Source organism: Lacerta agilis, chromosome 1 (assembly GCF_009819535.1).
Source record: "Lacerta agilis isolate rLacAgi1 chromosome 1, rLacAgi1.pri, whole genome shotgun sequence".
Lineage (NCBI taxonomy): Eukaryota > Metazoa > Chordata > Lepidosauria > Squamata > Lacertidae > Lacerta > Lacerta agilis.
The window spans coordinates 92,121,503-92,265,681 of NC_046312.1; the positions used below are offsets into that span (position 1 = coordinate 92,121,503).

General features: G+C 42.4%; 3 protein-coding genes across 3 annotated transcripts; 1 reads left to right on the forward strand and 2 right to left on the reverse strand.

Moving 5' to 3' along the window:
- Positions 1-31,233: 31,233 nt before the first annotated feature.
- Positions 31,234-68,743, forward strand: CCDC93 (coiled-coil domain containing 93). The gene is made up of 23 exons (XM_033163707.1): positions 31,234-31,384; positions 33,102-33,215; positions 33,775-33,869; positions 35,328-35,439; positions 37,627-37,725; positions 40,047-40,103; positions 42,360-42,460; positions 44,781-44,817; positions 46,263-46,355; positions 47,194-47,244; positions 48,891-48,977; positions 52,207-52,323; positions 55,113-55,175; positions 56,052-56,125; positions 57,293-57,374; positions 58,698-58,769; positions 60,115-60,186; positions 60,512-60,620; positions 62,721-62,803; positions 65,739-65,776; positions 66,332-66,416; positions 67,773-67,886; positions 68,558-68,743. The coding sequence occupies exons 1-23, from the start codon at positions 31,343-31,345 to the stop codon at positions 68,609-68,611; spliced, it is 1,851 nt and encodes a 616-aa protein (XP_033019598.1). The 5' UTR covers positions 31,234-31,342; the 3' UTR covers positions 68,612-68,743.
- A 1,762-nt stretch (positions 68,744-70,505) lies between these two features.
- On the reverse strand, positions 70,506-78,980 carry LOC117046476 (5-hydroxytryptamine receptor 5B-like). Its single transcript, XM_033148403.1, has 2 exons — positions 78,261-78,980; positions 70,506-70,879 (listed from the first exon to the last, which is right to left on the reverse strand). The coding sequence occupies exons 1-2, from the start codon at positions 78,978-78,980 to the stop codon at positions 70,544-70,546; spliced, it is 1,056 nt and encodes a 351-aa protein (XP_033004294.1). The 3' UTR covers positions 70,506-70,543.
- Positions 78,981-88,960: 9,980 nt separating this feature from the next.
- On the reverse strand, positions 88,961-105,383 carry DDX18 (DEAD-box helicase 18). Its single transcript, XM_033148541.1, is given in 19 exon segments — positions 88,961-89,641; positions 90,302-90,313; positions 90,316-90,478; positions 91,468-91,499; positions 91,502-91,523; positions 92,203-92,315; positions 92,783-92,825; positions 94,186-94,272; positions 94,274-94,304; positions 94,306-94,337; positions 96,880-97,041; positions 98,871-99,010; positions 99,544-99,658; positions 99,738-99,937; positions 100,047-100,147; positions 101,023-101,158; positions 102,464-102,610; positions 103,354-103,542; positions 105,198-105,383. Coding segments are annotated over 19 exon segments (2,010 nt in total). The 5' UTR covers positions 105,337-105,383; the 3' UTR covers positions 88,961-89,495.
- Positions 105,384-144,179: the final 38,796 nt, after the last annotated feature.

A 144,179-nucleotide genomic window follows, 5' to 3' on the forward strand; every position in this document is an offset into this window, starting at 1 on the left:
TCGAACTGCTAGGTGGGCAGGAGCTGGGACTGAACAACGGGAGCTCACCCCGTGGTGGGGATTCGAACCGCCGACCTTCCAATCGGCAAGCCCTAGGCTCAGTGGTCTAGACCCACAGCGCCACCCGTGTCCCTAAATACTCTGTTACCCTTTGTTAAAAGCCATTGGGGCTAGAGGTCTTGGGTGTTATCTGGGCTGTAAAGTGTTCACTGTGTTCTAAAAAGTGGACTTCCCCATGGCCTCCCCTGATCTGGAAGAAATATAAAGAACACCGGCTTGCTTGCCAGTTCATATTGTGGCTTCGGCTACAAGTGCATTGCCAGCTTAAAATGCAGTTACGTCGTTCTTTTTCTTAATTCAGATCAAAGCAGGTTAGGAGGAAATGTGTCCAGAGCCAGTGAGAGTCAGTGCGGTGCAGGGTTTAGAGTGCTGGACCTGGGTAGAGTTGCTGTGGGGATGAAGTGAGGGAGGGCACAGCATTTCCTACAGAACAGATACCAGGATAGATATGAATTGTGGCTACCATCGCATGCACAAACGCAAACCGGCAGTGGTAGCGTGCTGGATGCCGAGTAAGTGTCTGTGTGTACACTGCCTTTGTTTGGATAATAATAGTATTATCATGTCTAAGCCCCAGCTCTTGACTCCTGGTTTGTGATTCTTGGCTTCTGACTCCTGGCTCCCATTCACCACCCAGCACCGCCGGTAATTAAGGTTGTCAGCTGATTAACACTTTAGCTTTCAGCCAATTAAATAGCTTGTTAACCGACTAATATAGATGTTGCAATATATCAATAAAGGTGATATTTTGAGTATATTTCAATTAAGAGTTCTCTTGACCCAAACCACACACTAGAACAAATGATTCCCGGGCAAATCATTTCATGCTCACCGCCTGAATCATACTACTGCACCTAAAGGATGCAGTTAGAGCTGATTTGAAAATTCTCACTGTGAAACTTGCAATTAATGATTTAGTAGGTGAGTATGGGAACACGGGTGGCGCTGTGGGTTAAACCACTGAGCCTAGGGCTTGCCGGTCAGAAGGTTGGCGGTTTGAATCCCCGTGACGGGGTGAGCTCCCGTTGCTTGGTCCTTGCTCCTGCCAACCTAGCAGTTCGAAAGCACGTCAAAGTGGAAGTAGATAAATAGGTACTGCTCCGGCGGAAATGTAAACGGTGTTTCCGTGCGCTGCTTTGGTTCGCCAGAAGTGGCTTAGTCATGCTGGCCACATGACCCAGAAGTTGTACGCCAGCTCCCTCGGCCAGTGAAGCGAGATGAGCGCCGCAACCCCAGAGTCATCCGCGACTAGACCTAATGGTCAGGGGTCCCTTTACCTTTAGGTGAGTATGTGCATATTTTGACCAGCTTGGATGTGATTCTCTCTTTCCCCCCTTCTTTCTGTCCATGGGTTGGATTTCAATCACTTATTGGCAAGCAGGTAGATGATCAGGCATAAAATGCAGTCTTACGCAAAGACTGGCACTTGCAGTGCAATGTTGTCGACTAGCAGTTGTGAGCACGCCAGACATTTAAAGTACCGTACATTCCTCCCTTCCCAAGAAGCTACAGTTCCCAGCACTCTTATCAAACTACAGTTCTCAGGATTCTTTGGCAGCGATGCTTTCAATCAGGGCCGGATTTAGGTTTGATGAGGCCCTAAGCTACTGAAGGTAATGGGGCCCTTTATATGTCCAGCTGTCCTTTGTCAACAACAAATTGTCACTGTTTTTTGTGTTGAATATATGCTATATGGTAATTTATGGACCTAATAGGTATCTAAATCCATTTGCACATAACAAAATATGCATTTTATCAAAGTAATTGTTGAACTGTAATACAATTAAGAAGTAGTATATTAATAGTGAAATAATTATTAGGCTACATCATAGGAGCCTACACAACACAAAACACTGTTGTTGTACCGGTATGTAGATTTTATTTTATTTGTTTTTTTATCTTATATTTTGGAAATGTACATCCAGAGTTTTTTCCCTTTAAATTTTAGAGAGTGGGGCCCTAAGCTATATCTTGTTTAGCTTATATGTAAATCTGGCACTGTTTTCAACGCATGATATGAATGCAGCCCAAGTCTCAAACAGCAGTTTTCTCCATGACTTACAACTTGATGCCAGAGATTAAATCTGGAGTGTTCTGGGTGCATAGCATTTGTACTACCTCTGAGCTATGCCCCCTTTCAATTACGTGTCTCTGCACATGCTCAAAAAATACCTTGTTGTTAGTTGAATTAAGCCTCAGCACTGAGATTGGTCTCCGAAACTAAATTGTGGCTCAAGGAAAGCTCTGAGTCATACTGACCTAACTGATTGGCGTTTTCAAGCTGACTGCTAATATGACTGGGTATATATAAGTAGAGCCTGATATGATTTTGGAAACATCCGAGAGAATTCGATAAAAGCAAAATGTTGCCTTTCATTGCATAAAATGGCCAGGGGGCAGGGTTCTGTGAGATGCTCGCCACACTGCATGCCAAGAATACTGCACCAAAATTTCAGCTTTTCTAAGGGAGGCGTTTCCAGCTACAGTAGGGAGAGCGGGATAATTTATAGGTTAACATTTTCTTTTTATGCGAATAGCATTTTTTCTCATTTATAGTTAATTAGGTTAAGCATGCATGGGGAGCGAGGGAGGAAAGGCTTTCAGATAGGATCTAAATGATTAGTAATTTGAATAAAGTAAAAGAAACCTCGAAAAGATGTAGCTCTTGCATATATTAAATATGTGCTGTAACTAGCATGGGCATCAGATAGGAATTTTAAAAGACTCCATGTTAATTACAATGCTCACATAAGATACATGGCACATTTTTTATTTTATTTTGCTCATTCATTGTTATTTTTTAAACGCTAGGAATAATTAGACTTCCCTCGAACAGGGGAGGTTATTTCTCTATATGTCTTTGGGTGATACCTTTCGCATATATTTCCAGTCCCAAGAATGTTATTGATATGCACAAGATAACTTCACACGGTAGGGTGTTGGGGGCAGGGTGGGATCACGTTGAGATTTTAAATGGGTTTTTCACCCAGATCCATCCTGAATGGTGCCAGCTTGGGGCTGGTTTAATAATAATAATAATAATAATAATAATAATAATAATAATAATAATAATTTATTTGTACCCCGCCCATCTGGCTGGGTTACCCCAGCCACTCTGGGTGGCTTCCAACAAAGATTAAAAATACATTAACATGTCACACATTAAAAACCTTCCTAAACATATGTTTCATATTCAAAACAAAATAAAATAAAAAATTCTTTCCAGTAGCACCTTAGAGACCAACTAAGTTTGTTCTTGGTATGAGCTTCCGTGTGCATGCACGTGAAAGCTCATACCAAGAACAAACTTAGTTGGTCTCTAAGGTGCTACTGGAAAGAATTTTTTATTTTATTTTGTTTTGACTATGGCAGACCAACATGGCTACCCACCTGTAACTGGAAATATGTTTCATATGTTTGCTAAGTAATCTATAGAGGGATGCATTTGGACTGCGTACACACATTTTATTCTAGAATCAATGGAGACTGGAGCACTTGATTTTTCTAAGTAGTCCACTCACAACCTAGATCTATTGCATATTTTTTTGCCCCTGAAAATGGCTTCTTGTTTGGTGCTATTTTTCTAGAAAAAGAGGTGCTGGGATTCATAATGAACTTCTCCCTACTTCTCTTATAATGGCAATGGAGTCCACCTGAGAGGTGCTGAAACTGAGCTCTGGTGAGTTCCAGCTGGAAAAAAAAGCCCTGGTCATGTTAGATATATTTCACCAGCTCTATCTGAGGCATTTTGCCTCTGAATACCAGTTGTGCAGAGTTACAGTTATGCTCAGGTCCTGCCTGTGTGGCTCCTGCAGGCATTTGGTTGGCCACTGTGAGAACAGGATGCTGGACTAGGTGGGCCATTGGCCTGATCCTGCAGGCTCTTCTTATGTGCACTCAGTGCATATTGATTCTGCATTACCTCACAGTGTGTCCATTTGAAAATAGATGTAGGAGCTCCTGGCAATGGGGAGTGAATGCATTGGGAAGCAGAAACCGAGATCGCAAAACCACTTCCTTGTTCAATCACCTCGGGCATCTGCAGGGAGGAAAAGACACAGATAATCTAACTGAGGGGAAGGTTATTATCAGCATGGATCAAAGAACAACAGCCACTCTTGGGGGCAGCAGGATCTAGAACAAGGGGCAGCAAACTTTTTTCAGCAGGGGGCCGGTCCACTGTCCCTCAGACTTTGTGGGGGGCCGGACTATATTTTGGAAGGAAAAAAAAAGAGAATGAATTCATATGCCCCACAAATAACCCAGAGATGCATTTTAAATAAAAGGAAACATTCTACTCATGTAGGCCCCACAAATAACCCAGAGATGCATTTTAAATAAAAGGTCACATTCTATTCATGTAAAAACACGGGCCGGATTGAGAAGGCGATTGGGCTGGATCCGACCCCCGGCCCTTAGTTTGCCTACCCATGATCTAGAATCAATCTAGATTGAAAGCAGCATATTGAGGAGGAGCATGGAGGGGGGAAATCATTTTTGTACAATCTTCACAATCTTCTGACATCACCTCACCTTTGTTGCCCCTTCTTTTCGCAGTCCACATGTTTCTTCTGCACCTTACATTACCCACTCCCCCTGCTCTGCACCGCAGCATTGTTAAACCTCATTTTTCTCTATCCCTCCTCCATCTTCCTGCAGTCCATCTATCCTCCTCCCCAACCCAATTCCTCAACAGGTTTGCCAGTAGCAACACACAAGGCTTTCACCCTCCATGCAGTTCACACTGCAAGGGAACTTCAGACCCAGACTCAAAATTCAGGTGTGCAACCATGTCTGCAGTGCAAGAGATTGAAGAGGCTGCACACACCTGCATTTTGAACCATTGTTCTCTGAATTTCTGGATCCATTAGCCTTTGTTTCTTGCCTACCCCATTGGGTTTTTGTTTTTTTGGCTTTTGCTTCCAGTCACCCTGTAAAAGTACCAGCACCCATAAAGCACCTAGCACTTTTGCTTTCAGGCAGCTTTTGAAAGCTTCTCTTTTTAAGGCAGCTTTCTCTTGCAAAGGGTGACTCAGCCCTTTTATACTGTGCTCTGTGGACTTTTGCAATATTGTGCTTTTAAGATCTGCTTTTTAAATTGCTGTGTACACTTTTATTTTTTGCTGCTTAAGTTGTCTTTCTGATGTACATCGGTTTATAAAACCTTGCCTTGAAAATAGAACTATTTTAAAAGGGGGCAAAGGGAGGTGTCATCTGCAAGTGAGTGCCAGCGTCTAAACATGTAAGAAGGAAAGACTTCTTTCTTTCTTTCTTTCTTTCTTTCTTTCTTTCTTTCTTTCTTTCTTTCTTTCTTTCTTTCTTAGTTGCATGGACAGTTGAGAAAAGTAGATACTGTATTATTCAGCAATTTGCAAGCAGCTTGCAGACACCAATGGGGCTGGGTCATTGCCTATCTCCCCCCCCCCCCGCCTCCGCCGCCTCCACCCCTTTCTTCCCTTCCCTTCCCTTCTTCCTTTGGGCAGGTGGTCTAGTGGAACAGCAGCTGATCTCTCTTCTCTCCCCACCTCCCGCAATCTTTTTTTTCAAATTTAATTTTAATTGAATGCACTGCTAGGGATGCCTTAAATTGACTCTTTTGGTTTAAATTTCCTAGGGGAGCTTGCCCCCAAGATCTCTATCCTAGTGATAACTTATTCTGGCCAATGCATTCAGTCCACATTTATTGTATAGCTTTCTCTCTCCCCCCACCCCCACCCCCTCTCCCCACTCGGCACCTTCTATGAACATTGCAGTTGTTGATGCCTGCGAAATTACTCAAGTGTGAAGTGTTTCAGTGTCTGTCACTTTCCTCATTAGGCTAGCAGGGCGGTCGGAGGGGGGGGAGGGGAAGGAAAAGAAAGAGAAAGAGAAGGAAATATACCTATGACCCTGCCTTCATATGCTCATTAAAGCTGAGCAGTGCTGTGGGCCTATTGCCTCTTTTAAAAGATGTCTGCATTAAAAAAAAAAATGTTTATTTACCGGAAGGTGCAGAATGGCTTCTGTGTCGCAAAGGCAGCCTCTGCTTATTGCATCCCAAAATAATGTTGTTGGTTTGCATTGCCTGACTCACGTCATTATCTCTGGCAGAGAAGCTTTACAGGAGGATAACAGGGGCACAGGCAGAAGTGCAGCCCCTTTTCTTAGTCTAAGCTGATCCAAACTTAGATATTGGCAGTAACAAGTTGCTACCCAGCTGTAGACAGGATGGAGGTGGACATTAGCCTGATGGGGGCTGCTAACGGACTCAAACACAATGGCAAAGTTATGGGAGTTGAGATCTGTGCCTTTGTGTGAGAATTTAGTTTTACCCTTCAAAACTCTGTGCCAGCCAAGCAACAGTGTTGATCCTTGAGAAGCAATGTGGGGGGGGGGGTCCCCCCACTGGTGCTGTGAACTAACTAACCACCCTTTGACTCTAACTAACTTCTATGGAGAGGAGAGGGGGCTTCCTTTGTGAGGAAATAATACAACACCTGTGACCTGTTGTTTGTTCCTTCTTAGTGTACTGTTGTGTTTTATGGGCTGTGTCTGAAGTGAAGAGCACATGGTGTCAACTTTGGTAAGATCATAGCTTGACAGTTCCTGAATCATGAATTGCCATTAAAAGAGATTGCTGTTGTCGAATTGACACATGCTTACAGGAAGTTGATAACCAGGTCTTCCTGGCAAACACAGAGTGCTTTGATCTTTTTTGGAACTATGGGGAGGTTTTCCAGGTCATGTATAAGATAGGAGCTTGTACTAGGGTCACAGATAGCTCATGAGGAGTATATTTTATATTAAATTTATGCTATCTGCAGATGGCATGATCCATAGAAATAAACCATGTAAAAAGTTCAGATTAGCACCCATTGTTACAAATGTCAATGGTCATCTGCATTTAGCCATGGAAGTCTACAAGCACAACGATGCTTTATTCCATTCTCTGTGTCACACACCCAGGGCTAAGGATGCCCTGTGGTCCCTGGAGATGTATGAGCATATACACACTCAGTGGCAGATTTAAGGCAGTGAGGACAGGTCCTCCTCACAGGGTGCCAAGCTGAGGGGGTGCAAAATAGTAACAATTAAAAAGTTTAAATTAAAAACCTATATTTACATGGGTACCTACTGAGAAGATCCATTGAAAAGGCAACTGTGACAAAATGAATTATTGTCAAAATAGCAATTATTTAGGGGAGGCACCAAATTTTGTCCTCGCTCAGGGCGCCATATTGCCCAAGTCTGCTTGGCACACTGACCATACAGCCATCTGAAAATCTCAGTGGCAGAGTGCATGTTTTGCATTCAATCCCTGGATACTCTGATTTAAAATGGATCTTAGGTAGCAGGACTGGAAAAGTCCTCTGCCAGAAACCTGGGAGGCCTGCTTCCCATCAAAGGTGATCATCCTAGCCTGGACAGGCCAATGGTCTGACTCAATAAAAGGCAGCTTCATGTGTTCATGGTACTTTCCAGAACAATGAGTCACCACACCACACAGCTTGCAAAGAACATTAATCCACAAGGATGATTGCTCTGTATACAGAGGTGTGTGTGTGTGTGTGTGTGTGTGTGTGTGTGTGTTTGTGTTTGTACAAAAGAGCAAGGCTGTGAGTGTATAGGTGTGCAATGCACATGAAAATGTGGTTTTAGTTTTTTAATGCACTTCTTTTTTATGTGCCTCCCTTTCCTAATTTTTATTCATGAGAAGCGGGGAGGAGGAGTAACAGAGATTGCATAAGGCAGGCACTGAATCTTCATGAAAATGTGCAGGGCAATTTTTAGTTGCCACATCTGACTTGCAGTGTTTATGATCCATTTTTGTTCTGCCACATAAACGTTCCCTCATTAGCATTTGTGTGCAGAGCGCTGGAGATAGAACGTGGCTGATTAGGTTCGAAGCAGATGTGTTTCCCCTAGAGAGGAGAGGATGATAAATCTTATGGCTCTTTCTGTTATTTAAAGTTGATATTAGATCCAAAATTAAATTGGAGAATCAAATACTTGACTTGTTCTGCATACACTCTGTCTAATCCTTTCTACATATGATTCTTCTAATTATCTGCATTTACACATTCAAAGGCAATTAGCCCTGAAATTGCTAGAAGGGCAGAGAAAGAAGTGCCTTTCTCTAAGAAGTGCGAAGAACCTGCTCTCTCTCAGCTGAAGCTGGAATTTAATAAACTGAAGTCTAATGCGCGGCAAAATGGTGCATAAGACTGTCGCTGGGTGCATGAGTAGACCTCTATGCATCTGGGTGTCTTGGCAACATAAAACTAATGCTTGAATAATGTGTATTGCCAGGAGATCACAAAGTGAGCCCTGTTTCTCTGAGATCTTCCTAAAGTATGGTGCACAGGTAACAGCCAGCATGCAGGCTCTGATGTACTGTAGTTGTTTCTCATGGTGACACCTCTGCATGTATAAGAACACAGGATGAGCCCTGCTGGATGAGGCCAGAGGCCCATCTAGTCTAGCATCCTGTTCTGACAGTGGCCAACCAGATGCCTATGGAAAGCAAGACCTGAGCACAATATCATTCTCCCCACTTGTGACTCCCATCAACCAGTGGAGCAATGGAGGTAGAACATAGCCAGCCAAGGCTAGTGGTCATTGATAGGACCATCCCCCATGCATTTGTTCAATTCTCTTTCCGGGCCATCCAAATTGGTGCCCATCATTGCATCTTGTGGGACCAAGATGTGAGCAGAGGAGTACGATGGGTATCAGGAGATTTTCTCAGCAACACTGCCAACTTCCAGTCAAGGACTTAAATAAATGACTTGCTGCTCAGAGTCAGCTACCATGGGGAGCACATGGTAGGTGTGTCAATGAAAATGCTACACATACACATTGGCTGTCATACCTGGAAATGGGCAGTGCTGGTGGGAAACGATTGCAGATGACTCTGAAAACTGACAGGCAATGGCCGATGAATGAAATCTCTATCACATAACCAAGCCCTGCCTGAATTCATTGTCCTTCAGAAGTCAAAAGGCTAAGGACCACAAAACTGGAGTCAGGGTTGCAACCTCAGTGTCTAGGCTGGCTATTGAGTTTCAAGGTTTGTTTTGTTAGTCTAAATAAAATCGAGCCTAGTCTGGTGTGGGCCTTGAAACATTGTCTATTGTTTCAACGTTTGTCAGGAACCTTCTGACGTTAGAAGCCCAACCTTTTAACATCCAAAACCGAAGTTCCAGAATGGTGATCTGGAACTCTAAGATAATGGTTCCTAAATGAAAAGAATGGGTTTATAGCGTAGTGACATTGCTGATGAAAAATACTGTATTCCCTCCCATTATTATCAACCCACAGTAAGTAGCGATATGTCTGGGTTACTGAAAGGCTCCCGAGAGGTAGAACAATCTTCTTATTTGAGTGTCTCAAAGAGATAAATCCCTGATTATAATAGTGGCTCTTATTTTCAGCATGAGTTTGCCCGCTTCCAGAGTACTATGGGTTTTTCTGGTTATTCTAGGGATCATTTCTCTGCAGTCTAGAATTTTCCATCAATCATTTTGTTGACACTTCTTTTCTTCCATTGTGAAAAAAGACCCTTGTTTTGGTGAATCCCCCCACTTTAGTAGTGCATATCCAAATAAACCTATCACAGTCAAAGCTCACTTTACTGGCTTCTCAAAGAGTTACAAACAGGAATACAATGTTAGAAAACCTACACAGAATTGTGTCTTATGTTGAAAACTTTCAATAAAAATATTTTTTTAAAGAAAGAAAGAAAGAAAGAAAGAAAGAAAGAAAAGAAAAGAAAAGAAAGCCTATACAGAATTTAGTGAGATGTGACTTCTATATGGACAAGGAATGCAATTTTTGGAAGCTGCGTATGTAAGTAGTCAACAATAACAAGCAACAAACTGACAAGTGTATGTTTATGGTAATACTAACAGCAATTCAGATTTGTAGGTCTTTGACATTGCAATTCATTTCTGATGTCACATCTGGACCATTCCAAGAGTTTCCTAGTATATCTGTTTCTTCTAATATATTCATTTTTCTTTTTGAAACAGAAAATAGGCTTGGTAGCATATGAAACCCAAGCCGTGCCTTCCACAATTATGAAAGCAAATAATATTAACAACAAAGCATAAAGACGTTCTATAAAACATGTCTTGAACCGGGGTCCAACTAATGTGTATATAACCTGCTTTATAGAACCATAGCTTTAGTAGACTAAGTGCTTAATTGTTATTGATTGGCTCTGCCCACTGTTCCAATATCCATCATTATTGAAATCATCTCCATTCCCCTCATTAAGTATGCATCTGTTTCCATGGGAATGGATTTCGAAATAAGAAGTGCCATTTAAATCTTATTGGCTTCCCTGGTTGTACAGGCACTCTGCGGTGTGGTTGCCCAATCTGTCATTGTTAATCAACTCTCATCTCTTAACACTGGCTGGAGTTATCAATGAGGTGAGGATTAATATTCTGGGCGAAACAGATGATAAATCATTTGTACATAATTAGTGTACAGCAAGGTTACAGCTGACATGAATTTTTATCTTAATTATGATAGAAATTTGTTCCATTAATTTAATTTAGTTTGCATGAGTGGTTCAACACCTAACAAAGTTAATCTTACACCTGTCATTACAACAGTAAGGGAAGTCTCATTCTCAAGCCGTGGGCATCAAAAACTCCGCCATACAGGCATGACGATCGTTTGGATTTGAAAACAGACCATTATCTTCAGAAAACCCAGAATCGCCTCTTCTTCTAAGGCCGTCTCATGGGATTTGTGACAAGAAAGGCAATATTTAAATATGGTCTGTACAAAGAGTGCTCCCTTCATCCCACCCACTCCTCACCACTATGTGAAATGTGAGGGGCCTGGGTCACACACAGTCCTGCATTTCTCTCTGTTTAGTTCTGTACCCCATCTTAAAAAATATATTTGCCAGCATGGCATGATTTTTTTAAAAAAAATCTTAAAATGCATTTCATCTGAAGGACATTTGACATGGAATAATGGATAAACTCCTATTTGTATTAAGGACAGTGAATGGAGAAAAGCATGCTGCTAAGTTCCCAAGCCACCTTTCTGTATGGGAAAGAATAATTCATAACTTGATCGTCTCCACAAATGGTAATTATTCAACCATTCCCAAAGGGTTTGGCATACCAAATGAACCTAAATCCTGTACTAATTATCCAAGCAATTATGAAGCTGGATAAATCATATGTGATGGATAGATAAGGTGGCACTGTTTGGCTTGTAAGATGGGGAGTTATTTATTGATTTTCCTAATAATTAACCAAGACTATGCATGAACTATTTGTGGCACATCTTGTAAAACTGTTTACCTTTATAGATTTGTTGATTGGGGTTATTTCTCCTTGGCACGGTTGTGTGTGTGTTTGTGTGTTTTAAGAAATCTAATCTAGTAGCCTTCCTTATACCTAATGAATTGAAACTGGACTCGGGGAAAAAATAAATTGAGAAAGTGTGTTCTCCTCTAGCAAAAAGTAAAAAAGAAAGAAAGAAAGAAATGTATTTGCAATACTCAGGCTGTTTCACATTTGATAGTACAGAAATAATCCTGTAGAAAGTAGCTTTAATTGAATCAGTAACTCAGATTAATGTTTTGTGATATTAGTTCACAATTATTACTCCCCGATAGGGTCAAGAAGTATATAGTTGGCTATTCACAAAGAAATGACTGATTTAAAAACAAAGACCTCTAATGGAATTCAATAGTGCTTTTTCAGTCATTCCGCTTGGCATCTCTATTACCTGAAATGATTCACAGTCCATTATGGGAGCCTCCATGCTAATAGAATGTCTATCTTCTGTAATACAGACACATCAGGGCACTAACGGAGAACCTGTCACAATGAATTTCATCTAGATTTCACTTCATCTCTTCATGGACTGTAAAATTTGCTCTTGTACAATGCCTAAATTTACTGTGGGTAATTGAGAGAGATCTATAGATGCAGTCACACTCGGCAGGGAAGGGGGGAAAGCCTTCCTCCCCCTCCCCATTTTTTTCCCTTTGCAAATACCTGGGTGGAATCGCCTTAATTTTCAGTTAGGTGGAGGAAACAATTCTGTGCTATTCTTTGTGCTCGTGGTGGCACTGTAAGAAGAGCTCTGATTCTACCCTCCAGTATTTTCAGTGGCAGGAAAGTTGAAAATAGCTTTCACTCCGAGGAAAGGTACAAACTGGAAAAGAGACCAGCAAAAGTCAATGAGTCTTTGGTTTCATTATCTCAACAGAGCCTGATGGGTCATGCCATGTGACTGGTCTTGACATTTACCATTAGGTTAGCCTGGGACTTCATATACAGATTCTTGGGTCCTGGCTTATTCCATCAATGGCCCTGGGGCAGCCTGTTTTTGGAGTTTGTTAACCATTTGTGTTACAGATTCAAGGCTGAATAAAATGTTCTCTATTAACACCAGGTTTGTTGCCGACGTAAAAATGAAAGCAGCATTCAGTAGATGGCTCCTGGTCACTACTCCCAAATTGCGTATGGCACTTTTTTTCAGCCATTGCTTCTCCTTTGCTTATTTTATTTCTTCCCACTGGAAGCTAAACAGAATTACCAGCTGCCCTTTGCAATCCCAGATGTCGGTATCTGTTAGCCAATTAGAACGGTGCTATATTCTATAGCTTCCCTTCCTCTCCCCTCCCTCCAAGCCACAAACTGAATAATAGCATCATGCTTCACTGGCAGCCAAGTGATCTCAGCCTTTACATTAGGAGAAAATCAGAATGGTATGACTGCAGTTCATTACTGAAATAGGTAACTGATGAACTGAAAAGACAAAGGGCATTGTTAAATGAAATGTCATTATTAGAGCTATTCATGTTTAACAAATGTACTGTTGAGTTAATTCGGTAGTGTTTTCTATAAAGTTCTCAGCTGAATGTTCACTTTCCTTTTCCTTTTTTAACTTTCCTCCCATGCCCAATATTTATTTTTAAGCATTTATTTGAGGAAGCCACACCATCAGTTCAAAGGCTTAAGGCAACAATTCCTGGCAGCAGAACTATGGTGCAGGGTGTGCACTGCGAAGGGCCTGCGTTGTCAAGTGCTGGAAATCATGCCACTTAACTCCAGAACCATCCCATTAGCTTTGCTGCTGCAAATGTGACATAAGTGGTTTCAGAATTAAAGGCCAACAAAAGCAGTTTGGCAACTTACGCATTGTCCCTTCCCTTAAAAAGAAGAAGAAGAAGTACAACACCAACACCAAAACAAGATTTGCGTAAGATGTTCATATGCTAACTTAGATGGATAAATGCAAATATAGAAAGCATGACTACACCTGAAATCAAAATGTAGGGCGGGATTCAGTGAATGCATCCTATAAGTGGAAACGAGATGGAAGTGTGATGCTGAATTCCTCCCATGAGATGTATCTCATCTCGGCAGAGAAGTTACCAGGAGACAGGTGGACCCAACAGGGCAGAACTCTGTGCCTGGGCCCCATGCAGAAAGTGCAGGGTCCCCAAACAGGACAGGATTTACTTACCACGCTTTGAAGAAATTAAAGTAACTATAACACAAATCACCGTCTAAAGATAGTGCCAAAAGTTCTCTAACAGCATCTCTGGTTGTTCCTGCCTTTGTCTATTTCAACCGTTTAAAGATACTGTATAGGCACAGGCCTTCTAAATGATTTATTTTACAAATCCATTCATTTTACAAGCTGACAAACCACTTCACAACAAGATAAAAATGAGATAAGAAATAATAATAATAATAATAATAATAATAATAATAATAATAATAATAATAATAATTCTTAAAACCAACAAAACCATTTATATAGGTGTACAATTAATATTCCACAAATGCCTGGGTCACACATCAGGGAAAGCCTTCATGGAACCAAAAACATCTTCAGCTGGTGCCTAAATATCACAATACAACACTAGCTTATTCCACTAGCTAGGCCTTGGTGGTCTGGGGGAACTGGTATGGTGAAAGCCAAGGTTTGTACATTTCAGTTTCCCCTATTTAGCAAAGCTTGTCTTTATGTTGGGGGAAAACTCTGTTGCCTGTTGGGGAGATGATTAGAGTCAAGGATACACTTTTAAAACATTGTCATTCCACGTCTAGGTGCATTGGAGTTCTCCAGGATTCAGCCCCTTTTGTCTGGGTCTCTAGAAAATAAATCTCTGTGTAAGGGTTGGGGGCATCACTTGACTCTCACGCACAGGCATGAAAATGCACACAGCAAATCCTAGTGTCCCATTCTGTTTACAGCTGCTCATTTCTAACTACATAGAAGGGAAATACTACAGGAAATATTTGACTTGAAGTGAGAGCTGGACCATAAAGAAGGCTGATCGCCGAAGAATTGATGCTTTTGAATTATGGTGCTGGAGGAGACTCTTGAGAGTCCCATGGACTGGAAGAAGATCAAACTTATCCATTCTGATGGAAATCAGCCCTGAGTGCTCACTGGAAGGACAGATCCTGAAGCTGAGGCTCCAGTACTTTGGCCACCTCATGAGAAGAGAAGACTCCCTGGAAAAGACCCTGATGTTGGGAAAGATTGAGGGGACAAGGAGAAGGGGACAACAGAGGACGAGATGGTTGGACAGTGTTCTCGAAGTCTGACCAAACTGCAGGAAGCAGTGGAAGACAGGAGTGCCTGGTGTGCTCTGTTCCATGGGGTCACTTAGAGTCGGACATGACTAAATGACTAAACAACAACAATCACACATTCTTCAGGTTTTGGGGGGAAGGGCGTTGTTTGTTTTTAGTGAACTGTTATGATCCCATTGGCAATGCTTCTTTCTTCAGAAGCGAGTGCTACTACACAGTAAATGAACAGGAACAAAGGAAGTGCCTTATATCAAATCAGACCATTGCTCCACCTTAGCTCAGCATTGTCTACACTGATTGGTAACAGTGCTCCAGGTTTCACAGAAGACTTTCCCAGCTCTACTCTTCTTTAAGCGAAACTGTTGCTTTAGGCCTTCCCCTACAACATCTAATTGGTGAAGAATATTCCCTTCCACATCAGTTGGTTAGTGTGGTGGTGATCATGCCAAGGCTGCAGGTTTGATCCTCGTTTGGGACAGCTGCATATTCCCGCATTGCAGGGAGTTGTATTAGCTAATCCTCAGGGTCCCTTCTAACTCTACAATTCTATGATTCTATGTGTTGTTAGGGGATGAAAGAGTGTTTTTCAAGCAGTGGTCTTTGGTGTGAGAACAGGCCTTTCATTGTACAGAATGATGTCCCTATTTGTGTCAGAGAAGTAATGGATTTGGGAGGTGGGGTCAAAAGTATTTTATCATGTGTGCTTTTAAAGTTATATTAGACTCACTGGGCTTTTAAGGAAGTAGATACCTGAATAATAAGTTGTTTAAATGCTTTGAAACAATGGTGGTAGTGGTGTTTTGTTTTGTTTTGTTTTGTTTTTAAAAATCCCTCCCTCTCCATGAACAAGGACTACAATCCTAGGCTGCAATCCTATATACACTTCCCTGGGAGTAATCCCCACTGAACACAGTGCAATTTGAACATAGTAAAAACAGATGGGCTTAAGTATAAGAATATATATACTGTAAAACATGTGGGTCATAAGAGAATCCAAATGATAAGATCTGAGTTGGTGAGGTGAGGACTATGTAAGATTATACTGGAGGGGGGACTTGTAACATGTTTGGAGATTTGCATAAAGCTATGTTGTTCTTGCTGCTGCTGCTGCTGCTGCTGTTCCTGTTGCCCTTGTTCTTCTTGTTAGTCAGATTTCACACCCTGCATTTTAAACTTCTCTGTGTGGTGGCAAGATTGGTGGTCTGCATTACTAAAACAACAATTTGTGGACTTTTGATTCTGCCCCTTAACCCACCCACACACCATCCCAAGAAATGGTCTCAGCTTTTGACAACCAGAGAGAGTTAGTAAAGCTTTTCAGCTACATTTATGGATTGAATCCAGCTACACATTCTTTGACCTGTACTTGAGATTTATTGGCAGATACATAAGTCACAGTAAATAACCTAAGCAGCAATTCATGCTCAATGATTTGGGTTTTTGTTTTGCTTTTTTGGTGAGTGGGTGGGGACATGGGCTGACTGACAGATTGCAATAATCTACTCAAGATCTGGCAGCCAGGGTCCTAGAATGTTTTGCAGAAGCTCTGCTATGCTGGCAGAACTTAGGATACACTGCTGACGCAAAAGATGTGCCAGACAAACCCTCCAGATATGCCAGAGGAACATTCCACCAATGAAGCCGTTCCACCAGCAAAGGGTGGAGTCATGAGCAGCAAAAGGGAGCTATGTCTACCCATTCTATCCATGGCTACACTTTCGTTAATGGCACAAGTTTTGTCTAAGGTGTATTGCTCTATTACCTGTGCCCTTGTGCAAGCTCCATGACAGACAGGTATGCAGCTGAGGCCGTATGGTACCTGCTACTTGTTGCCCCACACATGCACCTTTCCCTTTCAGGATATTCTCCATCATGGGTGCTGATCAAGAGAGACTAAAGCCCTTCTTGGGCATTATAGCTGTGAAGAGGAAGCTTGAGAAGATGAGGGCTGCAAGGTTGTGTCTTAGACCCACAAATCCTCTGTGCAGTTCATGCCACCTTCCCCGTTTTAGTTACTTACTTTTTTGCCATTTATATACCACTTAACGCCATAGGCTTAAAGTGGAGTTGTAATGTAACGGTTACTCACTTGGAGCTGTCCATGGTCCGACAACCTTCGACTTGACTTGCCTCTTTCTCCCGGGGATCCAGCACTCCCTCAGCAGAACACAACACTGATGGTGTGGGGGCACTTGGGCTTTCTTGTGTGTGTTGCATGCAGGAGATGTGTTGCCATTATTGTGAATTCATTGGCATGTGGAACAGCCCCTAATCGGTTGATACCAGTGGTGTTTCCAGGGACATTTTTATGCCTTGTTTGCATTTCCTTGCTGCGGGCTTCCTGCCTTTTCTCCTTAGCTGAGCATGCATTGGACATAGTGGCTGTTCTGCCTATATATCAGCAACAGATCTACTGCCCCATGGCCTCTCTGGGAACACCTTACTTTGCGTACTGCAGCCTGGTTGCTTTGATCATTGGGAGGTTCAACTTGCGACCACTAAGACCAGGGCCTTTAGTGTGGTGGCAGCTTCCCATTAAAATGCAATCCCATTGAATATCAGGCAACCATGTACACCCTTGGCATTTAGAGGCCTGCTTAGAAGCCATCTGTTCACCCAGGCTTTTTCAGAGAGGAGATATGGCTATTTCACTGTATTCAGCTGATCTGCTGATTTGGGATGTATTTTGTACTTGTTGCATTAATGTAATTTTATTGCTGGTTTTATGCTGTTCAGCACCAATAATATTTAATTTTTGATGTTGGCAGTGTGTAAATTTTTGCAAATAAATAAATAAAGCGAACGTAAAGCTTGTTCCCTTCGCAAGTGATCAAAACTGCACGCCTGCTATAAATATGTGCAGCAGTGTGCCATGCACTTTTTTTTAAAAAAAAAAAAAAGTAAGGATGGGTTACAATATAACTGGAAGGTTAAAAGCATATTCCAAGTATGATCCCTATAGACAGAGAGCTGAAAAGATAAGATGCAGTTAGTCATGCTGTGATATGGATAATGAAATCATGAAGCAATCCTAGATGAATGCAAGAGCCAAGTGCCATCCACTACTACTGAACAACATCCATGCATTTGGGAGAGGCATGTGTAGGAATGCACAATAAGGTGTAGAGTGTGTGTGTGTGTCCTCAACAAGTTTTTTAAGGAGCTGTTCAAAGGGCTGTTGAACTCCTTGACAGTTATTACCCCCACCTTAATCTTAATGGGCTTAGGGATATGTTCTGAGTGTTGCTTCTCTGGGATATGTGGTAAGTACCTCTGGTACAACCTTGCATCATTGCTTAAATGCATTATGGATGGGTAAGGAAAAAGGAGACCATTTCTTCTTGAGGATCACATACCAGCCACATTGTAATCAGGGCTTCGAATGTGAAAGACTAGCAGCCTGATCTGAAATAGTAAATCCTATGTTCCTAATGGATCTGTTTTATGATCCCTCTATTTAATGTGGACATGGCATTGAAATGAAACAGGCTCCCAAATCAATATTTAAAATTGAATTCAAAGGGAAAATAAAGCTTGACTTTCTGTTTTTATTTTCTCCTCATGGAGGAGTTTTTTTAAATGGTGACAAATATCTAGTCGAGTATGCCAAATTTTCTTCAAACGGGGGGAAGTTTATGTGGAGAAACTTAAAGAGAAGCAAGAAAGGGGAAATAACTTTCTTTGAATCTTCAGAACTTATTTTGCTTGCAACATTGAATTTGCAGGTCTAAATTAATAGTACTTTATTGGTTTTGGGTGCCTTTTGATTACCCATTTTGGCTAATGGAAAGCAAGGCACCCTCAAGTGCTTATTTTGTTATACTTCCTTTGGCAAAATGAAAACACATGTAAATGAAGTGCACAATAACTGGAAACGAAGCATCATTTCACACATTTTTTTTTTAAATTCAATGGATTGCTGAATGCATGCATGGGTGTTTAGCAATCCTAAAATGGTAGGGAGGCAGGGCTGGAGATTCTGCAGTGAAGAAACCTCCAATTCCCAAACTTGTGCCAAATAAGGCAAAAGAAGGAAGGTGGATTTTCCCATTTGGTTTGGTTCCGTTCAGCTTCTGATTTCCACTAAGGAAGGCCAAAAAGAGTACACTAGTTTCAGGATAGGAGTAACTTTTCACCTTTCCTGGGGGCATGTTAGGGAATGAATGTGCTTCATATGTAGTGGGTCCATGGCTTCTCCTCATCCACCCAAGAGTGTCCTCTGAAACAACCTCTTTTGAGGCCATGGAGGCCTCCATCTCCAGAGAGGTCTGCAATATCCTAGGACCCTGGGAGCCACCTTCCCAGGGAGAATAGGATTGCTCTCTTAATGTTAAGGGATATCTGTACATACTCCTCTTTACTCTGCATCCAGTGCACTCCCATTGCTGGTTTATGAAGCCCTGTGCACATGGTGTCAGTCACAATCCATATCTAGCCTGAAGCTCCTTGAGAAAGACTGCATTTTCGTATGTTTTCTCCCAAACTGGCTTCAAAACACATCCAGTTGTACTGATGTGTACAGCAATATGCAAATACAATATGAAATAGAATTGGGTGTGTGTGTGTCATTGCTTCATTTTAAGCCGGTATTGTGTACACAGGTCTTTAACTTATTGTGTGAACTGCTCTGAGATACAGTTGGTGATGAGTAGTATAGAAATTTTCTGATCCATACACAGAGAGCTCCATACCAAAGTAAAAATGCTTGGCACATCCTTGGTTTTCGATCCTCTAAAGCATGGGTAGGCAAACTAAGGCCCGGGGGCTGGATCTGGCCCAATTGCCTTCGAAATCTGGCCCACGGGCGGTCCAGGAATCAGCATGTTTTTACATGAGTAGAATGTGTGCTTTTATTTAAAATGCATCTCTGGGTTATTTGTGGAGCATGAGGAATTCGTTCATTCCCCCCCCCCAAAAAAAAATATAGTCGTCCCCCCCACAGGGTCTGAGGGACAGTGGACCGGCCCTCTGCTGAAAAAGTTTGCTGACCCCTGCATTTTGGTAATGCGGAAATTATGAACACATCCATCAATAACAATGGAATGTTATCAGATTATTCAGTTCAAGTTCCCTGCCTTGCTTCTGCCCAAGCCTTTCCCCACCAGCATTATTGACATGATAGCTCACTTAATTCTTTCTGAAAATCTAAATGACATTATTCCGCAAACTATCACATTCCTATGGAGGGAGAGGGCAGTGTTTTGGCATGAACCAGTTGGGGGACCATGTATAAAAACTCTTTCGACAAGTTACAATATCCATGGAATCATAGAATCGTAGAATTGTAGAGGAAAGGACCCCCAAAGGCTAAAAAAAAATCTGGATTTTCACTTTTTGAAATATGGCAACCCTATAGGATACACACATTCGTTTTGGAAGAAAGGGAATCAATCCACCTTCCTGCATCTAGCGCAACGATGGTGGCGACAGGAGAAAGGGCTGGATGGCCTCAGGGTACCATGGGAACTGCTGTGTCATTTGCAGAGGAGTTACATAACGCACCATGATTGCCAAACAGAATTAGCACAGCAGAATATTAGATCAATCGACAATAATCAAATACAGTGGTACCTCTGGTTACGAACTTAATTCATTCCAGAGGTCTGTTCTTAACCTGAAACCATTCTTAACCTGAGGTACCACTTTAGCCGATGGGGCCTCCTGCTGCCACTGCACCGCCGGCACGCGATTTCTGTTCTCATCCTGAGGTAAAGTTCTTAACCCAAGGTACTACTTGTGGGTTAGCGGAGTCTGTAACCCGAAGTGTTTGTAACCTGAGGTGTTTGTAACTCGAGGTACCACTGTACATGTGTTCTTTTGGTGTCATCTGAAAATACATTGAGACTGGAAAACTGTTGGCTATTAATATTAAGGGTTTAATAAGAAGCTGCCTTGTACTGTCTGATCATTACTCCATCTAGATAAGTATGGTCTACTGTGACTGGTAGTGGCTCCTCAGGCTGAAGTCTCTTCGTTCTCCTTGAATATACCAGGGATTGAACCTGGAACTTCCTGTGTGCAAAGCAGATGGTTTACCACTGAACTATGGCTCCAAAACATCCACTCCCAGTGGTACATATGTGCAAAATGCTTAATTCCATGTTCCCACAGTCCTGTGCTGCTGACCTGTGCAGGGTGAGGATTCTAGAGACGTAGCTAGTTTCCAGCTCTAAGTGAAGGACCTCAACGTAGGATGAGAGAGACTTGGCCTTTTCTAAGAAGATTCTTGTGTTTTCCAGTTGCATGCTACAGTCACGAAGTGCTGCAAATTCCCATGTGGGACATGTGGTTGGAGTTGTTCTGCAGAAGTTCTGACCAAGCTGAGGCTGAGAGAAGGAAATTTATGCTACACATGTGTAAAAGACAGAATTTATTAGGTTTGTGTGCATCACAGAGAATCATTGCGACCAGATGCGGTGAAGGTCTTAGATGGCTTCCAAAAAGGGTCAGATAAATTCATGGAGGTTGGGCTAACTAAGGGTTTGTCCACCCTTCTGCTTTCCCCACTGCTTTCCCGTAGGGAGATCCAATCTCTACTGCTGCATTGGAGCAAATGTCAATTGAGCTTTCTCTGAATTAACATTTGCTCTGAAGATGCTTTCTAAGCCCAGACCCATGCCTAGAAAGCCCAGTACGAGCAGAAAACCACTTGGGGATGTGTTTTTTAGGCACGAGACAAGTGGAAGTGTGGATGAACCCTTAAAATGGAACCTCTATCCTCAGAGAAAATGTAACCTGGATTACTAGATGCTGAGGGGGACAACAATTTCCATTATGTCCTATTTGTGAACTTGAACTTCTATGGGGGGGAAAGGTTGGGCCATATGTCTACCTAGTCCAGCAAGGCATTTCTTGGGTGCTCATGATGAAGCATATGTGTGTGAGAGAAAGAGATAGAGGGATGGGGGAGAGAAACACATATAAAGGCCCATCATTTCCATAAATTCTCTGGGCCTCCAAGTCCTAAACATTTAGCATGAATCACTTAGCCACACCATAGTGCAAAAGCAAAAATAAGCAAAAAAAAAAAAATTGTTACCCACAGGACATGTTTAGGAAAGATAAACACACATCAGCATCAACAGAAATGTAGTGTCCTGATCAAAGGAAATAATAGTACCACTCTGTTCTGTCTTGGTCAGACCAATACTATGACCAGTTCTGGGTGCCACAATTTAAGAAAGATATTGACATTCTGAAACAGAGAAGGGCAACCAAGATGGTCAAAGTCTGGAAACCTTATGAGGAACAGTTGAGCGAACTGGGTAGGTTTAGCCTGGAAGAGAGGAGATGGAGAGGAGATATGATAGCCATCTTCAAATTTCTGAAGGGCTGTCACATGGAAGATGGAGCAAGCTTGTTTCTCTTGGTTTGGAGGGTAGGACTCAAACCAATGGATTCAAGTTACAGGAAAGGAGATTCCAACTAAACATCAGGAATAGCTTTCAGGTGGTAACAGTTGTTCGACAGTGGGATGGACTCCCTCAGAGGTTGGTGGAATCTCATTTCATGGAGGTTTGTAAGCAGAGGTTGGATGGCCATCTGTCACTGATGCTTTAGCTGAGATTCCTGCATTGCAAGGGTTGGGACTAGAGGACCCTTCCAACTCTAGAGTTCTATGATTCTGTCTCAAGCGGCAGAAAGTATGTGTTACCAAGAACAATAACAAACATATAAAAAATATTTCCCAATGCCAAATGTGCAATCATTTAGACACTGGGTTTTGTTTTATTTTCTTTCAAATGCATACACAATTTTTATTAATATTTACCAAGAATGGATTTCAAGATGTCCTCAGCCCAAACTCAGTTGCTTTTTTAAAAAGGCTCCTTCATTTGCTTAACTCCAGCGCCATCTGTTGTTAACTCGGGGAAAATAATGGCCAAATCCAAAGGGAAGCCATGCCAATAGATAATGAAATACTAATTTTAACTTTCTGTTGTGAACATAAATGGTGGCACAGAAAATCATGTTTCTCGGGGGTGGAGGTGAAGGAACTCCCTTAAGTGGGAAGACATCTGCTTTGCATGTAGAACATCCCAGGTTCAATCCCTGGCATCTTCAGACCCCTCTCTGAAACTCTGGACGGATACTGCCAGTCAGTATATAGAGAATACTGAACTAGATAGAAAAATCCTCAGACTTGGCTGAAGGCAGCTTCCTATGTTCCTAAAGTGAATGGAGTTGTCACCTTTATTAAGCAGTGCTGCTGTTGTGTTTTTAAAAGCAGACTGACCCACAAATATTTGGCAGGTGAAGTTACAGGTAGGTAGCCGTGTTGGTCTGCCATAGTCAAAACAAAATAAAATAAAACATTCCTTCCAGTAGCACCTTAGAGACCAACTAAGTTTGTTCTTGGTATGAGCTTTTGTGTGCATGCACACTTCTTCAGATACTGCAGGTGAAGTGTTTCACCAGTTTGATTTGTGTGTGCCAGGCTACAGTGAAAAAGTCGCAAGAACGTAATAAAACCCTGCTGGATCTAGCCAATGGCCCACCTAATCCAGCCCCCTGTTGCCACAGTGGTCAACCAGATGCCTGTGGGAAGCCTGCAAGTGGAATCTAAGCACAAGAGCCCTCTCCCCTCCTGGGGTTTTCAGCAACTAGTATTCAGAGAAGCATTGCTGCCTCTGACCATGGAAGCAGAGCACTTAAAAAAGCCTGGGTGATCCTTAAAAAAGCCTTTTGCCTTTGCAAAAACAGCTGCAAAACTTTTAGCTGATCCTCAAAAAAAAAAAAAACCCCACAAAAAAGGGCTTTTAGGGGAGGAAAACCAGAAAAATATTTTTTCCCCCCTTGTTTCCTCCTCTAAAAATGAGGTGCGCCCTATGGTCCGGTGCGTTCTATGGAGCGAAAAATACGGTAACTTCAATGTCAGCAAGATAATTTGAAAATAATTTGAGTCCACACCAATTTGCCATTAATAATAATAATTGCCATAATAATAATTTTATTATTTATACCCTGCCCATCTGCCTGGGTTTCCCCAGCCACTCTGGGCAGCTTACAGTACATATAAAAACATAGGAAAACGTCAAACATTAAAAGTTTGAGTCACTTGCATTTGGGTAACTATCTGTGAAGGCACCCAGATATTCTACCTACAGTCAAAATTGCTGATGCTGCTGTTACCCAAGATTACAGTACCTGAGGTTACAACCATCAAAGGGAAATCCATGTGTGAACAAGTCTTACATTTGTTATGTGTGTTGTTTCGCTTGCCTGTTTTCCTTTGAAATGTCAGGTATCAACTGTTGCCAGGTGCAAAAGATGTTAGGTGGATCTGGCAGAACAGTTCCTGCTACCTGCTTGGCTTACTAACAAGTAATTATTATTACCAACGAGAACACAAGTCAGCATCATTGCAGAAGAGTGGGAGATATTTTATCATGCCTCTTCAATACACCAACAAGGAAACTGCTATCGTGCTGCTGATTTTCAAATCAGAATTGCAGGTGCTGCTGATAGCGAGCGCTGAGCCATGAAGCTGCAAGAACATGGCTCGATTCTCAGATACCGCGCTGAGTTCTGCTTCTGGTGTCGTTAGAAATAATCTTACAAAATGAGCAAATGTGAATATGGAGCATAACTATGGGAAGCAGAAATGATATTCAGCTGCTTTCAGATAAGGTCTTCAAAGCTGTTGGCACCCTAGTAGAAATTTCTGTACTGATAAAACTAAGCAACATTCTGATTGGGTTTGATTCCTTTCCCCACTTTCCTTTTGCATAGGAAAAAATATTGGGTCTAAACCCTTGCAACAGTCCCATCCTAACAGCGCAATCTTTTACATATTTACTCAAAAATAAATCCCAATGTGGTCAATGGGTCCGGAGAAGAGCGTGCAACCCAAATTAAGGACTCAGCTACATTAGTAAAAATAAATATAAAATGTTATAAATGCATTATAACACTGTGACGCCAGATGGCATTGTAGAGCTGAAATCAGAACTCTGTGAAATATTCCATTGTGAGCTTTAAAGCAGTTTTCCCCCAGAGCATTTTCAGAGCGTTTTTTACAGCTGTGTAGATGCAGCCTAATAATCTGATACTAATTTGGAGAATAAAACTTCTTTCTTTCTTTCTCTCTCTCTCTCTCTCTCTCTCTCTCTCTCTCTCTCTCTCTCTCCTTCTTTCCTTTCTTTCTTTCCCAGTTCTATAATGTATGTAAGAACTTGCACTCAGTATGACAATGCAGGTTTACTAACACCTGAAGCTCATTACCTCTCTTGTTGAAATCGCCACCAGCATGGTTAGAATGTGGGAAAGAGTACATATTGTCACCCCACTCAATATGGATGAAATGAAGGGCCTATGCATGAATCAAGACATCGAATGGAAAGTGAAAATGATGAAACAAAGAACATTTGAATCTGCAAATAAATGTGGAAAACTACTAGCTTGGCAATTAAAGAAAAGACAAAAGGCAAATGTCATCAGTAAATTGGTAGTAAATGGAAAAAATGTAGAGAAACCGGAGGAAATCAGATGGTGCTTTCAGAGATTCTATAAACAACTGTACAAGGAGGAGAAGATAGATGAAGTAGAGATAGACCGATTTCTGGAGAAGAATGGATTGCAAAAGGTCCCAGAGGAAAAACTAACAATTCTCAACCACCCAATAACGACACAAGAAATAGAAGACGCAATAAACAACATGCAATTGGGGAAGGCTCCAGGACCGGATGGATTAACAGCAAAATATTACAAGATATTGAAAGACTGGCTATCACAGCCGTTAAGAGAAATTTGCAATAGAATACTAGAAGGAGATAGGGCACCAGAGACGTGGAAAGAAGCCTTTATCACACTGATCTTAAAACCAGACACTGATAAGACTCTAATGAAAAATTATCGTCCAATATCCCTTTTGAATGTGGATTATAAAATCTTTGCAAATGTTTTGGCTACAAGATTGAAAAGAGTGTTGAAAGATTATATACATAGAGACCAAGCAGGTTTCTTGCCAGGAAGGCAAATAAGTAATAATACGAGAATCATTGTGGACATTTTAGAAAAACTGGAGAGAGACATAAACACAGATGCAGCACTATTGTTTGTTGACGCAGAGAAAGCTTTTGACAAAGTATCCTGGACATTTATGAAAAAGAATTTGGAAAAGATGGGAGTTGGAGAAAAATTCTTAAATGGCATTAAGGCCATTTACACAGAACAAAGAGCAAAAGTTATTGTAAACAGTGTGATATCGGAGGAGATTGAAGTAGAGAAAGGAACAAGACAAGGGTGCCCTATCTCCCCTTTACTTTTTATTACGGTCCTGGAAGTCCTTCTGAATATGATTCGGAAAGATAAACAGATAAAAGGAATTAAAGTGGGAGAGAAGGAATACAAATTACGTGCCTTCGCGGATGACTTGGTGCTATCCCTGCAAGAACCAGAAGGCAGTGTCCCCAGAGCCTTGGAATTAATTGAACAATTCGGACTTGTAGCTGGCTTTAAATTAAATAAGCAGAAAACCAAAGTTTTAGGTAAAAATCTGAGTGCAGAACAGATCCAAAGAATTCAAGAAGCCACAGGCCTCAATTTTGTTAAATCTGTAAAATACCTAGGTATCAATCTCACAAACAAGAACTTGAACCTGTATAAGGATAATTATGAAAAATTGTGGATGGAGATAAAAAAAGATATGGAGATCTGGACAAGACTTAAACTGTCGTTAATGGGAAGAATAGCAGTGGTTAAAATGAATGTCCTACCAAGGATGCTGTTCTTATTCCAAGCCATACCAATTTTGGACAAACTAGACTGTTTTAAAAAATGGCAAAAGGACCTATCGAAATTTATATGGCAGGGCAAAAAGCCAAGAATAAAATTCAAGATTTTAACAGACTCTAAAGACAGAGGAGGCTTTGCCCTGCCGGACTTAAGGCTTTATTTTGAAGCTGCGGCCTTTTGCTGGTTAAAGGACTGGTTTAAACTAGAGAATGTTGATGTGTTGGACTTGGAGGGACATGATAATATGTTTGGTTGGCATGCATACCTTTGGTATGACAAGGTTAAAATCCACAGAACTTTTAAGTCTCATATTGTGAGAAAATCCCTATATCAGGTTTGGACTAGATACAAAGATTTGTTAGAGAGAAAGACTCCTAGATGGATCTCTCCAGTGGAGGCCAAGGCATACAAGAGACCGAATATGTCTGCAAACTGGTTAAGATATATGGACATATTGCAGCAGGAAGGGGACTCCTTTAAGCTAAAAAGTTATGATCAAGTAAAAAGTCAGGTCCCCGACTGGCTGCACTATTATCAGGTTTATGAAACATTTAAAATGGACAAAAAAGTTGGTTTTCAAGTAGAAAAATCAAAACTGGAAACAGAACTGATAGAATCGAACTTCAAAAACCTTTCCAAAATGTACAACCTTCTGCTAGAGTGGCATACAAAAGATGAACTGGTTAAATCCTCAATGATAGATTGGGCAAAAGATGTAGGACATAATATTATGATGGATGACTGGGAGAGATTGTGGCAAAAAGGTATCAAATTTACTGCTTGTCATGGTTTAAGAGAAAACATAATGAAAATGGTTTATAGATGGTACTTGACACCAGTTAAGATTGCTAAGATGAATACCAAAATGTCAGATGTATGTTGGAAATGTAAACATGCGAAAGGTACCTTTTTTCATATGTGGTGGTTGTGCCCAGCGGTAAGCGCTTTCTGGGATAAGATTTACAATGAGCTCAAGAAGGTAATGAAAGTTACCTTTTGTAAGAAACCAGAGGCATTTCTCCTGAGCATAACCAACGAAGAGATACCCAGTCAGGATAGAGTGTTTTTTATGTATGCCACAACAGCAGCTAGAATTTTATTGGCGAGAACATGGAAAGGTGAAGAGATACCAACGGTGGAGGAATGGCAGATGAAGATGATGGAATATATGGAACTCGCAGAACTGACCGTCAGAGTCCGAGACCAGAGGGAGGGGAAGGCGTCGCAGGAGTGGAAAAAATTTAAAGACTATTTAGTTAAATCAGTTAAACTGAATATTTGAGCAGAATTAAACAGAACATCGGCTTTGGTAGATATGTGTTAGATATGAATGGTAAGAGGAATTGTTGTTATGTGAAAGATGTATGTGTCAAAATATGTTAAGATAGGTTGTTAAGATAAGATACATAGTTATTGAGATATTTGACTAAGTAAAAGCTAAGTATATTAAAATTTGGGTAAAAGTGAATTGAACAATATATAAAGCTACCTTGAAGAAGTATATGTTTTTTGAAGACAGTGGAGGGAACGGGGGAAGTCCCCAAACAGAGAAGTTAGAAACAAGAAATATTCAAAGAAAGATATTGGTTAAGGTTTGTATATGTCATTTTTATGTTTTTATTGTTGTTATTGTGTTGAATGTTGACTATGTTTATTGTTGATTATGTTCAATGTGTATTGTGGTTTTATTGATGTTTATGTTATGTGTTGATGTTGTATTTTGTTATCTTTTTCTTTTACTGGAAAATAATAAAATCTTATAAAAAAAAAAAAAAGAAAGAAATGAAGGGCCTATGATCTGGGATGAATCCCATTCTGCATGGCAATGAATCCCATTCTGCATGCATTAATGCAAGGTGTGGTTTTGTGTACGTGGCCATGACCAATACACCATTTGCATCATAGGTTATGCAGTGACTTAAACAGCAACAAGGTCGTTTCTGCACACACAAACACAGCTGTGTTTCAAATTGCATTTTTGCATTGCTATACGCACCATGGGAATAATATTTAGGGAAGTTTTTAATGACTGATGCTTTTAATGTCTTTTTAATCTTTTGTTGGAAGCCGCCCAGAGTGGCTGGGGAAACCCAGCCAGATGGGTGGGGTATAAATAATAAAATTATTACTACTACTACTCCTATTCACCCAATGCCCGTGACCTGATTTGTTTCCCAGCACCTGCAACCTTCCCAACTTCTATTCAAAGAAGCTGTAACCTGCACAAATGCAATGAATGCCTTACAGGTTTTTAAGTGAGATGGAAGCTGGTTTGAATGGGACTGCATCACAGGATGTTTTCAGATTTGGTTTATCCGTAAATGAATTAAGAGAAGAGTCCTCTGAAACCTAAGGCAGTGTTCCCATCCCAGCAACGCTTGAAAATGATGTCCCATTGAAATCAGTGGGACTCAGAACAGAGTCACAAATGCAAGCTTGCCATACAATGGCTCTCCACTGGATTAATCCACAGCATACATTGACTTGCAGTGGACGTATGAACTGCCTCAAGTTAAGTGTGTTCTTTCAAGTGGTCTGCCTCTTTGGCAGCATAGTCTGTTGTAGGAAAAAGAAAAAATAAAGTTCTGTCCTCCCAAAACATATCTAGCTCGTTCCACTATCAGTATATACATTTTATGATATTCTGCACGGTTTCAGGCATACAAGTCACCACTTGACATTGCAGTCATGAACATGCCTATGTGAACTGTTTCCTTACCAAATGTGTTTAGCATTTATAGTGAATATACTTTCATTCTTTTACACCACGTATTGGAAAGGAAATGTTGCAGAAGAGGGTCAGATTCCCTCTCTTTGCAGCAGATAGGCCTGGTGCCTGAAAACTGTTTTTGCCATAGTGAACAATGGACCCAGAGATATTCTGAAGAGATGAAAGATGATGGGTGACTCCTGCCTCACTGGGAGTCAGTGTGGTGTAGTGGTTAAGAGCAGTAGACTCGTAATCTGGGGAACCAGGTTCACATCTCCGCTCCTCCACATGCAGCTGCTGGGTGACCTTGGGCTAGTCACACTTCTCTGAAGTCTCTCAGCCCCACTCACCTCAAAGAGTGTTTGTTGTGGGGGAGGAGGGGAAAGGAGAATGTTAGCCGCTTTGAGACCCCTTCGGGTAGTGATAAAGCAGGATATCAAATCCAAACTCTTCTTCTCATCCAGCACTATGCCTAAGAGTGCAAGGCAGGATGGGGTAAAGGCACCATCAAACCTGGTTTTTTGACCCTGAAAAAAACAACACTGCTCCCTCAAAGTGCTCCATGGATACCAAAACTGTGCACACTTTGCCATTTAGTCTGGCTCAAATGCACTCTCACCACCACTGGTGTTTAAAGCTAGAATTACAGGTGACGTTAGCCGCAATCTATAGGCAGGGGTGTAGCGAGCCGCTTCGCTGCCGGGGGCGGCAAGCCAAGCAGCACCCCCGGGGGCAGGCCTCAGAGCGACACCTCCGCCCGGACCAGCGAGGAGGGGCGTTACGCCAAATGTGACGCCCCTCCTTGCCTGCCCACCTGGCTCCACCCAGGGAGCCCAGCGGCGAATAAAGCTGCTGAAAGTTCTTTCAGCGGCTTTTTTCGCCGCTGGCTGCAGGCACCGATCGTGGGGGGCGGGGCCCTGTCCCGAGTGCCACCCCCAAGGACGCTACCCGGAGCGGCCCGCCCCCTTGCTCCGCCCCTGTCTATAGGTATCTTGTTGTTTCTTGAGAAATTCTGGTGTTTTATGCAGTGCTTTTTTGCTTAAAAAGATGTTTAGGGGGACTCTCATTTTGACTCAAGAAAATCACCATTTTATAGTTCAAATTAGGAAAAATAAACAGTAAATGGACAAAAGTACGATTCACAAAATTTTAAGGGGTATGCGTACCTCGCAGAGAAAAGCACTGGTTTTATGTGTTCTCCCTGCTGCGCCTCCACCCATTAAAATGCTAATTAGCGGGCTAATTGTTTATTTTTTTTATAATCATCATTGTTGTTTGTTATTTATATTGTGTTGTTTTTATTTTTTCATGTTGTTGTTGTTGTTCAGTTGTTCAGTCGTGTCCAACTCTTCGTGACCCCATGGACCAGAGCAGTGTTTTTCAACCTTTTTTGGGCAAAGGCACACTTGTTTCATGAAAAAAATCACGAGGCACACTACCATTAGAAAATGTTAAAAAATTTAACTCTGTGCCTATATTGACTATATATAAAGTAATTCTCTTGAATTTTTCAATTTTTCCCACGGCACACCAGGCAACATCTCGCGGCACACTAGTGTGCCGCGGAACAGTGGTTGAAAAACACTGGACCAGAGCACGCCAGGCACGCCTATCTTTCACTGCCTCCTGCAGTTTGGCCAAACTCATGCTAGTCGCTTCGAGAACACTGTCCAACCATGTCGCCCCCTTTCCCCCCTCACCATATGGGGTGTGTGTGTGTGTGTGTGTTGCTGTAACTGGCTTGGAGACCTTTGGGTGACAAGCGACTAGCAAATTTAATAAACAAATTCCTTGAAACGTTATCCAATGGACACATCTCAGCTTCACCGTGGCTTAACGTTTTCAAATGCAGTGCATTATGCCGCAATGCTTCTTGCTCAAATCAGGGGTTGCCTCACTCTGCAGTGACACCCGCAGAGCGCCATGCAGACGATCACTTCCCTGGAACGCTGAGCGGAGATGCTCGGAGACCGGCCCCGCTCGGATGAACCGCGACGCCGCCCGCTCCGCGTCTTCCGTTCCAGGCAAGTCACATGAGTGGTCTGTGCTCACTCTCCCCCCTATTCTCCCCCTCCGTTTTTTTTTTACAAAATGGAACGGTCCGCGTTATGCTGAGTGCCGTAGTGCAGATGAGGGGCGGAGCTGGGCTGCTGGCGGAACAAACCAATGAGCGGGAGAGGGGAGAAGGCAACTTTGCGGAAGGAGAAACGCGTTTTTGTAGCCTTTGCGCGCGGCGGCATATTAGCGAGCTGGGAGCCGAGAACCTGGCATGGGCGCAGTCAGAGGGCAGGAGCACCAGCCTCCTCAGGAGGTAAGGCTGAACCCAGGGCGCCTGAAGCGGCGGGGCTGCGTTTCCTTCTCGCAGGGCAGGCTGGCCTTTCCCTTGCGGGTGGCGCTTCCCTGCCCCGCTTTTGTCCCAACGGGGCGGAGAGTGGTGTATGGGCTGCCGTTCCCCATAGGGTGGGGGCTTTCCGGGCAGCGCTTGCTTTGCAAGGCGAGGTTGCAAGTCCTGTTGCCTTGCAAGAAACGCGCCCCGAACACGTCGAGGTGCGCTTCTGGGGAAGGAAGCGTGTATAGGATAAGCGCAGCCAGGGGCGCAGGCGTCTCTAGGAAACGTTAGTCCTGGGGCCGGTGTTCGTGTGTATGAGGGGGAGCAGAACTCAACGAGGTGATAAATTGCCGTGCCAATATCACACTCTGCACATGCTCAAGGCGCTCATCATTGCTATTGCATCAGATGTCTCCCTGGGCGGGTGCTTAGTTCAGTAAGCCCACAACTTACGCGAGGGATCAAGCCTATAGTCAAAATGGCATGTGTTCAGTGGAGGGTGGGTTTACCAAAGTAAATTTCCCCGAACGCCCCGCCCCCTTTGTGCCCTATTTATTTATTTATTACCACATGCATAAAGCGGAATGCCGTGGTTCCCAACGTGGGGCACACGTCCCACAGGGGGCAGTTCGATTTTTAAGGGGGGCAATTCGAGAATGAGTTACTAACAGTGATTTTTTTTGCATTTCTTATAGTTCTAGGGGACGTCCAACTCCCAATAGACTACGATCTACTCAGAGTATTAAAAAATTGGCAGTGATCTACCCATTGTCGTAAAAAGACTGGCAGTGATCTACCCAAAGTTTTTGAGCTTTTTTGTAGGAAGCCAAAGTTGTGGAGGTTTTTTTTAGGAAAGGCAAATTTGGGTTGTTGTTTTTTGTAAGGAGATCGCCAAGAGGCCAGAGATCAGCCAGGATATACCAGGAACACCCCGTGAGTAGATCACGATCTACCTGTTGGACATGCCTGCAGTATATAAATACATATTTTATCAGCCAAATACATCTGATCTTCATCAGTGCAAGGGCTTCTGTCAGAAGTGGCCTCAAAACACATGATAATAACAACTTTGGTGCAAACTTTACATTTCTTAGAGCTGGTGAGCTAGCAGAAGCTAGCTATTAGTTCAGTGGAACTTTCCCTCAAGCGCCAAGATTCAGGACTCTGGAAAAATACCAAATAGCTCAAGAGATATAAAACATTGTAAACATCAGTAACACAACACTTCAATGGTGGTATTAGAAATGTAAGGGTTGGGCTAAGCTGTAGAAGTGTTAGAATGCTTTATTAAAGAATTTAGGAACTTGGTTGTATTGTCTTTATAAGTGACAAATGCGCTTGTCTTCCTTGAGTTGAGGAGCATTGGTTATTCATTATTCTTGTGTCTGACAGAATCAGAAATCTCAGCATATGCTACTGGAGGAAAAACATGTCCAAAGTTGAACAGTTCTCATATGCCGGACTTCCACCATATTTTTTTTTTGCAGGATTCTTTGGGACTATGTGCATTAATATTTTTATAGCCAGTTCCATGGGATGGAACCAGCTATAAAAGTATTAAAACTGTCCTACAATGTAGTCAACAGTGTGTCTACTAAAAGGAAATATTTTGCAACAAATTTGTAGTGTCTACACTTAGAAGAACATGGTTTTGTTTTTTTGAATATAGAATATAGAATCAGTTTATTATCTCTTCTAGGTTGAAACCCGTGAAGATGAAGAGCAAAGTATTAAGCTGAGCGAAATCTTAGAGCTGCTGGTGGCAGCTGGATACTTCAGGGCAAGAATTAAAGGGCTGTCCCCCTTTGACAAGGTGAGAGTGTAACAAATTATGCACAAGGCATGCTTTAATTGGTTAAAAAAAATTATCAGCAAGGGCTAATTTGTACAGATGAGTACAAATGTTATCCAGATGGCTGTGAATTAAGAGTGCAATTTTTAAAGGTTTTTTTTAATGAATCTCTTTTTATATGTGTCTCAATGCAATTTGCAAAGATACCATAAAAACAGCTAAAATAGCAAAAACTGACGGAATGTGCAATCAGCATAAGCATTGTTGCTTGCCAGAGGGAACAAACCTCCCTCTCCTCCAGATGTTTACTGTTTTGGGGACCATCCTATGCCAATTTTGTGGGGTTCTGTGGGTGATGGAGGGGAATGCCCAGTGTGAGTGGAATCTCACTGGTATTCAGAAGCAATACTACCTCCAACTGACTGTGGAGGCAGAGCATAGCCATCGTGATAATGTGACAGGGGGGGGGCTGTCTTTTGTGTTTCGTTTTTAAATAAATGCACGATGCTTCTGTGTAACTTCTGCGTTCTTCCGCCAAACATCTGCAAGGGATAAAACGAGTGTGCTTGCCTTGTTCTAGGTGGTAGGCGGCATGACGTGGTGCATCACAACATGCAGTTTCGACATTGATGTGGACTTACTGTTTCAGGAAAACTCTACCATCGGCCAAAAAATGTAAGTGGGAGCTTGCCAGAAAGGGATCTTTCTCTCCAGTTGTGCGATGTGTTCAGTACCAATCATATTTGTAATTGAAGCTTGCGTAAGTGGTCACCTGAGCCTTAAGAATGTTCTCTTCAAATTATTATTGTTGTTGTTATTATTATTATTATTATTATTATGTATTGAATTTCTATACCGCCCTTCACAGGGTGGTTTATAATATAAAAACACAAAACTTGCATACCATTATAACAATAAACTGCAATTTAAAAGGCCATCGTTTGTTTAATTAACTAGAGGCCTGTGAGAAGAGGGATGTTTTTGCCTGGTGCCTAAAGATATGTAATCAAGGAGCGAGTTGAAGCTCCCTGGGGAGAGCATTCCACAAACAGGGAGCCACTGCAGAAAAGGGCCCGTTCTCATGTTGCCACTCTCCTGACATCCCTCTCACGAAGGAGGCACACGAAGAAGGATGCTTGCAGGGTTTGAATTGGTTCATATGGGGAGAGGTGGTCCTTCAAATCTGTTGTGCTCTCTGTTTTTTGGTCTTAACTGCCCTGATGTGCCCTCCCAGTTATAAAATCTCTTCTCATCCTAAGCCTGAAAGCAGCCATGAAAATAAAGTGAAATGTTTAAGCAGGAACATATAGAAGCCCACACTTAGTTTCTGCTGCCTCCTACTCCTCCTTTTTGCACTATTTAAACGTTAGGACTTTTAAATAAAACAGTAACAATTACAGTCGTACCTTGGAAGCAGAACAGAATGCGTTCCAGAAGTCCACTCGACTTCCATATCGTTTGGAAATCAAAGCGCGACTTCTGATTGGCTGCAGGAAGATCCTGCAGCCAATGGAAGCCTCCCGTCGGACGTTTGGCTTCCCAAAATAGTGTGCTAACCGGAACAGTCAGTTCCGGGCTTGTGGTGCTCAGGAGCCAAAACGTTCAGGAACTAAGCTGTTCCAAAACCAAGGTATGACTATAGAGTGTTTCTATTAACACACGAATGTCTTAAATTCTTGTTATTTTACCATGTGCTACCTTGGAAAGTTCGGAACTGATTAGATTTGTGTCCCGTTGGTGCACTGGATCGAATTCACACTTGCTTAGCTTCATTCTAGAATAAGGTAATCACGGACCATTCCCTGGACTGAAACTGAAAACATTTTATGAAGTCAAGATTGTTTGTTTGATAAGAAGCTTTTAACAACAGGTTTAAAAAAGTGACAACAACCTTGATTCCCCCCCCCCAGTATATGTTTTTAATAAGAGTTTGCAAGTTTGTCTAAAGAAAAAAAAAAAATTCCTCCAGTCCTATAGATCAGCATTTATCAGGACAGTTCTAAATTGCTTTGTGTATTCACTTTTAAAAATCTAATATTTGATTTCAGCCACTAGAGGGCAGTTTCAGGCTAGTTAAGGCTTTGCTTCCACCCAGTTTCACCTTAAGCTCTGTCATCCTTCACCTTCTTTCAGTGCCTTGACGGAGAAAATTGTATCCGTCTTGCCAAGAATGAAATGCCCTCATCGCTTGGAGCCTCATCAAATACAGGGATTGGATTTCATCCACATATTTCCTGTTGTGCAGGTAGGTGCTCCTTGAAAAGTTGATCCCCCTCACACCTCCATATAATAGGCCTGCTGATGAAAAACCATATTGTAACCCTCTTTCTCTCTCCCCAAAAACTGTTAATAGCCACTGGGGCATGGTTTTGATCAGGAAACAACCAAGTAGAATGTGTGTTCCCAATTATAAACAAATGGTTCCATTAATGTGGGTAGGAGACCCTTTAGATGCTGTGGGGCTCAAAACTCCCTTCAACCCTAGCTAAGTGTAACCATTTGTCAGGAATGATGGGAGTTGTAGTCTAGCAACATCTAGGTGGCTACCCATTCCCATCCCTGAACCATTGATTCATCCCTTTTGTAGCCTTGCAGCATTTACTGTAACTAAAAAGTGTATGAAACAAACAAACAAAAATCCTTCCAGTAGCACCTTAGAGACCAACCAAGTTTGTTCTTGGTATGAGCTTTCGTGTGCATGCACACTTCTTCAGATACACTGAAGAAAAGTGTTTGGAAAGAGATACTGCATCACTGTTGCTTGCAGAGACTGTATTGGAAGTATAGTTCAGTCTCTGATTAGATCCTGAACAAGGAGCAAGTTAGAGGCATCTTCTAAACCTAGTGTTTAGCTTGGGATCTCAGTGTCTTTTATGTAATTGTTTCTATACAATCTTCTGTGAAATAAAAATAATTGAAAGCATTTAACCCATTTCCAAATTTAAGTCAATTATTAGCAAGAGTCGGAGTGTTCAAATGCTTTGCTGTTGCCCATGTAAATGGGATTACTCTTTCTTTATAGTTTTATATGTGCTTGCTTTTCTCTGTCCTGGAACGTCATTTGCAAAATTGACATTTCAGCCAAACCAAGCCAGGAAGGTGTTTCTCTGGCAAGTGAAAAGTGATGAGTTCTTTGCTTTGAAAGCTGCCTGCTTAAATAGAGACTATGGGTTTTTTCCCACACCAAAGCAGAGTAAAGCATGGAGAGCTGCAGGTGTCAGCAACTATTTTTGCCGGATTGCCAGTTTGACAAAGTGGGGATAAGTAGGTTGACGGCCAGAAACTCCCACCAGTGAGACCAGCACCTGTTACTCATCCGTGGCCCTTGTTTGATTCTGCATTTTTCAACTAAGTGCAGCAACGACCTAGGAGCAACTAGGAGCTGAACTTAGCCTGATCTACAATGATAACATGAGTTAAGATTTTCCTTTAGGTCACATGCCTCAAGCCTTGTGCCTATGCACCATTAGTGTGTTAATGTCCATTGGCATGCTAAGTCTTTGGGCAACCTGATATGCAAGTGATACATACATCTGATCTGGGCCTGCAGATTGTCGTTCGTGACTACTCAGGTTTTGCTGCTGTGCACCTATGCGATATGGTCTTAGAAAAGCAGGAATTGGAGTTTCATACAGCCCAGTCCAGGTGTCTCCAGATGTTGCTGGACTACAGCTCACATCATCCTAGAATATTGACCATACTGGCTGGCAATGTTGGGAGTTGGAGTCCAACAGCATCAGAAGGACGGCATCTTGGCTACTCCTACCTCTAGTCCCTGTGAGGCAGAGTTTGCCTCATGTAGAACAGATTAACACATACTGTTCAGAGGAAAAGCACAGCAAAGGCTGAGTGAAACATGCCAGAAATACCTGCAAGTGAGAAAAACAAGGGCCTAACCTGTCTTCCATCATATTTGTGTCCTCTCAACATTTTTAGCCGCCTAATAACCCTGTGAGGTAGGCTGAGTTGAAAGGGAGTGGCTGGGTCACCATCAGCCACAACAGCTGATCAGAAATTTAAATCCTGGGTTGGTATTCAACGGAGTTTTACTTGAAGTAGACCTCTTGAAATTAATGGACCCAGCATAACTATGTCCTTTCATTTCAGTGGTTTTATTCTGTGTAACGCTTAGCTGAATACCACCCTGGTCTCTAGTCTCAGTCAGACACACTAATCTTTTATGTCACGTTGAGACTCAGTGGGTTTTCTGTTTCTTGGTTCAGATGATGAACATGCACTGATGGCCATGCTCAGTGTCTAAATGTTTCAAAATATGAAAGGTAAGTAGCTGTAATAAGTGCAAGCCTTTGTTAATAGAGTGTTGATTTTCCTTATTTTTTATTCCCTTTTTGATATCCAAGTCTGTCCAGAGTATATATCCATCCAAGGTGTTGCTTTAATGCCGATGGCTTCCCTTTTTCTTTTCTCCCAGTGGCTCGTGAAACGTGCAATAGAAACCCGTGAAGAAATGGGAGATTACATCCGCTCATATTCTATATCTCAGTTTCAGAAGACACACAGTCTGCCAGAGGTAAATGTTTGGCTGCGTCTTTTGTAATTCAGAACTAGAAGTGATTCTTTTAACCGTCTCTAAAACGGATAGGATTGATGCAAACCTGCACCAGCTGATTTGGCTCATAGGTTTTAGGACATAAGCGGATAGATCACACGTTATGAGCTGGCATTGGAGCAGAAAATATGAGTAGAGTAATTCAGTCCAACTCCTTAAGTATTAAATGCCCAGTTGCGCATCAAAAAGGTAGATGAATTTGCAGTGCATCCAAGTGCATTCATTGGATGCTTTGGGAAGCTGTTCTTGAAGGCACTTTAAAGCTGTGCTCCTATCTGATACTGAGTGACACAAGTCACTTTTTTCTTGTAACGTCGTTTTCACAAAATTGTATTTGAATATGTTTGTGCAGTGGCAACACAAACCTACACTGTGCAAGCACCAAAATGTTTCCCATTCTTAAAAATACATTGCCCACCTATTCTCAGTGCAGAATGAGCCATTCCTTGAGAAGGGAAGTCCAGGTGTATTGTTTCTCTGTGATTAAAAGGTGATTGGCAGTTGATAATGCTATACCTTAACATGACAGCTGCCCACTGGAATAAAATAGTTCAATTTTTTTTAAGGCTGTGTTTTGGGGGTTTTCACTCACCTTGTCGAAAGTTCAACTTATGATTGTTGAATCTCCCTGTGTCTTTTGGTGCCTTTCATTATTTGTGGGGCTGCAGGCTATCTTTCTCTGCCTCATTTGTCAATAAATGGAAAGTGATGTGTCAGTGCTGGAAGATACTCTGAATTTTTCTATCTGATGGGCCAAGTTCCTGCTAATGTTTTACTATTAACACCATATGTCTAAGATGTAAATTGCATTGTGGAGCTTAGTCCTAGGTAAAGTAGGTAGGATCGCAGCTTCAGGGTGGTTTATGTAGCCTGAGGCTATTCCTGGTTTCCACCTTTAAAAGTTGCTGCAAAGGCACAGAGTACCGGTACCTATTTCCAGCTCTGGTTGGTTCTTCAGCCACAGCCATTCCTGGATTGAAGTAATCTGACCACAGTAATCCATGCTTTAGTAATTTCCCAATTAGACTTTTGTAATATGCTCTACATGGGGCTGTCCTTGAAGACAGTTCAGAGGTTATAGCGGGTGCAAAATGTGGCAACTGGGTATTGATTGCCACAGAAATATCTGCACTGATTATTTGCTACCATGTCCAGTTCAAAGTGCTGTCCATGGTGGCGCAGGTCAGTTCTGTGTCCAGGGCAGCTGTCTACCAGATCCATCTGGTACACAGGCTGAGACCCTACCGGCCCACAGACTGTCTCACCAGAGTAGTGCATGCCCTGGTTATCTCCCACTTGGACTACTGCAGTGCGTTCTATGTGGGGCTACCTTTGAAGGTGACTCGAAAACTACAACTAATCCAGAATGCGTCAGCTAGACTGGTGACTGGAGGTGGCTGCCGGGACCATATAACACCTGTCCTAAAGGATCTTCACTGGTTCCCAGTACGTTTCCGAACACAATTCAAAGTGTTGATGTTTAGGGATTTAAACAGCCTCTGCCCAGTATGCATGAAGGAGCTTCTCCACCACTGAGGTCCTCCTCCAAGGGTCTTCTGCTGGTTTCCTCACTGCGAGAAGCGACGTTACAGGGAACCAGGCAGAGGGCCTTCACAGTAGTGGCACCCTCCCTGTGGAACGTCCTCCCTTCAGATGTCAAGGAGATAAAGTATTACACAACTTTTAGAAGACATCTGAAGGCAGCCCTGTATTGGGAGGTTTTTAATGCTTGATGTTTTTGTTATGTTCTTAGATATGCTGTAAGCCACCCAGAGTGGCTGGGGAAACCCAGCCAGATGGACAGGGTATAAATAAAATAATATTGATGGTGATGATAATGTAAATATATAAATAAATTAATACCCAGCTACCTGAAGGTGTGTGCCTCCTGATATATCCCCCCCTGTTATTTGAAGTCGGCCAGGTAAGCTCTTCCTGTTGTATGGTCATCAAACAAAGCCTTCATTTCCCAAACTTGGAATAGGGCTTTGTCAGTGGTAGCCTCCTAGCTGTGTAACATGAGATTAGGCTGGAACCTACATTAGTCAGTTTTCTTCACCAGCTTAAAACATATATTTTTAAAAATCTTATCGGCCCTTCTGAAGTGTGTACATGGCCCTTGATTACTTGTATTCTGCTGAAGGATTGGTTGTATTTTTGGGTACATTTTAACATCACAGCTTTGGGCAAGTTGACACAACAACTGGCCAATCTTTGTTGACCCTGTTGAGGTTAAATCTGTTTGTATGTTGGTGTTTAAAGCTATCTAAATTGCTTTGCAGGATGATGACTTCATGCAAAGAAAAGAAAAGTCTGTCAAAGCAGTTAGTGAAATCTCTGTAAGTGCGACATTCAGCAGTGTGGGTTTTCAGAAAATTTACAAATAAATAATAAATGGATTTAGCGTTGTTTTGATTATGTATATCTTTTGGCTTCAATTTACTCCCCCTTCCCTTTTAAAGATACATAGACCATGTGTGTATGATATATCTGCATACCTGCTTCCTGGGGATAGTAACTTTTCTCCAAGTGAATTGTAGCTTCAGAAGTGCTCAGTTTTATCCATTGTGGTATCCATTCATTACATTCCTGATTAGTTTTTATAAAAGAATGCCTTTTTAGAAATTGATCCCCCCCCCGGGGTGCATGGCGGTGGGGAGGGAGCTAGAAAATGTTTCATCCCACATCATTAAAGGTAGAGATAAAGGGACCCCTGACCCTTAGGTCCAGTAGCGGACGACTCTGAGGTTGTGGCGTTCATCTCGCTTTACTGGCCGAGGGAGCTAGCGTACAGCTTCCGGGTCATGTGGCCAGCATGACTAAGCCGCTTCTGGTGAAACCAGAGCAGCGCACGGAAACGCCGTTTGCCTTCCCACCGGAGCGGTACCTATATACTTGCACTTTGACGTTCTTTCGAACTGCTAGGTGGGCAGGAGCTGGGACCGAGCAACGGGAGCTCACCCCGTCGCGGGGATTCGAACTGCCAACCTTCTGATCGGCAAGCCCTCCCACATCATTGGTAACACACTAAATGAGAATTTTCTGGTCAAGTTGTGGATTGCCAACAACAATTACAGCACTTTTGCATATACGGCAGTCAAATGACTCTGCTAGGTTAGTACAAGTGGCAGCCCTTGTTAGATTATGTATTGTTGCAAGTTGAGTCAGAAGCACAAGATTTTAAAGCTGCATTCCTGGACACATTAACTAGAGGATAAGCCCCACTGAATATATGTATTTTTTTGTATAAATACGTGTGTTTATGTAAAAAAAACAAAACCTGCCAAAATAATCAGGAATGCCATTAAACATTGCAACTCTACCGCATAAGAAAATGTGTACAGTGTTGTGCAATAAATCAGCTCCTTTCCTACCTGCAGAGGGTTTACTGTGACAGGATTTTATTTCTCTGTTCCTATAGATTACATAGGAATGCTCCATTATAATACCATATTAATTTCAGTTTGAGTTGGCATGTGGCTCTTGGAGGCTTGATAGATTGATATCCCATTGTGTTCATCTTTTGAATACCAGCTCTGTGTATTCCTTCCCTTGTCTCTCTATGTCCGGTGCAATGTCACTTTTTCAAAACGCCACACAAAACGGAACGTTGCGCTGCTGTGAATTCGGAAACGCGGGAGTTTGAATGGATTCCGTTGCATCTCAACTGATGGTGCTATAGTTGAAAAAGATTTCCCACTTGCAAAACTGCCAACATTGATCAAAACACTTTTTAAAAGAAAAAAAGGAAGGAGGGTAAAAAGCTCTTGACATATCTTCCTCCGGCAGAGTCAACAGAGTAGAGAAGCCAAGTCGTGGAAACAATGATCTCGTTTGTCATTGTATCTCAGGGAGAGTAAACTGCCTTTGTCATTGTGTCTGGAAGAAAGTGTGGAATGTCATCTGAAGGCACTGCTTTTTCCACGAGTTCTTCTTAACAAAGAGTGTCTGGCATTGATGCTTCTCTCTTTTTAACTGTAGCCGTGTACAAGGAACTACTTGGCTGTATTGAAGCATTGCTTTTTAAAAAGGAAGAAAAAAGTATTTCCTTGAACTTAGTTCAGCAACTTTTTTTTTTCTTGCACATTCTTGCCACCACCCCAATTATGTTAAATCGATTTTCCTTTCCTATGTGACTGGCTAAAGTAGCCATAATGAAGAGAGTAGTAATTAAGCATAATTATTCATTAAGAGGCTAGAAGTGGAATGCATGAACACTAACCGCAGTGACTCGGAATTAATCATCTCTTTAATTATGCATGGTACTTTTTTCCCCGTACTTTGTTTAAGATGTTTTGCAGATATGTCTGAGATCAGGTTGAATAAATGCGTATGTTCTGGAGTAGCCATGTTCTTTAAAAAAAGAAAAAAGCCAGGAAAGTGCAAAAGGGAGGGGGAGGGGTGAGTCTAGGTCAGTGAGCAGCCAGTGAAGGATATTTGGTTATGATTGACTGTGTTGTGTTGTATCATGGAGCCACAAAAGCCCCGAGAAGGTCCAGGTAGGAGGTTTCTATGGAGCAAGAAAGTTGACATTGGATTGCTTACTGACCATTTGTAGTTCGACACATGTTGATGCTCATTTTGTTGTTTTTCAGGAAGTTTACAAGCCACAAAGGAAATACCAGCGACGAGCAGGAGCAGAAAAGTTAGTCGACGAGGAGTCTAAAGTTCATGCTACGCTTCTGGAATATGGCAGGTATATCCATTTTGTTAAAGAGCTAAGCAGCTTTTAATCTGTGTTCCAGGGAACCCAGGATTTCTTGGGGGCATCTGAAGGATTCCAATAATGCCAGACAAAAGATCTGAAAGACAGCATGCTGTGACGCTCTCTTCCCTGTAGGCAGATGCAGGATAACCTTAAATGTCTTCTAAGGGCCAACTGAGAAGGGGTGTTATTAGTGTAGCTTTTCTGTTGCTGCTGTTTCTTCCCTCCCCCCCCCCCCAAATTATCAGGCCAGGGGACCCATTCCGGAACCACACAGTGAGAGGTAGGGGAGCTTTTAACCTTTTGCCAGCCATTCTCACTAGCTGCAGTTTGCACCACCAAGCAAAGGCCCCATATGTTTAGATGGAGCCTTCATTGGCCATGGAGGTGCAGGGGCCCTGATCCAGATTGGGAAGCAAATGGCTAAAGCCCTCTATGCTCCATGCTAGGTTCATGATGGGGGTGGTAACCATGTATGCTGTCTTGAGCTTGGAAGAAAGGCAGGATGGTAATGTAATTAATAATGCATTCTGCTCAAGTTCTTGGGGGGGGGGATGTTGCTCCACGACACATTTAAGTGTCAAAAGACTCTGGGTTAGTGGCAGCAGATTTCCATAGCTACTCTCCTGGAATAATCTAAGTGTGTACAGAGCACAAAAGCAATGTGTTGCTTGCCACAAATAACTGGTGAAATGGTTATAATATGAAATGTATTGCCATTTTGGTTCACTAGCTTTTCCACTGCATTTTTTCAGTCATGCAGATGGTTTGCACACTACAATATGCCCAAGTGTGCTTGAAACTGTGGCCAAAGTGTGTCTTCTCCTCCCTATGGCAAGCCAGGTCACTTTTTCAAGTTCTTCATCTTTTTGTTTTCCTATCCCTCCTCTTTAGTATCACTGGTTATTTCTTGTGAGTATTTCCCCTCCTGTGTACGTGTGGTGTGGCTCTCCCCCCCCCCTTTCAGTTGGCTCTTGGCACTTGAATTTGCATCTTTCACGTTAACACGTCTTCCACATTTGGTATTTAACAGCATTGTTAAATTAATGTTCACGGGGACTGTCTTTTTTTTTCTTTGCGCGAAAGTCACAGTTTTCTCTAGGGGCTAAGGAGTGAGAGAGCAGAGTGCATAGGAAAAAAAATCCCAACTTCCACTCTTTTCACATACTACCCACTCCCTGGGAAAATATGTTCCCAGCTGTTGCCTCCCTGATCTGCTGCTCCTTTGATGCCGATATGTAAATATTTTAGAGGACTCCTTTATCACGTGAACCCAGCTGATCTCAGATGGCAGTCATTAAACACAGCAGTATCGTGGAGCCTAGGAGTGATTTTACGTGGCTTTGTTAGTTACAACAAATATAGCCGCCGTTGGTAGACAGTCTACAGAACGTAAGGCTATTCCCCTTTCAAAGCCATCAAAGTTGGTACAGTAGCGACAGTTTAACCCCCATGCCCACTTTTGCCACATTGTGCATGGTGTTCAAACCCTCATATCAGTTCATGCCCTGCCCTGCCCCTCACTTAGCCTTTTTCCTGACCTAAAAAGCTCCAAATGTTGTGAACTTTTCTCCTGGCAGCCCCTTTACCTGCAACTTCCCTTTTTGCTGGGAATAGCTATTGAGGTTTTCAGACTGGGTCCCCTGCACCAGGTCAACCTGGAGATGACTAGGACTGAACCTGGGACCTTATGGCATGCACAGCGTGCCTTCCTCAGTATCCTCTGCTTTATAGCAGCATATTAAAACCTGGTTGCCTGAGTGCAGTGGAACTACTCCCTAGTGGGAAAGTGAAATACAGCTGCAGCAGAAGGAGATGTTTAAACTAGAACTTCAGTGGAAAGGGCATATACGGAGAAAGCAAATAAAGCTAGGGAGGACTGGCAGATTAATGCCTTAAAAGTGAAATGTTCTTGGAATTAAAACGGGCTTTCATTAGCAATTCAGCAACAAGCCTCGGAGCACCACTGTCATCAATGATAAGGCAACCCCCTCCTTTCCCCCTTTCAGCCCCCTTGGAACCTGCTGTACTGCAGAGGTTTAGAATGCACTGGGAAGACTTTGATGATGAATTGCACTGTTGCAACAGGGAAAAAAGGTTTACTTGTTAATGGCAAATAAATTACAAAATGTACGCTCAAAATAAAATGGTGAATATAACTAACCCCAAACTGCTGCTGCGGCTGCTGTTGTTTTTCTAAAAAGCACTGAGAGCTGGTCTTGGCATGTTTGCAAAAGCACATTTTCTGCAGTGAAAGTGAATCCAGCTGCATATTCTGATTTGTTTCCCCCTCCCTTTTTACTTTTTCTAGGAGGTATGGATTCAGCAGACAAGGGAAAATTGAGAAGGTAAGCTTGTTTCTTCATCTGGAATCCCAGCTGAAAAAATATGTGTGTTGGACAAAATACTAGACACCAAAGCAGGTTTTTATATATATATATAAAAGTGTGATGCAGCAGTTGATTATTATTTTTCATAATATTGAAAACCACTTGTTTGCTTGTTCTTTCTAGGCCACACAATCTTACTGTGTTGTGGTTACCGCATAGGAATTGAAATATAGTTATTTTCCACCCTGTTGCTGCTGTATTCAACACATTGTGGGGAGTGGGGAAATATTGCTATAATTTTTCATAATATTTTTCACTGTGGGTTAAATTCAGAGCCAGTTTGACTTTTGTCACTGCCAGTTCCAGACAAAGGGATTTGACATTCTTTAATTTTGTTCGTTTTTATTTTTCGTGTTTGTAATTAGCCCTGCATGCAAGGATCCCAGGGTGGCACACAGTAAACATTAAAGCCATTGCTAACAATAAATAAAACTAAAACAAAAGCAACTCAGCATAATGCAGTTTAGTAATTCACAGGCAACAGAAAACAAACAAACAAACAAAACACCTCTGTTACTGTTATTTTCTTGGAAACTGCTAGCAAGCATGATGCAGCCGAGTGGTTCCCTGCAAAGTAGTTTCGGATTGGCAGACTTTCAGCTCACGCTGTTGGAAAGAAATGTTTCCTAACATTTCAAGCTACACTTTGGTTGGCGGGGGATGTGAGTTAAATTAGTATTAGAGAGTGAAGAGCACTTCACCCAAGAAAGTTGCCAATGAAGTTAATTAAGCCGATGGAGCTTATTTTCCGCTTGCAGAAATGTACATGCATTGCTGTGTTGTAGAAGGCCCCGAATTTCCATGCAGCAAGAGTGACGTTCCTAAAGCTGCATCTCACTCCCTTTTTTGACTTCTACAAAATATGGCCGCAATGCTTCATCATACCTTATTGACCTTGCATGCTTTTAGCCCAAGACTGTCAAATGCTTTTGTTAGAATTTAGCCACTGTGAGGGAGAGAAGGAGGTTAGGAGTCCTGTTCAGGTTACACTATATGCTTCTTCTGGGCTTCATCCGATGCTATGCAAGAGGAGTTCTGCTCATGCAGCAAAACTTCCTCCATCCTCTCAGCTCCTGCACATGACCAAAATCTGCTCTCAAAGTCCTCCAGACCCCTGGAGCAGATTTTGGGGGTGCTGGAGAGGCTGCAGGGGACAGGAGGTGGGAAGTTAAAATTGCACAAGCAGAATGCTGCATAAACGGAATGGCAGTTTTGGATACATGCCTGTGTGTTAATTATTACTGTAGTGTGTTTTTAATGTGTCCGTGAAAGGCTCTCTGGAGCCTTTCCTTAATATATATATTGTTCATTTCCTTTTTTTTTAATCCCCCCCCTCCCCGCCTTGTGATTTTGTAGATGCACCTTTTCCTCTTAATGTTAGACAACATCCTTTTCTTCAATAGGTTGAAGACAAGAAAATGGTGCTGTCTGCTGGGCTTCCATCATCTGGGAAGGCTGATGCCTACAGTGAAGATGACCTCCAAGCTGCAGAAGAGGTGGAATTCACTGATAATTTGTGACAAGCCTCAGTTCAGGGTTACTACTTCCTACTACACGAAACGAAACGAAGCTGGTAGTGTAGAGGTTTTCCCCCACTTCCCTTTTTGTATCTGTAGATTTTGCATTCTCACAACCAATAGGCACTCTTATTTGAAATTGAGTTTGGCGCAGATACATAGTGCTACAAAATGCATGTGGTAGAGCTTTAGTGGCGCACTTGCCTTTCAGTGGATAGCTTTCTTTTATGTATTGCCTTTGCGTCCCGCTGTCCTCTAAACATCTTATGGTGCCTTAAAATGGGATTAACTCTGCATCGAATACAGAAACTCAGTCATTCAAATGTGTGAGTGCTATTGACATCTGGTGCACCACATGTATATAAACTTGGGTATATGCACCTGTTTTCAAATAAAGTAAAGTGTGACTATTCCAAGAAGAATGATGCTGTGAGGGCCTAAAGAAAATGATGTTTTCTTTTGCTTTGTGTTTGCCCAAAGTAGAGGAGCAGAGACTTCAGATTATTACACAGCATTTTGTGTTATGTTTGTTTGTGAATAAACGAGTGAGCAAAAAGAGAGGGGTGTGTGTATATCCATTGCTGTTTTCTTCAGTGGAGGCAATTTATTAAGGAGTCATGTTTGCAGCAGCTCCCAGGCTGCCATCACAATTTTGAGAAGGGGCTTTGTATTAAAAAGGGGAGGGAAAGTGTGTGTATTTGTTTTGTTTTGCTAACCTCCAAGCCTTGTCACATTTTTTCTATTAAAAAAAAATTAAAGCATGTGCTATATGTTTAGAAACAACTGTTCTGATCTCAGCACTTTTATTTTTTATCAGCTTCGTATTAAAACATTGATGACTGAGATGGCTGCAATGGGAACAGAAGAGGTAAGTAGTTCTGTTTGTTAGTCATAGTTTTTTTTGGGGGGGAAATATATTATTTCAACCACTACTCTGGTATTATTAACAGGGTAGCACAGGCCAAAAAAAAAATATCTTTCCACATATCACTCCTACTTGATTTCTGATACCTGAAAATTCCCTTCTTCATGGGGCTATGAATTGAAACTGGAGCGAACTGCAATTCAGTAGAGAAAGAAAGGAAAGGATGCATATTTCTCATTGCCTAGTTGTACTCTGTACCTATCAAGCAAACTCTGCAGTATATACAACTAAAGTTACTCACATCCCTGTTCTTTCCTCCTGCACCTGCAGATTGACTTGAAAGCTATTACAACCCATGAAATGGGGTTAAATGGAGTCAGGCTGCCTGAGGCATTACATTGCAGTGTAAATTGACACAAGGAAAAGACTACTAAGCTTGAAAGGTGGTCTTTTTCAAAAGGTGTTTAGTCTTTGTTGGTTGTGTCCTTGCCTACAAAAAGCACAAGGAGAGTTATCTCTGCTTAGTAAGATATGGACAAGACCTTTGACAACTCAAAGCCTTTTCACTCCTCACTTTGTGAAAAGAAGAAACAAACCAGGAAACTTCCAAAACTCCCAGTTCCCTATTTTGTCCAAACCACGAAACTATGGTTTAACAGCTTCTGAACAAACCAGGCTGTTAAGACATAACTTAATATCTTTGCTGAAGACTTTCTGATTCGTTTGCACACCAGCAGTAAGAGGAAAGTACTTCTTGCACATCTTTTCTGTCTCCCAAGATTGCGAAACCTTTGAAGAGCCTTCTGATTTGGCTAGGTTCTTAAGGAGTCCATTATCCTGTACACAATTTTTTTCTGCTCCCCTACCCCACAGCACACATACCTCAGCAAAGCAAAGGTCTTCGTTCACTCATAGTACTGCTTATCACTTCTATGCACACATGCAAACTTTCTGCTGCTGCTACCTACATTCAGTGACCAGCAGATGTCACTCAAATTCTCTTCCCACCTGGCTCTTGTGCACGGTGCCTCATCTACATAAACAGCCCTTTCTTCCATTCTTGGGATATGAGTCCAAAATGCTCCTTATCTCTCAGGTTAAGAATTTAATTCATTCTGGAGGTCCGTTCTTAACCTGAGGTACCACTTTAGCTAATGGGGCCTCCCGCTGCCACTGTCACATGATTTCTGTTCTCATCCTGAAGCAAAGTTCATAACCTGAGGTACTATTTCTGGGTTAGCGGAGTCTGTAACCTGAAGCATCTGTAACCCGAGGTACCACTGTATACTTTAAGCAAGGAACCTTCATAGGAAAGCAGCAGCAGCAATTCCTGTGCTCTGACTTGATGTAACTGAGCCACTGCTGTGGAAGCCTTGCTAAAGTAGCAAATGTTGTCCTGTTCCCATTCCTGTAGACAGATTTTATGATGAGAAAGAAGGCTTGCTAGCTGATGCCCACTCTTCCAATATCTCCCCACTGCCCTGGCCAGCTCTGCTTGCTTATTCTCCATCCAATCCTTGCTGCTTTCATGGAGGACAGTGGCACTTCTTCATGGTAACAGACATTGCATTTACATCAGTTCAAACTGCCCTGCTTTTTCAAAAAGCTGACTCGTGTGTGCCTTCATAAGACATGTGTTCTACTTTCAGGGCAGACTGACCGCAAGCACTGTAGGGCAGATTGTTGGACTTCAGTCTGATGAGATCAAGCAGATAGTATCTGAATATGCTGAAAAGGTAGGTGATTTTTTAAAAAACTTTTAAGAAAACCATACCTGAGCAATTGCCTATTAAGTCTTCAAATTTCGAAGCTTCAGTTCCTGTTTAAAAATGTAGTTGGTGTGCTGCTTTGTGAAGGCATACAAATCTGTGTTCTCGTCACTAAAAATCAGTTACATTCCTGTGTCTCTGTGCCTTCTAAACAAGTAGCTAAAAGTCACATATGGCTTTGTAGAGGAATAGTTTGTCCCACGTCTTTGTGCGCCATGGAACAGTTTGTGAAGTTTCACAGCTGTGATATAGAGCTATTCGATGTCATACTATGTTGATCAGTCAGGCCAGATGGAGCTATTCTCCCTCTCCTCCCCCCCCCCCCGCCAGGGAGCTGTTTTGGGGGTCCTGCTTACACATGCACACCTAGGCCAGTTGTGAGGGAGCAGAGGAGAATAAACCCCATTGCTCAAGTGTAGGACCTTGCCTGGGCTTCCACTGATGGGGTGCGTTATTTGAATTTCACCCATAGTTGTTGGAGTCAAACTGTGTTTTGTTTGCAAGAAGACAAACCAGTGTGGTGTAGTGGTTAAGAGTGGTAGACTCATAATCTGAGGAACCTGGTTCACGTCTCCTCTCTTCCACATGCAGCTGCTGGGTGACCTTGGGCTAGTCACACTTCTTTGAAGTCTCTCAGCCCCACTCACCTCACAGAGTGTTTGTTGTGGGGGAGGAAGGGAAAGGAGAATGTTAGCCGCTTTGAGACTCCTTAGGGTAGTGATAAAGCGGGATATCAAGTCCAAACTCCTCCTCCTCCTCCTCCTTTTCTTCTTCTTCTTCTTCTTCTTCTTCTTCTTTTCCTTCTCCTTCTCCTCCTCGTCCTCCTCCTCCTCCTGCTCCTCCTCGTCCTCCTGCTCCTGCTCCTGCTCCGCCCATCCTTATTTCTTCCTCTTTATCTATTTCCTCAACCCATTCCTCTTACCTTTCTGCTAGTTATAGGTGTTTTTTTGAAAATCTGGCTTGGTTATTTTGGGCTTTTATAATAGATTTCCTGTCAGTGCACAATGAAGATTGCTTAAAGCTATGGTGTGTGTTTGTGTGCCCTTGAGTTTAGTGGTTACTATAGAGCAGTCACTTAATTACGTCTTAAATTCAGGAAGGTCAGTCTTTCCTGGTTGTACTTGAATCTAAAGATGTGAGTGATGTGTTTGGGAGGAAAAGGAGAAAGGTACACATAGTCTTGCATGAATTGAGAGGGAATTATGCATTTGCAGTGTCTATGCTTAGAATCTGGAACCTGATGCTGAATCAAGAGGCTCATAGGGGAAAGAATATAGTTTTTAACTTTGGTAGCAGTTTTAAAATGTTCAAAGTGCTTTACCATTCTCATCTTGGCTATTTCCCCCGATTTAAATATACTGACAGATTGGGGACTCCTTATGGGATTCTTTTTGACAGTATATAACTAATAAGTTAACAGTGTTGACTTTAACAGTGTTATGGGAATGGAAAGAGTTTCATGCATGGGCATGTTGTTGAAGAGTTGTGAGAGCAAACAAGGGCAGGGGGTCAAGTGCCTTGCACATAAAAGTACCTTACAAATTGCAGAATCACCTGTTCCCGCAAAAATTAAATACTGTAGTATTTTTTTCCATTTTGGAAATAAATGTCCACCCTGAGATCTTCCGATGAAGGGTGGTATATAAGTTTTTAAAAAATAAAATTAAAATGCTTGAAAAGCTTATTTTTCTGAAATAGAGATAACTTCATTTCTATTTTCTGGCACCTCATGGATCTGTTACTTTTTCTCTTCAGTTGACAAATGAATGGCAGGTTTAAAAGAACTTAGGTGGGTGTTCGTAGCAACTGCTGAATGTTTTAATTAACAAATTTAAAAACAAAAGCTACAATTTTGCCAAGTGAATTCCTGGGTTTTGCCATCCATCTGTGAATGCAATTTTGTAGCATGCAAGAGAACTTTCAACTAAATGTTTATGATCTGAAGATAACAGAATGTGTCGGCTCTCACTTAAAACTGCTACACGTCTAGTGTGGTTTTGAAAATAAATTACTTTAGTAGAAACCTTTTGGACTTCAATTTCAAGCAAGAGCCAAGAAGCTTCAGTTGTGTTATGACATATGTCTTCCATAGCCCTACTTGCTATACCTCATGTTTCAGTTCGTAAATAGCACAAATAGATGATATTGTTCAAAACTTTGTTTTAACAGGTCAGATGTTATATCCTTCTTTCAACAGAATGTTTTTTATGAGTACAAAGGGAAAATAAATCACGGAGCAGTGGCTTGCAGCAAAAACTGCAAAAAAAAAGTTATTTTTAAATGGATAACTGTTGTATTTTATTGACTGGACTTAACCATCCGTGTGTCCTTTCCCTTTACCTTTTACCTTACCACACTGCTCTAGACTCCAGGTGAAGGAGCATTACAGAAATAAAAATAATCTTGATCAAAATGATCTTGATTGCTGCCTTCCACGTTTGTTGTATTTTTCTGTGAACATAGAACACAGAATGAAGTAGCAGCTAAATACAGTAATTAAATTCTAGTCAATTTGTGTGTGCGGGGAGAATTAGTCTTGCAGCACAGTCTATCTGTGTTTACTTTGAAGTCAGTCTAGTGGCAGTCAGTGGCAGGGGAGATTCCCAATGCCGGGCAAATACTGCTCCCAGTTACGAAGAGGGTGAGAGACAGCGAGGTAGAAAAATTGGCATGGTGCTCGGCGTCGGTATGCCAGGTGAGCAGTGGCTACTACAGAGTCAGCCCCATTGATTTCAATGGGACTTAAGTACACTTAACATTGCAGTCCAGTCCTGGGAAGTTGGTGCTGAAATTCAAAGTAATGCTGTGAATTCTCACCCCATCCCCATATAATGATGTGCTGTTGAATTTTAGCAGTATTATCCATCTGCCCTTTGCTCCCAGCACCATATCTCTTTCTAGGATGGAGGAAATGTGTTGAGTCAGTCTTGCGGGTCAAAGTGAAACATGCCCAGTTCCCCTCACATTTCTGCCTTCAGAGGAGCTCTGCCAAGTTCCACACTTGCCTTGCTTACTCCCTGTAATGCAGGACATGCAAGCATCCAGACGCTCTGCACACTTGTATGAGGCTGTCCAGTGGTTTATGGAGCAGTCTTAATGCACAAATAATAGGCAAGTAATGATTCCTGTGCATCTGACAAAGTGCTGAGGGGGTATTCCATTCATTGTGTCCTCTCCCCACCCCATCTTTTTCTAGCAATCAGAACTTTCTGCAGAGGAGCGTCCAGAGAGACTTGGAGCTGCCCAGCAGCACAGAAGGAAGGTGGCGTCTTTAAACAAACAGATCTTACAGAAAACCAAACAGCTGGATGAAGTATGTGGGTGTTGTTGTTGTTGTTGTTGTTGTTGTTGTTCCCTTGTTTTGAGGGTTTGTAAACCACTTTGCCACTCTGCACTCATGGAGATTATAACTTCAACATCCATTTAGGAAAATTATAATATGAGAAACCTGGGTCTTAACAAGCATTGGTTAAGTGGATTTATGCACCCTTTTTTGCACATAAGTTGTAGGGTTTATAGGATGCGGGTGGCGCTGTGGTCTAAACCACTGAGCCTAGGGCTTGGCTGATCAGAAGGTTGGCGGTTCAAATCCCCACGATGGGGTGAGCTCCCATTGCTCAGTCCCTGCTCCTGCCAACCTAGCAGTTCAAAAGCACGTCAAAGTGCAAGTAGATAAATAGGTATCGCTCCGGCGGGAAGGTAAACGGTGTTTCCGTGCGCTGCTCTAGTTTGCCAGAAGCAGCTTAGTCATGCTGGCCACATGACCCGGAAGCTGTCTGCGGAGAAACGGCAGCTCCCTCAGCCAGTAAAGCGAGATGAGCGCCGCAACCCCAGAATCATCCGTGACTGGACTTAATGGTCAGGGGTCCCTTTACCTTTGTAGGGTTTGTACATAAGTTTGCACACTTTCCTTGATTGCCTCTGTGGAAGCAACAGGTGCTTACTGGCTGCCAGCAATTCCAAATTAAAGCTGTGAGCTGTGTTTATGTACAGGCAAAGGCAGCATTTAAATTCCCCACTGTCTGAATACTAAATGTTGAGGTCAGACAAGCCCCTTCCTTGTTGAACTTCCTAGTCTTACTAGGGATTCTTTATTCCAGCAGGTTTTTTAATTGAATTGAGATATTATAGTTTTAACTCATTCTAGACTTACTGTATTGTACTGGATCTCCTGCACACTGCTCAGAGACAACTGTGATTAAGTGTACTATAAATTGCTTAAATAAATAAACAGTTGGCATTTGAAGTTGCACAGAATTGCATGGTTAACAGAATCTTTCAAAGGAGCTGTGATTCTTTTTCCTTTTCCTTTTCCAAATGCTGGAAGGTCCTCAAATCATAGAATCAAAAGAGTTGGAAGGGGGACCCTCAGGATCCTCTAGTCCAACCCCCTGCAATGCAGGAATATGCAGCTGTCCCATATGGGGATTGAACCTGAGACTTTGGTGGCACCATGCTCTTACCAACTGAGCTATCCAGTCCTTGGCTCCTGTAAACATTACATTGGTGCTCACTTGGCTGCTGCTAAAATTATTGTTTTGCCTATCAAAATCTTTACAGATTCGCTGATTTAATTGCCTTCTGTTCCGTTCTATCTGCCATTCCTTCCCACCCCCATTTGTACTTTAAGGAAGCCAAATGGAATACAGTTTCCTAGAATCAACCCGGTTTTTCTAATATACGTGTTCTCCTGAGTTATATTTCCTGATGCTTTTCCAATATTTGTACATCACGTCGGTAAATTTTATTTAAAGATGAACTGCAGTGTCAGCTACGATCCAGTAAAGGCTCCCACCAGAGAAGGGTGTGGGGATGATTTTCACTTGATTTCTACCAACTGTCCTAAGTGCCACCTTCCATATTGCGGGCAAGAGTCTCCTGAAGCCCAGAACAGTTTTTGGAGGGCACAGGCCTGTTTGCAGGAAGTGAAAGCCACCAAAAAAGGCCTCTCTCATGCACAAATTTCCTTCAGTGGAGCATTCTGTAAATAGAGTTCCTCCCACAGTATAATTCATCTGTTGTTGTTCTAAATCCAGATGTTTTGATCCAAAGGAAAGGGTATCCTGGAACTGCTACATTCCATTCTTGTTCAGCTGATAACTGTAAGCTGTCCAGAGAACTTTGTTGCTATATACATAAATACATGGGTGTAAACTTTATCTCTCACACATTACTTGCTTCTAAAACCTTCCAGACTCTCAAAGTGGAAATCTACTTTAAGTTTAGACCTCGGGAGAATCAGTGCCTTTTGTTTTTTCTTTCTGTCCTTGGATAAGCAGCTGAAGGAATCTATAGGAGACACTCCGCAATAATATACTGCAAGAGAAAATGGTTTAAATTATTGCCCTGTTCACGCTTAATGCTGAAACAGGAAACATTTCACCCATCTTGGAAGCACTGGCCCCTGACACCTTGTGGACATCAACCCTGCCTTATTTCTTCCAAATTTTCCTGTGTTGAGTGGGGGAAGTCTGAATGGAGCTTCTACCCATGTTTGCTTGAAACCTCCATGTGATCAGAAACTCTTACAAAGCCCTGCACTGTAGGGAAGAAAGAAGGACAGGAATAAATTTGCCAGTGCAGGGACAAGCAAAGACCCTCAAAGGTGCACAAAATTAAGATTGATTCAGCCCAACATGTTTAGGTTTAAAGAATTTGCCTGGGGCATTGTGAAACAAATGTTATCCACCTGCTGCATTGCTAATTGATTCCTCGGGACATAAAACGTGAATCTGGGAAGCGGGCATGAAATGTTTTTGGTAAAGAGGTTGTAAAATACTGTCCTTTTTATTATGAATAGCTAAAGTTCACCACGCAGTGTATATGGTTTTCATAGACCTATTTCTCATGTGGGGTGTTCCATAAGCAAAAGCCTCATTTCTGAGGTTTTTGACTGTTGCTTTGATCAATTTTATTTACAATCCTGCCTGAGCAATGCTTCAGCATATATTAGAGGAACCATTAAGTATAATTCCAGCATGTTTCTTGATGTGTATGTTTGTATATGCATGCCATTGTTAGGGAATGTTGCTGCCTTTGATTAAAATATCAGATTGGTGATCACTTAACTTGACTTCCCCCGTGTTCTTCTTTTGAAAACAGTTGCAGGCAAAATGTGCTGACCTGCAAGCAGGATGTAGTGAGGCTAAGAAGAAATTAAATGAGGTAAGCTCATTCTTCCCTTTGTCCTCCCCTCTGCTACTTAGACTGGTCTCTGTCAACTCTGTGTTGGCCAGCTGCAAAAGAGGACAAGGCCTCTACACCTTTAATTGCTGTGTAGAAGAGAATTTCGGGATGTAATGCAAGCTACACCTGCTGAAATTCTGCTCAGTTGCATAGGGGCCCTGTCACCTTCATCTGACCACCTAGACCAAAACAAACTGGGATAATTGTAACAATGTGCACCCACACCTATGCAAATAAGAGTAAGAGGCAGCCTGGAACACCACAGTTTCCATTGTTGCTTGTTAGGGAAGGTTCTGCTACGTTAGTTAAAGCTGCCTTCTGCCGGTTATCCAGATCCATCCCATACAAGCATAATGCCATATTGACTTTCGTCTTGTAATGATACTGCAGCAAGAAATAGGAAAGACGAAAGAAACTTGTGCACAAATTGTACCAGTGTTTTATCTCTTGCAAAAAAGGGGGGGGGGAGACCTTAACAAATGCTGTACAAGTTGGCATGAGAGAGAACCATGCGCTGTCTTGTTAGGCAACTGTGCAATCCAGTACTCACCTCTGTAGGCAGCTGGAGGAGACGGCACTGGTACAGCAGAACTGTACCGAGTCTAGGCTCACATCTCAACACTAATGCCAAGGGTTACATCCACTTGTGACGGTCAAGGCCCCTGTGAGCTACTCCTGGTGCCTTTTTAAGAAAAATTGGTCGTGCTATATGAGAAGAAACTGGTAGAGCTTGCCAGAGTTTTAAATAGACCCCTATCAATCTTAGAGGGCTCTGCTTAAAGCTTTGTTTTTGGGTTAAATTGGTTTTTATTACATTTTTTTCACACCATGTGTTGAATAATTCAAATCCTTTAGGTTAAGACTCACAGTGAAAAATTGGACAAGGAGCTGGCAGCCTTAGAAACAGTGGAATCCCAAGCAGATTCAAAGTATGTGTCTAGTTCCTCTCCATCCTTCCCTATCCCCTATCCCCTGTGCAATGAATTGTGTTGATTGTCCCCATTGGTGGTGGTAATGGTGGGGTTTTTGTATCTACTCCAGCCTGTAGTTTATATCGTGTGTGTGTGTGCATGCACATGTATTCTAGTCCAAATGTTTCCTTTCATGGCAGAATGTTATTTATGCGGGAAACTCTGCCAGCCTTCCTCAGCTTGATTACCCTGTATGGTTTTGGCTACAACTCTAATCAGCCCAAGCCAACAAGACTGATAGTCAGTGCTGGTTGAAGTCTCACGTTAATTCTTGACATGGTACAGTCACTGCAAAATGAAGGTTAAACATCATTTTCAAATTAAGACTCGCATTGATTTACAAGGATTAGGGGCTGGGAATAACATCTGGCATTTCTTGAGTGTTCAAAAACAGCACCAAAAAGGTTATTTTAAGGATTACGGTTTGCTCACTGAGCCTTAAAATAACCTTATTAAGGAAAGACAGCGTATTTTCTTCGTATTTTCTTACAGATGGGAGACTTAGCAGCACAGTCCTGTGCAGGTCTACTTGGAAGTAAACCTCATTAGGTTCAATAGGCCTTACTCCCAGCAAAGTACTGGAAGGGAGAGGAGCAAGTAGCAATGCTTGCACCGACAGAACAATCTCCTTAGTTAAACACTGAAATCCACCTGTGTGTTTTATGGTTTTATTGTACTGGCTTTTATGTAGATTCTGTAATGACCTGGAATTTTTCATTATGAAGAGCAGTATAAAAACGTTTCTGCCTTTTTAAATCAGTGGGTCTTAAGTAATGTTTAAGTTTGATTGAATCCTGTCCATTGTATCCTTCCATGAAAATGGTATATATTCAAACTGGAAGACCCTAAGATATGCCAGTCTCTCTTTTTTTCCTTCAAAATTAACCCATGAGAAACAGGTGCACTCTATTGGATAATGGAGGCATCCAAACTGTGAGCAGCAGTACAGGAGAAACATTTCTTCTGTGAGATTCTACCTTTCTATTTTATTCAGCTCTGTTGCTGCCCTAAATTGCTTCTTTCAGATATTTTGTTTTCCCCACCCCCCTAATGCTTCATTTTTCTTATAATAAATGTCTCTAAATGCTCAAGAATAAATAATGTGTTGTTGTTGCTTTAATTTAGTGTATTGCAGAAGCTTCGGGCACTGGTGGCAATGAATGAGGACCTCAAAAGCCAAGAGCAAGAATTTAGAGCACATTGCAGAGTAAGTTTTTTTAGATGCTTCATTCCAAGTCAGTGCCTGCACACAATTCCTTTTAAGGATCCAAATTGAGGATCCATCATCCAGGTGTACTCCTGTGCTTCTTTGTATATGCAGCAGAATACATGTAAGGACCACATTTACTAATTCCTGTTGCTTAGGAATGTTTTTGCAACACAGTAACTGGAAAAAGCTACTTTCATGTGGTTAGGGGCTCTGTGTCAACATGGGGACCAGAGGTGTAGCTGGGGGGGGGCAGGACGCACTAAACACCACATCACAGGAGGGGGGCCCACACTTACCACGGGGCCTGGCCTGCAGGGCACCGAAGCCACATGTCTCTCCTGGGAGTGCCGCAGTGGCTCGGATGCCTGCAGGCCCCCTGGTGCCCAAAACGGCAGCATGGGGCTGGCTTCCACCGCCTCTCCTCAGGCTCAGCCGCCCTACAGCTGAGGCCTCAGCTTATTCCACCCCCAGGCGCAGGGCGCATTTGCCTTGATCGCATGGCTAGTTTCCATACCACAGTTCCCAGGTGGGCATGTGCAGTGGGAACCTATTAACAGCGCAGTGTCTTAACACTAACATCTGTTAAGATTACTCTGTGGGGCCACCACCCCCTAGGTGCCAGGGTAATGTAATCCTTTTGATGCTGGGTGTTTTTGAACACTCAAGAAATGCCAGATGTTATTCCCAGCCCCTAATCCTTGAAAATCAATGCAAGTTGGCAGATGTATTTGCTAAATGGGCTTAAACCATAATCAGTGGTTTTTGCGAGGTACCTTGAAAAAAATGGTCAATATCAGGAGTTATAAAATGTGTAAATTGTATGAGAAAGGAGGAAAGAAATGGAACGGGGCAAGAATACAAATTGCATTTAAAACCCCTCCAACTTAATAATTTGGGGTGGCTATTTTCATTATGGGATGCAATGTGCTCAGTGTTGCTTCTGAAAAAGCCATTTCAAAATGGTTAGGGGCAGAAGGGCTTGTGCAAGATGCTGTAGTCATGGTGGTGCTTGTATTTTGATTTTAAAAAAACCTCGAACTTATTCCCTTGCCCTTCTGACTTGGGTTCATTTGCATAAGAGTCAGACTGTGTGGTTTCCCTCTTCTCCCCCCCCCACCCCGACAATAGAGTGCGCTACTTTACATAATGAAGAACATTCGCCTCCTCTGGAGCCCTAAGCACAAAATGCCTATACGTTTTGGGGCTCTTTCTGATGCATATTTTAAGAAAAGAAAACACAGTCTCTGGCTTCTGTTTCCATAAAGAGCGCACGTTGATTGCTAATGAAAAGAAACAATTATTATTTTCTTGCTGTTCTAGGAAGAGATGGCACGCCTCCAGCAAAACATTGAAAGTTTGAAAACAGAAGCAGCTGAAAATGGAGAGGAGAAGGTAAACAGAAAATATTTAAGCATTCTTACTGAACAGTCCTTTGAAATCATCTTCCTATATATTTAAGAATTTTAAAATGCTTGCGGTCCCTTTGCTCCATTTAGAAGCGTTTGCCCTCATTTGCAATGCTGCCTGAATTTTTTGTATTGCCAGTCTGCTACTTAAAAGTGCTAATGTGTGTATGTGTTTGTGTCTTTTGATATGAATCACTTTCTCTGGTTACTTAAAATGAACACTTCATTTCACTTTAACCAAACTTTATATATTTGAACTCATGTCTTTCTTATCAAAGGCAATTTCTTATACACAAGAATTGGGACTTAGAACACTGGAACACAGTCAGCTCTCAAAAGTGTGCGTATTTTTTGGAGCGGGGTAGTTTGTTCCTTTAAGTACACTGAATAGCAAACCTGATTCTGTTTGCCTGCGTATTTTAATAAAAGAAACATCAGGACACATGGTGGACATTTAACAGTGGATGTGGCATGCGGGTGTTTTCCATTAGAGGACCTCTAAATGGTTGCCCAATTCAAAAGTACATGAGGCTTGAGTTTGGACTCCACCTTCAAGAAGATTGCTCAATTCAAATGATTATTGAAACCTTGCAGTCCATCCTCTCTTCCAGAAAACTTCTCTTTTGTTTTGCACTAATTATAGTTGGTTGTAATGTCCAAATCAAACTGCAGAGTGCTTGCACTCCAAGAAAAATCCACTTCAGACCTTGGCTTCTAATTTCTGGTTTGGAGGACAAGCCTTAACCATAGTCTGCTGATTCGGATGCTATGGCAAACCGGGGGGAAAGCAAGCCATCTGTAAACCTGCAGCTCGTTACTGAATGTCCAAATAATGAACAAAAAGATACTTTGACTTTTCCTGGTGCAAATCAGAACTCCAGGATAGCTTACCCAGGATTTTATTCTCTACAAGGAGGACTATGTTGAATAGTCTTCTGATACGCTGACTGGTATGCTTCCCCAAACCCCCGTCCTTCCACCTGCTAGTGTGTGTTTTTAACAGCTGTACAACAAGCAGAGCCTGAACAGATTCAACTTTACCCAGGATGGACTTGTGGTGGGGAATGTTTTTCTGCTTCTCTGGGGCAGCTTGTTTTTAGGTGAATACGCTACATATGTAGTAGCAAAAGTTAACATGTTGGGTTGGATCCAGTAAAATGTGTCAGAACATAGCTTTCTTTGACCTCCTTCCCCTCGGCATGTTTTTAACTTTGGTGCGGAACCAGTATAAACCGTGGTCCCGGTATGAATAAGTGACCCTTTTGTCATAATAGTTTTCACTGAATTTGGTCAGCATGAAATCAAGTTTTGTTTTATATCTCAAATGTTAGGAACCCGCTAAAATTATAGACCAGCAGTACAAAACCGAGAGAGAGAAGCTGCAGAAGATCAGACTGCTTCTGGTGAGTTTTCCAAACCGTAAGTCTCGCTGGGTTGGCAGATGTATTTGCTAAATGTGTTCCTGTCCTGTGCAATGCAAATTTCTGGTTCATGCGAGACTCCCGGATTTGTAATGGATGTTTTAAAAGTTTGAAATACCAGTTTGGGGGTAATTATTTGGAAAATGTCACCTTTTGCAGTGGAGCCGAGAGGGCAGGGGGTCTGCATGGCAGCAATTGGTTCCATTATCAGGTTGTTTCTAAATGTCAGTTTGTTTTTTTAGAAACCTAGTCACAGCGTTTTTTGTTTTTTTGTTTGGTTTTGTATATTGTTTTCAATTCCCCTCAGGCCCGACGAAACAGAGAAATAGCCATTTTACAACGCAAGATTGATGAGGTTCCCAGCAGAGCTGAGTTAACACAGTACCAGAAAAGATTTATTGAACTTTACGGGCAGGGTACGTATATCAGGCAGAAATCCATTCCTCACAGCTAAGCACTATAAACCTATGGAGCATGGCAACCACTTCTTGTTTAATGTTGTTGTATCACTGGCTGTTTGACATTCACATTGTATGCCTTCGCAGACAAGCAGGGTTTTCCAAAACATGGATTTAAAAATTCCCTCGGGGCCAAAGATTTGGCGCTTTGTGGGTAGGTTCTTGAATGTTCGTAGCTGGTTCTGCCACCAGTTCACGAGATTACAGGTCCACCAACGAAAGCCTGCTTGTTTCTCAGATGCTCGTCCTCTGGTGAAATTCTTTGTTCTTGGAGAAATGGGGTGGGGTGTCCAAAAATGAGGGAGGGGGGAGAGAAAGGTGACAGAAGAAGAAAATCAGAGGTATTGCATTCCATAGGAACCTGTCATTTTTTGGTACCCAGAGGTAAACTACTCCTATTGTCCTTGGCCCTCATTTTCTGTCTGCCCCAGTTGTTCACTTAGTTTTTTCCACATGCCTCTCTTAATGGAACTCTGGATCCTCTATGTATGCCTGGCTGTCTGCCATTTCCAGAGATCGTGGGGAAGCTGTTCCTTTACACTAGATGAAATCTGCAGGGCAGGACATGAGGTGTCTACCTGCTGTACCCTCTTTGGCGAGATAGGTTAAGGTTAGGGGGGTGCACTGGTAAGCAAGCCCACATGGCCATTTGACACTTTGACTCAGACTGTAGATAATTCAAGGACTTGAATTTCTTACTCCCAGAGGTAGGCAACTTCTCGCCATATGGAACATGTTGTAATTGTTGTATCCCACCCACCTCCCCCCCCCCCAAATTGCTCAAACCATGGTGGGGAGGGGTTTTTAATTGTCTCTGTAAAAACAAATGTCTAGTTATAGCTACAGTGATGTCAAATTTGTGCTCGTCAAAATTAGCAATGTGATCGTTTATATTGAACAAGTGGTTTCCATGGCTACTTCTTATACTTCTCATCTGCAGTGTCATTTCTCATTGGGTTTTCTCCAAAACATCTGTTGGGTGGGGGGGGCGTGTGTGCGCGTGTGCACATACATGCACGCACACTGAATCTTTATCAGCAGCCAAAGCAAAATAATATATGGGTTTTACTGCTCTGCCTCTTCAGGCTATTCAGTACCATTAATGGCTATAAAGAGTGTTCTGTGTCAGAAAGTACATTACCTCTCCTTAGACCGGAACCATCGTTGTATCACTGTCCCAGCCACACTTAATGTAGTGAATTGATGATTTAGGAGAATTCTACCTTTTGCCTGCCTGATCTATGCTAAATGAGCATTGCAAATCATTTAGAATAACCCTTTTTGCTTTACAAGCTGAAATACTGTCACTCCCAATAAATTTATGTGAGCTACAATTCACAGAATGTTGGTTTTATGTTAAGATATATTGCCAGCCTTTTATAGGTTGGCTGAGTACTTAGGAGTGTGTTCTTTCCCTCCTTGGATTTCTATGATAATGTTGAATAGTTGAAAAGAATGTTTGCAAAATTGTATTTCCAGGTTTTGGCTGGGATCCAAATAAGCTCATGGAGGAGTCCTAAGGGGGCTTCCCTGCCCTTGGAGGATGCTTGAGACAGTTTTTTGTTTTTGTTTTTTCATGAAATGCCAGCTCAAATGGTCCCCTGGGTCCGGGGGGTGGTTATTTAGGAAGGGGAGTATGTAGGGAGGGCTGTGAGAAAGATACTGTGTTAGCTTTCAGACCTTTTCATTTCTTCCTACAGAGCTAATAGGAGCCATGGAGAGATTCTGCTCCTTAATAGTTGGAGAACCAGCCTTACATATGACAGCAGGTTCACCTTTTAACCTTTAACATTGTACACCTTTAATGTTGTTTGCCGTTAAGATGTACAACTTTTCTAAGTTAAAAATTATCATGAAAGCCAGCTTTCTCGGTCACCCAATTTTGAGTGCAGATGACACTGGGACTTCTTCTCCAGAAGCTTGTGTTTAGGAGTGCAGCCTAAGTTTGGAACTTTATACTCACTTAACCAGAGTAAGTCTTACTGGACTCTGTTGTACTTACTTACTTAAGAAGGCATGTCTGGGATCACGCTATAAGAACCTTCCCTTTGTTTGCAGTTTCTGCAACACACAAAGAAACGAAGCAGTTCTTTACCCTCTACAACACACTGGATGATAAGAAGGTGTATTTGGAAAAAGAGGTAAGCTGCTGATCAGATGTTCTGTTGTTGTTGTTCAGTCGTTCAGTCGTGTCCGACTCTTCATGACCCCATGGACCAGAGCACGCCTGTCCTCCACTGCCTCCCGCAGTTTGGCCAAACTCATGCTAGTCGCTTCGAGAACACTGTCCAACCATCTCATCCTCTATGGTGCTGGAGGAGACTCTTGAGAGTCCCATGGACTGCAAAAAGATCAGATGTTCTAGCTGACCACAAAGCCCCACCCGCAGTCTAAGCCATTATTTTTGAAATAAGGAGAACTATGGTGAATATTTCCAGTTACAGGTAGGTAGCCGTGTTGGTCTGCCATAGTCAAAACAAAATTAAAAAATTAAAAAATTCCTTCCAGTAAGTGTGCATGCACACGAAAGCTCATACCAAGAACAAACTTAGTTGGTCTCTAAGGTGTTACTGGAAGGAATTTTTATATTTTTTATTTTGTTTTGACTATGGTGAATATATTTGGCTTCCTGTTGGGGTTTATTTTATTTTTTGTCTGTTTTGTAAAGGGGTTTTCCTTAAGGCAGGAGTGGATGGGGAACCCATGGTGCTCCTTGATTTTGCTGGACTACAGGTCCCATCTCCCATGACCATTAGCCATGGTGGCTGGGGCTGATGGGAATTGGAGTCCAGTGACATCTGGAGGGCAACAGGTAATCTCCCCCCACTCCTGCCTTATTGACATCACTTCACAGGATTATTTTTTAAGAGTTGCACAATGGTTTTGTGTGCCGTATAATGTTAATTAGTTATAATATAACTTAGCGTGGGTAGAATGTCTCCTCTGTCTCCTCCATATAGGAGTCCTTGCCAAAAAGTTAAATGGCAAGGTGTAATTATATTACTCTCACTCTGCACTGATGAGAGTGAAACCAGACATAAATTCAGGGATGCCTCTTAATGAGAGGCATTATTTCTATAACCAATGTGCAGTTAAAATATTCATTATCTTTTCCTTTCCTTGACATGATTATGACAGCGCTGAGAATATAGTTATTTTAAAAGTAGTCTTTTAAAATACTAAGTGTTAAATTGATAAATACTGCCTGTATTGAGCATGTGCTCTGCATGCAGAAGATCACAGAATGCAGAAGCTCATCACCAGGTAGGGCTGAGAGAAAACCCTGCCTACAGTCCTAGAGAGCCCCCTGCCAGTTGGTGACCATACTGAGCTGGATAGACCAATTGTCTGACTGTAATAGTCGTGACTCTAAGGCAGCTTCCTCTGTTCCCAATGGTGAATTGAGATGTCATGGAATTGTGGGCCAGCTAGATTCTGCTAAATTTGCTTATTGACACCTGATTACACAAAAAGTTGTGGTTTTCAAAGGCTAAAGCAAACATGGAGAAAAACAAGTGAATTGGAAGAATGTGTGTGCTTTTGTGTGAAGCATGGAAAAGGAAGCCATGTTCCTGTAACCTACCGGTACTTACAATTTTTTATTTTTATTTTTGCTTAAGTGGTGTACATAAATCTTGTTAAATAATAATAAATAACAGGTTGACTCCTGAATGGAGGATTTTCCCATCTCCTGCTTCAGCCCTCCAAGAGGGCCAGCAGATCCTCATTAATGGTATATGTGCTGAGGAGACCTGGTGTGTGAGGGGAACGTCTGAAGCCTTACCCTCACGTAAGAAGCTCTCTGAATTTAGTGGGGATGGAGGTCACAGAGATTGATTATAGGGGGCTGGTCTGAAGTGCATGGATTAAATCAAACTGGATTCTAATGGGGGCCTCATCAGGTAATCGTGTCAGAATGCAACTGCTTCAAGGCTTTTGCTAAAAAGAGGTCAATACATTATGAACCTTCCTTCAAACTGACTTGAGACAATTGGTCCATCTATCCTGATTTTGATTCTTCTGACAGGCAGCAGTTCTCCAGGGTTTTGCTTTGAATAAAGTGAAACATGTGATTGATTGCCTTGTTGAATTTGGCAATGTGTTGTCTCGTGTCAAGTGTTCTTTATAAAGGGGCAGGGTGGAGGGGGAGACCCATGGTTTCTTTGAAGACCTGCTGTGGTTTGCATTGTTATGCCGCGTAAATAGGAAACCGATTGTGTTCTTTCCAACAGCTAATGCAGGGCAAGAAAAAGGAGCAAAAAATGTGCACTAGCACTCTGTGAGGCAAGGGGAATTTTTGTCTACAGCTTAGTTCAGGGTTGTCACCCTTTTTCGAATAGCAGATGCCATGGGGTGTGTGGCAAAACACAAAATCAAGAGTGCAGTCATTGCTGCCCAGATTTCAGTGGGGTTCTGTAACTCTCTGGTTGTATATCCCTTTGTACATGGTACTTCAATTTCTTATGAGATGGTTTTGCATATTTTCTACAAAATGTTTTGATAAATAGGATAGCAGCAGTCCAATATTTATCTGAACACATGTGCTAGCTGTGAGGAGCACAAAATGTTGAATATATGCTCCTGAAAAGATAAAAGTCAATAGGTACACAATTTCTTAGGATATGAATAATTTGTTTAAATATTACAGTGTCCTCGATTTTGGGGCACCGTGCTTAGAACCGATTCAATTAATGCCTGCCTCTTTCTTTTTCAGTCTGCAGTCATCTAAATTCCCTACCAACACATGTTTGTGTGTAATGCTCTGAATACCCTCACACTGTTGTATTTCAAGTACTGTTCTTAGGGTAACATATTACTGGTTCATTACGTGTATGTTCATTACTTCATGTCAGAAAGTATATATGAATACAATAAGAAAATTGTGGTAACCCAGTGAGCCCTGAGATACAATGTTTCAATCACATTAAACTGCAAATCAAGTAATTTAGTACAGCAAAGTCTGTATGATCCAAGCCATATCATTTTCTGAACCAGCCCTATTGCTTAAAAAGCATTTGCTTTTTTACATGGAAAACTTTGCAATAAAAATGCATCCTTGTGTTTGTCTTTTCCCAGGTTAACTTATTGAATTCAATTCATGACAACTTCCAGCAGTAAGTAATCCTTTTTTTTCTGTGGGTGAGGCCCTTACTAACACAGCTTGGCCATTTCACCTCCCTTATGAGGACCAGCCCTTGATTTAAAGAAACAGTCACATGTCTTTACAATCTTTCCAAAAGTTTCAATGGTCTATACTCTTAAGGGAAAAAAAATTAAAGTCATGTATCCCATTCAAGAAATTATGCATGTCACAAATACCGGTACTTGTTTCAGTGCCTTTTTTCTGACAGTATGCTGCTTCTTGTTTTTCAAGGGGAAATGTAAAAAACAGTCCTACATTATTATTTCTTTTGTCAGACAAAGGCACACTTTAATAGGCTAGCCCTAAGAATTCTGTCGAAATCAGTGGGGCTTGAATAAGCATCACTGGGATCCAAACAGGCCAAGTTTGTCTTTTCTGTCAACAGCAAGCAAAGTTTGACTTCCTCAATTTACCATTTAGGCTGCAGACATATTGCGTGGACTCTCACTCTTTCCACAAGTGACCTTGGCACCCATTCTCCTTTGTCTAATGCCCTCATGCCATGTGTGCCCCATTCTCATTCCAGAGCCATGGCTTCTTCTGGTGCTCGAGACCAGTTTCTGCGGCAAATGGAACAAATCGTAGAAGGAATTAAACAGAATCGAATGAAGGTTGGTTTATTATTTTCACATAAGTTTTGGTGGTGTTTCTTTTTAGACCTCAATATAACCTTTATGATTTGTGCAATGAAATACAAACCTACAGAATATCTGGAATGTGCTTTCATTCCTGCGCTGCTACATTGCGCTCATTATTACCCTGTGAGCATACTGCAATATTCTAGCAATTGAAATAGAACCCAGAGGTTGAAGATGCATCTCTATACCAAGCACAATGGAAACGATTTGGATGCATAGACTTGGTCCTGAAAGCAAATGCCTTGGAGCATAATCAAGTGTGTGTTGTGTTCCTCCATCATGCACAGTTCTTATCCCAGATCACATATCTGCCAAAATTCCCTTGCGTTATTCTTTAAATTACCCCCTTTTCTTTCATTCACAGAGATCCTTCCTTCAAATAAATGGCCATACTCAGTTTTTAGATTTAATGATTTGTAACTAAGATGTGCTGAATAGAACAAGGGATAACCTAAGGTGTAGGAAAGCCACTTATTTATGGTAGGCAGTACTGCTGCACTTGATAATTGGCTAGACTCAGATAAATAATGAACTGCCTTTGCCAGAACACAAAACATCTCCGACTAAAAAGTTTCTCTAGTGGATGCCATAGTAAAAGGAAAAATAAATCCAAGGGAAGTTTGATCTTCTTGCTATCTCTGCATTGAAAGGACCCCCTGTAGATGTTCTCCTGTGGAAAATGCTGAACCTTTAAAAAAAAAAAAAACACCAACAAGCTTCTTTGCTACAGCCACTCTCACTCAACAAAGTGGAAGGTGTTTCCTTCTTGCTTGCCATTTTTTAAACTCATCCCATTGGGGTGAGACAAGCACTTATAGCACAGAGCACCAGTGTGGGTCATATACAGTGCGTTGTCCAGTAGGGAATCTGGCTCAAGTCAGTACACCTGTTGAAACCACAATGCAGGTATCCTTGAATGAGATAGTGTAGGAAAGAAACGTTCCATGAGCAGAAAGGCAAAATTTCACTTGGTCTTGATTTTCATTTATGAATGCAGACCATGAATGTGGGGCCTCATGAGTTACCTTGCTTCTGAGATTTTAAGCAAAGGGGTGTTGGAAAACCTTCACCACAAGATAACTGACTTGTGGCACTGAAGGTTTCATAGTGATTTCACTTTTTAATCCTTTGCTATATTTCTGCTCTTTCCTAGTTGTACACTAACAAATGTTTCTATTGTTGGAACAAGTGCAGATGCAGGGAGCACTTGTTTATCTGTTTTGTTTTTTTGTTTCTTTTTAAGAGAGGAGAGGGGGAAATGCTGGAGGGTTTTGTTTTTGGTCTTGCGCATTGCAAGGTACCATAATACTTTCCCCTCGTTACCAACAGATGGAAAAGAAGAAGCAAGAAAACAAAATGAGAAGGGACCAGCTAAATGATGAATATCTGGAGTTGCTGGAGAAACAAAGACTCTACTTCAAAACGGTCAAAGAATTTAAAGAGGTAAATGGGACAGTGGTGGGTGGGGGGAGACAGAACACGCATGCAGAGATACCTTGTCTCAAAAGCTCTGACCATGACGTGGTGGCTTAATAACACACACTTTGATTCAGCACTACTTTGTGATGCCACAGTGTCTCGTCCCCGTCCCCATCCCCACCCCGTCATCTAGCGCTGTAAATTTGTGGGCAGAATGCAGATTAGCTGTTCACAACCTGGTACCCTGCAGATGTTTGGTGCTACAACTCACATAATCTCTGTTAGCCATAGGGCTGAAGTTTTAGTCCTAAACGCAGAGGGCATGAAGTTCAGAAAGGCTTGTGTGAATGATTCTAGGTAATATAGTTGGTAGCAGAAGGCCAAGAACAAACAGTCTGGTTTTTTCAGATATTCTTATTTTCCAGCATAATTCATCCGGACCAATCCCATCCAGCACCTTTTCACTTTAACAGTAAATTCCACCTGCCTTGCCTTCCATATTACCTACAGCATGTGTTAAAAGACAGGCAGCTGATTTGGACTGTAATCCTATATGCTTAGTTGGAAATAAGACCCATTGAATTTAATTACTCTTGCTTCTTTGTAGCCATGCAGGTTTGCACTGTTAGTATCATCATTTAACTGACATGTCTTGTTTAATATTTTAAATCTTCCATTTCTTTGTTTATCAACAGGAATGCCGCAAAAATGAAATGCTTTTATCCAAGCTGAAAGACAAGTGTTCTTGAAGAACTTCAGACAGCAATTTATTTATATGATTGAATTCATTTTCATTTTGATCCAGCCCAATGACTGGATGTATTCCTTTTTGAGATTTAATGCAGTATAGCAGTTCAGAAATATTACCTTATTTGATTACTTTATGTGTATGCATATATAAAAAGACAAAGTGACGCTGTTTTGTAAATGATTTACCTGGGCACTAGTTAACATTTCATGTGCACTAGAAAACATATATTATGTGTTAAACAATAAATATGTATAAATCAAAAGCTCCAAATTTGTTTGGCTGACTAACTTGCTTTCTAAGCTTTTTTTCATCTATTCATGATAAAAAAAACATTTCTTCACTAACAGGGATGAGTGCAGATATTGATGTTTTGCCCATTTCTCTGACAAGCTACAACATTGGCATCTGAAATTCTGCACAGAGCATAGAAATCTTCAGCACAAATGACAGAATTTAATAGCTGTTTTAGAATTTTCAACATCCTGAGTTCACTCTAGAAACAACATGTGTGCTAGCTGAAGACTGAAAGGGGTCCCCAGACTAGGATCTTGAGGTAGCCTGAAACCTCAAAGCAATAGTTTAAAGCTTGAGAATTCGGTCTGCATTGGTGTCACCAAAGTATATATTGCATACTGTTGTTTTTAAATATATATATATGGCAATTAAGTTATTTTATACTAACCAAGCTGTCAGACTCATTTTAATGAGCCTGATGCCAACTTTGCATTGATATTAAAACTGAGGTAATAGCTGAACATGCAGCTGAGTAAAAGAACTTTACCACATTTATCCCAACAGAGTAAAACATGTGTGATGCTGCAAGAAAAGATTGCACTTATTTTTCATTAAATACACCTTAGCATTTTTCTCGAAGAAAGGAACACCAAGTGTTTGCCAAAGTATGCTGGTAACCGCTAAATGACTCTGAAGGAAACCAGTTGATGCAATATTTTTTCCACTCTTTGCATTCAATGTTCAGAGTCATGATTTTCCCCATAAAATGCATTTAGCACTATGGTTACAGGGCTAAGACATAAAACACATGCTGGCTACATGTAGGCAAATCCAGTCCAGTTAATAGGGTCATTTGCAGCTACTAAAGGAAAGTTTCCACATATCTATATTTCCCCAAAACAACTGATTTGAATTGGAAGGCTCTGGACTTGCCAGCTGAGAATTTAGTTTCAATGCTCCCCCCCCCCCACTGTAGTCTTCAGAAAATTGCCTCCATCCTCTGCCTTAACCCAACACTTCCTTGTGCCATTTCACATAATTGTTTTTGCTCAGTTTTGCTGCAATTAAAGTTTTAAAAGTTCAGCCACCCAAGTCCAATGATTCTTGTATCTCAGCAGTCGCTGGTCTTTATTCTGATTCATATCTGAAGAATTACTAAAACAAACAAATATTTTTAGGGATTTTATTTGTTGCTGACCCTTTACTTACCTCCAGGCTCTGTGTATTGTTGTGCCTTGCAACTCTTGGAATTCTTGTTTCTGATGCCTTACTACACCCACCATAAATGTTTCATAGTAAAAGTTATTGGTGACACTAAAACTGGCCACTGGCAAATGAGCAAATACGGTCTAGCCTTTACAAGGCAACACAGGACAGCTTGTTGCACAGGCTTAATTGTGATCGAAATGGGCGTTCTTAAAATTATTTGCTGCCTTTCATATAGGGAGCTGCAGCCAACTGGGCAGGAGGACTTTTGCAGTGGTTAGAGATTTCTTATCTAGAAAGTTGGGCTGCATTGCAATGGAGGGTGTGTAACGGGCTATGTTTCTGATATATCACCCGTTCTTATTGCTTAATTCCCACAGTCAAGCGAAATACGCAAACGGAATTACCTAGCAAACAAAATTTGCCTAAAGGATCTTAGTACAATCCAATAGGTCTGGCAGCCCTGCCCCACCCCACACCACTGCTCTTTTTACCTCTGCCTCACAAAAAGGTTTTTGAATGCATTGTTGTAGTTTTTGTTAAAAGCTGTATAAATCAGAGGATTGAAGAAGGAGTTGGAGTAACCAAGCCAGAGGAAGATGCTTTTCCAGACTGGTGCTATGGTGCAGGAGCAGAGGGGGCTTATTAGTTCTGTGACAAAGAAGGGAATCCAGCAAAGTACAAACACACCAATTAAAATGCCAACCATCAGAGCCGCTTTCTTCTCTTTCTGTTCTCTCCATGTTTCTCCAGCATCTGTCTGGAAAGTGACAGTCGCATGACGAGCTGTAAACACCATCTGCGGCTGATGAGAAGCTTCTTTCACCTTGACATAAAAGCAAACAGGAATTATTACCAAGACAGTTTTGTTTAAGTAAAGGATTTCTACACACAACACACAACCCTTCACTGTTTTTCAAATGACAGACCAGCTGTGTCCAAGCCCAAACTCTAGACTTCAATCACTATATATGTATATTTATAGACACATATATAGTTTATTGCAAGTTTTCTGCTGGGGTGGAGGGAGGCAAGAAAAATGCAGATCAGGACAGAACTACGCTGCCCCGTTTTTCACTCCAGCAACATACAGCACAAACTCTACCGCTGCACTACCTCAAGTGTCAGAATCCAAAGGGTGGTGAGGTCTTGTGCATGGATTTCTGCCTTTCAAGCCATTCTGCCCTAAACCTATTCCCCTTGATCTCAAGCAGTACAAAGTAACATCCCACGCAGCACAAGAAAAGCAAAAATGGCAATGTCCCCAAGTGAACATCTGCACAGAAATGGGCTTTTTTTATCCTAGTCATAATGTTTGGCACTTTCGTTATAGTAATCCAACATTTGGCTAGATGTGGGAGCCAAGGAAAACTGGCCCTCTCTCTAGCCTATTGAAATGTATCCCCACTGTCCAAAGCACACACACACACACACACCCCACAGGGTACTACAGCAGCATCAATACTAATGGAATAATACATAGCAATGAACAAAAAGGGTTCTATCCAGTTCTTCCACTGCTAGATGTCTTTGAACTGACCTTCATCACATGAGAGCCCAGGGTGCTTTGATTTAGCAGAGGCTAACGTCAACAGGAGAAACAGAAAGATTGGGTTTTTTTCATCAATTAACCCTTCCCTGTAGACCCCCCTCCCCCCCCCCAAAAAAATACACCAGTCTGCCTCAAAACGTTGCACCCTCTGACATGAATCATACACACAACACTGGAATGACCACAGCTGTTTGCTCTCTGAATGGCTAATATTGCTGGAAAATGTTACTGGAAAACTAAAACAACCACCAGCACTGCAGGACTTGCCTGGTACTGGTTGTTGATGACTAGCAAACAGTATTGAGGAGAAGCTCTGGTGCTGAAAGGTAAAGGTAAAGGGACCCCTGACCGTTAGGTCCAGTCACGGACGATTCTGGGGTTGAGGCGCTCATCTCGCTCTATAGGCCGTGGGAGCCGGCGTCCAGCTTCCAGGTCATGTGGCTAGCATGACTAAGCCACTTCTGGCGAAACCAGAGCAGCACACGGAAACACCGTTTACCTTCCCGCCAGAGTGGTACCCATTTATCTACTTGCACTTTGATGTGCTTTCGAACTGCTAGGTGGGCAGGAGCAGGGACCGAGCAACGGGAGCTCACCCCGTTGCGGGGATTTGAACCGCCGGCCTTCTGTTCGGCAAGCCCTAGGCTCTGGTTTAGACCACAGCTCAAATTAAGGGCTTCCGGGTGACATCCAATGATTTCCACCTGCTTGTGCAACAGAAATGCACTCATGCAGTGGGACTTCTGGTCTCTCTCCCACTTCAGCCCTGCCAAATCAGCTCGAGATGCTCCCATGTAGGGGAAGCAGCAGGGTAGTAAGGAGAAGCATTTGTTGGATCTTACTCTTTGTATGACGCTTTACTGACAAACAGCAGAGACCCAACATGAGGTACAGCTCTGTTAGAGACTGCTCTGTTTGTCTGTCCTCAGCTTTATTCAGTAATCCAACTACAAAGGAATGGACAAAACATAATTGTTATCACTGAAGTGAGAAATTAATAGGCATTTAATGTTGCTTTGCCTAACTCAGGGTTCCATCTGTAAGGGCCTGACTGTTTTGAACCTCTTTAGTATGAGAGGAGGGTAGCAGCCCCAGAAAGGCTAAGTGTGAGCAAAAAGTCATCAGGGTGGATAGTGCAGTCCTTCCCTACAGGTGAGAGACATGAATCTGGAATGTAACAACACATGAGAGCATAGAGGCCTCTTTGAAACTTGCAAGTGCATCGCCTATGCTAGGAAATAGAAGGACATTTATTTGTCTATTCCTCCTCCTCCTCCTCTGCATTGATATTCTCAACCAATAAATCAATGACTGCAGATCTTTCCCCAGGATCTATATTAGTAGCCTAAGCAAATGCTTCTCTGTTGGACTTGTAGGGGGGGGGGGGTGAAATTGCTACAGTAACAGAAATAGGTAAGTGGGGCTGGGAGTATACCTGCCAGTTTCACTTCAGACTTTACTGCCTCCAGGACACGCAGTAAATATAGTCTGCCTCACTGATTTGTTTTCCTTCCTGCTGCTTCAGGTGTTTCCTGTCATCCTGGACCATTTTCTGCAGCCTCCTCTCCTTTGTATTTGCTTCTACCTGCATCAAAAGTCCTGGCAACCAGAACTGAGAACTATGGTCTACTTTGATCCTAACATAAAAGGCTTGGCCCTGCAGATGATTAATTGCCAGGAATGTTAGCAAACCTTATCCTACTAGTAACCTTACCTGTAGTGATCCCATTGATGGCAGTGGGACTGCATTAAAACAAAATATACTGTCCATTTTATGTCCTAATTCTGTTGCATGTGCAAGTCCCACTGAATTTAAGGGGGCCTCGTCCCCCCCCCAATTCCTCCAAGCAGATATAGGGTTGAAGCCACAATTACAAATAAACAAAAAACTGAATCGATTTTCTGTGTGCAAAGATTAGGGCCCCCTCCAGACAACCTGTTTATTGAGCATTCATCATGATTTGCTTGCACAAATCAGGAGATTAGATTATATCCTGTCTTTAATGAGCATTCATTCTGATTTGTTTTCTGCAATGAGCATTTGTCCTGACAGGCTTTTTATACATCACCCCATTAATCAATTGTTCATCTAACACTTTTCATTGTGTTTCCCGGTCACTTTCCTAACAGTAGAAATTCTGGGGATTATTATTTTTTAAGTGGATTTGTTGCACTAGGGCAATAGAACTCCTTAATCCATTTAAAATGTGAAAGCCTAAAGTTCCTATGTGTACTTGCGCCACTCCTGTGAAATAGCGATGGCTTGCAGGTACCCCAAGTCTTGTTAACTCTGCACAACACCTCTTCCTTTCCCAAGAAGATAACATTGACTCAATGTTTCTTAGATCTTGCCCGTTCCTTCTATGTTTTATTTCAACGTTGAAACAAGGACACAGTGAATACAGAACTCCAACAAACATATTTGCAAAAATGTGCAGAATGTCGATGACCTATTTCTATCTGGAATGTGACTAATCAATCTCCTTCATAGATCGTATCAGAATGCCAGGAAAATGAAGCACCCAACTTTGCAGTCCTTGCCCAGGCAAATTTGATCACACTGGAAGAGAATGCAGTGACTATCACTCTGCTCACTTGAAGTACCAGTAGCACTAGTAGCTGGCCTTGTTAGTTATAATTAAAACTACTCCACTGTAAAGCCAAGCACAAAAAAAGGTTTCAAGACAATGGTGTGCACACGATTAAATAAAAGACAGGCTTAAAATAAATTTTAAAAATCATTTTGGGTTGGGACTGTATATAAGGAAGTTTTGTCTATCAAGAAAGGAAACTGGACTGGGAGTAGTGGAGCACTTTCCTAATCAAGGATGCTAAGATCCTATCCACATTTCAATGGAAGAAAGATTTAATTCAGCTGGGGTTACTTTGACATAAACGTGAGTAGGAACCTGCTGTTGCTTGCGACAACTAGATCTGTATGTGCACCCCCCAAAATGTAACTGTTATATTCAGGTGCCAATTCACACATTCAGATAAATTGAAAGTTGCAAAACACGCAACAACTTTACCATGATAATACAGTAATCTAATAAAGGCAGCACCTTCGCCTCCCATGTGGTGACATGATGAAGATCTGAGGGCCCTTGGGGTTTACGATCCACAATTCCCTCCGCCCTTGCTTAATATGATAACAATAAATTATTTTTTCAAGTGCTATTAAGCACTTGCCTTAGGAAATGAAGATTTTTGTCCCACACATCAAGTTGCAGTTTACCAAGACATTGGTAACGTGGTGCATGTTTACTCAGAAGTAAGTCCCACTACTTTTCAATGGGGCTTAATCCCAAGGACTGCACCCTCAAATGTTCAGTATGTGTGTGCACACACATTCTTTTGTGTCTGTGTATCTTATTTCAAGACACAGTATTATACAAATTTCATTCTTAATATCACAAAAAATTGTATTTATCAAAGTTCTTTCTCTGCCTACAAAAAAAGCAAACGATTGCAAACTTGAAAATTATGGAGCCAATAACATAGGAAATGCAATTTTAAAAAACGTCGGAAGGTTAAGCTTTTGTGGACTTCAGCCACGTTATCACATGAATGCAGTATTATTCTGGGCTACCCATGTGGTGGTGGGACTGTAATGCAGAAAAGTGCAATGAGAGTTTTGTAATTAACAGCAGGCGTTTCCCAAAATTTGTTCTCGATAACAACTGCATTGTTATATCAGTAAGCCAATAAAAAACAAAACACAGAATCTGATACAAATCCTCTCGGTTTTACAATCATCGTCCCCCGGAAAGAAACAATTCCATCTTCTTGTCCCCACAAACTACCATGTGTACATATATATAGCTGTAACTCAAGATAACACTTCATTCATCTTATGAAGTGGACTATAGTTACCAAAAGCTTCATGCAATGACACATTTGTTAGTCTTTAACTTGCTACAAGTCTCATTGTTCTTTTTTGCTGCAACCAACTAACACGGCTAACCCCTCCCCCCTCCCCCGAAATTGCTGCCATTGATTTTGGACACACTTGGAATCTGTCACAATCGTTCACATCAAGCCGTGCAAGGAAGCTATAAAGGAAATCAACTGGGATCATTTATGAACAGAAACGACAGGCACTGAAAATCAAGCCCAATGTAAACTTTTGTTGCTGACTTCAATGGTATGGAGACTGTGACCAGCATGAGAAATGGTAGTACATATTAATATGGATAGGCTCAGTTGGCAGAACATGAGATTCTTAATCCCAGAGCCACGAGTTCAAGCCTCACATCGGGTGAAAGATCTCTGCATAGCAGGGGGTTGGACTGCACCCTTCATGCACCATTGCAACTCTACGAATCTATCAACAGCAGTTCCCAGTGATAGCTAAATAGAACCTCCTTATTCAGAGGCAGTGTGTGCCTTTGAATACCAGGCGCTTAGGGCATGCAGCAAAAGAGCCATGCAGCAAGTGAGCTCCCTTTGTAGGCATTCTAGCAGCACCTGGCTGGCTAGGAAAAAGGATGCTGGACTAAACAGGCCTGACCACCCATTCCCCTCTCTTAACTCCTTTACGTGACATGCAAAGTTCATTCCTGTATATTTTACCTCCCCTGCAATTAATCTTTACTTTCTGCACGAGTGGGTAAGAGTTAAGAAATGCACGCAGGTGGCTTAGGTTATGTACCTACTGATGCATAGGTGGACAGACAAATGATGACTCTAAGAGAAAGACTTCATTTCCAAACTCTTTGCCACAAGCAAGCATGTGTGACAGAATAATTCAATACATAGTTAAACCATTCTGTAATACACCAAAACAGTGCAGAGACCTGGGGGAGATGTGTGCATGCCAGCGATATTGATACAGTGGTACCTCGGTTTAAGAAGAGCCCTGTTTACGAACTATTTGGTTTACGAACTCCGCAAAACCGGAAGTAGCGTCCTAGTTTGCAAACTTTACCTCGGTCTAAGAACGGAAGCCAAACGGTGGAAGGGCACCGGCAGCGGGAGGCCTCATTAAGGAAAACGTGCCTTGGTTTAAGAACGGTTTTCGTTTAAGAATGGACTTCCGGGACGGATTAAGTTCGTAAACCAAGTTACCACTGTAATTCCCTTCCTACCAAAGAATGAGTCCCAAGATGGTTTATATAAAAAGCACCCCCTCAAAAAAAAATAAAAGGGGACACAGACACTATTAAAGACTCTTGAGCACAATCCTAAACTCATAAATTTATTCCTACTGCCTTCAGTGGCACTGTGAGTGTGTTTAGGATTGCAGATGTAGACTACAGAAGACTCCATTTAACTGAACATGGTTTGGGCTTCCTTCTGTGTAAACATGTACATTATTGGGCTGCATGTGTATAAATAAAAATATTAGCTCTTTTCCACTTTGGTTGTGCCAAAGGATAAAACGGTAGAAACCATTTATTATCTGCCTCATCTTAAAGCATTGTAAAACCTTAGAAGCACTGCACGGCAAATATTTGTATTTACAATGGTTTCTTTCTTCACACAATGAGCATCAGCTTTTGAGGCTGCACCAAAACAGAAAAGCAGCGCATAAGACGAAAACAGATTTCAAACCAGCTGTGTAATTTTGCATCTCCCCATTCATTCTGCCACACTGTCTGTCTAATGCCTGCACATTTATCTACTTTCCATCTCAGATGTGCCACTCCACTCTCATCCTCCAGCTATTCCTAGCTGAATCTTTCTGTCCTGATGTTCACTTTTGCTGTTTCCAATACATCCAGAAGTCCCTACAGCTGTTCTAGAAACTCTTCCCAATGTTAGAGCTAACCCCAGAGCATAAATAACACCGAGTATCGGTAACTTTCTCCAGAACCCACACACCTGGGATTAGAGGTAGACACTCCCCTCAGCAGAGAGCAGAACTTTCAAGCAGGCTTGGAAAACCTACACTTCACACTTAAGAAGCTAAGCAAAAGCTCTGGATAAACGCACTTCCTCTCCTTTTCACTATGGCCCCCTGAATTTCCAGCTGCATCCAGGTAAAAATTTCCAGCTTGCATCTTTCTGCTTGCAAGTTTCAAAACTTGATTCCGAAAGAAAGAAAGAAGCTTTCATTCTAGGCTGCATAGCAGTTTCATGAATGCGATAAATGCCTCTCCTTCACAGCCTCAGTTGCTTTTGAAAAGATTTGCAATTCCGGAGCTATAAAACCAAAGTCTGAACTGGCGCTGGTTCGAAATAACCCTGGCTTGCAGCAACTGCTGTCTACACCTGCTCAACGGCCAAGTTCAACAATCCAACCTTGAATTGTTTGGATGCCTGCTGGTGAAACGCAGATTTAGATTCCGGTTTGTTAAAACTTATCCGACCCACCGTTCGCCCTATTGCTCAACCACGTTGCGCGCGACCCCCTGCTCCCCCACAGAACTTTAGAGTTGGAGGGTCATCTAGCCCACCCCCTGACAGATCCGAGGGTGGCATTGCGGGGGAGCCGGATTCCAACGAAGCCTCGCGTATCACTTTCCCCCAGCCGCGCCGCGAACCCCTCCCAAATGTTGGGAGGGATCCCCACTGGTCATCTAGCCCAACCCCTGACAGTTCAGAGAGTGGCGTTGCGGGGGAGCAGGATTCCAACGCAGCCTCACATATCACGTCGCACCCCACACCCCCGTCCTCCCTGCGCACCAATCTCCCCCGCCCCGCGGTGCTTTACCTGGCCCGTTTCTGGGAGGGGCCCGACGGCGTTCCTGCCTCCGACGCGGAACTTGGCCGCCTTGTAGATCTTCCAGTAGACGAAGAGCACGACGCCCAGGGGCAGGTAGAAAGCGCCTCCCGTGGAGAAGACGGCGTAGGCGGGCTCGGGGCTGACCTGGCAGCGCTGCTGCTCGGCGCTGTACGAGCTGCCTCCCCAGCCGAGCAGCAGCGGCAGCAGCGCGATGAGCGCGCCCAGCGCCCACGCCACGCCGATGAGGGCGCCCGAGGCTCGGCGGCGCGCGCGGGGGGTGTAGCGCAGGTGCCTCGAGACGGACCAGTAGCGGTCGAGGGCGATGGCGGCCACGCTCCAGATGCTGGCCGTGCAGCAGAGTACGTCGCAGCAGACCCACGCGTGGCACAGCGCCCGGCCCAGGCGCCAGCGCCGCCCGCCCGACAGCTCCTTGGCCAGGCTGAGAGGCATCACCAGCGCCGCCACCAGCGCGTCGGCCGCCGCCGTGGACGCCACCAGGTTGTGCGGCGCGCGGTGGAAAGCCCTCACGCGCACGATGGTGGCCAGCACCAGCAGGTTCCACACGAGCGTGGCCAGGGTCAGCAGTGCCAGCAGGCTCAGCACCAGCAGGCGGAAGAGGGACACGGGCTCGCCGTCGCCTGAGCCGGGAGACGGCGAGGACGAGGTGCGGTTGACTCCTCCGGCGCCTGAGGAGCCGTTCAGCGGCATGGGAGCGGGCGGAGGAGGGGGAGGCTGGTCCAATCAAAGGCACCTGGCTGCTCCGAAGTGCTTGGGAAACTCACGACGGCGGGCAGGTGGCCGGCAGTCTAGCCGCGCAAAGCGCACCAGCTGCTGCTCGCTCCGCCCCCTTCGGAAAGGCCGCTCCCGCCGCCAGCGCCACGTGCTGTTGTTGCTGCCGCCGCCGCCGCCGCCGCCGCCGCCGCGCGCGCCTTGCTTTCCCTAGCCTGGGGGTGCCTTGGAGCGGGCGAAAAGAACTGCCTGCACACTGCCTCTAGGAGAGCTCTCCAAGGTCCCCGGCAAAAGGTTGTTTTCCCAGCTGCAGGAGGTCGAACCTGCGACTCAAAGCACATCCCTAAACATCCGCCTCCACTATCTTATCTGACGGGCCTTTAATACAGCAGTAAATACCTGGCCCCAGTGCTCAATCAGTATGATAGGCAGGAAGAAATTCAACTGGTGCAGCCTTTTAGTGCCAATAATAATAATTTATTATTTATACCCTGCTAGGGCCGGATTTAGGTTTGATAAGGCCCTAAACTACTGAAGGTAATGGAGCCCTTTTATATGTCCAGCTGTCCTTTGTTAACAACAAATTGTCGCTGTTTTTGTGTTGAATATATGCTATATGGTAATTTATGGACCTAATAGGTATCTAAAGCCATTTGCACATGCAGAATGTAGGCACCCTATATATAGAAAAGAGCAAACCAGTGATATTTTAGGGAGCAGACGGGGCCCATTAGTTACATCATAGGAGCCTACACGACACAAAACTTGCTGTATGTAGGTTTTATTTTATTTGCTTTTTATGTTATATTTTGGAAATGTACATCCAGGTTTTTTTCTCCTTTAATTTTTTTGGGGGCCCCCAAAAGAGTGGGCCCCTAAGCTATAGCTTGTTTAGCTTGTATGTAAATACGGCACTGTACCCTGCCCATCTGGCTGGGTTTCCCCAGCCACTCTGGGCGGCTCCCAACAGAATATTAAAAACACAATAAAACATCAAATATTAAAATTTCCCTAAACAGAGCTGCCTGAAGATGCAAGAGGATGGTTTCCTTATTAGTTTAATCCTTCCTTTCTTCCATGGGCGTAGCCAAGCTGGGGGGGGGGCAGGGGACTAAATTTTAAATCCATAAAAAATACTAAACTAACTGAGGTTCTGCCCCCAACATAAAGCCTGCCTATACCTATGCTTCCTTCCTTCCTAGATGGGCAGGGTATAAATAAAATTTTAATTTGAATTATTTATTTTCCAATGACATTTGAAAGGTCACAGGTTGTTTTTTTAAACAACTGTCCTGTAGCCTACTTCTGCATACCTCATGTTCACCTGAGAATGCTGATCCCTCCATCTTGTTTTTCAGTAGGCCTGTTTTGACTTCCAACTTAGTTGGCATTCAACCACCGGAGTTGGTTATTAGAGAGACAGATAACAACAACAACAAAGGCAAGAACAGTTTTAATAGGGCTGACTTTTAAGACAGTAACAACAGCACTAGTTGTAGTGAGTGGGATAGAAGTAATTGCATCTGTGGAAGAGTCACCTCTCCCTCAGTCTCCCAATTGGTTTTCTGCGCGAGAGGCCATCTCACAGGACACTGCTGTTATTTTCTTCTGGATAAGAACTGTTTAATGTCCTTTGAGAAAGTTGCCTTTATCATCATAGATAATCATGCTGCAGTAGCTATGGCAACCGGCTTCAGCACCTCAAGAAGCAAGGCTGTAATTTTGAGAGAGAGAAGACAGATCTAGATGAGGTCCAGATTTTCATAAATTATAAGTAATGGAAAAGCAAATTGGCCCACTTAATGGAAATGGAAGGAGGGGGAAATACAGAGAGGTGGGTCTTACTTCTTCCACAAAGCAATTAAGAAAAAGAAGGAAGGAAATAAGTTGTTCACATTGCATCTGCAATTACTATCATGCAAAATGTTGCCTCTTACTAGGCACAGGAGAATTACACTTTGAATTCGCTTTTTCTCTGTAGTGGCTGAAGGAATAATCTGCGGAACAGCCTCACTTTAATTTCCGGTCTGTCCAAAGGAGCCTGGTGCCTTGGCAGCTGATACAATCGACTTTTTCATTACTGTTTATCATTTCTTTTGTTGAAAGGTGTTAAGAATGATCAGTGAAGGCAAAAGAGCAGGAGCATGCCTTTTGGAACCTATGTTTCTCTAGATAATGGGGAGAGGCATGACAGAGATAGCATCAGTTCATGAGAAAAATATATATGAAAAATGGGTACCTTCATTTTATAAAAAAAAAATTTAAATCATTTTGTGAGTTGGTGCGTGTGAAAATGTAGTGCTAGGGCAAAGAAGGTAACATGGATACAAAATGCATATAACATGTTGGAAAGGCTGAGAACTGACTCATGAGATGTTCCCCCATTTATTGAGATGCTGAGAAAGGTACTGAAGTAATATTAAAACAAGGAATCATTGGTTTGAGATATTATTTGCCACATAGTTCGAAAACTTATGGGATTGCTCTTCTTTCCTCACTGAAATGGGTTGCCACTTTTCAGAACCCAACCTGCAAAGCTTTGTGGGGGAAATACTTCAAATCATGATAAAATAATGCAGTTCATCAACGAAGTCAATATTTTTCACTGGGGTTTTATCTTTGCCTTCTTAATCTCCAATTTCTGCCTTCTGAAGGTCATTACGCTGACCTTCATGCACTAGAACAAGATTAGCAAATCTGTTGAAGATACCGCTTCACAGCACCTCATTTTAATATTGTTTTCTCTATTTCATTTTTGCTATATAGGTTTGTGGGTTTTTTTTCTAAATTAAAAAGTGGCCATGCGCCACTTTGGAAACATTTGTTGGGAAGCAGTTTATAAATCCTCTAACAAATAAGGGGGAGGGGGAGAGAAGAGATGAGGTTACTGGTTTGTGGGTCTCATTTGTTCTTGTTTTATTATGCATTTTGTTTTCATTTTTTTATCCAATATTTCTATGTTGTGAACCACCCCAAGATCTACAGATGAAGGGCGACACACAAAATGAACGAACCAATGAACATTTCCTCCTTGTCACTTGTCATTTTCCAGTTCAGCTATGGAAGAATGGGAAATGAATTAAATCTGTGATGGGGAACGTGTGGCCCTTCAGGTGCTGTTGGATTACAACTCCCATCATGCATTAGCATTGGCCATGTTGGCTGGGGCTGATGAGAGACCTGGGGTGACCTTGTACCAGTCCCGACCTCACAGTGTAGTCTACCTCATGGAATTTTTGTGAGGATTAAATGAAGAGGGGCTGAACCATGTACCCCAGGCTTCCTCAACCTTGGCCCTCCAGATGTTTTTGGCCTACAACTCCCATGATCCCTAGCTAGCAGGACCAGTGGTCAGGGATGATGGAAATTGTAGTCTCAAAACATCTGGAGGGCCGAGGTTGAGGAAGCCTGAGGTACACCATCCTGAGCTCCTTGGTGGGAAATGTTTATAAATGTAATAAATATATTTTGCTTTTATTCATGTCCTGCCTTTCTTCCCCCATGGTGCCCCAAATGGCACACATGTGGTTCCTTGCAGTGACTAGCTCAGCTTCAGCAAGGTGGTAGCTTCAAGGGCCTACACACTATGCCTTTAAAATATGTTTGAAACACCACCACTCCACTCTAAAGAGTTCTGGGTACTTCAGTTCGATAAAGGTTGCTGGGCACTGTAACTCTGAGGGGTAAACTAGTGCCCAGAATTCTGTGGGGGTGGAATGTGCTTTAAAGGTATAGTGGATATACAACCAGAAAACTATCCTTCAAGGCTTTTATAGCTAGTGTAAAACTTTTCAGCATGTTGAGAGAATGAGAATATAAGTTTGGGGGAGGAGGGAATAGCTTTCTTCATGAGCTAAGGCTTTCTCTTGGTGCCCATTCACTTAAGTGGAACTCGGCATAGTTTAAGGATACGATTAAGCAGCCCATTTACTGCTGCTGAGGCCAGATACAAGGGTTTGTTAAAAAAAAAAATCCCCTCAGGGAATTTTCTTTAAAAAGCCATCAGTGCACAACAGGCTATTCTCATCAAACTGATGACTCTGCAGAGCTCCGTTTGCTTCTAATCAGAGAAAATTTTGCTAACGCTATCGTTCTGAAGAGAAAGTACATTCAAGCTTACCAGCCGTGTAACAAATATCTCAGGAGTGTACGTACCCAACTTCTCAGCATTATAGATGGGTTTGGGGGGGTACAAGATGAGGCTAATGTGACGAGCACTATTTAAATGTTGTTACCCCCTTAAAGCATAAGCTTGAGGAGCAGAGGATCCCTTTGCCAATTGCAACCTCAGGCTTTGGGGGCCAAATGTATCTCCCTCCAGGCTTATTTGGCCCCTGGAATTCTCCCCAGGTCACAGGCTCCTGCAGGCCATGAACCCTCACCAGCCTAACTTCATGACTTCAGGCACTTTTACCTGCTTGAAAGATGTCCTAGCACTGTGATACTGACTCCTGCTTCCCTGGATAGAAGGTAGAGAGAAGTATGTGACTGTGTAGAAACTAGCCTACCATACAAAGGTAGAAATTACATTAATTGTCCCACCTACTTTTGCTTCCAGCCCTGCTTGCTACTGGCATGTGCACTCTCCCACCAATGGATCTTTGGCTGGGGGGGGGGAATCCCCAACTGTTTTATGGTTACAAATCAGAGTAACCTGAGGCCAAATAGCAACAACCTACACCACTGAAGACAGGTTGTGCAAAAGAGCCGTAGAGGTAAATGGGAGGAAAGACAGGTGCAAGAGGAGCAAAGTGTGTTTCAGACTTGGTTACATCAGGGGAGAGCTGGCTTGGAAGGAAGCAGTACGCCAGCCCTGTCATCTAGGAGAGGCGGCATTACAAGGTGAGGCTGAAGAGGATCCAGCAGATGAAGACAAGGTGTGTGTGTGGGGGGGGAGGGGATTAGGACATGACGATCTCCTTTGGAAAAGTCATGTGCCAAAGGATTAATGTCTTTCAGCCAATATTGCTCCCAAGGGTGCAAGGCTTGGGTTTACTGCCCTCAGCTATTCACATCTCACAGAAACACCAGAATGGAGTAGAAATCTAGACGAGATACAAACCTCCAGTATTAGAAAGCAAGCCTCAAAGGAGACCAGGCCTTCGAAAACTCAGTTGGGATATGTGAACAGGATAGTGCCCATCTTAGGCTTCAAGACTGGTGTAAGGAAATTCCAACTGCTATTATTATTATTATTGAACTGGATGAGACACTGCAACATTAGAGAGACACAGTACTTAAGAGTAACAACCAAATATTCCTGCCCCAAGAAGATTGCGATCTAATTTTCGATCTAGTGTGGCTCCTATTTGTGCCCAAAGAAGATTGCGATCTAATTTTCGATCTAGTGTGGCTCCTATTTGGTACTTTCTACAGTATCAGTTGAGGAATGGGGACTTTGAAGGGGCAAATAGGTCTGTAACATGTCAACCTGGTCCCTACCGCCCACTAGTGGGCGTTTCAGGATTCTAGGTGGGCAGTAGGGGGATTTTACCATCAAGGAAAGATGCATTAGTGGGCGGTAGGTATAAAAAGGTTGGACTACCCCTGTATTAGCCAATAGGAAGTATCTTACTTGTACAACATCCAAAGCGTTTCCTTGTGTTCCAGCCTTGAAACAGTGTTCCAAGCACCTTCTGCACAGCAGAGTTCTTCGCCGAAATTGCCTTTGAAGGTTGTGCTGATCAGCCTTTGCTAGTGAAATGAACCATTGAAGTGTTGGAGTTGTTTAGTCAGGGTTAATCTTGTATACCTCTTGATGAAGTCCGTTCCTTGATGAAACCGTAACCGTGAAACGGGGGACAAGAAGCTAGCCACCTGTCAGAGGACAGACGAGGACGCCTGAGAGACTTTGCACTATCACTTTACAGTATATAAATATTGCACATCCAACTCTGCACCTTCAGAGCTGATCATTTGGATAATAAGCCATAGACCATGCCTTCGAGTAGATACTTGCATACATGTTTTATGTGATTTCAGTCTATTTGTTGATATAATTTCAAGTTTAAATATTTTCATAATATTCTCGTAGTTCATATTGTAGTGTCTTTCACGGTTTTGTGTATTTTATATTGGGCTTTCATTCCCATGTTTGTCTGTTGGCTTTTGCAGATTCTCAAAGCATAGCTTTCCAGAGCATCTCAACATGTAGTCAGCTCCTCAGCCTCGGGTCAGGATCACTCTCGCCCAGTCAGAACCTGCATGTGCTGCATATTCCTCAAGACTGTTTGAAGTAGTAGGCACATAATTCTGCTTCATGAGAACCTCAGATTTCTTTTAAATCAAAAAGTAACAGAAAGCCACCAATTCTTATGGCTAAAAAAAAAACCTCAGGCAACAGCTGCTGAAATCCCAGAAAGGTGGCTCAATAAAGCTTTGGGTGGGTTTATGAGCTTTCACCTCTCCAAATATTAACAATATAATGCATTTATGCCAATTTGCACACTGTATAAGTCACAGAATTAATCTTAATGAAGCACTACAACTGGCACAGAGCACCTATGTGTATTAGAGGTGTGTAACTGACCAGCACATGCCGCAGTATATGGTTATAGAAACTATTGCAACACATTTCATTCAAAATGACAGAAATGTAATCAAATCGGTAGGAAGAGTAATGCTGGCTCCTGCCGTTTTGCCACTATGGTTAGAAGGTCCAGTGACTGAAGCATGAGGAGGCGACAGAGGGAAACACTGGGAGAAACCCCAGCACAATGGGTGGAGGGAGGAGAGGGGAGAACTTTCTGTTGGACCAAACCATCTCTCCTGTTCCCAGTGCCTCTGCAAAATGCAATCAGATAACCTAGACAGCATGATGAGGGCCTGCTGAACTTGGCCGCTTCCAACAAGGTATTGATATCTGTATTCCCACTGTGAAAACACTGAACCAGTTCTTACACTCTTTGAGTCAGCTCCGTTTCACGTCACAACTACTCAAGTGAATGGCTCACTCTCACATGTGACATGAGAGGGAAGTATTTCTTTGTGAGTCACTGCAAGCAGAAATTTCAAGATGTAACTTTTCTAACTGGAGGGATGAGTGAACCCCAATAATTCTTCATAAGATAACTTCATAAGATAAAAATAGATCTGTGCTTAACAAGTGCGTGTGCAGCTACAAAAATAGCAGCGAAGAGAATAGGGAACAGGCTCTGATAACCAAGTGGAACAGGGGGGGGAAAAGGGACAGCATTACATTTCAAACCAATTAGTCATGAAGGTTTGTATTCCTTTAGTGGTGCAGCAATAAAAACTGCAAGCATGTTTGAAAAGCTAAGCAGGGTCTGATATGGTTTCAAATTGGATGGGGGCCCAAGTATTGAGATTCCTGCATTGCAAGGGATTGGGCTAATGACCCTCGGGGTCCCTTCCAACTTCACAATTCTATGATTCAATAGAATTTTCCAACTCTACATTCTAATAACATGCCTCTTTTTTCACATGAAAGCATGCAAGTATAATATAAGGACGAATTTCACATAAATATGCTGAAAACTGCACTAACCCAACGAGTGGAGATTTTTTCAAATTCTTGTTCATTTGGATGCACCCGTGAGGAGTACATTTCAATAGGGTTTTTTGGTGGGGAGGGGTAAAGCTCATTTGAAAAAGTGAACTATCAATCTGTGTGTCATGCTAATCTGCAATGACCTTAAAGCCCCCCCCTCCCCCAGTTATTATTGTGAAACCATAAAGAGGCATAGAGTATCCAACTTGATAAACTCTGGCTGCATGGTCAATAAATCTCCCATCTGTATCACTTTATCTCGATTGATTTTGAAATTGCTATTCTATGTCTGCACAAAGCAGCACAGGACTGTAGTATTCCTATAAGAAGTGCTTGCATTTTGCCTGGCTTATACATTCCTATTATGGGAGGCTTCAGCAAAGTAACTGTGTTTTCTTTTATGGGTCTATAGTGGGGTTGTTTTTAAAATCTCCCCACAGCCATTTTGATAACCTCCCTTTAACTGGCTTACAAATTCCAATTTCCTCGTCAAGGTTCTCCAAGTGGGAGGCAATTCCTCAAGAAATACAGTGTTAATGCCCAAACCATCAGTCACCTTTATGAGACAAGCTTTGAGTGTGCGATGGCCGAGGTCTATTAAATACCCGTAAGATTGATTATGGGGAAAGTGCACAGGAAACCTTACATTTCCAGTCCATTTTATAGTATTTTACAGCTTCCTGTGATACTACTCATATGAGAGCCAGAGTTCAACAGACTAAGCTGTTATGCTATTTGCAAGCTACTGTATACACTAAATGGGATTCAAAGAGCTGCTTAAGACTTACAATTGCCCATTGGACCCTTTCCTTTTCTTCTTCAAACAACTGAATCGCAGCCCAAACCCTCAATGTGTTTCCAACTCGTCTCCATTTCAAAAGCAGCTTGCCATGCAGCACAAGGAAAGAAGCCGTTCAATAAAATTAAGCCAAAAGTGCCCTGGGACTCATGAAACTATTTTCAGAGTTTTGTAAATCGTCCCATAAGTAAAGCAGAGGTGAAGTCAAATGCATCTGCACAATCAAGTGAGAGGCATCTGTGAATCTAATGAATTTCTGGCGTCAAGTCTTCCAAATAGGAGACTACAGGAAGACACTTTTACAGTAGTTCAGCCTTGCAAATTAAGCCCTCGAGTATTTCTAGCCCATTTGTTCGAGGCAGCAAGAGGTGGTGAGAGGGGGAACACCCTAACTCTGCAGAACTGCTCTGCCAGTTTGCCTGGAGATACTCTCCAAGTTTTCTTACCTGGAACAAGCTCTCTGAGCAGCCATACATCCTCTGTTGCTATTCAGCCATCTCCCACACATGTGGGTCTTCTGAGTTTTGACAAAATTCAAAAATAGCATAACTGGCTCCAGGAGGGCAGTTATCAACTAAGTTGTGTGACTGGAATGAGGTTCGCTTACTCAGCAGGACTCTCACCCCACCCCAACTTAAATCTGGTTTGGGGGAGCCACCAGAATAGGTTTGAGGGCACCGGGGGGGGGGGAGAGAAAAGGTGGAAGTCTTGTTGCATGACCAGACCTTGTTCCTCCACTGAGCGCTTTGTTGAATTCCATCCCAAGGGTGGAATTCAACATAGCTCTACAGCAAATGTCCTCTCAGTCCAAGGATTTCTCCTTGCACAATGGAATGTTCACCCCAACTCCAGATCAGGAGTTCCCACAACCCTCCAGAGCATTTGGGTGAGCCTTCAAACCTGACATTCCAGTTGCGAGTCTGTGGTTAGGACAACTCCCACTTGCTTGTTCCACACAACACATATACTATATAAGCCACTCATCAGTGAGAAACCTGGCTTCCAATGTTACTGCATACACAACCACTTGGATTCACAAGTACCTTGCTGCTTCTGATGTTGCTCTCCTGCTGCCACGTGAAAAAGGCAGTTCATGCAGTTAAAATGCACAAGTTGGATGCCCTAATGGAACACGGCTGCAGGGCCTGAAGCCTATTCCAAAAGGGACAAAAAGGAAAGAATCCGCTTTGGTGGCAGAACCGACAGCCTGAGAAGTGCGCTATGTGCCCAGAACTATAAAAGGCGTTTATTCGTGTGACACGATGATACATAATTTTGTTTGACCTTTTGAGTTCTAACCATTTAAACTCAATTCAAAAATCCATACAGAGCGCAATACCCCTAAACTTCTTCAAAGCTTTCAATTCAAGGTAAGGTATCACTTTATATATGTCTTGGATAAAGGTTCTCTCTTCTTCAAACATCCTTTATACTTCCAAAAGTTACAAAAAAGCTTTTGAAGCTTTGGAGGAAAAAGGAATTGCCACTTGGGACCGGGTGGGGTGGGTGGGTGGGAATAATCACTTAGAATTTCTAAGTATGATCCCAGTGGGCTGTCAAATCTCTAAAGAGTTTCTGAACAGCCATGCAGCATAGCAAGCAGACAACCTACGTTTACTTTGTAAGAAAACACAAGGAAGAGTCTCTGAGTACAAAAACTTAGAGAGTACATAAAAAAGAATTGTATTAATCACCTCTTGCAAAATCAGTGTACATACAGCCTAAAAATTCTGAGAGATGCCTGGGGAGTCCATGGAAGAAAATAGAACACACTTTTAAAAGTGCCACATATTGTCACTGTGGATAGAGACTTGCGCTCCAGTCCATTGTAGCCATAGTGTTAGCTCCTGGAGGATCCCAAAGGGTCAGCCAAGGCGTATATCAAGAATACTAATATCCTGCACTGCAGAGGGGAACAGAGGACACAGGAAGAGGCATTCTATTTTCCCAGGTAAGAGAAATGCAGCCAATTCATGTGAGCATAGGCTGGAAGAAGTGGGAAAAGCTAAAAAGGAATCTTCCATGCATAGGTACAATGATCAGAGGACTGGACTGTGCCCTAAGAGTGTGTGCTTTAAAGTCTACACCAAATTCTATACTGAATGCACCTTGCTTCACAGATAACAGAGTAATTAAGTTAAGGGTCACTTTCAAAAGCCATTTCTGTGAACATGGAACGAGTATCTCAGCGGGAAAACTGCCTGCTATCTGATTGTTTCTTGTTAATGTGCTTGAAGATTTTGGATTTCTGGACGTTCTTTGATTTCTGATAGCCAAACCCTCCACCGCCACCTCTCTTTTGCAATCTCTTCCCGTGGCTGCTGTTTACATCTGAGAAATGGTGTCAAGGAATGCAAGTTCATAAATATATAATTAGCTTAAGCTATTAAAATTCTAAGGATGGCACCAAGGTCTTTTTTTGGGAGGGGGGTGGTGGAATCATAGCATTAGCAGTACATTTCAAAACTAGGTTGCAAGTGTGGCAAGGGAGAAGAAACATCTGCAGAAATTTACCTAGTGATTGCCATCGCTCAGAGTTTTCCAATTAAGTTTTTCTACGGAAAGCAAAGCTAGCCCTCTATTAGATACCACTATTATGTCAAGCTTGTGACTGAAGCAGTTGTGTTCCAAAGGATAGAACAACTAGTCCATTTAAACACAAAGTCAATGGGCATTTTAGGATGCAAAGCAGATGGAATGAAACAACAAAGCAGACCATAATCATTTGCCCTGGCAGGCCCTCCTTAGAGTAGTGCCATCGCTATACACTGAAAGTAAAAGCAGGTGCCTCAAGCTCATGCCCTCCACCTTCTTCTACACATGAAATGTCACGTTTAAAATCTACACCTGCAGTTCTGAATTTCCAAAATTGCCATTGAACCTGATCTACTACCAGCCCACAAACTGGTTTACTGACAAAGCGAACAGTTTACCCCACTACACCTGAATCTTAGAAAGGGAAGAAATCAATACTTTGCAACAAAAGGATACTAAGGTCCACAATGGTGGGACTTTGAAGCCAAAAGAGAGCGCAACCTTGAGCAGATCCAAGTTATTGACGTTGTAGATCTGTTTCAGAGAATGGGAATCATAAGCTCTTATATAGGCTTTGTAAGCTTCTTGGGCAGATTTGTGAAGAAAGTAGTTCTTCTCGATCAATTTTTCCAGCTGAAAATTACAAAGACAGAAGGAACGTTCAATTATACAGTCACCTAATAAATGAGGAAATGGAATATTTTGCAGGTAACTGACAATGACATTTATCATTTGGAAGAATAGAGCAATACAGTTGGAATAGCATACACATTTATCAAAGTGTAATTTTCAAAGTTAACAATGCAAGCTCATTATCAAGAAATACTGTTCTGTGTTGTTGTTTTTTTTACAAAAATATGTGGCTACAGAATTTGAAAATTAGGTATAAATTTCCTTTGTAGAACCAAGTGTGAAAACTCCACATTCTACAGCAGGACTTTTTACCAGTTCTCTGAAAAAAAATATATATCCTGGTCTCCATCTCACCTACTGCCTAAAATATACACAGCATGTTGCCACTTCCAGGTTTTATAAAATATATAATGCCATAGAGGAAAGGCTTCTCAGCTCAGTTTACACTCACATGCTGTCATTTTATCCTTCGGAGTGAAATTCTTGTGGGAGGAAGTCCAAAACGGCATCAGGGTCTGTTCCAGCTATGGCCCATTCCTCCGCCTGCCCTGAGTCCCTCAGGCCATATACTGCCCTGTGGGAACTGTTATTATTTTACTCTCTTTCTATTACAAATCCTTCCACGAGGACGTATAAATATTCTGAAAGGCTACAAATAAACACTAATAAGAAAGACCATAAGGGTACCGCTCAGGTGCCTCAACATACGTAAGACACACTGTTTTATAAGTAGGTTACTATGGTTACTGTAAATGTAGCAGGATTAAAATTCATCCAAATTTAGTTTCACTCGCACCTCACAACAGCTTCAAAACCTGTGCACTGTGTGTTCTTCTTCTTCTATTATTATTATTATTTATTCATTAGATTACCTTTTGTATTTATTTATTTTTCTTTACCCAGATATGTGGGGTACAATTTTTTCCAAAGAAATAGGTGAAGCAAGCTTAAGAACGCAAGTGGCAGAAACTCTTTTATTTTTATTTTACCTGAGATTGGATGTCAGAAATTTTGGACCAGGAAATTCAAATTCATTTAATGGTACCTAAAAGAATAATTAAGAAAATTGTTATGTATATGCGGAAGATACTGAAAGGGCAGGTGCTGCTCAAACACCAGTTCTTAACAGAGAGAAGTGTCACTAAAACAAATAGCAGCTGTTTTGTAATTGCATTCTGAAACACCCTCATAACCAAAGACATTTCACATTTCTATACCCAACAGGGGACAATTACTCTGATGCACTCCTGTGCAAATGCGTCATGGAAGTTTCCGTATTTGCATAATTCCTGCAAAAGATGTGAGTCATTTTATGGTGGGAAAACAAGCTTATATGAACCCCCCGCCGGCTACTGCCCTGCCATCTTCACCATTCTATGCAAAACATACAAAACAAACAATTTTACTGACAACTTATGACCATCCTTGACATCATGGGAATTAGAAGCTGATTCTGTTTGCTCTGATACTGGCAGATATGCGATGGGACCAAGAGCCAGGATATGAAAGCAGTGCATCCATAGCTTGTGTTAATTTTTCTCTACTCCCTTAAACTCCACATGCATATGATGGAAAGCTTCTTCTAAATTATGCAGTTTCATTACAGCAGCCGCTCTGCAATTCTACTAAGGTTATTTAGTTAAACACTCTTTAGGCAATTAAGGCAGGTAGAAATTATTTGATTAATCATTAAAGCTCAGCTGCAGTGCTCCACACTGACTTACCCTGGCTTGCTTTAGGTAACGCAAGAAACCCAGTTCCTCCGGACGTAAAATCAGCAGAGCATGTCCTCTTCCATTTATACCCCGGGCAGTCCTACCAACACGGTGAATGTATCCTTTTTAAAAGAAACAATGCGAGAGTAACTAACTTTTTTTAAACAGTAAACAGAGGCACAGCAAAGGGAGCTCATACATAAACAGATCTACAGCTAAACTTACATAAAAGTCTCCTATTCCCCAAATGAAATTCTTACTTACTTCAGTTATGGGTTTAGCTTTGAAAAAATAAATTAGTAAAAAAAAGAGGAAAAAGCATGGACGCTTTGGAAAGTATACACAATGGGAAAAATAAAGAAACTTTTTTTTGGGGGGGGGGAAGAGTTTGGCAACTTGACCCTCCTTGGTTGGAGCAAAGACTGCAAGTCAGCATTTTCTGGCAGCTGCTAAAGTCCCAACACCCTGGACCCACCACTGGCCATGATCTTTATTTCTTGCTGCTCCTAATTACTGTCACCGTTTGCATGCTCAGGCAGCCAGCAGCGCATTAACCAACTCTTTCCTTCCGGGCTCCCAACGTGCTCACCTAAATGCCACTCTAACTTCCTCTTGAGCATCGCTGGAACCAACTATGATTTCCAATACTCTCGCTTTATTCAGGAATTCCATGCCCACCATTATAGAAACTGCCTGTGTGAGGACAGGAACATGCTAGCTAGATCTGCTCCCACCCTGGCCATGCTCATGTAACTGGCCTCCACATACTGGAGGGCAAACACCTGCAACATGGATCTTGCTCCAATCCTGAAAGCTACATGCATGTTTCAGTAAACTGATCATGCAGCATCAAGCAATTTAACTGGAAGGCAGCATGAAAGCCTGGCCCCACTCTTCCTGGGATGCTGCTGTTTCTGTGCTTACAGTATACAAGCCACCCCACATGCCAGAACTATTGGTACTAGTTTGTGAGGGACGTGGGTGCGCTGTGGGTTAAACTACAGATCCTAGGGCTTGCCAATCGGAAGGTTGGTGGTTCAAATCCCCACGATGGGGTGAGCTCCCCGTTGCTCGGTCCCTGCTCCTGCCAACCTAGCAGTTTGAAAGCATGTCAAAGTGCAAGTAGATAAATAGATACCGCCCCGGCGGGAAGGTAAACGGTTGTTTACGTGCGCTGCTCTGGTATCACCAGAAGCAGCTGTCATGCTGGCCCAGACCCGGAAGCTGTCTGGGGACAAACGCCAGCCTCCCTCAGCCTATAGAGCAAAATGAGCGCCGCAACCCCAGAGTCGTTCGCGACTGGACCTAATGGTCAGGGGTCCCTTTACTTTACTAGTGTTGTGATTTTTGCCACTTAAACAGGTCTTTGGTTCAGCATAGGGATTTGACGATGGAGGGAAGGAAAAGAAAAGAAAAGCTGAGTAGACACAGAGGAGTGAGGAGCTCTGCCATATGCAGAATGGTGCTCTCTGCCCACTATATACCAGATTTTCCAGTTCCTTTATTACTATTATTATTATTATTATTATTATTATTAATTTTTAAGGTTTCCTTAGAAGAGTAATTTTGTGCAAAAAATTCCCCCCAAAAGGGGGAAAAAAACATTCTGAAGGGTCTCAGAAAACAGCCTGAACATACAGGATACAGCAATCCTGCAGAAGCAAAACGAAATTGGGTATAATCACTGTATGGGCAGAAACGTATGCATGCCACCTTGCGCTCCTTGGAGGAAATGTAATGGATAAAATTTAAATGTTAACTGTGAAGTCAAGCTTAGCAGGGATTTTCTTGATGTATTTATGGATGCTTTATTTTTATTCTTATATGCTGTATGCCACCTTGCTATATTATAAGTGCGTGTTATAAATATGCATAAATAAATATATTAAGATTTGCGGTCTCATTTAGTTTCAGGAACACTAGGGAATTGCTTAGGTGGGTTAAATCCACAGCGGTCTTTGAAAACACACCTCTTTCAGGAAATCATATTACCTTTGGATCATCTGGTGGGTCATACTGAACGATCCAGTCAACCTCTGGAATGTCCAGTCCTCGAGCAGCTACATCTGTGCACAAGATGTATTCCAGAATCTGCATTGCAGAACGGAAAATGTGGTTGTGCGCTTTGTTTGCTTCTGCTTGCCCTAGAAGAAAGTGAGATGTTCCAAATGAGGTTCATAAGCAACTATGGATTCTCTGAAGAGAGCCTGAAAGTCAACACACCCCTATAATGTACATGCGTCACACTGCACGAATAGTAACCTGGCTACAAATATATCACAATTATGTCCAAAATTATACTGTCAAACAAACCCCAATCCGTTACAAAGCCATAACTAGGTGTGAACAAGTGTCAGAACCACCACTGTGTGGGAAGTAATTGTGATATATATGCACGGCCAGATAAATAGTGCTTCTTAATTCTTACAAGAATCCTGTAAAGAAAGGCCAGCATTACTATCTCCATATTGCAGCCAGTATGCTAAGGTTCTGCAGTTTGCATATAAACAACTCCAGCAAATCCATGCCGAAGGCAAGATTTAGATCAGAGAATTGCTGGCTATCAGTTTATACTTTTAGCCACCACATAAAATCAGAAGAAACGTCCAGCATGGAAAAAGGCAGCAATCACTGCTTTTTATGAGAAAATGCAAAAAAGAGCAGCCTACAGGAAGACTGTGAGAGAGACCTGAGTGCAACAGTACTTTCCTCACTTGCGATTCCCAGAAACTGGCATTCAGAGACACACTCCAACATGGGAGGCGAGCATAGCCATCAAGAGTAGCAGTTCAAGACTGATTTATGTTGCTTATCACACTTTCTACTTCAGTGGTGAAAATAACTCAAAAGTATTGAACTATAAAATCTCCAGATAGATGGTAGAGACGTTGTCCAAAAAACTCATGGTTAAGTCTGCATTCTCCTCTCCCTGACCCCACAGAAATCTATGGTACACCTTTTTTTGGTGAACGTGTTTTGGGGTGTAAAGAAACCAGCAGCAGTTCATACAATTAAACATCCTTCACCAACCTAGTGCCCTCCAAATGTTTTAGCCTACGATTCCCATTAGCCTGAACCAGCATGGTGTGCTGATGAGAGTTGTATTCCAGAGAGGTCATAGTAAAACCCATATACAGGAATGAGTTCTACAAAAAAAAAAAAACCAAAACCCTCTGCCATGGAATGGTTGTTAAGCTGTTGCACAAATCTGCCCTGAAGTTCTTTGTAGCAATGACACATTTCATTGGAAATACTCAGGGCCTTCCAGGTTAGGTAAACTGGCAGAATATGAACTGCATTAGTTGTAAACATAAAACAGCAAAAAAGTCTCTCCGGTTACAGGAGAGAAGGTTTTTTTTTATTTTAAAAAAATTGCTTTCTAAAAAGTGCACAGTATTGCAGTTAATTTAGTAAATTCTACCTGAACAGTCATTTTTGTGTTAATTTAAGAAGAAACAAAGGATGCCTTGCTTCTTCCACAGTATGGTCCCTGGGGGTAAAATCACTTTACTACATTAATGCAGACACACTTAAAATGGTTAACTGTCAGCTAACAACATTCTAACAAACAACTTCAACCTTGCTGACAAAACCGAGTTCTTCAGATAAGCATTTTAAAGGCAGGTTTAAGAGAAAGGTTCCACTGATGACATTTAAAGGTTAATTTATGACTCCACTGCTGAAATCTTGCTGAGATGCTGACATTCTTGTTATGCACTCTCAGGTTTCATAAAAGGCCACCTGCAATTTACAATAACTTCAAAGCTACATGCATTATTCAAGCTTGAAAGTCAGCTCCAAACACCCAGTTGTAGATGCAAAAGGGGTCTCATGACAGCATAGAACAAGGTAAACTTCTTGCCAAAATGGGGGGCTACTGAAATTATTAACAGTGTGCCCTAGAAGTCCCATAAGTCTGAGATCAGCTGTCAGTTAAAGATGGCACTTAGCTGGCCAAAACTACAATTTGTAAATGTACTGGTTGAACATTCGTCAAAATGCTTATACGGTGGTACCCTGAGTTACGCACCCCCCGTGTTGCGGAGATTCGAGTTGCGAATGCCCGCAACCTGGAACTGTTTATGGAGCACGCATGACCCCCGAATGCACAGAAGTGTTCTGCACACTTTGCTCAAATCGCGCCTGTTTTTTTGTTTTTTCCCATGCGTTCGTGATACGCACGCCCGCGTTACATACTGCGATCCAGAATGGATCATGTACGTAACCTGGGTACCACTGTAACATTGATCACATCATAATGACCGTTAAGCTATTGGTTTGCTTAAAACATGGTTCATTTAACTGAACACCAGCACCTTCCTTTAGTTCAGTAGGGAAACTATAGAGCAGCTGGCTTAGTGTTGCTTAAACTAGCCCTCTTGGTTTGTTTCTCTCAAAGAAACCATGAATGAGCAGGGAAGCCAAGAATGAACATGGCATAGATCAGCATGCATCTCATGGATAGTTAAACAAATAATACTTCATAGCTTAGCATTACCTCTGAACGCAGCCAGTGAAAAGGAAGCATGCAATAACTCACAGGTGACGGATTACTGCTAGATTCTGGTTTATCAGATTATCAGCTTTATGTATATTAACCCAAAATAAAACATGAGTGATCAAAACAGTCATGGATAAACACTGCCAGTTTCAAAGTAGACTGTCATTTCCAAAACATATACTTACGTGAATGGCCAGGACCGGGAGATCAATGTAGTTAAGAAGTTCATAATGGTACTTCACAGACATACACGAAGAGAAGAACACCATCAGCTTTTTCTTCCGATTCTTCTTGAGGAAAGTGAAAAGCAGGAGGAACCTCTTTTCTGAAGGGCACACTACATAACCCTAAAAAATGATTGGGAAAATGGTTTTATGTACATATAGCCTTCTGTAGTGCTATTTCTAGCAACTTCCAAATGGAAGCGTTCAAAACCACACTGTACCGAAATGCACCCAAAGAATCGTGTTCTGATAACCCCTTTCCTAATCTCTTACTTGTGAAAAACAAAATTTTGGCCAGAAGTAAAGGTTGTGGTTGAATCCCATCAACTAAAGGAAAGGGATCAAAAAGAGGTTTTAAAAACAAACAAACCCGATTCCAGTGATATTCATCTGCCGTAGAAAAGGCACCACTGGCAGAATGGATTCCCCTTCCTTCTGCAATTCCCCCCTGCCCAGTGTGATGGCAAAATCTGCTCTGGAGAGTTGGATAACCCTCTGTAGGAGACTGGGGGCTGCAGGAAGAAAGGCATCCCATCATAGAAAATAAGTTACCGGTAGGTTTCCTTACACTTCCATCCTATGCACATTTTACCAGCAATCCAACTAAATTCAGTGGGATTTTCCAGTGAACATGTTAAAAAATTATGGCCTTAGAAAATGTCAGACTACCTGAATAAAGACTTCAGTGAAATGTGGGTTTTACTTTTAAGCCCCTTAAATTCTATTTTCCTTACAAACAAGGACTATAAAGAGAATCTGCATGAGTACAATTAAAGTTTACCCCACTAATGTTCATATACCCCTGCAGTTTTTGTAAGAATGACTTCTTCAGGCTAGTCACCGCCAACTTTGTCATCCTTTTGGTGCCAGGCAAAGATGTTTTTGTTTTCCTGACTGCTTGTGCAGCATCAATGATACAATATTGTATTGCTGTATCTGTCTTTAATGTTAATGTGTTTTTATCTTTACTGCAAATTGTTGTGAGACTTTAGTAGGGAGCAATATACAAATTTAATAAACCTAAGCCCAATCTAAATCTGGTATAAGACCATTCCAAGTGAGATAGTAGACAATTAATATCTTCAGGCAGCAGCATGGAGTTCCATGCTATTTCAAAGCCACACTTAGCTGTAATTATGCCACTGCAGGTGCATATGAATCAGGTTTGATGGAAGATACATGACTATTCGAAAAAAGAAGTGATCAGCTGTAAGCCAACATTAGAAAAGTTATGTACGCTGGCTGTACCTGAACTTGGATGCTCAATGTCTGGGTTTGCACGTATCACTTATTTATAAAGATCCTAGGGTAGGCTACAGCAATATAATATACAATTATATATGCTACAGTACAATAATAAAAAACAAAGCAAAATCATTATAACCAGAGCAAAACAATACAAATTCAGCAAGAGGTGGGCCCCACAAAACAAAAGGTATTAACTATCCAAAGTCCAGAGTGAAGTTACAGCTTCAGCATATGGTGAAAGCTATACAATGAAGATGCTAGATCAGGCATAGGCAAACTCGGCCCTCCATCCCTGACCACTGGTCTTGTTAGCTAGGGATGATGGGAGTTGTAGTCTCAAAACATCTGGAGGGCCGCGTTTGCCTATGCCTGTACTAGATGCATGTTTGTGGAACTATACGTGGTCAACAATAAAAGCTTATGAATCAACAACAAGCCATAGTTTAAAAGTGTGGTGTGGTCATGGTGAATAAAGCCTGGTTAAGACACTGAGCCAGGTTGGGACAATTGAATTAAACCATAACTTAAAGAGTTACATGAGAACCAGGAAAATATGAAAAACAAAGGGCACCTGGAGAAAGGGAAATCTGATAAAAGTAGAGAAAGGAGCGTCCAGGACAGCAGTAAAAATGAAACAAACTCTGCTAAGAAGCTAATGTATCTTTCTACTACTACTTCCATCATCAACTTCACTTGATAGTTACCTGTTCAAGCCCATCTACGGTTGCTGTCTCTTTATTGTCATCAACCCCAACATACAATGGCTCTTTTTTTAGAGAAATCTTGGCCAGGTCTTCAACTTTACGGGTTTGTGTAGCAGAGAACAGCATGGTCTGCCTACGCTCTGGGAGGGGGAAAAATAGGAAGCAACTTCAACTGAATGGATTACAGCAACAGACCTTGAATGAAATAAAACACACTAATGCTATGAGAAACACACTTGCTTATTTGTATATCCTGGATATTTCTAAAATTAGCAGGTCACAGGTTTTTTTCAACTAAGAGCCAAAGTTTTATAGCAGTCCAGTTTTGAAGTAGAAGCACACCAAAAACTGTGTTTTTTTTATTAGCACGTGCTGATGCAGGTTGGCTGCAATCCTTAACATGCCTACTTGGGAGTAAGATCTACTGAACACAGTGGAAGTAATTTCTAAGTAAATATGCATGGGATAACACCGCAAATGTTACTATTTAGCCCTCTGTAAGGAAGGCACATCCATTTAAAATTCTGTACAGTGCTTAAAATGAAAACACAAGAGACACTGAAGAAGTGAGCAAGAACTGCAAAAATAAAAATAAAAATGAAGTGTTCTGAGACCACCGCACTCCCCGCCATCTCAAAAGAAAGAATGAGGACAATTTGAATGTTTGGCTTACTTGGTAGGAGCTTAATGATCTGTTTCATTTCTTCCTCAAATCCCACTTCTAAAATTCTATCTGCCTCATCGATCACCAGGCACTGCAGGTTCTTGAACATAAACCCTGGAGTATTCTGCAAGGCATTTAAACAGTGTCACCAGCTATCACAAGGCACACAAAATAAGTCCTGTGCTACGCAATCCTCTTCCTACCTGCATATGGTCCAGAAGCCTGCCTGGAGTTGCCACAATGATGTTAATGCCATTTGCAAGTTTCTGTGCCTCGGCAGATCTATTACTCCCTCCCATTATCAGGCCGTAAGTGTGGACATGATGAGTCATCAATTCTTTGAGGACACCATACGTCTGCATGGCAAGTTCCCGAGTAGGCGAAAGGATGAGGACGCCCGTTCCTGGAAGGGGGCAGAGGGAAAAATGCAGAAAGGAGACCAAAATGGCAAACAATTATCCCCAAATTTATCTTCTGACTGTCAAGTGAGAAGGCAATGCAGAAAATCTTACCATTCCTGGGCATGAATTTTAACTTGTAGATGAGTTCTATGGCTGGAATAAGAAATGCCAGAGTTTTGCCACTGCCGGTTTTTGCAGCTGCTAGAATATCTCTGCAGATAGAATAAATACACAGAACTGAATTCAGGAGCAGGAAAGCTGAAACAATTTAAAATCAAATAAGAACAGCTTTAAAGGTAAACATTATAAATAAGCCCAAAGTTTGTGTTTATGTGTGCCTAGGCAAAAGTAAGTCCCACTGAGCCTATTTCTAGGTATAGGATTGCAACCTAAACAACGTATTACCTATGACACAGAAAATCATTTTCCAAAATACATGTGGGACTACTTTCAGCTGTCATTATTTTAATTTTCCACCACAACCTTAACTGATTTTAATGGGGCATGTTTTAATACAATGCTCACAACCCAGCGATGAGATAGAAAGAAACACAGCCTGATCCTATAAGCAATTATTCAAATTAATTCCCATAGGGTGATATCAAATTGTGATGCCCTATTTGCATATCAGACTGTTCCTTGTGCAAACAGGCCCTGTTCTTCCTCTCCTTTTCCTTGCAGCCCTTGCATGACTAAAAAAATCTGTTCCAGATGGTGTGTTGGGGAGTCATGCTAAATATTACCCCTGTATTCACTGGGCTCTTATCCGGCTAGTATGCACAAGATGGTAACCCCAGTAACGGCATGGGGGGAGGAGGAGAAATCAATCAATGGGCCATCTAGTCCAGCATTCTGTTCTCAGTGACCAACCAGATGCCTCATGGAAACCCCCAAGCAGAATCCAAGCACATGATCACTCTCCCCTCCTGTGATCTCCAAAAACTGGTGCTCAGAAGCATTGCTGCGTCCAGTTGTGGAGGCAGAACACAGCTATTGTGGCTAGTTGCCATTGACTACCAAAACAACAACAACAAAAACACAACAGTCCATAAAAAAACACACCTGCCTTCCACAAGTCATTTCTTACCTGCCTTCCACGAGTGGTTTAATACTTTTATGTTGAATTTCTGTCATGTGGGTAAAGCCCATGTCAGCTATTCCTTTCAACGTGTTCTCACTGACAAGGCCATTAAGGGAAGCAAACGCCGTATCCTCAAAAGCACCTGAAGGCAGAAATGATCTTGGTTTGGTCAGTTTCCACTGACAACATGCCAAAATAAATAGCAACAAACCATTATTAAAATAGAAAAAAGCTGGTCTTTCAGTATCAAATTTCGTTTCTTCACACCACGGAAAATTCTGATGACAGCTAACTTATCCACCTGCTTTGTCCTAAGCACCCCCAGCCTCGGTACACACAAGTTTCTCTAGAATGATCTGACCACTAAATAAGCTTAGTGTATTGCTGAGATGACTTAATTTTTCCACAAATGAAAGCTACATTGCAGCAATGCCTGAAGGAGTTACACATCTGCAAGTCCCATACACGGCCTACTGCAGAGGTCAGCAAACTTTTTCATCAGGGGACCGGTCCACTGTTCCTCAGACCTTGTGGGGGCCGGACTATATTTTTTGGGGGGAAATGAATGAATTCCTATGCCCCACAAATAACCCAGAGATGCATTTGAAATACAGTCATACCTCTAGTTCCGTCCACTGCGGGTTGTGTACGCGGCAAACCCTACTTCTGGGTTTCGCCACGTGAACATGCCCAGAAGTGCTCTGTGCAGAGAAGCGCAATATCACCACTCGGGATGTGGACTTTTCGGGGTGCAAACGGCACCCCGGAACGGATTGTGTCTGCAGCCTGAGGTACCACTGTAAAAGCACACATTCTACTCATGTAAAAACATGCTGATTCCTGGACCATCCGCAGGCTGGACTTAGAAGGTGACTGGGCCGGATCCGTGCCCTGGGCCTTAGTTTGCCTACTCATGGCCTACTGCATGTGTAGCATTTGCTTGCCAATATCTCTTGGCTTGAGTTGTGCAGATTGACATGGGGAAGTTTCACATGTCTGGGCAATTTAAGGCTACAATGCTACGTACAATCATACACAGCCTGGGAACTGGCACTGTAAAGGGATATTCCTCCTGCCCACCCCACCTTCCACTCTAACCAATGTGAATGCTGGAGCAGTAGACATAGCGTGGGCTGCACTGCTTCATCAAGCCTTGCCACTGCTGGCCAGGGGTTAGTGCTGCAGCCAGGTACCAAAGCAAGGGTAACTTGATCTCCAAGATCAACAGAAATCAAAATCCAGAGCCCTGGAGCCCAGTCCAATAAGTCTCACTGAGTTCAATGAAATTTACTCCCAAGGGTCATTCCACAGACAATAAGTGAAACTCCCAATTGACTTAACATTCGCTTTAAATAAGAGAAAACCCAGTACCCTCTGAATATTTTGATAGACAAAATCTCACTAAACAAGAAACAGAACAAAGAAGTGAGGTGTGTGGGGAGCTTGCCTGTTAGTCCTAGAGGCAAAGCAGGTCCATCAGCATCTTCAGAAACTTCTTTCTCATCCAAACTTTCACTACTTTCCTCTTTGGGCTCCCCATTTAAGGTGTCTTCTTCCTCAGTGCATTCTTCCTCCATTTTTGCTTTCTTAGTTTCTGTTTATACACAATGCACGGAAATCAATTAATGCCAACACCGGACATGTACATGTGAACTAGCAGTCTGCAGCAAGAATCTATATGGCAGTCAGTGTAGTTGGTACATTCACTGAAAGGGCCAGGGGGAGAATTCCACGTTGTTTATCTACTGCTCTTCTGATATGGGCGAACTAAAAAGTCCCAGAAAGTAACAAGACAGCACTGTGGTATTAGCCACTGACCACATTCACACATCATGGGGAACCAGCTTTAGCCTACGGGGCCTCCCCATTTGGCTTGTGAGGCTGTTTTGGGGAAGCCATGCCTATCTGCCCTACACATGACATCATAAGTGACATCAGCTCTAGGCCAGGTAAGGCTGTACCTTCAAAGGAACAATCAGATCTTAAAGTGGGCTTGATTGTTGTTTTGCTGGGGCAAGGTGCATTCCCAACTACCCCTCAGCTGATGTGTGTGTGCCTTGATCTAGGAGGTGGAAAGTTTCCATTAACAAAAGCTGCTTCTCCCTCCCAGTGCTGCTCTTTGAAGAAGCTTTACACTAGGAAGGCACTTGTGCTACTTCCTTAAACCTTGAAACCAAACAAGGTAAACTTTGAAACTGCACAAGGCAGCTTACAAAGCATAGGACTGGCAATCCCCCTGGCACTGTGGTTCCCAAGCACCTAATAGGCAACTGTTGGGCATCTGAGTACCCCATACAAGGCATTTTTACAATTGGATAAAAGTAAGAGATATAATACCATTTTCTGTATCAGCCACAATTTTTCTTTTCTTCTTTTTCTTCTTCTTTTTTAACTCAGGCTGTGTGTTTCCAGCCTCACCATTGTTTGGTGTTACTTTAGTCTGTTCCACATTCTCTGTTTTTTGTTCTTCAGCTGCTGCTTCTGAGATGCTGGAAAAGTCTTCCGCGGTGCCCTCAACTGTTGCTCCTAATGAGACAAACGATAATAAATCAAAGCAATGTCTGATACCATTTAAGAAATAACAACTTCACACATGAATTTTAAACAACAACAACAACAACAACAACTTCACACATGAATCTTAAGAGCCAGATCACATTCATAGCTCTTCTAGTTAATTACTACTGATGCATACACTCTCTCTATTGGACCCAATGGACAACCTCTTCTTGCTCACAATAAGAAGGTGTGCACATGTTTTAGAAAGGATATTGTAGAGCTGGAAAAGATTCAGAGAAGACCAACCAAATACGATCAAGGGGATGGAATGACTCCTCTACATAGATTGCAGCACTTGTGCCTTTTTAGTTTAGAGAAAAAATGAGTAAGTGACATGACATGAGTTTATAAAATTACACATGGCGTGGAGGAAGTGCATAGTTTATCTCCCTCTCTCACAACACTAGAACTCTTAGAACTTGGTGAAGGGTTACAGCTCAGTCGTAAAGTAACTATCTGCCTTGAAAGCAGAAGGTCCTGTGTTCAATCCCTCATATCATTTCCAGGTACGGTTGGTAGAGACTCTAGCCTGAAACCCCAGACAGCCGCTGTCAATCAGCGTAGACAATGCTGAGCAAGCTGGACCAATGGTCTGGCTCAATATAAGGCAGTCTTCCTATGTTCTTATGCAGGGGTCAGCAACCTTTTTCAGCCATGGGCTGGTCCACCATCCCTCAGACCATGTGGTGGGCCAGACTATATTTTGAAAAAAATATATATAAACGAATTCCTATGCTCCACAAATAACCCAGAGATGCATTTTAAATAAAAGCAAACATTCTACTCATGTAAAAACACCTGGCAGGTCCCACAAATAACCCAAAGATGCATTCTAAATAAAAGAACACATTCTACTCATGTAAAACCACACTGATTCCCGATCCATCTGCGGGCTGGATTTAGAAGGCGATTGGGCCGCATCCGGCCCCTGGGCCTTTAGGTTGCCTACCCTGTTCTTATGATCTGAACTGAATGTTGTAAGATTAGGTAGGCAAAAGATAAGCACTTCTCATGGCATGCGACCCGTTAAAACTATGGACCGCTCCCACAGGAGCAGCGGCAGCCACCAACCCATATGTCTTTAAAGAGGATTAGACAAATTCCTGAAGGAATCTGCTTCTCCTCCTGGCCATGATAGCTATGCTCTGCCTCCATGTCAGAGGCAGTCAAACTTCTGAATACCAGTTGCCCAAAACCACAGGAGAGCCCTCCTGGCCAGCCCCTGAGAACAGGATGCTGATTTACCTGGCCATTGGCCTGATCCAGCGGGCTATTCGTTACGTTCATAAATACAAATAAGTACCAGCTGTTGTCCCCTGTGCATCGGGGCACAATAATGTGTGTAGGAGGGAGCCGTATCATCTTTTGGACCGCATAGGCATTCCTGACCTTTAAACTGGGGGGAGGGGTTGTTTTTGTTTTTGCTCGTTACGATGTTATATTTTTTTGCCTCTTTATACTGCCACCCACCCTGTGACCCCCGGATGAAGGGCAGCGTAGAAATCCAATAAACCAACGAACAAATAATTTTAAAAAACCGACCGTGCCTGGTCTCCCCTCCTTCCCTCTAGCTTCCCTTCGCGGCGCCCGTGTCCCTGTCTCCCCACCGGCCGCCGTCTTACCGGAGGGCCCGGGGCCCATCGCGCCATCCGCCGCCCCCGCCGCTTGCCGGGCCAAGTTGCGCTGGCGAATCTTGAGGTTGCGCTTGTGGAGCTTCTTGCGCAGCAGCCGCATCGGCAGGTTCCCGGTATTGGCCGCCATGGCTGCGGAGACCAAATGCCACCGCCAACCCCACGTGCGCAGGGGGAAAAGGAGGAAGGGAAAAGGAAGGAGCAGCCGGAAACAGCGACGGCGGCGGAGGCCAGCTCTCGAGAGCTTCCGGTGCCCATTCGCTCCTCTCCTTCCGCCCAAAAGGGGCCGGTTGCAGCGGCCTCTAGAGGCTCGGAGGAAGAAGCGCAGGCAGTTGGGAGGTGAAAGCGCGCACGATTCTCTCCGCTTCTCCTCTTCCTCCTCCGAGCTTCGTCTTTCAATCATAGCTGTCAACTTTTCCTTTTTTAAAGGGAAATTCCCTTATTCCGAATAGGATTCCTCGCAAGAAAAGGGAAAAGTTGACAGCTATGCTTTCAATGGCAGTTGAGCCAAACGGGCTGGGCAGAGAGCAAAGCCACATTCTGCACCTGTCCGCTCAAGTCACTGGTGCTACAGACACACACTTACCTGGGAGCAAACCCCGTTGGACTCAACGGGACTGACTTCTGAGCAGACAGACACACGCATTCATTGGACTGTTTTTGCAGAGCCAAGACGGCATTGCCGGTTTGCTTAGGCCCAGGGATGCCAAGATGCCCTCTGTGCCATCTCCGACTGATGCTGATGCTGCTGCCAATGGTCATTTTGCATGCAATTTGAGCTCCAATCGAACGGCGCTTTTTGCATTTCGTTGCCCTTTAACTTTAACCTTTCTATTCTCAATGCCCCCGTAAGCGTAGATCACACTCAATGCATCTAATTGAAGTGGGTTTTAACCCACACACAAATTATGCCAAATAATAAATATTTGCAAGACTGCCTCGTTTTTGCTACGGCAGATGAACTTAGCTACCCCTCTGCAAGTTGTCAGTTATCTTCAAGCCCCATCTATGTGGCAACGCAGGCACCAGTACACATACGAAAGTATCAGAGAGGTAGTATGTAAACTGGTTCAAGGACAACATTGTTCAAAGTTCAGACATATACTGGCAGGAGGCGCTCTTAATATTCATGGGCAAAGTTAATGCAGGCTAATGAATCATTTATGTTTATTATATGCACATTCCCCCCCCCAAAAAAAAGCAAAGGGAACTTTGTGGTTTTTAGGACCAAATGAAAGTATCACAGAATAGTGGGGGTGGGGTGGGGATTCCTTCCAGTAGCAACTTAGAGTCCAACTAAGTTTGTTATTGGTATGAGCTTTCGTGTGCATGCACATCTGAAGAAGTGTGCATGCACACAAAAGCTCATACCAATAACAAACTTAGTTGGTCTCTAAGGTGCTACTGGAAGGGGGGGGGATATTTTGTTTCGACTATGGCAGACCAACACGGCTACCTACCTGTAAACAGAATAGTGAGGAAGCTTTTCATAGGCTCATAGAAATGTTGGGGGGAAGGGATCCCTAGAGTCATCTAGTCCAAACCCCTGCAGTTCAGGAATCACAGCTAAAGAATTCCCGACCTCAAGGTCAAAGAAACATACCATGGTAGATTCCGATTTTGAAAGTGTAAATTGCAGCTGCTATCCAGATCAGTCTCTGTCCTTAAGCAAAACTTTCAATGTGGTTTTTGTTTTGGTAGGTGGAAAACAGAAATAAAGAGAAATTAGACTGCATTCCTCTTCAGGCTGTAACAGAATGGCATGAGTGAAATGGCATAATGTGCCAGTAGCCCGGAAGAGATTCTTGTCCAGGCCAATCATGCAGAAATTGCTGTCTGTTTAGTTAAAGAACGAGGCTTCAAAAGCACCAGGCAGTGACAGATCACAGAATGTGGTATGAACTGTGTATCTTTAAGAAGTATTTCCAGATTTGAAAGCAAAACTCGTTAGATGGTGTAAGGAAGCTTAATGGTTGCTCATGAGTAACAGTCCAAGGCAAAGAACTTCTAAAAACTAAGTTCTTTATTGTGCAAGCTATGTACAGCAAAGCAAAGTATCAAGCGTCCTCTCCATACTCAGCAGTGTCCAGGAATGAACTCTTTCGGTTTCTCTTCCAGCAGAAAAGCCTCGGAACCCTGAAACCCCTCCTTCTTCCCTCCTGTGACCAACCACGTAGCGTGGGAACCTGGCCTCTATCTCTGCTTTTCCTGTGTTGTTGAGGCTCTCCGACCCCTTCTAAGCCCCTGCATCGCCTTCCTATCTCCCCCTCTCCGTCCCCACCTGAGGAATGCGAAGAATGCGGAAGAGGGGGAGGAGGAGCTCGTAAACAGCGGACGTGGATCCCTGTACTCTAAATGCTCCTGTGACGCCAGCCGCAGCGGGGAGGGGGCTTTCCTGACAGGTGGTGATTTATGAATCTCCCAAACAGAGGAAATGCAGGGCTCATGCTCTTCCTTCTTAGGTTTTTTTTTCTTCCGCTTTTTCCTTAAAAACAAAACAAAACATTATTCTCTTTAAACCAGTCTTTCAAACAGAGGGCTGCCCTCTAAAGCTCATGGATACATGGAAATAGCAGAATGGAAGTTGGAAGAGAACAGCACGGAGGGATTCTCGGCAGAATGAGGATAGCGAGAGAGGTGAGTCACTTAGAAAAGTGGACGACAAAATATAGGCATGCATGCTGTGGATATGAGAAACACATCTTTATTCTAGCAAATATGGGCAAATGGTGCGTGCAAGGACATTGCAGACTCGGAGGTGGATTTAGGGGAGCGTGACTGGTTTGCCCGCATTGGGCGCTGAGCCAAGAGGGCACTGCAGGGCTTGCTGAAACAATGACGAACAACTAAAGGCAAGAGAGGTGGGGGCACTTAATTTTGGTATAGTGCAGGGTGTTGCTGAAATTTTAGAGCCTCAAGTCTGCCACTGGCAGACACTAGAGTTACCTAAATACTGACCCAGTTGTTTGGCTGCTGTCAAGTGATGTCATGGGTTTGATTCAACTCAGTGTTATTGAGAGATGTGTGCTGGCAGTGGTGACCATGCATTTCAGGTAATGTCTTGCTTTGGCCTTGAGTATCCGCAGATGATTGTGTGGAAAACTGCCTGTAGCTGCAAAACATTCCCTAATCATGGCACTGTGGTAGAGGTGCCTCATTGCAGTGTTTTTGATAAAGGGCCGATCTGTTTCACTGTCGGTCCCTGGTGGTAGACAGACCTCCTGTAACACGAGCTTTCAGCTTTGAATCGGATTATCAGTTTAGGAGTTCTGGCTGCATTCCTGGGATGAGAGTTGAGCAGCTACTTTTCACTTGGTCAAGTAACTGAATTTTCCACCTGCTCTTTCAGCAGTTGGCATTGAGTGACCTTTTGTTCTGATGTCACTTCTTTTAGTTCCCATCAGTCCCATCAAGCCAATATGTTCCACATACTTTTTGGACAGTAGGTGGTGCAAACAGAACAGTTATTCTGTAAAACTTTCACTGTCACTAGCCAACAGCAGTGATGTCTTCTTAGAAATCGGAATAATTTATTGCTGCCTTTTATATCTTACCACTTCTCAATGCAGAAAGACGATGGCTTTAATGTACAGGAATTAAAAAAAAAACAGGTTATTTTTAATGAAACCCAAATACATGTTTATTTTTCATCCCACATACTGATTTCTGCTTGGGAAAGTGTAAATGACTGATTAAAAATATATTAATGCTTTAAAAGCTGTTTTAAACTTGCACCAAGTCCTTGGAGTTTATAGATCGCTTAAGAAAAAACATAACAAATGTTTTCTCTTGGCAGGAGGGGAGAACTTCAGAAAAGTTGGGACGGCTGGAATGAGTAAGGCTTGTTAGGTGACAACTTTGTAAGAGTAACCTTGGGAATGCATTTCAAGTTGTCACTGAAGGTAAGAAGCCGCTAATTGGAGGTGCAAATCCTTCATGCAGGCTTCATTCTATCTGGCTTAGAGAGACATTTCAAGCACCACTTGTCACAATTTGTGATTCTAAATCTTGACAGTTTGCTGAAGCATCCTTTCCCAAAGGAACACAGGAGGATGTCAACGAATTTAACCTTGCCTGCCTTACAGCAGTGACTCTCTTCTATTTGGAGGGCTTGGGAGGCCCATTCAGTAAACCTTGCCGGCTTGAAGAACTTGACCCTTCTTGTAATGTCTAACCCTCCAGACCACTTATTAAAACACATGCAGAAAACCCCCAACACCTACACTATGTCTTCATATTTTTCTAAACCGAGGTAGACACATGCTAAGTCCAGGTTGAGGGAGTGTAGCTGGCTTAAGATTTCAGTCCAACTCTAAGGCCAGTTTCAGTTTTCGTCCAGAAAAAGGTGAACCCCACCCCAGAAGGGCCACCTAACTTTTGTGACTATATTGTTGTGTTGCTTTCATTGCTGTCGAACAAGCTCGTGTGGATAGTTTGCTGCAAGAATTTAGCACAATAGGGTCAAGCTTATAAAGAGATCATTTTCCCCCCGCTTCTGCCTTACTGCAGAGATGGCCAACGGGATGCCTTCAAGATGCTGTTAGATGGCAGCTCCCACAAGCATGGCCAGAGATTGCTGATGATCATAGTTATAGTCCAGCAACATGTGGAGGGAGTAGCAGTGGGGTGGGGTGGCAGCACTCACCTGCCCTCCAGTCGCTTGCATCACTGCAGCATATTGGGATGGAGAACTGGAAGGTGCAAGGTTGGTGCAGTGTAGATGCCGACCTGGCACTCCTGCTTGTGCAACACACCAGCCTTGCTGCCAGCTTGCCTGCTATGCAGCAGCAATGCAGGTGACTGGAGGTCAGGTGAGGCCTTCTGCCCCACCCTGTGGTCCACGAGGGCACCATATTGGCTATCCCTGTCTTAATGCAGCATCTTTTGACTGAGTGCTATAGTGCCAGGCATCCCCTGGACCAAACTAAGCCCCTAAGTGGTGCCACCCAGACCCTTCTAGCTGCCATCTCTAGAGGCAACTGCAGGGTGATGAACAGTGTCTGCAGCCATTCACTTCGGAAGCAGGTTGCTTTTGGGTGGGGCCTGAAGCCTCAGCGCAGACTCCAGTTTCTTTTTTCAAAGTGGCCCTCCAGCAAAGCTGCAAGACAAACTGCTAGAAAGTTTCAGAGATTGCCTCAGAATGTCCTCTCAATAGCACCATCAGCACACATTCCCTGTAGAGAAGCTTCCCCTGTGGCTGTCAACACATTGAGAATTTATGCGGAAACTTGCCAACGGCCAAGGATGATGATATTTGGAAGATCTTATCTAAGTTGACACAGTCAGTGATTTCTGTTAGATGGTGAATTTTATCCCCTTGGTATTTTTTTCAGCCTGTTTTGTTAATTTGTCAGCTTGCCAGTGCCTCAAGATTCAAGTGTGTTAAAAACAGGATAGAATCAACCAGTATTTAACACTATTTATATGCTGCTTAATCAACAAAAACTTCTAAGCAGTTTATAAAGCAATATAATATATGTAAGAAATTATCAATAAAATCAAACTTTAAAAACAAAAACACCACGTGGGGAGGGAGGGAGGGGAGGAGAGAGAGAGAGAGAGAGAGAGAGAGAGAGAGAGAGAGAGAGAGGACCAGAGGAGGAGGGGAGAGAATAATACATAACTTAAAAGTCTCAAAATGATCTGAAGACCTGGAACATTTCTGTGCCATTTGGGAGGAATTTTTCTTTGCCTGTATCAATATGTGAAATCTGAACCTTAAGATTTATAAAATGGTTCTCCTCTTGATCTTTCTTTGATGTACACCCCCTAATTGTGTTTGTTATGCACTTTTAATTTCTGTTATTAATCAATCAATTAATTAATTATATAACTAGACAACAACAACAACAACAACAATTTATTTATTTTTTATACCCTGACCATTTGGCTGGGTTTCCCCAGCCACTCTGGGCAGCTTCCAACAAAATATTAAAATATTCTGTCAAACATTAAAAGCTTCCCTAAACAGGGCTACCTTCAGATGTTTCCTAAAAGTCTGGTAGTTGTTTTTTCCTTTAATATCTGGTGGGAGGGCGTTCCACAAGGCGGGCGCCACTACCGAGAAGGCCCTCTGCCTGGTTCCCTGTAACTTCACTTCTCGCAGTGAGGGAACCGCCAGAAGGCCCTTGGCGCTGGACATCAGTGTCCAGGCTGAACGATGGGGGTGGAGACGCTCCTTCAGATATATATAGAGATAGAGACAGAGATAAAATAAAACCAGCAGTTTTAAAACAAATACACACAATAAAATTACATGTCTGGCAGACTTGCCTAAACAGAAAAGTTTCTAGCAGATGTCTAACACAATGCAATGAACGCCTGCCTAATGGCAATGGGTAGGGAATTCCAGAGAGCAGATGCTGCTACATTTTAAGACTGATTTCTTGCAAGTGCAGAATGAACATTATGTGGCACTTGTAAAAGTGCCACTTCTGCATGTCAAAGTGGTCAATTGGGCAACTATGGGGTAAGGTGATCCATTCAGGTCTGCTGGTCTACTTAGTTAACTGCACATGATAAACTTGGGGAATGAATATGTTGAAGTCGAGACAGGCACATGGTATACTTTTGTGGAAAGCTTACTTAAATTTCTGTTCTAAATGTTTTTCCAATGCGGTTGTCATACTGGCTCACTGCAAACCGTTAGTTGCTGATTGGCCACCCCTGATTGGCCACTTTTTATATTCCTGGCCTCTCCAGCACAAATGTCTTCCCCTCTCCTGTTTACCTGAATTTATGATTTAGTGTTGCATGTAAATTCTAATTCCATGTTAACACTAAACAGGTTAACAATTCATAATCAGGATTTGTTTCAAATTCTGGTTATGGGAGCAATCCTGGTTTATCAGGGAGAGAATAAACATACCAAAATTTGGCCCCTTCAGACCACCAGGAGAAAGTGCCAATGTCTGCAGGGATGGAACTTTATCTGACTTTGCTTCCATGACCTGATTTTTCTTGATTATTGGAAGTGTGCCAGTTAATAATCCAATCAAGAGCAATTTATCAAATCAGAACTGATGAGTTTGAATTCCAATGTTTATCCCTTACAGAAATCTTTCCGGAGATATTATCTCTTCTAAAACTGGATAGAATAATGAATCTTGGAAATTATACTTGCTGATAAGGTAGAAAGGTTGCTACTAAACTCTATTTAAAGATATTGTTTGAAATTCAGATTTAAGGTTGCCAGACACCCAATGTTTTAACACACATTGGCTTTTGCAATTCCATGATTATTTACAGTGATGTTCAGGGATGCCCATACCTTATTTGCATGGCTAATGCAGACATAAAAACTGTTCGAAATGGAGGAATACACAAGACAGAACATTTATTGGTTTTCCTTTGAGAATTCTAGAATCAAGTGTACTTACTCTTAAACCCTTTCATATAAGCCCTTTTCAGTCATTCATTTCATGTTGAATGAATGCACATGGAATCACCCACAACCAAGTACATTGATTAGAACATCTATAGGAAACCCCATCTGTGCAGCTGTATACAGGGAGAGCTCTCTACACACACAAAACTGGAAATATTTGTTAAGTATAATTATTTAATTCACACTGCAATGGAGAATACCTGAATGTGTTTAACATGGGTATTTTTCCATGGGCTATATTAAGGTCTCTAATTACCTATATGGGTTGATTATTAACTATAGTTGTTCTTTGCTAGGTCTGACTTGGTGTTTAACTTTAGATCAGGTGATTAAGGTATTGAATTGCAAACACTCCACTTTGAAGGGAGTTGCCTTTGGTCTTTTGTTTCTAGTCAAAGTGGGAATAAGATGTGGTAAATGAAGCTCACTCCAGGAGCCTCAGGCAGGAATGGGGAAGAGACAGAGTTTTGATCTCAGTCCTGTTTGAAGTTATTTCTAAGATGCTGAGTGTGTGCTGGACATGCACATGATCTTATGGAACTGTTTGGATTTACTGTTATGAAACTGTTTAGATTTACTGTTTTTTGTACTGTTTTGAAGAAAGTTCTGCAAGTCAAGTTTTTTATCAAACTTAATGGGTCTGGGCAATGTTTCCCACAAAAAGGAATAAGTTTTTATTCATCCAATTGCTTCATGCTGCACAATTTTAATACTGTATTGGCCTGAATATAACGCTCACTTTCCCCCCAAATTCCAACCATGAAAAGTTAAAGTGCGACTTACGGTATATTAACGACCTTATGGTATGCAGCCAGGTGCAGCGAGGAATGGGGCAGCTTATATTAGGGTATCCCCCCCCCCAATTTTAAACGTGCGGCTTATATTCTGGTGCGGTTTATATTCGGGCCAATATGGTATCTGCAATAATCCTACCATGAGATGGCTGTAAAAGGAGCCTGGCCCTACAAGGCAGATAAATCCTACAAAGTCACCGTTCAAAGAATGAATGACTGAAAAGGGGTTGTGTAAAAGGGAGTACAGTGGTACCTCAGGTTAAGAACAGTTTCAGGTTAAGAACCGACCTCCAGAACGAATTAAGTTCTTAATAGGGTTGCCAGGTCTGCTTCCAAAAAATAGCGGACAAGCGGGGGGGGGGGGGTTAAATTAAATTAAATTATATGTTTTCTTACAAACATTTTAGCACGTATTAAAATACCATTTCATCATAAAGCTTTTGAATAAAAAAATTCCACTATTTTGTGGGGGGGAAATAGTGAACATAATGTGAAAAAGTGGACTGTCCACTCAAATAGTGGACACCTGGCAACCCTAGTTCTTAACCTGAGGTACCACTGTACAGTAGTGAGGGGAAACCTATGTCAGCCTGAGGGCTGCATTCCATTCTCGACAATCTTTGGGGTGAGGGGGTGGGCAGGGGCAGAAGCAATGAATGCTAATCTTGTCTTTGTACAGTAGCTTTGTTTCTACACACACACACACACACACACACACACACACTATCCTCCATCCAGGGAAGCAAGAAGCATTGTCAGAATTCAAGGGCATATTCCAGCCAGGAAGAAATACATAACGAGGGTGCAAAGCAGGGCTGGTAAGGGATGTGGCCTGGGGATGAGGGGTGTGGCTTAGGAGTGACGTTGCCTGGGCCTTGTTCTGAGTGCCACATAGAGAGGCTGAAGTGCTTCATTCACTTCCAGGGCCTGAGGTTCCCCATCACTGGCTAAAGTATGAGTACACCTCATTCTAGTTATGAAAATCAATAGACATTCTAACCTGCTGCACCCCTGTATGCATATGCAAAGGATTGTGGCTTCACAATGGAGCTTCATTTCCTTACACTTCTGGGGAGTTTAAACAGCAGCTCAGAATGTAACAAGAGATAAGAGTTAATCAGAGCCCCAGCCAGTGCCTTAAGGATTCTGCCCTTCATTTCTTCGGATCAGATTTCAGAGTCTGTGTTGCAACAGCCAGTGGCTTTTATGAATGCTTCTTTTGCAGGCTCTTAAAATTACTAGGATATGCAGTATAGGATATTGAGGTCTATTTTATGAACACACACACACACTCATCGGGTAATAAATGCTATGAATTATAATCATTAGGAAATTAGGTTACCCATTTATTCTGAATGATAAACATCTCCAGTGACAGCTCTGGCTGGCATTATGCTGGGGGAAGCCCTCTGTGTTGATAACTGCTATCATTCTTAGGGCATGCACATGCCAGATTTATCTAAAATGTTGGACTCATTCATTGCAGCCAAGGGGCCTATAGTACACATACTTAGCACACTTTCAGCTCAATGCTGAAATATCAAATGGAGATCAAGGGCAAGCCCTGTGCGCTTCCTGCTCCATTCATCACTTTTGCATTCTGCCTTCCTAATAATCTGTGTTGCCAGTGCATATCATTATATTTAATTCTATCCAGTTTTGGGAGTGGGGAGGGGAAGAACTGACCTATTTCACACCTCATTTTGGTACTGGACGAAGTCAGGGCACATCAACAGAGGCCATTTTTTGAGTCATGTGTATGCCTTTGAAGGCTGCTCCCAGGGCAGCATTTGGGTACCTGAGGAGAACCACAGGGAAGAAGGGGTGAGTGAAGATCTACATCAGGAATCAAATCAACCTTACCTGACAATGGGAATCAAATACAGCAGTATCTGTACAGAGAGGGGTACTCTGAAACATGCCTGGAAGATGCAGAGCCCAGGAGACCCCAGAGTCAACCCTTGCCATTTCCTCCCTAGCAATGACTTCTACTTGCCAAGAAGCCACTGTGGAAGCAGCATTGGGGGTGGGGGAAGCTGCTGAGGAGGCAGCAGATCTGGCCTCCAAGGAGCACAGCACAGCCGTGGCTGCCAGTGTGGGAGCAGCAGGTGATGCTCTTGTGGATCCTGCCACCTGAGGCTTCCTGCCACCTGAGGCCGTCACCTCACCTTGCCTCATGGGTGAACCAGCCCTGGCTGTTCCCATGCCAGAACCGGAAGAGGGGTGTGGGGATAGCCAGCAGATGGGACGACCAGTAATCCCGGAGTTCCTGCTCCCACTGCGTCGTGAAAGGGTCCGCTGGCTATGATCTGAAGGTAGTTGTCGTGAGTTCTGAAGGTTACTGAAGGTTTCCGAAGGTTTCTGCAGGTATCTGAAGGTTCCGGAGATTCCGGAGGTCTCCGGATAGAAAGATAGGCTAAGCTAGGTAGCGGCCAAAACTTAGAAGGCCAAATAAATGCTTTTGAAATAAAAGAAATAAAAGCTAAGATACTGCAGTCAATGGTGAAGAAGCTCTCAACTGCTCTGTGCGGCTGGTTTTGCTTTCGGTTTCTCTCTGGCTTGTCTCACACTGATGTTCTCTCTGGCTTGTCTTGCACGTTCTCCACACACACTACAGAGAGCGGAGGCTATTTATTAGGAAATCAAACATCGTCACAACATTTACAAGAACCAGTCACAACCTTGTCTCTAAGCTAGTTTCTGGGCGGGAAACTATCAACTGACCGTTACATTGGCTAAATTGGCACGCTGCCCCAAACGCGGAGGGATCCATGCAGCAAACTCTCTGCTGGATCCTTTGCCCTTCCTTCCTAGCGCGGAAGGTTACCTTAAAATAAACATAAACAAACAGGTGCAGGAGCACCTTAAAAACGTATTCCCACAGAGGGGGAGTTTGCATTCTTTAGCCAGTGAGAGCCAATGATATGTGCCCTTGGACTCCAGTTCCCATTAGTGCCAGCCAGCTTGACAAATGATCATGGATGATGGTAGTTCAAGTCCAAGCATATCTGGAGGGGTACCATGTTAGCTACTCCTGCCTTAGATATCGGACCTGCAGCTTGGCTTATGCATTCCTCAAACCAGATTCTGTTTGCAATGTATTCTTAAATTGTCTCTGTGAAGACTCCCCTTCTTCCACTGTGAGCTATTAGGATACCACCCCTAGTGCAGATTGCGTTGCTGCAGTTGGGTCAAGTGAATAATGAGAGGGTTAGTCAAAAGCTGCAGAATCGGCAACCAACTCATAATTTACAGTTTTGGCAGGTACACGATCCTTAATAATACAGCTGTCTTTGGGGTAAAAGGCTTTCCTAGAATGCAGTGCCTGTACTCATTTCCAAATCTCCTAATGAAAGAATTACCGTTCTTTGTTCCAACAAAACTGTACTAATTTTGCCAATTTGTGGTCTATATCTATTCATCTACAGAAGCTTTTTCTAATGTTCAAAGGCTAGACCCAGTGCGGGCTTAGTCAGCACAATAGCCCCCCCCTTTGTTTGAGACTTAAAAGCACTGTGTTTTTCAAGATTGATGGCATAGAGCAGAGTCCAGACCATTAGTGTTCTGTGATTGCTGTCCTGCATGCATACATATATTCAATGGGACTTATATCTGAATAAACATGAATAGGGTCAGATGGTACTCTGGTGATTTTTCATTTCATTTCCTTTTGCTTTTAATTTGTATACCACCTTTCTACATTACCACTAGGTGGTTCACAAGGGGGGGGACCCCAACAACATATACAAGATCACACATCTTATAGCAATCCAATCAATAATCAAATAAAGATTTAACTTAAGCAACTTATATAAAGCAATATTCAACAGGACTTTAGAATATAATAGTTGTGATGCCACTTTATTTCCCACCACCTAGCCGTGCCCCATATTGTCGCACCCAAACAGGTATAAAACATATGTAATCTGAACGGGAGGGCTGCCGTAAATGTGTGCTTATATTTCATCTGTATGAACAGTCTTCCACCAGATGATTGTACAGGACAATAGCTCTCCCATTTTTTGTGGCAAAAGCTAGCACTCATGGGCTGGAACTTGTAGTTTCATGGCAACATGTATACCAAGAGCAGTTTTTATACCAAAAGCAGTTTTTAACCAAATTCAAAATTGGTAGTACTGAAAAAACCAACACCACCAAATGTATGCATAATATGTGGAGCTTTAAAAATAAAAAGGAAGGCAACCCGCTAGAGTGTTATGGGTGGGATTAAGACAGATGACAAAATCAGCATTTGATTGCTTATAAGTCTTTGATTGCATGCAAGTATATTTCCCTGGGCTCATAAGTTTCTCCTCCATTGCAAAGGCAGGAAATCTGCTTCTCACTCCATGGGGGGAAATGTGCAGAGACTTTTTACGGTATGCTGTTTTCTAGCAGTGTTCATATGCCACCCTAACAAAGATTTCAGGGCAGCTCATAACAAGAGCTGCCTGCACACTTTAGTCTCATAGAACTTGATAAGGTCTGGCTTGTTTCAGCTAACATACAGACTGGTCTCCTCCTGCAATTAAAAAACATTGGATTGTGTTGTGTTACAGAGAGCGTGCACATGAGTGCACATATTGCAGGTTTATGGGATGTCGTAGAACGTGGGCAAGGCGGGTAAGTTACATAGGGACAAATGTGTTTCTGCTGTTCCTTTTAGTAGTTATGAACAGTGGGTGAAGCATTTTATGAAGGAGTGTTGCGCTAACAACTGTAGAGCTGATAAACTGGAGTTCCTGCTACACAGTAATTTTTTTAAGTTGTTTTTTTTTTACTGCTACACAGTAATTGACCCAGAGAGCCTACAAGCATGGGGGTAGCCTCCTCTGCAGAACTCACAACTGAAGCCACCAGGCACCCTGTCTTCCCTTGAGTTGGGGACCTGGTGAGGTTGTTGGGCCTTGAAGAGCAGGCGAGTCCAGGAATCCCGTTTGAGCAGTGCAGTGCAAAAGACCACTGAGTAGCACCTTGGAGAGTGAGCTGTTGTCTCAGCAACCTTCTCAGGCCTTATGAAGACTGATTGACCCAATAGTTCCTTTTAGTCTGGCCCCCAAGGAGCTGAGGCCCGAGGGTGGAAAGGGCTGCCAAGTATGTGTGATATACAAAATTTCCAGACACTTTGAAGTCGTGATAAAAGCCACTCAAGGGGCCTGCTTCTATTCTCACTGCCCTCCCTCTTCTATATACAAATAGACACAGTTACAGGAAAAGTGCAACTTAACAGCCTTCATTAAGCATTACATTAAACTCTAATATTCTGGTCCATGCCTGCAATCCCACTCAAGAGCTCCACTGCAAGGAATAAGCATAGTCCTTATTTACTTGCTTCGGGAAGGCAGTTGCTTTCCTGATAGTGCACAGTTTCTGGGGCAGGTAGGAAGAAGGGGGAAAACCCTTGTCCACTCCCTTCCATGCTTCCTGGTAAGCAGACATTGAAGTAAAAGGGTCCACTGATTTAGATTTGTTTCCCTGTCTGCGCTTACTTTTTTCCTGGGATTCAGAGTGGTACCTTTCTTCCCACATTGACTGCTACTCACTGGACACCCAGGTGTCTTCTTCTCCAGGAGTTTCCTCTCCATCTTGGCTGAGAGGAGCTCCAGCCTGCTATTCTGGTATGACCCCTTTGTCTTCAACCAGAGCTCCTTTTATAGAGAACTCTATTTCCAAGGTCACTCCTTGCAGCTAGTTCTAACTTACAGAATTTATTTTAAAAAATCAGAAGACATTAACCTGGGTTTGTTTTTTGTTGCATAAAATTAAACGAGTTAAGAGGAGCAGAAATTCCTGTGTTTGCTGCTACCATTTTTCTTTTGGGTGGGCACAGTACTGCACAGTCACAGCTACAATGGAATCCTGAATTTCTCAATCATCTTCTCTGGGCAACATCATTTCTCTTTTAGGAAAGCTGAAAAAAACTTCAGAATGACCCAAGCCTTCAAAATGCACCTTCTCCACTGGCTGAATCTAGAGGTAAAAATCAAGAGAGAGAGAGAGAGAGAGAGAGAGAGAGGAGAGAGAGAGGAAGAGAGAGAGAGAGAGAGAGATGCATCAAAGAATGACTTCAAAATGAAACCAGGAAGCCCCTCCTCCATTGTCTGGAGAACAGTCTTCCTGGATCATTTTGAAACTCTCTCTCTCTCTCTCTCTCTCTCTCTCTCTCTCTCTGTGTGTGTGTGTGTTCCCTTGGGCTTGTAGGGCTTTACATTTTTCTTTAACCACAACTCTGTCTTCATTCATTGGCTAAATCATTGAAAAGTGGGAACAGGATCATATCTCACCGAGTAATTGCTTTGAATGCTGCCCACACATTTTGTTGCAGGAACTTTAATTCTAACAGCTCAGAGTCAGGCCCCACTAGGCTCTTTGGACCCAAGTACGCCAGTATCCTTTGTGTCCCCTTCTCATTGGCCCTGGAAACACCCCAAGAGGCACTTCAATATAGCAGCTTCAGTGGAAACAATTTAGAGAAGGTAAATATGTGGAAAGAAAAGATTAAGCACCCAGCCCCTAACAGCATGTTCCTAGTGTTCAAAGTAAGGTAGTGAGTTGGGGCTAGGGTTTTTTTTTAGGATAAAAAAACTTTAAACCACATCAAACCATGCTTATCCAGGCTCTATCTAGTTTAGCTTTGATTCTTGTGGCAAACTTATCCCAAATTCTTTCTCTGGTCCCTCCAACTTAATGGGTGTCAACTTCCAAAGGTCCAGAAGGAACAGGAAGGCTCTTTTTGTCAGCCCCCCCCCCCCCAGCTCATCTAAGCCAAACCATGAGGCTCATCTAAGTAGAACCACAGCGATAGTGTAGACCCATTCGAAATAATCAAGAGAACCAAGGCTCATGACACCATATAATAACAGTGAATATTGTGTTGGCAGCAGGGAATGAGTCTTTCATAATTTAGCTGTTTAGTTAATGTTCTGCCCTTTCTGTTAAGCTCCCTCTGTTCTCTAAATTAATTTTGACTCTTATGTTGGGTAATGTTGCTGCTCAGTCACTTATGTAACTCTCACCTAACCGTGTCTTCAGTTGTCAAAACCGTACAGGGAAGAGCTATGACTATAATAACATTGCTCTTAAACTTAACCTATGTAGTACAACAATAATAAATCTGCCTATGTACTTTCAGCAGTGCACTGCTTTATTATCATGGCATTTCCCTGTAAAGTTCAAAGCAAGCTTAACTTTCAAGATCAACACATTCATTAACTGAAGCAGTGCTTCTTTTTGAAAGAAAGGTGCTTTAATGACAAAACCAGAAGATGGCACTGTTTTTTAATAGATGAGAGCAATATATATAATATTTTTATATTTTTTAAAAAAATCAGGATGGAGAGACAGGCAGGTCTGGGAATACAACCTGAAGCTTTAAATTGTTCAGTAATTCTTGTTCTGGTGGGTAACTCTACAGAATTTGAAGGGATAACAGGCTTGAGAAAAGATGTGCAAGACAGAGTACAAAGCTAGCCAGCCAGAAATTAAATCATACAAATACTATGTCAGAAGGAAGCTCATGAACTGTCTAGCTCAGTTCAGTAGGAAAGGACACTTCTATTATGTATTACACACTGCCACAACGATTTTCCTGTGTGTGTGTGTGTGTGTGTGTGTGTGTGTGTATGTGTGTGTACTGTATACACACACACACACACACACACACATGCACCATAATAATAAATATATCCAGCTTCTCTGGTTTGAAAGGGTGGGTTGTTTGTTGCACAGGCAGCTTCCTGAGAAGCAAGCAAATAGAGCCACTCATGTGGGCTGCATGGCCAACTTTGATTCCATAGCTGCAGATGTTAGCCATGCAGGGAACCTGCCCACCGAAAGAGCTGAAACAGCCCTTAAACTCAGAACCATCTGGATAGTCCCCTTAAAACAGTAATTTCAATGGCTTCAGAATTCTATGAAAGTACAGGTTTCTGAGGAGCCATAATCTTATCAGAGGTTAGTCCATGAGAAGAAAAAATCAGTAATGAGGGACAACTTCCCATGAACTACAAATGGACTATCACAATGTTCTCCCACAGTGTGCGGTCTGAGGAGGGCATTGACTCTGTTCTGGAGTTCCCCCCTCAGTAGCTGTCGCATCATGGGTGAGGCCCTGACCAGCACCCCACGCCTGTCAAACTTCAAACAGCCCTTTTGACTCCATTAATCCTCTCCTGACCACCTAGCCTTAAAACTCCATTCTTGTGTTATATGGACAAATGCGGATGCAAGGGAGAAAGGGAGCGGGAGGAGAATGGTGGAGGTGAAATTTTCAGTGTGTGTGCATGCAGTTGCACTTGCTTAATAGGTTTTAATAGGAACAAAGGAGAACGGAACAAAAAATATATATTGAAGGGAGAAAGAAGAAGAAGAAGAAGAAGAAGAAGAAGAAGAAGAAGAAGAAGAAGAAGAGAAGAAGAGTTTGGATTGATATCCTGCTTTATCACTACCCGAAGGAGTCTCAAAGCAGCTAACATTCTCCTTTCCCTTCCTCCCCCACAGCAAACACTCTGTGAGGTGAGTGGGGCTGAGAGACTTCAAGGTCTCCCAGCAGCTGCACGTGGAGGAGCGGAGACGCAAACCCGGTTCCCCAGATTACGAGCATATGGTGCAGTGCAGAGGTTTATCACATCGTTCTCCCATGGTTGCAGCACACTCCTTGGAAGCTAGATCTACCATCTCCTTGGCAGCACCCTCCTATGCCACTCTACAGCGGCCCCTTGGTGAATAGGAGGTGCTGCAGGTCTCCTCACACCCTTGTTGCTGATGTAGATCTTCACTCACTCCTTCTACCCTGGCGGAGGGGAGGCACCATTTTGTGGTTTGTCTCAGGTGCCAAAATATACTGGGCTGGCTCTTCTCTCCAGTGTGGCTAGAAGGCTTGGACTAAAGACATGGGGACACCTTACTTCACATGCTGTAAGAATCAAGCTCCCCACACCTGTGATTATTGAAGGGGGGGAAGCAAGGTAAGTAGCTGCATGATATGTGAACCTCTAGTTTGACCCCAAGAACGTTGGATCAGTCTTTGGTTGTGCATATCTGTCAATCGTGGCTGGGGCAGAAACGTTCAGTTCAAGCTGTCAGCCCGACGATCATCTGCAGAGGTGAGTTAAACAGACTGGAAGAGCCCGGACAGGGCAGCTTTGCTGAAGAAGGAGATAAGCTGAATGAGCCAGAGGCTAAAAGCATGAAGAATAGCACATTTGGATGGAGTTTTAAGCATAAAGGGAGTTAGGACAGAGAAGGAGTACCAGGTAAAGAAAAGAACAACGAAGCCGTGGGCAAGCCTTCCTACAGCAATTTAGGACGTGGTAATTCTGGGGCTAGCCACCACAGTTGCAAGTCAATGAGGGGAAGGGTTACCTTAAGGAAAGCAGAGGCTGCTGATACATCTGGTGATACAGTGGTACCTCAGGTTAAGAACTTAATTTGTTCCGGAGGTCCGTTCTTAACCTGAAACTGTTCTTAATCTGAGGTACCACTTTAGCTAATGGGGCATCCTGCGGCTGCCACTCCTCCGCTGGACGATTTCTGTTCTCTTTTTTTTTTTAACAGAATTTATTGACATTTTCATAAAATAACACAAACCCAACCCCACACCTACAAATACCAAAACAAATACAAATACACATAATGTCAGGATTCTTCTTCTTATCTATATACCTTACAAAAAAAAAATTTCTAGTTCTGAATCTTGACGTTTGACTTCCCCCGCCTATACACCTTCGGTTTTAAATCAATATACTATTTCCTTAACAACTTTTCTCTATAAAAAATTTAACTTTACTTAAAAAGAAAAAACACAATTGTCTTAGTCTTTGCATTATAACCTAAATCTTAACCAAGTATTCTTATAGCTAAACTTATTTCTTCTATCCTTTATCATGCTGCTTTTAACTTAAAATTCAATATCTCCTTACTTATTTAAAATAAACTTGTAATTAACAGACTTCACACTCCGATTTCGGATACCGTGGCAGACCATTCAGATTATACATTTAATACTTCAACCCACTCCCCCTCTGTCCATTGTCTTTTTCTGTCTTTCACCAGAACCGGATCTCCAATTATCTTCTTCTGGATGTCCGCAGATCCAGGCTGCATTCACAACAAACCTTGCATCGAGCTTCAGGATATTCATCCCCTCCATTCTGGGTTTCTCCGTTTCTTTGTGCCATACTACTTCTTCTTGTAGAAATCTTAATTCTATGTCCCTTGCCCCCGAGCTGCCACCTCGGAGTCTGGATATTGTAAATCTTCCCGTTCCAGGGCTGCCACCCCCAGAAACCGGCCCCCCTTCCATTCGGAGTTGCCCAGCCATCTCAGACCATCCTTCCAACACCTCTCCCAGCTCTTTGCAAAAGTTTGTTTCCATTGTGTAGAACTTTTGAAAAGCCTCTTCTGTGGAAAATAAGTTCTTTCCATTTATAATTCCACTCAAGGCTTGTAGTTTTCGATTAAGCAGTTCCAGTTGAAAGACAGTGAGCATTTCCTCATCCTCCAAATCAGAATTCAATGCCAGCGCGAGCGCAAAGTCCAGCATCTTAGGGGGGAGGATGGGTATCAAGTTTCAGTTCCTGTCTCTTCCTTCCTTTGTTTCAATTTTTTCCCACGAAAGTCCAAGTCGCCGCCATTTCTCCGATGCCGGAGTATAAAGACCAAAACTTCAAATGGAGATATTTTTCCCCCAGTTAACCCCCGAAGGGAAATCTCAACAGTCTCAGTTTTCAATTTCCAGATACTTTCTGCCAATTATTGTAGCAGCAGTCACTTAAAGGGTTAATTCCTTTCATCCGAGGACGATTTCTGTTCTCATCCTGAAGCAAAGTTCTTAACCTGAGGTAGTATTTCTGGGTTAGCGGAGTCTGTAACCTGAAGCGTCTGTAACCTGAAGCGTCTGTAATGCGAGGTACCACTGTACAGGGATTAATGGGGTTGCAAACTGCTTTACAAAACCCACCAGATTTCAATAGGTCTCTGAACTCATTCAAATGAAGACCTTGCCAAGGAAAGAGAATCCCTGGAACTTTGAAGACCCCTTGGATCCATAGTGAGACTGTGGAAGCTCTCACAATGTCTCTGAGCATGCTATTGATAGATATGAAATTTGAGGAGGTTTTGCAGATACACTTCATGCTACATAAACAATAATAATAGGTGGTAAATTACTATCAAAGACACATCCTTTGTAGTGTACTACAACAAAAGAAATGGCATATTAACTGTACCAGAACTCCAAAGAACAAATACATTGGTATAAAGTGACAGGATTGGGTCCCCCTTGTGCTAACATAATTGTTTCTCCCAGTGCAAAGAAATGAAAAGTTATAACGGTAATAACAATTCAAAGAATCCGCTGCTTCAATTTCCATTCATTGGCAAAGCTCTCATTATACACATTTATACCCCACCTTTCCTTCAAGAAGTTCAGGATTGCATACATAGGTTCTTCTATTTTATTCTTACAACAACTCTGTGAAGTATGTTAACTAGGTTAATCTAAGATCACAGAGGCTGCTTTATAGGTAAGCGAAGACTTGAACCCAACTATGTATTACATTTGAACATACTAACCACTACAATGGCTGTTGCAGTGGGTTAAACAAACCACATTCCTATACAAATCAGGGCTTTCTTAATATTTAAACCCATTTCTGAAAGGAACCTTCCAGATATCTTTACATAATATGCCATGAGCAGCAGTCCTGAGGGAGATTTTCCTAGCATTAAGTAGCAGCAAGTCTTCAGGAAAAGCATTCAGAAAATATATATATATGAAAACCTGGTTCCTTTTTTTTTTTTTTTAAAGCCAGGGGTATTCCCACTTGAACTTTGTTGAGAGAAAACCAGTGTGGGATTTGAACCCAGGTACCCTGTTCCAGTGCATTAAGCAGAAGTCCTGATATCCACAGCAACAGTGTGCCCAATACCCAAACAATTCTTCATAAATGTGCATTAACCAGAAGGGTGATGTAAAAGATTGCTGGTAATGATTACATAATTTCATGATGGAATTCACTTTTTGGGAGATTCGGGGAAGGCAACAGACATGTTATACTTTCCTCCAGGACTCACTGAGTCTTTGAGACCTTAATAATAGCAAGCTAGAAATGGAGGCAGCTGATATGCCCTGGAAAACCTCAAGACATTAAATAAAACAAAATTAAGTGAGATCCAAACCTGCACACACCTTCTCAACGGCAACAGAATAAATATTTTATAGCACGCCAGGAGGCAGAAAGTCCAAAAGAACCTAGCATTTCAATTGGTGAGATGTCAATTTATTAAAGGAAAATAATAATCCTGAGCTTGGAATAACGTGAGTCAAGAGAAATAGATTGCAAGGATGAAGGAAGTTATTTCAGACGTGTCGCATTATGGATGAAATTGAGGCATATGACGTTTCTCATTGCGAGTGCCCCAAGATAACCTGATCAACCTAGTCCATCTAATTTGTGGAGATGTTGCACAATTTCAGTGTCCGCTGATTCAGCAAGAGCTTCTCAGTTCATGAATTTAAAGCCAACAGGGACTATTCTATGCCTGGGGTTTGGTTTCCAGGTGTATCACAGCCTTTCTCAAACCCTCACAGAGAGCCTGAGCAGAAAGTTTAGTACTAAAGCCTGAGGCATAAGCATACCTAAAATCCAAAATAAGCACCCAGGAGAGGTTTCACTTGTGTCAAGATTACAGTGTTTTACCCTGCCAGGCTAACACTTATTTATTTGCTCAGGCTGTGGTCTGCTTGGGGATTTTAGCTGTTGTTAATTTAATTTTTTCTTGTCATACAAATGGATTATGTTTTGTTTTTATTGTATGTTGTTGTAGATTGCCATGAGATCCGTCTGGATGAAGAGTGGTTCAGAAACTTTAAGATTAAATAAACCAATAAGCAATACTAAATCTGTAACAAAAAGGGGTCACCAACCTTTTTGGGCCAGTGGGCACATTTGGATTTTTGAGAAAGTGCCATAGGCATCAGTCACAAAATGTCTGCCATGGGGATGTGGCTTTGCACAAAATGGCTGCCACATCTAAAAGAGCAGAAAAAAAGATACAGGATCACAATGGGAACAGACATGCCCATTCCTCAAAGAAGGTCCCCCATCAAGAGACACACCTACATCCTCCACCGCTGTGCTTGCTCACAGACAAAAGTTACTTGCATCTCTCCTCTTTTCAGAGCCCTCACATTCAGTGAAATGTGGTCATGTTTAAGGGGCTGTGTAGCCTACAATGTAGAAGTCAAGCAAGCACAACCAAGAACTGGGAAGAAAGAGCAAACTGTCCCCTATGTATTGTGGATTACTGAGACCCTTTTCAGGCACTATAAAAGGCAGTGGTGAGTACTTTGGTGCCTGTGGGTGCTGAATTGGTGACCCCTGTCTATGAGCATTTAACAGATGGACAATGAGCATCTTGGACAAGCAAATGACTCAGGGCCTGGAAGTAAATTTGCGAGATCTGAATCGGATACCTCCAAGAATGTTTGATTTTTTTTAATTAAAAACAACAACATTGCTTACCTCTGTTAGATAACGAAACTCTCTTTCTCAACTTATTGTTTCTCATCTGCAGTCAATGAGAGTAATTCCAGGCCACTCTTAACTGTAATTATGTACCATTGATTTCTGTGGGATTTAAGCACATTGAACTGTATGGCGGATGGAACCAAGAGTGATTGTTCCCTTATTAACACTAAAGCCAAACTATACTTGAGATTCATGCATATTTCAGAGGTCCTCATTTATTAACAAGAAACAGGACAGTTAGCTGGGGTGATGTGAAAGATAGAGATTTGACTGAATTAGTGAAATGAAAAGGACCTTCTGAGTATGGTATTTTAGGAAATGAATGTGACAAGAAGCCAATCTTTTCCCTAAAAAAAATACAGAGCAGGTCCACTTATGTGCATTAAGGAACTTGTGCAATTTAAAGAATTTTGCCCCAAAAGTTATGGAGGAAGAATAATTACTTCTAAGTCAATTTCCTGTTCATTTATTCAGCCTGGATTTTTTTCTCCCCCAAGTCCATTTTCAGATCAGCATGCAGAAGTATATGCACATCCCTCGTTATCACTAATGGGAACTTCAAAGCAGCATATAATTTTACTGGGCTATTTTGTCTAACTTGTATTACACCTGTCAATCCGATTTCCTTCTGCTATTTCATTAATATTTAAATGCTAATATTTAAAGGTCAAGCTTAGCTTGCAGTAATATTTAAAATACCATTCTTTCCTGGTTTCTAGAAAGACCATGTGGGAAAATATTCATCAGGAGATATATATGTGTAACATGAAGCGAGGAAATGAAATCAGTGCTGCATTTTATGTATTCCCCTCCTCCACTTCCTCACAACGTCTTCATCTCTGCCAACTATGCACTCTCCTTCAGATCAGATCAGCCTTCCCTCTCCCCCCCCCCCAATCCATTTTGAATGCGTATTTGGCATTTAAATAGCTAATTCCAACCAAGAAAACTTGGCTCTTGGCATTTGTGTCCTTCGTCACCTTTTCTGATGGTTCCTTTGGTTTTCCATATGGCATGTCCATATTTACCAAAATGCTTATGACATATTATTTGGTTTCCCAGGGCAATGTACATGCACATTAGGATATAAAAACAAAAGGCACATTCCACAAGATGGAATGATCAGCAAAATAGCTGTAAAACCAGAACCATTAATACCCCCCCCACACACAAATATGCAATCTTCACTAAAGAGGCAATATATTTAAACAGCCTACCCTGAGTTTGTAAAAGCTGACTTAAACAAAAATATCTTCAACTGATGTCTAAATATATATTCCAAATTATGATGCCACCCAGGACCCATGAAGAAGAGTGAAGCAGCTGCAGAATTCCATGGGGCGAGATTTTGCCCCACCTTTCTTTGCATAGGATGGCCACTTGGAATTACTGCAGAGACTTCCAGCCTGGTCCTTCTGTTCTCAGGATCTGTATTGGAATCTGGCTATATATCTCAAGGCCTTATATATTCATGACACATTAAAGTCATACCTTAAGAGACCACTGCTTCTGTTCAATATTTCACATTCACTCTAGAGGTCGGGGAAACCTGTGGCCCTCCAGATATTATTGGACTGCAACTCCATCACTCCTGATCAATTCACTTTACGAAATGGACCTCATTGGTTTTGGTTATTTTGGTTGAATTATTCTGATTGCAGGAGGTACGCTCTAGGAGGCTAAGGCAGGCAAGGAACCACAGCCTAGGTGGGGCTCGCTGGCTTGGGGAGGAGGTGTGCGATTCCTCAGCTGGAGTAGGCTCAGGATGGATCACAGATGCTGCAATGAACATGCAAGATATAAAAGGAAAACCGTCCTGGCTGGTGTCATGGCCAGGCTTCAAAGCTTCAGAGCTCTGCAGGAAAGGCTCGTAGCTCAGTGGTAGAGCACATCTTTTTGCATGCAGAAAATCCCAGGTTCTGCCAGTCAGTGCAGACAATATGGAGCTGGAAGTGCCAACAGCATGACTCAGCATAAGGCAGCTTCCTGTGTTCCACCTACAAAGCCCTGTGTCATTGCTGATGTGGGTTGATTTCAGATATGCAGGCATAGGATAAGGCTTCACCTCCCACCATTGTGATCTCCATTGACTGACAGATGGGCAGCCCCCTCCTACCTGTCAAGCTGGCCCATGGGCTTAGGTGACTTAAGGATCTGGCCTACCAGCTAGAAAGGATTCCCCTACCCATGAGGTATCAGGAGTGCTCCACATTCACATTGCATAAATAAGCTTCCCTGAAGATTCGCTGCAGCGCTACCCTAGGCATACTTAGAAAGTGGTAGAAGACTTCCCCCTGTGTTGTCAGACGGAGATGAGTAATTTGCAGTTTATTCACTTTCGTTTATGTTATTTATAGCAAAATGTGTTACCTGCCCTGAGCCTCCAAGGGAGGGCCAGATATAAACTCAATTAACTAAATACATTTCCTGGCATCTCCAGTCACTTGTGGCTTTTGATCCACAATATTTAGATTTTGAACAGTGATTACAAGTTGTTTTAGCCTTGAGTCTCCATTCAGTGGAAATGTATTCACAACTACGAAGTCGTACATGTCTGCTCAATGTGTAGCCCTTACTAAATTCTGTTGTCAGACTCAAAAAAGGAGAATCTAAGAGGCTCATAATTTTGAACGCTGGAGATGATGATCAACGACACAGCTGTTTATTCTAAATGTAATCTCATTTCTGCAAATCTAAAGGAAGGGTTGATGGCAAATGATGACTAATTTTCTTGCTCTTTCCATTTCTCCTCACTTAATATTGTTAATTAAATTAGGTTCTCCCTTCCAGCTGTTTATAAGACAACAACCAGATGCCTGCCTTCATTCCACAAACAGTAAAAGTTTCAACTAGAAAGGGAATGAAAATGTGGGGAGAGGGAAAGAAAGAAAAACGTTTGGACATGTCTTCTTTTATAGTCGAATTATATACAGTATTGCAGTATATAAATGCATGATATTGTATCATTTCTGGCATAGCATAAGAAAACAAAATATTTCATGGAATAAGTGATTGTTCTTAAGTGCAGCAGTTTCTTTGAATAACAGTAGTAATAATAAAAATAAAACATTCACATTTTCTGCTGCCATAGAAACCATTTTGGGAAACTAGCAGATTGGAAATAGAGACATGGGCCTCTGGCTTTACATTTATATTACATTTCCGTTCCCTTTTTAAATATGACAAATGATCCCTTGTTTCTCTTTGATTCACAGTTTATTGATCACATTTCTAGATTTAGGTTTGTGGTGTTTTAAGAAATGCTTTTGGATTTAAGAGACAAGATTCGCAGGGAATCAACAAGTAGTGTGTATACTGAGCAGCTGCCCCCATACACAGTTTAGGGCAGGTCACAGGTGATTAAAATGGATGAGGTGATTAAAATAGATGAGAAGTGATCACTTATTAAAAGGTGCTTTGTTAACACAGGCCATATTTCACATTATTATGGTGAGCTAGCCAATGAGCCCCTGTCACAAATAATGTCCATTGCACTAACTGCCTGCAATACATCACTGTCACCATGTTAGTTCTGACTCTACTGAGGCAACCATCCAACACTCCAGAGAGGACCATCCGCAGAACTCATTGAGTTGATCTTCTACTGCATCTCCATCCAAGTTTGACGCTTGTTCACCAGGACTGAGATTCAGTAGCGCCAACATCTTTCGTGCATCTTGCAAAAAAGCACAATGATCTACCATCAATTTCTCTATGAGAAGGCTTCTAGGAGAGAGGGGGGCAGGTGAAGACCCCTTCAGGGCCTGTTCCAGCAGAACGATCTCCACACCCACCCCTGCATTGGATGTGTTGATATTTTAACACATATTAAATCTGTTAATATATTTTATTGTATTATTATTATTATTATTATTATTATTATTATTATTATTATGCAATTTATTACCTCCTGGAGGCCAGATGACCAATATTTTGTGGGGTATGGGTCAGTGCTGTCAAGTATCCCGTTTTCCCCGGGATTCTCCCTTATTTCAAGCAGTTTCCCACTGCTCTCCCTTATTTTTTATTTCCCTTAAATTTCCCGTTTTTAATGGAAGCAGCTCCTCCCCTGCTGGCCAGGGACTGGGTGGGAAGACCTCACCTACTTGGAGAGAAAAGCCTCAGTCCTCAAAGCAAGTGGGAGCCATTTCCCGTGCTTACAGGGGGGTGTATTCCTCCCCCTGCATCAGCCCCTATCCGTTGCCGCCGAGTCCCTCAGCCGGCCAATAGGGTTAGCTGGCAGATGGAGCCTGGCTGCCTTTGAGCAGCTGCTGCCTCCTGTCCTGTTTTGATGGGATCAGACAAGAAGGTGATGGGGCTCCATCGCGTGGAGCACATGGCTGCCCTCCTCTTTGCTCCGCTCCGAGCCTGAGCCTGCTTGGAGTTTACATTGCTGCTCCGCCCACTTTTGCTTCTGGCTCCGCCCACCACTGACATGTGACTGTCCCCGGGATAGGTGAGACTGCTGATCCCTTATTTTCAAAACTGAAACTTGACAGCTATGGTATGGGTGTGTTGAACAGGACACTGTAGTGGAATGCAGCAACTGCAAGTTCATTAAAAAGGAATCTCCTTGACCTTAAAACACCTTTGTGAAATGTCAAACGTTGTCTTCCTCAACCTTGAAGAGAAGTGTAAAACACACGCACACCCAAGTGACTTTCCCAAGGTCACACACAAAGAACTGGAAAGCAGAGTTGAAGCCCAAGTCTCTCCTGCTAGCCGCTTCAAAGCGGTGCTGAAATTTTCAATTTAAAAGTGCAGCAAAGTCAGCTCTGGTAATTTTAGTGCTTTCTCCGCTTTATCTAATGGAATCCAAGTATGCTATTTCCCATTGTGAACCTGCTTGAACTTTTTGTCTTTATTGATAACTCTGAAGCATGCAACTATAATAGAAACCCTTCTGCCAGCTTGTAATATTTGCAGGGACTCTAAAATTACATCTCAAAACATTTGGCCCCCAAAGGCACGTCACTGGTGCATCTGTTCTTTGATGTAATAGGAGATTGCACATTGCAGCCCAGAACTTTTATGACCTTCTTAGTCTTGAAATATTAATGACTTTCTGGGCAGATAAGAACAGACAATTGGAATTGGAATACAGCTCTGGAAGAGGAAGGGCAACCCTTTTCGGCTCACTGCAGCTGCCATTTTCTTGCCATGGCAGACTTTCCCACTGCTTTCCTGTGCAAAATTGATGCTGGTATATAATGCAGAATCGTGGACTAAAATAAAAACCAACCCCTGATTACAAAGCTCTGGGAGAGGCAGGAAAAACACAACTCTTGGTGAAGAGTTTATCATAATGTTAGACACTCCTTGTGACATATCCAGGCACAGTGAATTAACTCCCCACTTCCCTTAAGTGCAGCACAGCTTCCAACCTTCCTTTTCCTTCTCCTTCCTTGGCCTAGGATAGGGATGGGGATCCTGGGACTCTCCAGACCTTGTTGGACTGCAACTCCCATCAATTGTGGGAATGCTGACGGTGTTGACTAGAGCTGATGATGGCTGGAATCCAGTAACATCTGGTTCCCCATTTCTGGTTTAAGGGGCTCTTTGCCAGAGAGCTGTACATAAGCCACTTAAGTGGAACAGTCTCCCTTGGCAGGTTGTGGACTCTCCTTCCCTGGAGGTTTTAAAGCAGAGGTTGAATGGCCACCCATCATGGATGCTTTAGCTGAGATTCCTGCATTGCAGGGGGTTGCACTAGATCAGTGGTGGCCAAACTCCCATCATCCCTAGCTAACAGGACCAGTGGTCAGGGATGATGGCAATTGTAGTCCCAAAACAGCTGGAGGGCCAAGTTTGGCCACCACTGCACTACACTAGTTGATCCTTGGGGCTCCTTCCAACTCTATGATTCTAAGTTACAAACACATGTGTTGAATTCTATCCTTCAATGAGTCATCAACACTTTTGGCCAATAGGCTAGCCAACTATTCCCCACTGTTTTCTTTGATCAGTCATGATGGACAAAGGTCTAAATTTTTGTGCCGGTGTTCTCAAGTACTGAGAGATGTGCCTATGATCCTTGAACTACTTTTACCAGTAGGAGATCAGTTCCAGGAAATGAGCTTCTGCAAATGCTTCTAGCAGCCTGTAAGCTCAAAGGGGAAAGAATATACGAGCCTAGCAAATTCCCTGCATGCATATTAATAATATTTTTAATTTGTTTTTAAAAAACAAGAGCAATATTATTGCTAAGAATTTTTCCTCCACCCATACAATGCAGGGGTTATTGCCAAGCTCCTGCCTTTGATTTTGTACTTTTCTTCAGCTTGTGTACCAACCAATTCTTGTTAAATATTTATGGACAAGATTAAAGACTTTATAAAACTTTGCAGCTGGCAGCCGTCCTCGCCTAAAGGATAACACACTGAGTTTTCATTTTAATTGGATAACTATGTGACCGAAATATACAAACCCCAAGGGATATGCAGACATTAAAATATGTAATGCAGTTCATTTTTTAAAAAAACTGAAAAGAGGTCCTTTTACATCTCATCCTTTCCTTTCCTTTCCCTTTGGTAGCTGTTACAAATGCAGACTGATTATTTCACCTTTGTGCATTTGTGGTTCTCTGCTGCCGTTAAATTTCTGAAGAGGCATTTCATTTATGTTGCGCAGTGAAAGAATTAACTATAACTTCATTTCCCTCCATTCAACCCTCTGCCACCATTCTTTCTCTCGATTTCATTGACATTATTAGAAACACTCACTTCTAGTCAGTCTCTTCTTAAGGTGGACTCTGCCATCACTGAGCCAGGGTACAATGCTGTGGAGTACCTAAGCAAGCTCTCTTAGAGGTTTTTTAACACACAATCTTCACCCCAGTTGCTGCAGGCAGCACTTCCACCATTATCTATGGCAGCTGTGGGGAACCTTTGGCCTGACAAACGTTGCCGATCTTCAACTCCCATCATCTTTGGCCATTAGGGCTGATGGGAGTTGTTCTTCTTTGGCAATCACTCATAGCCAAGTAAGATTATCTTCCATAAAGGTATCAAATTTACGGCTTGTAATGGTTTAAGAGAAAATATTATGAAGATGATTTATAGATGGTATCTAACACCAGTTAAGATTGCTAAGATGAATCCTACAATGACTAATGTGTGTTGGAAATGTAAATCTGCGGAAGGTACCTTTTATCATATGTGGTGGTCATGTCCAGGGGTAAATGCTTTCTGGGATAAGATTTATAATGAATTCAAGAAGGTAATGAAAATTACCTTTAGTAAGAAACCAGAGGCATTTCTTCTGAGCATGACCAATGAGGAGATACCCAGTCAGGATAGAGTGTTTTTTATGTATGCCACAACAGCTGCCAGAATTTTACTTGCAAGAAACTGGAAAGGCGAAGAGATCCCGACAGTGGAAGAATGGCAGATGAAGCTGATGGACTGTATGGAACTCGCCGAACTGACCGCGAGAATCCGAGACCAGAGAGAGGAGAAGGTGTCGCAGGATTGGAAGAAATTCAAAGACTATCTTGTTAACTGTGCAAAATTGAATATCTGAGCAGAATTAGCTAGTTGAAACAGGCTTTAGCTAGGCAATGCTAGATAAAATTGTTTGTAAGAATTTTTATTACATATGTTTAAAGTGTTTAAGAACATCTTAAGATATTCGGTTTAAGATAGGAAATATATTTGTGTAAGTAAATCTAAAGATTACTAAGAGTTATTGTTAATGTTTATGGAAAAAGATATAGAGTTATCCAAAGTATATATTGATTATGAATGCAGTGGAGGGAACGGGGGAAGTCCCCAGGTAGAGAAGTTAGAACAAGAATGATATAAGGATAAATGTTTATTCAGGTATGTATATGTTTTGTTTTCTTTTTATGTTTTATTGTGATGGTTGTTTGATTTGTTTATTGTTTAATTGTATTTGTGTATGTTTGTGTTTTCTATTGTTTTGTATTTGGAAAATAATAAAATCTTTATAAAAAAAGAAAAAGATTATCTTCCATAAACACGGTTTTAACAGTAAATGACTGTGGAGGCCAATTCTGGATCCACACGTCCTTCCACAGTGGGGACATAGGTTTCTGGGCGGGAGTTGATCTTGGTGAGGGTTTGCAAGCGTGCCTTCTTCTTAGCGCATTTCTCCCTTTCGTCCCGAGTTTGAGAGTCTTCGGAACCCACGACACCTTAGGTAAAGGCTGTTCTCCAACTGGAGAAAGATCTCAGGGCAGTTCACGAGATAAAAATGCAAGATAAAAGCACAAATATATAGTTAAAACAGAAACAGCAAAACAATAACTCCCCCCCCACAAACCCATTTAAAAGGGTATAGGATGCTAAGAAGTCCAAGGCCTGCTTTCAACAGCACCCAAGTGGCTATTCTATGAATAAGCTAGAACATTTTGTAACCAAATAAATGTACCACTGCTAGGCTGCCTCCAGTCACTGTAGTTTGTGGTCTTACATCTGCTTAAAATCCTCCTAGGTCACATCATATGTGAAGGTGGATGAGGCAAGAGGGATCAGAAGGGGCAAGGATTATTGATTCAGGTAGAAGAAAGCGTATTTTGTCGTCCCAGGATACTTAAGATTAACTGTCACCCTTAAAAAAAAAAAAGACGCCTCTTTTGAAGGTCTGCAATATGCTATTTAGAATTAATGGAGTAATTGCGTAAATGCTAGGCGATCAATTAATATATTTAATGGCTGAGCATAAAGGTTGCCATCATGCTTTATATATTGTAGAGGAGGCATCATAATAGACCTGAAGAATTATCCGTCAGGGATAATTTAATAAGGGTTGCTTAGGGAAGAGACTGAAATGTGGCTACTTTTCTGTTCCATTAATTAGGCTGCAGTGGGTGGCTTTACAAGAGATTTCCGCATACAGATTTACACAGCCGTTGGGAATAAGTCATGGGGGAAGAGCAGGAGAGAAGCGAACAGTGAAGAACTCTGTTCTTAGCAGCTGACATCCCGCTCTTTGCATTACATTGGCTGCCTGTGGTTCACCACAGAACACACACACACACACACACAAACTGCCACCCTTGTTTGTTCCATTCACCAACCCCTCCTAGCCCTTTACCCACTAGGGGCTGCTGTCCTTGCCCACTCTGCTCATAAACCCTGTCTACTCCTTTGCCAACTGTCCTCCCCACCACCTGACAATTTCCCCCCTTTTACACCTCAGCCACCTCCTTGCCAACCCCCCCCCCACAGTTAGCCCCTCCCCCAAATAGTTCATCCAAAGTCCCTCCCCTCACAGCTCACCCAACACTTTTTAAAGGAGAGGGGAGGCACAGCTAGTTGTTGTGTGAAGAACCTCCCTACCCCATTAAACATGGATGCAGCAAGGCTTAACCGGGAAAGTGCAGGGTGAGGATGTGGAAATGTGATGTGGAAATGCGAAGAGCTGCTTTGGCCCTATATGCACATTTCGACAAAGCAATTTCCCACAATGCCATGCATTTTAAATGTTATTTTCACCACTATATTCATTTCTATGCTCAGTTTGCCCTAGCAGTATGCTGTCCAATAGCTCATTTGGTAAAAGCGTGGTGTGCTGATAACACCGAGGTTGCAGGTTCGGTCCGCATGTGGGACAGCTGCATATTCCTGCATTGCAGGGGGGTTGGACTAGATGATCCTCAGGATCCCTTCCAGCTCTAAAGTTCTATGATTCTATGCATTTCCGTACATGCTAATTGGTTGGGGATCTACACTGCAAAAATGCACAATAAGTGTGCATTTCAAAGGATGGCTGCGTTGAGTGCTTGCCCTAGCTGAAAACTCAGAGGAAGCGGTATGGAACACAGCAATTCTTTCTGTGGTTTTCTTTTCTTTATTTTGTCATTCATATTTTGGCACAGGCATTCAACCCCGCCTCCTTGTCCTCACTTCATTGTGAATCTGGAGGCTTGAGTGAAACCCAGCACCTGCTCTTCCCCCCACTAAGCCTGCCCCTGCTTCAGGCTTGAATTAACTGCAGCAGTGACAATGCTGTCTGGTGCGCCTTGCCAAGCCTTTGCCACTAAAAGTCCTCTGGGGGTTTAAGCAGCCTTGACAAAAACCTTGCCAGAAAGTGATTACTTTCCTCTTCTGGCCCTCCTGTATCTCCTTGCCCTGAAATTCCAGCAAGTCTCAGCTACTAAACATTCGGATAGGAGGGAGAGGGAGGGAGGGAGAAGGGGAATAGCACACACACACACACACACACACACACACACACACACACACACACACACACAAAATTAGAGGGAAATATAGTGTGTTCTCTCGGGTCATTGCAACCTTCTTTATCTCGAGCCTTTGAATCCGAGGCTTAGAAGTGAACCTGGCTCCTCGAGAGTCTGCATGCAGAGTGGCTCTGAAATGCGGGCTTTAAGCAAGTGGGGAAAGAAATAGTTATGGGAAAGCAGCGATTACAAAAGAATCTCCCGAGGCATTAGTTTTATCACCAGCTGCCTTGAAAACCAAACACAGAATGGAACAACTAGCCGCTCAGAGAGGGACTTGCAACAGTTTAAATGATATTGTATGGATTTAAATCAACGCTTCCTCTTTTGGGTAGTTAGGATTCATGGCCGGAGGGGGAACTGTGTTGCAGTCACCTGCAGCTTGCGAAAAAACAATGCTTTATCATTATTGAATATTTTGCTCTTTTAAGCATGCGGGAGCCCAGAGTCCTTTGCAAATGAGCATAGCCTCTGTCACAAAAAGGTCACGAAAGAAGAACCCAGACAAATAATTCGATTCCCTGGTGCTGCTGCTGAGTTTGCAGCACAGCGGAATCCTTTCGGAAGAGAAGGGGCAGCGGCGTAGCTACCCACTCGGGTGCCCGGGGTGGCGTGCACGCCCTGCAGCTGGGGACAGAGCGAGCCACCCATGGAGGCGGGGCGAGCCAAGGGCGAGCTTCCAACATACATAAAAACATCATAAAACATTAAATATTAAAAAAACTTCCCCATACAGGATTGCCTTCAGGCGGCTTGGGGCTCGGAGAACTCCATACTCTCCAACATTTCTCCAATGAAAATAGGGACATCCTAAGGAACATCCCAGTAACTGGGATGACCCTCTCTAAATCAGGGATGTCCCTGGGAAATAGGGACACTTGGAGGGTCTGTATTTCTTCACACAGTGCTTAGTTCAAACCATGGAACTCGCTCCCACAATACGTAGCATGGGCTTGGAGGGCTGCAAAAGAGAATTAAAAATAAGGCCACCAATGGCTACTAGCTACATGGGCTGTTCTACACCCACTGTTGGAGGGAATAAGTATCTGAATATCAGTTGCTGGGAAGTGCAAATGGGAGGAGTTGCTGCAGGGCTTAGGTCCACTGTGTTGACTTCCCACAGGCCTCTGGTTGGCGACTGTGAGTGCTGAACTAGCTGGACCTTTTGGCTTGATCTAGCAGGACTCTTCTGACGCTCTTATATCTGGCTGCAGTGCCGGCTCCATGATTTGTGGGAATTGTTAGGTAACATACCTTCAGTGAGCCCCACCCCCTCCAACCTGCCAACAGCCGTTCACTTTTGACCTGGACCTGGTTCCCACCACTGGCTGGATGAAAGGAAAGTGAATGAATAGGCCGAATCAGCTGCTCCTTCTTCTTGCGCCCTTTGTGTTCTCCCTTTAGGCCACAGCAAGTGAGCAGGCAGCAATGGCAAGAGGAGGAGGAGGAGGAGGAGGAGGAGGAGGCTCTGGAACTGAGCTCTATAGCTTTTGACAGGTACCCAACCATGACACTGGCCATGTCTGGCTTTCATATGATGCTGGGTCAAGCAAACAATCAAGACATAGTATAATTGAGTGGAATATTAGGATGCAGGTACTGGCAAAGGATGCAGATGAAGGTGCCCATTGTGCAAGACATGGACAGCTGCTAGCCCTATGAAATTGCTGTTGCTGTTGCTGCTAGTCTGGACTCTGAGAGTTAAAGTGGTGCATCCCAAAAGGTCTCTATGCTTTGATTTCACACAAATGGTCTAGAGCATCGATCTTCGACTGAATCACTCCAATAGCACAATCGCCATTTGCTTTTCTAATTAGGATACTACTACTACTACTACTACTACTACTATTACTACTACTACAGTGGTACCTCGGGTTGCGGACATGATCCGTTCCGGGGTGCCGTTCGCAACCTAAAAAGTCCGCAACCCAAGCAGTGATATCGCGCATGCGCAGAACGCTTCTGTGCATGCGCAGACCACACAGTGAAACACGGATGTAAACACTTGTGGGTTTGCCACGTTTGCAACCCGCAGTGAACGCAACAGGAGGTACGACTGTATTAGGAGACAGTGTAAGAGAAAATGAGAAAAACATTAAGAGACAGATCCATTCAAAAGTATTGTATTCATCCATATTTATGTCATATTTATATTTCATAAATTCTACAAGTGGTTTCCATTTATCATTACAAAAATCTGTTCTGTGTATGTTAGAGTTTTAAAGTTATAAGGAAGGGCAGAATAGAAATTTTGAAAGAAAGAAAGAAAGAAAGAAGAATTGACCCTCATAATGATTGGATTATGACACATAGACTGCAATTCTATATACACACTTATCTGCAAGTGAGGCCCATTGAACTCAATGGGACAGGTTTAAGAGTAAACATACTTGGGTTTGCACGGCTATGCTCTTTGTCCCTGGCACACCTTAACACCAGAGACAGAGCTGCATGAACAACAAGAAGGCCAGTGCTTTGAGTGCAACCAAAGTAGTAGCAAACATATGAGCCTTCTGTCTGCCATTTAGCAGAGCAAAGCAACGTTTGTCAAGCAGCCTGGGAAACATATGATGCCTTGGCACTATCAGAACCTACTCCTGTGCTTTAATCTGAGCTATACATCTCCCTGATGAGAACCAAGCTATTGATACACTCCCAGTTTTGACTTATTGCCTGCATTTGTGACTTTGTCTTTAAGTATTTGTCCATCTACTTCCTACCAGTTGGAATTGCTGTGGTGATCCTCTCACCACCTCTGCCACCTGCAGTCCCTCATCCTGCTAGAAGAGAGGAACTACCATTCCTGTTAGCCTTGGCATCAAGTCCAATCCATCGTCATTATTTCAGTGATAAGGACACTAATAATCATGGAAATCATTTTCTTGTTTGTATTAAATGTGCTCGATGTTCCAGTTCCCAAAGTAGCATTAAAATAAAATTTCAGGTTTATTTTTAATCCTGCAATTTTCTAAATTGTTGAGGTTTTCTTTCCCTAATGTTGTTTTCCCTCTCAACTGGATAAACTTCAACCATTTTCTAATTACTGAGTAGTATATTGGAATATGTTGCCATCTGTTCGGCAAAACACCAAGAGCTTAAAATTTCCACAGCATGAAATTTAGGGGGCAATTCACAGGGTCAGTTTAATTGAGAGGACTGACTGTTTTCCACATGGCAAATCACAGATCATGTACTGACTTCTTTGCATGAAGCTATTATCATGAAATCTGCTAAAAGGATTGATCATCTTATGGCTTCGGCGGGCCTTCCCATGTGAGTTTAAATGATTATTTTATTATTTATTAAATTAGCATACTGCCCTTCATCCAAAGATCCCAGGGTGATTCACAACAGAAAAATACAACATGAGAATACAAAATACATAACTAACAACAACAAACCAATAATCTGCCTCCCACAAACCCATTAAAAAATCCATAGAATGTTGATCAGATGAATGCCTGGTTTTTGCCTGGCGCCTAAAGCTATGTAATGAAGGCACCAGGCAACCCTCCCTGATAAGAAATTATATTTGATATTGCAGATGTTAACAGGTTGTTCACCTCCTGGGAAGGATTTGAAGGGAGCATCACTGAAAGATTGGTACCACCAAGTAGGGCACCTAGAATTAGTAGAGAAATGGACACAGAAGCATACGTTCTTAAAATGTCTTTCAAAATCGAACAAATTCATTGTATGATCTATTAGTTTTAGTACAAAAGGAAATAATAGAAGCGCCCCCTCCATCACATTATACAAGTAATTCCAAAGGTCCTGTTTTCTTTGTCTGTTTGTTTTAATCCCATATGGTTTTATCTTCACTTTCGTTTTATTGGATTTTTTGTGTCACCCATATACACCACTGCTGCTTGTCTTCTGAGCTGTATAGATTCCCATTTCCTTTTAAAAAAAGATTACTGGCTTTTTCTTTTTGTAGAGTTGTTTGTTTTCTCTGTTTTTAATGTGTATTTCTAGTATGTTTGGATATACAAAGTAAAGTGAAAATCAATAAAGACTAAATATTATTTTCCTTTTAAAAATGAGAAAAGATAATGACACACAAGATTCCATGAAAGACATATTTTCCATGGCTACCAACCTTCCCCTACACTGTGTGAATTCAGGCTCTTGGATGTGTTTTCAAGAGATGCAGTATTGGTTTTTAAAAGTGAGGGCCCGGTAGGGTTGCCAGATGCAGAAGAAGACAGGCCAGCTGTGCAGGAAAGAAATTTTTTGCATGACAAACTACACCTGCTGAAATCCTTTCTTCTATATGATTATTGAATTCCCAGAGAGGTGGGTTCACTATTCTGTTCTAACAAAACCTACAATGCGTATATAGAACCTTAAATACAATATATTTTGGCACAAGCTTTCATGGACCATGGTCTTCTTCAAGTTTTAGACTGAGTTACAGATATCTGTGTGTGTTTGTGCAGATGCGCACGTGCACACACGCATGTGTGCACACACATACACAGAGGTAGAGAGATATTGTAAACAGTGAGGTTGGACAGATAAGTGGACAAGTACTGGCAGTGAAAATAATGCTGTCATTATAATCACCATTCACAAAACCCCTGACTTCCTGGAGTTGGTAGGTGAAGTAACAAACGTAGTGTTGATAAAATTCTTTTGTCTCAATTCAGATTACAGTGGTACCTTGGTTCTCAAATGCCTTGTTTTTCAAACACCAAAAACCTGGAAGTAAGTGTTCTGGTTTTCAAACGTTTTTGGAAGCCGAATCCCTGATGCGGTTGTTGGCTATTGTTTCCCGGGCACCTGCACCAATCAGAAGCTGTGTCTTGGTTTTCAAACATTTCGGAGGTCAAACGTACTTCTGGAACAGATTAAGTTTGGCACTTTTGTTTTTGCTATTTATTTTGCGTTTTTGTTTTTGAGGCTTTTTTTGGTTAATTTGTTTTTTTGTGACTGTGTGGAACCCAGTTCAGCTATCGATTGACTGATTGTGTGACTGCGGAAATGGATAAAAGCTCCCCATCCAAACAATGACTATCATCTACAATACTGTCTTATTTATTTTATAGTACAGTACATTGATTGTTGCTTTCATTTTATGGATCAATGGTCTCATTGGATAGTAAAATTAATGTTAAATTGCTGTTTTAGGGGTTGTTTTTAAAAGTCTGGAACAGATTAATCTATTTTGCATCACTTTCTATGAGAAAGCGCCCCTTGGTTTTAGAACACTATGGTTTTGGAATGGACTTCCAGAACGAATTAAGTTTGAGAACCAAGATACCACTGTACAAATTATAACCCTGAACATCTTGATGAACTGTAACTCCATGATTTCATACCTCAGTCTTTCTTGGAAGTTCCTTGTTCCAGTATGGCCATTTTACGGTCAGTTATAGAGTATTCTGGGAGGCCAAAATGTTCTCCCATTGGTTGAGATTGCCATTTCTGATGTCAGATTTGTGTCCTTTTGAGTAGAGACTGGCCTGGTTGTCCTACGTAGAAGGCAGAAGGGCACTGTTGCATATGAGAGCATACATCCCATTAGAAAATGATCCCATTAGAAAATGATTTGGGATGGATTCAAGTACTCAGTTCCATTAGCAGAAACCAGTTCAAGGAGTCCTGGTAGTGCAACATGGTTTCCATTTCTCTCCTTCCCTCACAGCTCTGATGTTGTAGATGAGATTATTGGGCCTTGTAACAGTTTTGCCAGAGTAGATGTGGAAGCAGAGATGGCACCACCAATTAAAAAGTGTTGTACTCTTTTACATCTAGTTATCCTAGAGTCAACAGCCCTGGCCACTGTCCTGCAATAACTCTCTAGAGCAGTGGTTCCCAATTGGTAGTCTGTGGACCCCACCCCACCCCGGGGCCTGTGGCATCATTCACATAACAAAAACTACCAAAGAGGTATCCAAATTTTCAAATGTAGGGAGTTCATGGCTTCGCTTTTGAAAAACAGGGGGTCCACAGTACTTAGCTAATTAGGAACTACTGCTCTAGAGCATAAATGAATTGTTTCTAGAGCACAGATATTCCTCAGCAGAAAAGCTAGAGTCCCTCAACACAGAAAGTCTGAATGAGCCTGCTGAAGCTTATCATCTGGAAAACTATAAGTCACTGGCAGCCAATGTTGTGCCCAACAATTTTTGTGTTACCTCAATTCCCACTACCCCTAGTCATTCCTGGTCAGCACCTGAAGGGAATCCCACCGTGTATAGTGTGAGAATTAGCTCTTGGTCCTGTTTCTATGCTAAAGACTTGAGTCCTTCTTGAGGCCTGACAGCTTCCATTTAACAGCCTAGAAATATTGTCCTCAGTGTGTTGTATTCAAAAAGAGGTAATTATCTGAGCACTGCCCCTTTTAGTACAGCCTAGCTTCCAGATTCACCCAACCCTTTTCTTTCCTTGTCACAGCTCAGTGGCAGAGCATCTGCTTTGCATGGAGAAAATTCCAGGTTCTATCTCTAGCATGCTCTGATTGGGTTGGGAATGTCCCATATCTGAAACACCTTATAGAGAAAAGAAAATGGAGAGAGAGAGAGAGAGAGAATGAATCCCTACAGCCTATCGCCTATTCCTGGAAACGATGCAGATTTGAGAGTGGGGGAAATGTGAACATAACTTATTTGGAAGTAAAACTCAATGTTTCCCATGGACTCACTTCCAGATAACTGTGCGTAGGGTTGCAGCCCAGGGCTAAATTATTCTAAGTTGTGGTGGGTTGTGATTTAAATCAATGTGAATCAAGGCAAATGTTGACAAAGCTTTGATGTCTTGCACTTGAATAAAATCCATTGATTGGATTGGAAAGAGGTTAGCTGCATTATGGAAGTAGGAATATCAAATGCTTTGAAGTCTGAAATACCCCTAGCATGAATTAACATTTTATGGCAAAATGTCAATAATTAAGAATGTGCAGTTTGATCAACTGCTATTTTCAGGCAGTCTTTTGAATGAGACAGCCTTTTCCATTCAAATGTCTAAATCTAACTGTGTACTTGTGCCAGAAAATGTGACTGTGTGGAATTACATCAGCACAATTAAGACTGGAGGGTGGCACTGGCTGTC

Bases quoted from the DNA above. Each gene is read 5' to 3' on its own strand.
- LOC117046476 (XM_033148403.1), bottom strand. From the start codon at position 78,980: ATGCCGCTGAACGGCTCCTCAGGCGCCGGAGGAGTCAACCGCACCTCG. The intron at 70,880-78,260 runs GTAAAGCACCGC...TTTTATGTCAAG, and splicing joins CCCTCCCAGAAACGGGCCAG to GTGAAAGAAGCTTCTCATCA.
- CCDC93 (XM_033163707.1), top strand. From the start codon at position 31,343: ATGGGCGCAGTCAGAGGGCAGGAGCACCAGCCTCCTCAGGAG. The intron at 48,978-52,206 runs GTAGGTGATTTT...ATCTTTTTCTAG, and splicing joins TATCTGAATATGCTGAAAAG to CAATCAGAACTTTCTGCAGA. The intron at 66,417-67,772 runs GTTGGTTTATTA...CGTTACCAACAG, and splicing joins TTAAACAGAATCGAATGAAG to ATGGAAAAGAAGAAGCAAGA.